The sequence below is a fragment of the Neopelma chrysocephalum genome, unplaced genomic scaffold (genome assembly GCF_003984885.1).
Source record: "Neopelma chrysocephalum unplaced genomic scaffold, ASM398488v2 Primary Assembly neopelma1_24, whole genome shotgun sequence".
Taxonomy (NCBI): Eukaryota; Metazoa; Chordata; class Aves; order Passeriformes; family Pipridae; genus Neopelma; species Neopelma chrysocephalum.
Window position 1 is genome coordinate 6227341 of NW_020897693.1, and position 144179 is coordinate 6371519.

The window sequence follows — 144179 nt, forward strand, 5'->3', positions numbered from 1 at the left end:
TGCCGGGAAGCAGCTCTGAGCGATTCCCAGTGCAACCCTGCAGCCAGCTGCACTGGCAGAACCCGGGTGACAGCACTGTAGCATCAGCACAGATGGCATTAGCTCAGCGTTGTTGCTGGCCCTGCCATCAAACACAAAAACAAACCTTATGCAATCCCTGTCGCTTTTGGGGCAGAGATCTGCTTCTGCCTTTGCTCCACTTCTTTCAGAGCTGTTTGTGCAGTGACATAGGAAAACAGATCCGAGAAAAGACTTAAATTATTTTTTTAAAATCAACCAAATAAAGCCCCTACTTGTTTTATGATTTTTGTTTTCTTCACAAACTCTATTGTCTCACTCCAGCTCAACATACTGCCACAGCAACACCCTTGCCAATACCCAGGGAGGGGCAGAGGGGTAGGAAGCGGGACCTGAGAAGACTGCTAAATCCAGCTTAAGCAGGGCTGGTATCACATGAGAAATCCACAGCCTGTGTTATCCCCAGTGTAGCACTAAGCAAGCCTCAATGCACATTTCCTTACAAAGAGTTAACACTTAATCAGGCTAAAGACTTCTGCATGTGAGTGCAGGCTAAGTCAGTAGCCTGGCTTTGAGCTGGACTTCACAGTGGTGAAAACAGGCCCACAGTGATCATGAGTGGAGCAGATGGAGTTTTCCCCCACTGTGAAGAACAGCTTCCCTGGGCACCAAGAATTCATCAGCTGTTCAGTGCGGCATCCTTTAGCTCTTGCCTTTACAGCAAGTTCAAGATTTAAAAGACCCACAGGCTGTAGTCTGGGTACCACACGCGGTTTGGGCCTCCAGCCCACAGCCCTTTCCAGCAGCTCTCCCTCCATTTCTATCACAGACACACGTGGGTGACACAGCAGGGAGAAGAGTCTCACAGAATAGATGGAACCTCAGATGCCCAGGCGGCCTGTGCCAGCTTGTCCAATGATGAAACAGGGTTGATTTTTCTAACCCTTTTCCTTTTGTCATTTCACTGTTGGATCACTGTTCCGAGTCAGCAATGTGTGCCTGGCTTCAAACCCCAGTGATTAAGAGCAACAGTGCCAGGGCTGTCACCCTGAGCAGCCCACTGACATGACCAGGAGAGCACATGTCCTCCAGAGTCAGAGATTTGCTTTATCAAAAGCAGTGAAGCATGTATTACCCTTTGCATTTAATTTTCTGTGTGTCTGTGTGTAAAATGGATTTTTTTCATTATTGGCACAAAAGCACTGACACACACACCTGTTTATTCCAATTCTTTGGAGAATTTTCATTGTTTTAAATAACACAGTCCCAGCAAACAAAGAGATATCCAAATGCCTCTCAGCAAAAGCTGAATCCAAGCGTCAGTGTTCAGGGCACACTGATATAGGTATCAGTGGGAGATGTGCAGGGTAAAAGGACACTGCAAATACTTCAACCAAGGGCGCACCTAAACTCCCTGCCATCCCACCAGATGTTCCTGATCCATACATCCTGCTTCAGAGGCCCATCTCTCCAGCAAGGAACCTACAAGCAGCCAATAAGGCATGGGGCACACGTCCGTGACTGACACGTTCTGCCCTGGGGAGACCTGTGGAGAACAGGTAATTGGCTGCATGGGTGAATGTGCTGCTAAAAAGATCAGGAAGCAATGAACTGGATGGTCCCACTAGTGCTTCCTTGCCTTTGGTTGTCACTGGGAACTTGGCATAAGAGTGTCCCTGCTCGCTCTCATCCTACTGCCAGTGGAGCGGAGTAGCCCCACACCTGCTGTGCATTACTGCCTGCCTGGGAAAGGTGACCCTTTTTGGCAGGAGACAGGCTGCCGCAGTTCCCTCTTTGCAAGAGCCACCCTTCACTAGCACAATCAACACCTCTGTCCAAGATGTACAACATTTTTATTACTGCAGTTAACAAAAAGAAGCAGCTGTTCAAACAATACGTAGTGGCAAGTGCTAATACTTTAAGGAAACATAAACTACAAAATGTTCAGCATCTCTCTTCCTTCCATTGTAGAGGATAAGAGAAGGACTGAAAACAGCTGAGTGGACATAAAGAGCTCACAAATGCCTTATTAATAAGTGTGTTGGATCTAATGATCTGTGAAACTGAAATGAGATTATTTGGATTATCTCATTAAACAAGAATAATAGCAATAGTAACCGGGTAGTAATTAGGAGTGGGCCAATCCAAGGACAAACTAAATAATAAGGCCAAAAGACTCTTAATTAACACTCTGCATGTTTATGTCCGTACTTCTACACCCAGAACTTATGAAGAAATGAAAATTAGTGGCTATCCAAACAGCCTGATTTTACCAACCAGAAAGGAAGCCACTGTCTACCCACACCTGTATGAAGCATTCAGTCTGAAATCTAAACAATGATTAAATGGGGCTATTTAGGCAGAGCCAGCCCTGAGGAAACAAAAACATGTAGCCAAAATGGTAAACTGTTTTCAAAAGCACAGCAATTAACAACCAGCTCCAGGCAAACCTGCAAGGGACAGAACAGAAACAATCCATAATCTCATCCTTTCACTTTAACCACCAGCCAATCTCAACCTCCCAACAAAAGCATGGCTTCTGCTCAAAGCTTGAGAGCAATTCCTGAATGGGTTCAGCACGTAATTCAAAGTGAAACACCACATGAATTTTACCTTTTAGACCATGTTTATATGTAAGTATCCAGAAGCTGTTTGGCTCAGGTCAAAGAACAGGACGCGTCTGCAGACTGACGGGGCGGATGGGGCATGAGGGATTGAACATGACAGAATCAGCCTGAGTGGCATTAGGTCAAAAGGTCTCTGGTGTTGAAGCCCGAAGTAATTACTGTTGTGCAAAACCTACTGCTTCCCTTGCCTTCCCTAAGTACTCCTTACTTAACAGGAAAAGCAGGCAACATAATATACAGTGCAGTACTAAAAGGCTTTCCTAGGGGATTGGATAAATGAATCTAAAAAGTGGAGACAAACTGCTCCAAGGCCTTGACACACAGCACTGTCTTCTCGTGGGTTTCCTAAGGCAGCATGATCCGGCTGCATTTAATGCTCCAGAGTTATTGAGGCCACACCACAGCCCAACCACACACCATGGACTGCATTTACCAAAGGAATTTTAGCTCAAAGACAACAGGATGCAAAGCATTTATTTCCCTTTTAAGACTTCGCCTCCACATACTGAATTATTAAGATCAGCAAAGAAAGAAAAATAAAAGGGTAATTGAAAGAAGGTACTCTGAAGAAAGATGTCTTTGCTACTGGAGTTATTGTATTGAGAACAGAAACTGCAGCCCTACCTGACACACTCATAATTCTCCATAGATAAAGGCGCAATTTCAATCTTGCTTTTGTAGCAGGCTTGAATTATAAAAGAATTATGTTTTCAAAAAAATTAATTTAAAAAGTGACAATGGCTTAGTAGTTATTTGAAAGATCAAGAGAAAAAAAAAAACAAGCCCAATGACTGTTCAATTACCCTGAAGGGTAAAGAGGCAGAGCTACCTCTAACACAAGGAAAGCACTCAGAGTAATTCAAGACTGAGGGAGGAAATATTTGAACAATCATAGAAAGGGAAAAAAACTATACTAAGAAGCTTGGGGCCCCTCTGAGAGGAACTATGACACTGCTACACATAAAACTAACTATCCTAATTTTCTGAGGTTTGACTTGCCCCTAATGGGGTTGCTTGGACTGTGGCCTGCATCCACACAGGGCCACATCTCCGTGCTACAGCTCCTTTCTTTTGGCTTTTCCCCTTTTTATCATGGACCTCTGTGGGTCACATAGCAGGGAGGGGAAGAGAGTCTCCCAGAAAAGGCATTGGTGGCAGCAGCCTCCTGCTACCAGGACCACAAAAACTCATCTCACATGCAGTTTCACAGATTTGTTGGGTTGGTGACACCATTCAAGCATGGAGGGAAAGCTGCTGATGTGCCAAGGCCTCCTCCAGCACAGAACGAGCTGCATGACCTGCACACCCACTCACTTCTGTTTTGCCTTGAGCCAGCTCTCAGGCAAAGCTGAACCTGTAGTCGGCATGACAGCAAAGAGCATTTAACAGAAAGCCACACACTGAGAGGGATCCTCTTCTGACTCCCACTCCTGCGCTGCCTCTATCCTTATGTCCAATCTAGTGTCTGCAGGCTGAGCTGCAATAGTAGCTCTAGACTGGGCTGCGCTTTCAGCAGCAGCAGGCTGCTACACCAACATTGCTCAAGGAGTAAACTGCTTCCTGCACAGCTACTGAGAGAGCTTTATCATCCTACTCTCTTAACAGGGGTACCAAAGGTGTCATTGGCAGGAGCGGGGGGGGAAAAGGATCAGATGACAGAAAACAGCCACGCCCCTGTGAACAGGGAATATATCCCAAGTGTACAGACATGGACACATTGTTCTTCATGAGATCTTCACCCCTAGAGCAAGTTGAAGCCTAAATCAACGGACATGAGGCTTGGCTCTTCTCAAGCCATGGAACTGGAGAAGGTTTCCAGCACCAGGAGCTCTCCTGGAAGCAGATAGCTGGAAGACAACCCATTCCCCTGCTTGGGAAACAGAGGCAAAAAAAATATGTGGCAAATCAGTTTCCCCTTCCTCCTTCAGCGAGAGAGGTGCCTGCAATTCGTTGTGTCCTGCATCAAAATGTATAGCAGCATCCTGGAAATGAGGAGTAAATGCCTGCAACTTGACTGGGCAGCAGGTTTCTGTTTAATCCAGCTCTTAACTTGTGTCTTAAATGGACTCCAGCAAGTGAAACTGCACCTGAACAGGCCACTGTGTGTGTAGATGATGCAGGGGTCAGTGTGTGCCCATGGAAAGTGCAGCAATCAGATGGGTCCCCTTTTGTGCCCTCTGAGAAGAGGTAACATGGAACCAGCACCACTACTTCTGGCAAAGGCTTTTAGCCTGGAAAGGAGGTGTCTTCATCACATCACCAGAATACATTGGCTTGGAGGGGAAGTGATGGGAGAGACAGCACTCAGACTATCCCAGCTATATCTACATGGCACAGATCAGAGAAAGTTACAAATAACACACATCAGGACTCCAGGCACTTGAACTTAGTCCTGGATGAGTTTCCGTGCTTTAAAAAGTGCAGGAGTAGTGGAGAGTAAGGAGCAGAAAAAAATAAACACTGCTTGAAATACCTAGCACAGTCTAACCCACAGTCTGTAACTGGTTTTGTGGACATAAAAACGTGGAGTTATGCTACTGCTGCAGACCTCCAAGGCAACTACACCTTAACACTTCTTCACAGCATTCATATCTTCCCATGAAAAATACACAGCAAGAGGGAATTTCTTACTGTCTCCCTGCTCACAGGAGAGGAAATATTAAGACTAAAAATACACCAATGATCAGCTCTTTTACACATTTAGTGGGCTTGTACCTACTCTGATGCTAATATGGCTTTCTTTCATTTCTAATATTTTTTTAACACAGATGTTTAAGGATTACAAGTCAGGATGGTTGGAGGGAGGCTTATTACTCAGGGTATTGTGCCAAATAAAAGTTTTGCTTTTTAAGACTGGCTGACAGTTGCATTAAGACACATGCAACATGTTCTAGCCTTTTTTTGAAGCAAAAACTTCCTGTAAATTTGTATGAATCTGGGAGATGGAACTTCGTGCAATCCACAAAGTATCCCTTGTCGAGCTTCCCATGCAGGCCGCTGAACCATATCCAGTCATATACCTCTAAAATCTGTGTAAACACCCCTCTAAATCAGCACTTCAGCACATCTGCTTCACTGTCTGTGTTGACTTTTGCATGACCCACCTCTGCAGCTTTCCAAAACTGCTGCTTAGTTTCTTTTGCTTCCAGAGTGAGCCACTGCAAAAAGATCAGGCTGGAGTTCAATACGTGTGCTTTTATAGCAAGTACCACTCAGTAAACCTCAGGTTCATCATCCCAAATGCTGTTTCACTTGACCTTCACTACAAAGTAAGTGACAGGGCAAAACACTCCACTTTAACCTGGTTGTTGGTCACATGGCCTGCTAGAGTGGAAAAGAAAAACACGAGTGTGTACGCAGCAGTGAAAGGAACAATCTCAGCCTAAACTGCAAGCTACAAAAACAGTACTAAACTGCTGTGTGCCGTGGGATTATCCATCATTGTGATGAACTGCAGCCAAAGCCTGTGTTTTGTTAGACCATATCTATCATTGGTATCTGCAGTATGACATTTCCGATTACAGCTGCTTTCAGAGCAGCTTTTCAATTTTGTTGGGGAGACAAATCTAACTGCTGTTTAATATCAAACAATACTGCAGCAGGACATGATTGCTTTGCCTAAATAACCTTTTTTCATTAAACCACTCAGATTTGACCCCATTAGTTGGATCTTTGGATCAGACTAGAAGCAAGGCTCAGGAATCTCTCTATGAAATAGAGTTTCTTACTCAATTAATTTGTGACCCTCAGAGTTTTATTACACAGCTGCAGAAGGTACTGATGTTCATTAAGAAGGAGATACACTATTTTCAGAGATCACTGAAACATAGGCTTTTCCTACGTTTTAAGGAAAATCCTGTATGTTTGGCAGCTTAATCAAGGGGATTATTGTGCAGGATTGTACAACAGAACTTGTAAGTGAAGAAGTTTCAAAACTGAGAAGTGACAGTGTCCCAACTGTCCCAATATCCTCCTTTTCTATATCCAAAGTTGCCATACACAGAAAGACAAGCTAACAGCAGCAGACCACACCACGAACTGCTCTGAGCTGGTGGGAGTATAGAGTTATCTGCCCCACAAGAGCACAGTCAGGTGGACAAACCTCTGAGACAAACCTGGCTCTGTTTCCCTGGTGCTCTACTGGGGAAGGAAGAAAGGTCCAGTCCACACCCCTCTCCGGTCAGGAAGAGGTTGGGAAATTGTTCTCTTCGCTCTCAACCTTGCACATACATCAGTGAAAAAAGGGGTTATTGTAACTGCCAGCTGTTGTCCACCAAGGGTCACACTATGGGATCCTGTGCCAGGAGTCAGTGCCACAGTCTGTGTCCCCAGAAGCCTCTGCGAACTGCCTCCATGCTCGGCTCTACACACAAGCCATTTACACACAAATGTCCATCCCTGTTTAAAGTGCAACTATCACAGGCTCACAGGTCGGACACCAGACTGGGACATCAGAGCTGAATGCTGAGCTCTCCTACAGCCCCAGGCAAATTATTTCACTGCTTTATGCCTCTGTCTCCCTGCAAAGCTGGGGGATAGTCTACTCTATTCTCCCACAAACCACAGAGATTTATGGGTCAAAAGTACCACATAAGAGCTGGACATCAGTGAAATGGTGTTCCTGCAGCATCAAATTTGCAACACTCTCACTTGATGAATTCCAGGAAACTAAACATTTTCTCCAGCAACTAACCATTCCTAGGTTTTTACATAACCTCACAAGTGTAACACTACTTGGAATTCGGGACTACTGAAACAGTCACCTCCTTGAATGTTACAGGAATGTTTTTTGTAGTAAGGGCTTTATTTGTTAATCTTATAAGTCTTTTAGATCTTATCTTGATTGAGAGTAGTTAAATACTGTTTTAAAATATTATTTTTGTATTGCTTTTCAGATACAATGCTGGAAATAACAGAATACTAAACCAAAAGAGAATCCAGACCTAATTCTACTGCTGAAGAACATTAGCAGGAATAATTACTGAAGTGATGTCCAAGGAGGTATCTGTAGCATGAGTCTGAGCTAAAAATGGAACACCCAATACAAAAGATAGGTATTGCTTCATCAGCAGTTTCTGAAAATTTATCAATTTGTAGTCCTAGTTTTGCCAAGACTGGCAGAGCTGAGCAAGATGGGATGGACTTTACTTTAAAGAAAAAGATGTATGGTGTTTTTCTGGGACAACAAAACAACAGGAAAAAACCCCCAAACTCACGAGGAAGCAGCATCTTTTATAGCCTGTATTTCACAACAGCTTTCAGTGTGCCCCTGTGTCCACTAAAGTATATTATATTGAGAGATGTTTCCATCCCCTTTCTTGCAAATCTCAAATGCCTTCACCATCAGAACAGGTCCTCTGAGATTTGGATCCTTCCCAAGTTCATTTAACCTGATTAATTTTTAATGGGTGTCACTTGTTTTTTCACCCAGTCAGTCAACAGCTTCTACAGTTCAAAACACCAGCCACCCTCTTCCCATCCTGGCACAACACAGGAGTCAGGATCTACTGAAATTATTCATCTGCATCATAAAGAACTTGAAGGAGCTGTAAAAGAGATTGATCCCTGACAGGTGCACTAAACTTGAAAGCCCCTTCCTGGCTCTGAAGAAGGAGAATTCTGACCTGAAAAGGGGTCTTGAGTGAGCGGCCTCAAAGGGAATAAAATATCAGCCTGTAAAACCAGCACTCACTAGAAAACTCAGGTGATCTTTTAATGTAGGTACACTTCTTGCCTCAGGCACAGCCAACATAATTACTTGCCACCCAGTATCTCAGCTCAGGGGCTGATGTAACAGGCTGTGCTTCACTTCCTTTTGCCCTAAGCACTGAGCAAACCTCCAGAAAGCGACTGCCAGTGCTTCTTCTCTAGTCATCAGGCCCTGTAGCACAATGCTACCGTTTATCCTTACATCCAATACATATTGCCACACCATTAACATTGTCCTTTTATATTGATTCAGCTCCAGTTACAGTTCCATCTGTGATGGTTAACATCTTCAATAAATCCTGTGGTGACGGGAAAGCACTCACACCAGTCAGCAACACCGTTCATTACAAAGGTTATGGATTTCTAACCAGAGGTAAAATTTATCCTAAAAGCAGGAGAGGGGGAAGAGGAAAGAGGGAAGCCTTCATTTATCCAACTGCAACTATGTCCAGAAATCCTTGGAAGCAAGAAAAGGACATTCACGGACATCCCATTAGTGCAGCAAACACTGTGGAACCATTTCCTGCTGCCAAGATATGTGCTGGCGAGGGAGGGAGGTTACCAGGGCACAGCGACATATTGTCATGCAAATGTGCTGAGTTATTGAAGGGACTTCCCAGCAACAGCCGCATTTTTTCACTAGTTTGATCCCAGCATTGAAAAGGAAACAAAACAACTGCATGAACGTGAAGCAGCATTAGCCTAAGCCAGAATCACCAGCTATCCCAGAGCTCGGGGAGCACCAAACCTGCCTTTGGAGAATTCCATAGGCCCTACTGCTCTTTATTTAAATGGGAATGGGTAAAGAAACTGGTCCTTGAGTCTGGAGAAACACGTGAGGTGCTTTTTAACTACATTGTTTTTCATGATCTGTAAGTGACACTGAAAACAGTGGAAGAAAGTGACACACAAACCGTCACTCAGAAAAAAATCAGGGTGCACGTTTCATTCACATTTTGCTATTTGGTATTAACTTGCAAGCAGCGATTTTGAGCTGAAAACTAAAAAGCTCACTGCTCACTGGCAGAAAATGCAACTGAAAACACACTTTAGAAGCTGTTTTCCAGAAAAACCAAGGCAGTCTACACTTACCGCTTTACCTTTATAAATCCAAATAATTTCTTGCCTTTTCTGATTGTTATTACCATAGCTTGGTTTACTTTTTTTGCCCCTTTTCAGCTAAAGAAATTCATGGTTTCCAGCAATAGTAATGACGTGGCAGCAGAATAACTGTTGTTTAAGTTTCCATACTTGAAATAAATTACTAAGGATTTTTTATTTTTCAGAGAGGTAGAGGTAAAAAATGGGTTATTTGCCTCCACAAGGGAACCAGTTCCACATCACCAAATCCTTCAGAATGAACAGATACCTAGCACTCAGAGAGTCCTCTGGCCATGACTGAATCAAAGCTTTCCCTTACATCCCTGTAAAGGTTAATCCTTTTCATACTTAATGGTCACCTTTCAAATGCTTTCCTAGAAACAAAGGTAGAAACTGCACATGGCATTTACTGATTTAACCAAAGACTTAACCTTTCTGGACTTACCATTCCAGGTTGAACTGCACAAATGAAGAAAACATTAAGTTGTGTTCATATATTTAAATGCTGCCTTAGCTGACCCAAATCAGGGTGGGCTAAACTCATGTTACCTAAAGGAATGGAAGAAAATTGGCTTGACTGATTTGCAAAAAAGGGGGTAAATTCCTTAACAAGAGCTTGGACACACATCCAGAAGTGTCAGGGCAAGCAGTACACAGAAATCTGGGGGAAAGAAGGGAGAAGGCCCAAGAAAGGCAAGAGAGGGAGGATCTTCATACTCCCAAGAAAAAGCATGGATTAGAAAGGACTGCCTGGAATTGGAAAAACTGATTATTAAAAAATCAATTTTTCTAATCCATGAAAAAATGGGTTAGAAAAATCTATGTGGAAAAAACAACCTAGAGCCTGAAGAATGCCCACGTTCCATCTCCCTGTTCGATATCCATCAGAGAACTCAATTCTTCAGACCTAAGGAGACCACTTCTTACTACTCTCAGCAATCCAGAAGTGACTGCAAGAATCATCGCTGTTCTTCCTAAAACCATAGGACAAACCTTCCTGGGAAACTGCAGGCAACCATGGAGGGCTCCACCAGAGGAAAGGGTGGCACTGCAGCCAGCCTTCAAACCCAGCTCTTGATGAGCCAAAGGGAAGCAGCCTCTGCCATACACCCTGGAAGAGCTGCAGAGCTGGCAAGGACTGAAGTCTAGTGGAAGGCTTTTGTGAACCAAACCTGCAGAGCACAGCATGGACACGTGGCTGCTGAGGGGCCCCATTTACCACACCTTGCTGGCAAAGCACAGCCCTGTGGCTGCATCTCTCTGGAGAAGGAAAAGCAGGCTTCACTGTGCCAGAGGGACCAAGAGAGCTGGAAATGGCAAAGGCTGGGAGCTCCTTTCTGAGGTGTGCCTTGGCACAACACAGGAAAAAGCTCACACTGGAATAGGGAAAAAAAAATCACTGTTCAGATTTGTACCTGCTGGGAGAGCAAAAAGTGCTGCAGGAGGAAAAAGCAACACTGGAAATTCAGAAAAGGCTGCTGGGAATGAAGCAGAAACAGCAACACACCTTCTGGACGTTAAATCAAGGCAAAAGAAGGCATAAAGATATGTGACATTGTGACAATAGAAAGCAAGAGGGCAGTGGGGCCCAAAGCCTGAGAACAACCCAGGCTGCTGGGGAAAGGGAAGCCAGTGTGGTGCCTGGACATAACCATGGGGCAGGGACAGTTTTGTGCTGGTCTTAAAAAAGAATTAATTTTGGGCAACTATTTGCAGATTTGGATTTATTCCCATCATCATATCTCTCCAGACAAGGGAAATTACAGTACTTTTGTGCAGAGCAGCAGGACAGACTCTCCTGGGCAGCTGGACCACAAGTCCCAAGCTGTTGGGGCAATCCTGGAGCTCCGCTAACATTGCCTTAAGAAACCTTAAGAGACTACCTGAAAGTTTCACCCTCACCCAGGCACAGCCCAGTACCACATCCCCAAATGCTGATGCTTCCATGTGACCACTTTCCTCCTGGTCCCACCCTCCTCTCCAGACGAGCTGTAGGACCACATCCCCCTGATGCGTTGTTCAGTATCATGTGTTCTGATATCAGGGTTCTGCTCCCCAGGATCAGTGCTTGGCTCCACTGTTCCTACTGCCCCAGGGCACAGCAGCTGCTGAACAGATAACCTGCGTGCCCTGGGGCAAGTGGGCTCGACTCCCAGTGTTCCTGTTCTGGCAACCCAAGGGGTCAAGGACAGACAATCACTGGGCTGCATCCAGAGCAGCATGGCCAGCAGGGCGAGGGAGGGGATTCTGCTCCTCTGCTCTGGTGAGACCCCACCTGGACTGCTGCATTCAGCTCGGGAGTCCCCAGCACAGGAAGGACACTGACCTTTTGGAGCAGGTCCAGAGGAGGCCACCAAGTTCATTAGAGGAATGGAACACATCTCCTGTGAGGGAGGCTGAGAGAATTGGGATTGTTCAGCTGTGAAAAGAGAAGGCTTCAGGGTGACCTCATTGCATCCTTCCAGTACCTTAAGGGAGCCTGAAAGAAAGCTGGAGAGGGACTTTCTACAAGGGCGTTTAGTGACAGGAGAAATGGCTTCAAACTGAAAGAGGAGATTCTTTACTGTAAGCATGGTGAGGCACTGGCAGGTTACCCAGAGAAGTTGTGGATGCCCCATCCCTGGAAGTGTTCAAGGCCAGGTTGGAGGGAGCAGGGGAATTGGAACTAGATGATCTTAAAGGTCCCTTCCAACCCAGGCCATTCTATGATTTTGTGATTAATCCTACTGAGGACAACGTATCTAAGCCAGCCTGTATGTTTACAGGAAATACAGAATCTTTAGCAAGACAAGCAGCAGGACTCCATGTGTGTAACAGTACAATCACAATACCATTACCATTCCTCAATAAGAGATAAGGGGTACCTCTCCTCCATCCTCAAGAGTACCTTCAACATCTGGATCTGATCTTACTGCAAGCCCAGGATGTGTTTTCATTCCTGACAGTACAGCACAAGACAATTATTGACATGGTGGTACTCCTCTCCTGCACCCCTGGGAGGCAGATCCCATCACTGTAACAACCCCTGCCCTTCCCTCGTCTCCTACCAAGTCAGCAGCTTTCAGCACCACTGGACGGGTGAAATGCCACGTGAGCACAGCCTGCCTGCAGCCCCTCCAGCAAACCAGTGCCAGGAAAAGACAGTACAGAATGCGTTCAGACCGAGACACCCCAGTGGCACGAAATACAAGAACTGTGTGAGCTCCAACATTCCCAAGGCCACTGGATCAGCCGGCACATTTTAAATCCTTCACCTGTTCCCGGGCTCGGGCCGGAGGCCTCAAAATGTGACCGCCGGGTGGTGCTGTTTGCAATAGGAAACTCCTGTTTCCAAGCGCCACCTCCTGGTGCTTTCCCTACTTACATACAGGCATTTGGGAACGAGGAGCAGAGAAAGCGTCCCTGTGCTTTTCTGATGGAGGATGGTAATTTAAGATGGACCAGACTAGCATTTTTAGTTAAACTGGAATTAAGTACTTCCCTTTTAAAATTCTTCTTTAAAAAAATCACATGTCTATATTTAGCTTTGTAATTTGGCAGAGGATTCCTGTCTTTCTGCAAAATTAAATTCACAACTTACCAGGTCCCACTGCTTATGATCTAGAAATTAGCTACGACGCTCCACAAAAATGACAGGGCTTATTTGAACTCACTTAAGTTTGCAATATGGCAAAAGTAACGCACTAAGACTCAGAATCCAAGTCACAACTACCCAGAGTAACTCCATTTATAATTTTCTCCTAGAAAAGGAAAAAGCTGTCAGTCTGTTCTCCATGGTTCTCCAGCAGAAAGGTGACTGTTCAGGTAAAGGCAATCAGAACCTGGAGGCACAACCTTGGCAACAGTTACAGCAGGTCCTGCCCTTTGGGTTTAGGGAAAACTACCTCAGTAAGGACACACTGGGGAGAGCTAAACCGTTGTCTGTACCTATCCAAATTTCTAAGATTATTCTTAAAATTACTCACAAACAGCAACAGTTACTATCAGGAACTGGCTGAGGTCTGCTTAAGCTTTCTGCACAAGCAACAGCTCTACATGACCTGCAATTAACGAATGAATCTCTCCAACTTTGTTTCCCTAACCCCTCATCTCCTGCATAATCTCTTCTTCAATTTCTAAATTTGCTTTCTTCCCCAGTTCCTCCTGCAGGACACAGAGGCAGAGCCTGATATGAATAAAATGCATTAGCAGTGAATGACTCGGTACCATGGCTGCACGCCTGCTCCACCTGGAAAACTTCCCACTTACAAGCAGCTTCCTGAAACAAGCAGAAGCTTCTAAGACACCAATCATTTAGAAACAACACAAATTCAGATAGAGAAAATTTATTCTTTCATAAGTCACAGCCAGCTCTTATGCGACCAGGGCAGAAGCTGTCGATGATTCACTAAATAGAGAGAAGAGAGAAAAGAGAGAAATATTAATTGCAGAGGCAGGTTTTCAAACTAGTTGTTACACAGTTCAAAGCTTTAACTACCAGTCTTGAGCTAAATCACTACCTGTTTAAAATTTTTTATGGCATAAGATTTCACTCTTCCTTTTAAAATATAGATACTAGGAACACAGCACAAAACCATATATTCAAGAACCTGGATAGCTGCACTTGAGTCTTCTTAGAAAAAGCAAGGCTAATCCTGTCGTGGCTGCCTTTCAAGAGAAAAATTATAAATGACTTTCATTTTCGCCATACCTACTAAGCCATTTCTCAAAAATTTTTGAACTATAAAAGTATCCCAAGCGAGAACAAAGACTGCAGTTTGTATTCTTATAAAAATTATCTAGTTGATAGAAAAAAAATCATTGTCTCAACATACGAGGTCACTAAGTGTTTCTAAATGTTGCAATGGTCATTTTACCCAGCAGTTAATATTTATAAAAATACCGGTTCTTTGCTGCCTGGGTTATCTACACACCTGATCATAAAACTTTTCACTCTTTGAGTAATAGCCCCAGCAGTTTACAAAACCTTTTGAGTCTTCAGTGACAATAGGAATGCAAAAGACTTACTACTTCCAGTTGGGTGGCAGCACTCTCTTAGTTTTGTAGTAGCGAGCCAACCTATGGATCCTGCTCTCAATCAGAATCAGGCGGAACTTGGCATCTTTATCCTTGAAAAGAAAGTTATAATGTAACAAAGCACTACTTTAATTTCTCAATGTACAATTCAGATGTGCTTCAATAAAATAAAAAAATCCACAGCTACTGCTACAAACTCCACATTGCCATTACCTAAGCCTGATGAATCCCATAAAGTCAGAACAGGACCAGAAATATGTGGTTTAAACGCTGCTTTTAAAATCCTTTTCACAGACAAAGACCATCCTCCTTCATCAAAATGCCTCCCCAATCCCTTAAGTTTACTCAAAGCGGGGCTAACTGGAAGTACACAAAGCTTCTTTGCTTTGTCAAGCTGTACATAAACTACTGTATAATTTAAAAACACAAACACCGAGTTATCAAATGAGCACACACCTTTCTATTTCTCTCAAGATGTTTGCGAACAGCAACAGCTTTCTTGATCAAGTGATAAAGATCCTCTGGAAGGTCTGGGGCCAGTCCCTTTGATTTAAGGATTCTCAGAATCTTGTTGCCAGTAACAAAGCGAACCTGGGCAACACCATGGGAATCCCTCAGGATCACACCTGGAAAAAATATTCACATCTTACACTGGAAAGAAAAACCACACACCAAGAAATTTTGTGAAACCAACCTTACAGTTACAAGCTATCCAAAAAAAGGTCTTCTGCAAGTTAAAAACCTTTCTGGTGGACACTGAAGAAACGGTAGAGAATGAGTGAGCAAAATACAACTTATAAATGCTGAAACACTTTATGATAAACCTTAAAAGACAACTAACACACCCAACACTCTTACACAGGTAGTACATGAAGTGCTACAGTATTATTGGAAAATTTTTAACAAGGCTCATTAAAGGAATGTATTCACTCTATGAACCCCTCTAAGAGGGATTATTATCACTTTCAGGATTACAGTAATAAAAGAATTCATTTACACAGCACCCAATTACACATACACTGCATACACAGCCCATGACCACATAAAGCTGCCATACAAACACTTCAGCTCTAGAAGGGTCCAAACCACTGAGAATTGGTCTATGATGCAGCTACAGTGCCTGTCTCAGTAAACCCTAAGCACAGGGGCTGCCAATATTTGAAAACTTCCTCCAGGAACCTGGGCAGACTAGACTTCCCTATAACACACAACATTACATCAAGATCCTCATCGGTCCCTTCCAACTCAGGATATTACTTTATGGCTCTTAGTGGTATCCACAGTGAACACACACAGATACACCAGATATGCAGTGTTTTCTTAGCATGTTATTTAACATAAGTTGAAGGAACAATTATATTATTACAGTCAGAAAAACGTGGTTTTGTCCCCATTCAGGAGTGGTTTATAATCCTTACCGATCTGGGACGGAGTCAGGCCCTTTTTAGCCAGCTTGTAGATCTGTTCCTTTACATCATCAGAAGTGAGTTTCAGCCACTAAAGAAAATCAGAAAAAAACAGCCCAAACTGATTAACACTGCTTAATACAGAGGGCACAGGCTAGCTACATGAAAGCTTTTTATAAATGGTAGAAATAGATGCTTTGTAGTGCTTGAAAAACAATCAAGAACTGAAACTGTACTTTTAACAATACAGAATTTTTTTGACACATAATAAACCTATAGTGCTGGTGAAATGTGTGTGGAAAGGCAGAGGTAAAACATGAGTCTCCACTGTAAAAACTCCATAAAGCCTCCAACCAATTGCTTTACCATCAGTTCACTTCAATTGCCACACCAGAAGCAGAAATAAAAAGTTACAGACAAAAAAACCCAAACACTGCCATTGGGAAGGAATTCTTAAACTAGGCCTTTTGACAGAAATACGAAATTGAGACCCATTTAGCCACCTTTACTTGAAAAATCAGACTTTAAGTACACTAATTAATGAAAAAAGATACAAATGGATTTACTGAGAATTAATAGAAAAGGCACAGTCCTATGTTAAACTGTGCTGATAAAGTCACTGCTTCTATGATTATTAAGGGGAAGACAACACCAACAAGCTAGGTAATCCTCACTTTCAATGAGCTACAGAAGCTCTTGATTTTTTTCCTTTTTATACTGTCACAGTACAAAACTGAAAAGCATGGCAAAAATAAATTTAGAAGTGCTCCGAAGATTACAATTTAAAACAGAGTATAAATAAAACTGAGCAAAAAAAACCACACAATTTTTTAAAGCAAATATAACACTTGATTATCCTGTTATCAAAACATTTAACTGTCAGCAGTAGTTCAAGTAGTTTCATATTATTTTACTTCAAATTGTATCTACTTAAATTTCATATTTGTGCTTTGATTTATGTTCTCATTTCACTGTTTTTCAGTCCATGCTTTTCCACATGCACCACAAATTGTTCTTTCTGTCAACAAAACAGATCCTCCAAGAAATGGTCTTGCAACCAAAGGACAGAGAAAGCCCTTTTTTAAGTACAGGTAACCTGAAAGACCTAAGGGCGCACCAAAATTATTTACTTTACTCCCCTGACCAACAAATTAGCTGTAAATATTTTTGAAAGTAAGTGGTTTATTCCACAACAGAGAAGGCCAAACTCGAGCGTGAAGAGTAATTTAATCTCAAGGAATTATCTCAAGGAAGTATATAGACCCTTAGAAGTAACTGAAGCAGCACTTAAGTAAAAGGACACATAAAGAGGAAAAGAAACTTTTTTTGCCTAATTAATCGTCTGGCCAGGAAAGGACACTTCTTCTCCAGCACCGTAAGGATCATCACAGAACCATAGTATTATTAGGGACGGACGAGACTTTTAGACATCATCTAGTCCAGCACATGCCAATGCAGGATCACAGGAACGCGTCCAGGTGGTTGAGTGTCTCCAGGGAGCCTCCACAACCTCCCTGGGCAACCTGATTCATCATAGGCGAAGGCAGCCTTTTACCAGGCCATAATTTAAAAGCGATGGCACAAATTACAGCTCTCTCGTTTCGTTTCCCTCCGTGGGCACTCCTGAGCTGCGCTGAGAGGCCCGGAAAAGATGCTGGGGAAGGAACTCACCGTAGGCACGCTGCGTCTGTAGGGCAAGGCCGACTGGGACAGGCCCTTTCTGTGGGAAGAAGCAGACGAGATGCTCAGCGGAGCGGGCCGCGCTGGAGCTCTGGGACCCCGCGCCGCGGCCCGAGCCTTCCACACCCCGCCGCCATCTCCCGCGGCCGCGCGCCTCCCCCGCCAGCCCCACACGCGCCGCGCCGCTCCCGCAGCAGCCTTCCCGCTCCCGCCGCGGTCCGCAGCCCCCGCCGATCCCCCTGAGGAGCCCCGATCCGCCCCTATCCCGCGGCTCCAGCCCGGCCCCGGCGCTCACCCCGGAGCGTGCATGCGACCCATGATGGCGGCGGAGGGAGAGAAGGAGCGGCCTCCGCGCGCGCTTCCGCAGGAAACGTCGGGCCCGCGCCTGGCCCCGCCCCCCCACGCGGCAGCCAATCAGAGGGGCCCGCCCCGCCCCTTCCTCCCCCTCTCCCCCCTCCAGCCCCGCCCTCACAGAGCAGGACACGCGTTGGGTTTTATTCCAGAATAGTGTTTAATGTACTTACAGGAGAGTTACGGAGTCACATTGAACCCGCCGCACGGCGCGGGGGCGACATTGTACATCTTTATCACCGTTTAGTTAAAAGTATTTGGTTCTTAGAGATACACAGACAGAGGGCGGCGCCCCGCCCGCTCTCGCTGCCCTCCCTCACCCCCAGCACCGCCTCAGGGACGGGCTCCCGGCGAGCAGCACTCGGGAAGGGGGGACACGGGGCGCCCCGGGGGAGCCCCGGCGTTAAGGCAGGTGACGGGGGTTTCTACACAACCCTAAAACTTGTAAAAATAGAGAAAAGAGCTTTTACCAGAGATCGCACATGCGTCCGGAGACAGGCAGCTGTAAGGTCGTACAAAGGCAGTAATAAAAAGTTCAGTGCAAAGTTGTAGGTTAGTAAAGGAAGGAGGTCCTAGCGCAAGCTGCTGCTCTCGGATACCAACACAAGGTCTGTATGGACAATTACACTTCTGGCTGCAGGTCAAACGGTGCATAAAAGATTTTTTTTTTTCTTTTCATGTAACAAGATACAAAAAGCTGTTAAAACTACATTTCTCAAGCTACTTAGTATACTGGTAAATTCCATCCCAATCAAATATTTCCCTCTTTCACATCCATCTTGGGTTTTGTATGTAGCATGGTAAATTCTTATTGCAACAATTTTTTTTCTTAATTGAGAATAGTGCAAAGAGGTGCAAGCTTGGTGCTGGTCCTCTACACATGAGGAGAGGCCAAGGCTAGATCCCACAGACAACATAAAATCCATGACCATAGAAAGCTCCAGCCAGTGACTATTTTGAAAAGGAAGGGAAAGGCACAAAATGAGTTAAGCTATGAAGAAGATTAAATCAGAAGTCAGGACATGTGCTAACAATAATACAGTACTACACTTTTTTTTCAGTCCAGACAACTGTTAAAACTGCAAATCATTTTATAAATGATTTTAGTTTAATTGTATTTTGTGCTGTAAGACACTGTGCTTTAATAGCAAACTGCAAAAAAGGCAGTCCATATTGCTTTCATTTTATTTCACAATGGAACGTTTCACAAAAACAGTAGTCTACTTTCCTGTGTTTTAAGTGACTTGTGATTCTAATGATGGAATGGACTAAGTCTCAAAAGCATCAAGTGAGCAGGAAATATATCTAGTTAGTTATATAGTTTATTATTTACAGGCTAAGTACTAAATGAAAAATATGCAGAAGATGCCTACTACAACTGGGATTTGTAAGCGCCCATTAGTATTGGCCCAGTTTCTAACATTCAAGATAGCATTAGCTTTTTAATTGTAATAATTACTACGAAATTGGACCGTGAATAGTTTAGGCACCAGGAGATTCAAGTTTACTTCTCTCTTCTGTATTGAAGGGAGATTGGTCAGTAGCAGGGGAAGGAAATTCGGATTATAAAAGAGGTTTTTAGTGTTGGGTAGATAGAAGGCTTTCCCCATATTGTGTCTTTGTTCATAGTTGCATATTTCACTTTCAAAGTTCGCTTCAAGATTTTGTACTAAAGAAGAGTGTGCAACTTTATAGCTTTGTTTAGACAGAACATGAACAACCTAAACCCCGAATAAGGTGAACAAAAAGGCGACACCTGTAGTGCAGAAACACCTATTAAGTAACCAGTGGTATTAATAGGAGATAGTGACATTTGCACTCCACTGTCACAACATAGTTCAAATCTAATGCTCCTTGGAATGAAGTATTTTACTGGAAGTAGTTCTTACTGGGAGTGAGAAACAGTATTGCTGACAACTGTTAAAGAAAAAAAAGCAGCCAAGTTCCTCTCTCAAAGCTCACTTAACACAACTCATTTCTGGCCTGCAATTCATCCAGCAGCGGTGCTTTTCAACTGGAGGCCATCCTTTACCAGGAGGTAAAGGTGCAAATGCCACTTTGGGTTAGTGTTTAAATGTGTTTCACACTTAATCACTGCAGTATTTAAAAGTTCTGGGAATTACAACAAAAAACCCACTGAGAAGCTGGGTGCATTTCCTACGGTACCACATTCAGCCAGTCTTCATTCAATTTTTGGAGATCATGGGCAGAAAAAATGTATCTAAGTTGAACTATTTATGAAGATCAGTGTAAGTGATGTTACCTGTAAATAACACATTTTAGGAAAAGACTTCCAGTAGGACCTGCAAGGTATCAAATATGAGAATGTCACCCCTTTATAAGGAGCTGAAAGTTAATATGTATACATATTTAAATACCAGAAATGAGGTAAAAGAGAAGCATTTGAATTATAAGGCACCATTATTTACAACTTCCATTATTGGCACTCACTCCAATAAATCTTAGAGAAGCATGAATCTGGGATTAAATGCAATGCTAAGGAATTTTTCCAGCCCTTCAACCTTCATTTCTACAGGTGCGTGTGAAGCCACCAAGATTTTTACCTGTCGCTGCTTCTGTGATACCTAGTTAGTAGTGGGGATGTAATCCTAAAATATGCAATTTCTTTGATGTTCTCCAGCATCATGCCATGGATGACACAACAGCGGTAACAAATTAAAAGCAAAAATGCACTATATCCACAGGCCTAATGATTAAGTTACGGTTCAACCAACCAGCATGGTCAAACTGTTCATCTCGCTTTCATGGATGGTTTAAAAACCCCTTCCTTTACCCACAGCTCTTAAACATTTAAAATGATGCCTTGGTAACATCACATGAGCATAAACCAGGTTTTCTAGAAGTCCTCCAGATTAGGCTACATGAACATTGGTCCAACGTATCTGTTGAAATGGAGAGTCTTGTAATTTAAGATGTACAAGTTATCTTCAAGTAGGAAGATGCGCAAAGCACAAGTGAATACAGTTGTTCTGGTCTTACTCAGGTGTAGAAATGAGTTCACAGATAGGGTACAGCAGTTAGTCGATACCAGTTAACAGTCTCCTTGCTCAAGTTGAAGTCCTTTAGTGGGAGTGTAATTCCACCCAAGAAAAAGTTCTCACGTAACGATTCTGCACTGAGCACGCTTAACTGAAGTTCTCTCTGTTTCAGAGTCTCCATGCTATATCCACTGTACACGAGCTAGAAGGTAACAAGTTAAGAATTTTTTGGTTATATGTTACACAGATTGCCCTTTTTTCTGACTGCCAGCCACTGACAGGTGTCTTAACTGCACATTATGACCATTCAGTACATCTGTTTCTCAGAGAATGGGCTGAAATACATCCCTATTTTATTTTGTGCTCCCAGTGTTAAGTGTTTAGAAGGACTAGTGTTTTTTGACTGAAGTACAGTTTACATGCCAAGACTTCTGAATTCATTTTTCTCCACGTCACGAGTCAGTGAATCCAGGGCGGGGGGGGTCTTAATTTTAAGATTCCTTTCCTTCTCCCCATCTCTCCTCAGAGTCAGTCTGAGAAATTTCTGCCTACTTGTCATAGCACACTGACCTACTCAGTTGCTTTATTTTTAAACAGGGCACAAAGTTTTTCAAAACAGTTCGTTTTTCTTTTCCATTTCTATATCTTCACAGATTTTTTTTTTTAGACAATATTTTAATTACTGCTTAGAATAAGAGATAATAGCAAACCATAGGGAGTTACTACATACATTTTAACTTACCATTTCATTGAAAGTTGGGTTTCTTGTCTTCCGGGAGATTTTGGTTTTGCGTTTGGATGTTTTGTGCGTGTCTGGAAGTAAATATGTTTTTACATAGGGATTTGGATCTGCACCATCTTCTGTAACCTACAGTCAAATAAACCAGACAAGTTAGAAAACTAATTAGTGCATAACTATTTGCATATTTATTTTCAAGTATCTAGACTTTGCAATCAAACTAATCAAAAGCAGCAATTAATCAAGCTGGCACTTGGAAAATTTGGAGGGAGAGAGAAAGGCTGATGCAGGAATGGTGGAACTAAGTCAAGACGGTAATTGAAAAATGGAACCAGATTTTGGCAGAGAGCACAGCATCTGTACTTACCAGGTCTTTGATGTGCATCACCATGATAAATAGAGTGCTATTTCTGTAGGATATGGACAGCTTCACTTCTCCTCCTACTTTGCCTGAGGTAGGACTGGATGGACTTGTATCTGAAAAAATAAGACAATTATTTCTTCTGTAATATTTGTACATTTTTCATCAGTGCTACACTCAATTATTACATATGGGAAAAAATATCAGCCTTACACCAAGCTCTGTTTCTGATTTTATTTCTTGTTCCCTAATACGGGCAAGGCTTTAAAGATTTTTTGCATTCTCTTGCAAGAACCAGCTTCAAGGTTCGGAATGAAAACCTGAATAATTTAGTCAAGCCATAAACAACTTCAAGTGATCACATATATTGTTGCAATTTTTGGTATGTATTTCCTTGAAACTGTAGGCAAGCACAGTTGGAAAGACAGTGATGCATTTTCTAATGAGGGAAAACTACAGTTAACTAAACAAGATTTAAAAAAATTCACATTGTGAAGGTGTCATACAATTTATAAACCAGCCCCCACCCAAACATTACCTACCTGTAGGTCTGGCTATTCCATCTATTCCTTCCACTTTGTCATCACGAAGTAATGGATGGAAAAAAGTATAAACAAGATCACACTAAATTTGGAAGAAATGTTACATATTAGTTTAAGTGTTAAAAAGCATCAAAACCTGAAAATTTGCATTTCATTTAAATTATTTCTACTCACTTCTGCCACCTCTGAAGAGCTGTTCATCAGGCTCTGTATGTAGCTGTTGAGCTCCACTTTTCTTTTAGCTGCTACATCTTTTATATGTGTTCTTCCCAGAACCATCTTATTAGGAAAGCTACAAGAGAAGAGCATAATTGGGTTTTCAGTTAATTTATCAGAAGCAAGTACAGTTAGATTTCATTGTTGTTTCCATCCTGAAATGCTGACATCCATTTTATTTTCTGCAAATCAGGAGTGGGAACACAGCATTCCAACAGGTTATGACACTACAGAAAGGCAAAGAAATATTTATAGGCAATTGTTATACGTGATATGACACACAGACCCAAAACACTGAGATGTTTCTCTGGCTCTTCTCCTTAAAACTTGGAGACAACTGTTTTCTCCCTTAATTGCCAACTCTGAGGTTTTAATTTGCCCCTCAGCAGTTTTGTCTCCATTTCAAGCAATTTCTTCCTCCACCCAGCTGGGAGCAGTTTTGTTGCTTTTATAATAGTGATGAGCGAGTTAGGAACATACCCTGGTAATTTCCAAAGAGGAAAGAGAATGCCAAGTTTGTTGTGGAGCTCCTGGAACTCATCAAACGTTCGGAAGACAAATGTTGGCTCAACTTGCCCTTCTCTCAAAACTCTCACTACATAGATCTGCCCAAAACACAAAACCCACAAAGATAAAAGTAGTTTATATAACAATATTATAGAACTGACTTAACAATATAATTTTCTTAACAATCAACTCTTTCTCCTGTGGTAATCCTTCTCCTGAATACATATCCTGTTATTATATCCCACATCCCAGCATTTGCATTTTATAGCAGAGTTAGAATTATAAATAGCCCTTAATGCAAAGTAACATCCCATGATCTTCCTATAATGTAGATCCACAGCTGACAAGGGGATGAAGGTAGTTAAGGCTAAGCTGTCTGCACTCTCCCTTTTAAGCCTTATTCTAAGTTCATACCATACACCTATGGTATAGGTATACAAAATGTTTAATCGGTGCAGGATTACATGGAAACATGTATCTGTGGGACCAGGAATACCACAGAACCCTTCAACTGTAATTTTTTTCAATTTAATTCCCTCAAGATTCCAAAAGATTCCACTTTTAAAGTGATAATCTTGTGGGCAGATGCAAGTGTACTGCATTATACAAAAAGAATTTTTAAAAATACTGGGGGTGCAGTCCCAGGACACAGTTATTTGCTTTCTTAGAAGGAAATGAAGGTTGAGAAGCTGTACAGTGGACTCATTTTATGGGCAGATGAGTCGAATGTACAATGTATAATTTAACTTTAAAAATCTAGACAGAATCTAGACCTCCTTAACAGCTTCCTGGAAGGTAAGAGGCTGTTTTGGCTTAGACCAGAAGTACTCAAATACATTTATTATATAGTGATTCAGCACAAAGCTCTTCTTCACTTCCAGCATTATTCAGATTTGCTCTACCTTCCCTAGATGGTGTCTTACCAGATTAAGACATTTACAGCAAATAGAACTTGGAAAGAGATGTACATTTGCATCTACCACTAGAGCTCACTTTTTAAAAAACTTCAGGAAAATATAACTTGAGCTGATTATTCCAGCCCAGCAAATAGCAGCAGATAAATAAAACAGTAAAAAAAATAATTGAAGAGAGTTGCACATCTGCATAGGAATACAAATATTACATCTTAAAGTGCAACCCAGGGCTATAAAAACCCTGAGGGCAAATTGCAATGTTTTCTGCCCCCTGTAAGACTGGTAGGAATGTAGGTGCATTAGTACAGGAAATGATGCTTTTACTTAGGAGGAACAAATACAGCTTTAATGGAAGGTCAGACCAAAAATAGAGTGCTTGACTTAAAGACTCCTACTCAGGAAGGAGCCATTTTACACAAGGTGGCTACATGAGCCCATAAACATGACTCGAATTCCCATATTTTAAAATAATCTCCACCAACACTACTTCTGCCCTTTCTACTTTCTTCTAGATCCTTTTCAAGAGGTGTTTTCATTTTGAAGAATATTATGAGATGCTAAAAAACCCACTCTGTACTCTAGCACTCCCATTGCTGGTTTACCCTAGCCAGCAGCTGAGCACCCACACAGCTGCTTGTTCAGTCTCACTCCCTCACCAGTGGGACAGAAGGGAGAAGAAGAGCAAAAGCAAGAAGACCCGTGGGCTGAGATAAAGACAGTCCTTGGGAGGGAAGGTGATGCAAAGAAAACGTCTCACCACCTCCCACAAGCAGACCCATGCTTAGCCAGTTCCCAAACAGCCACCTTGGATGACAACACCCTCCTGTCCCCTGCTTTCTTGCTCTACCCCCAGTTTTTAATTGCTGAGTGTGACAATATACGCTCTGGAATATCTCTTGGATGGTTTTGGTCATCTGCCTCTGCTGTGTTTTGGAAGAAAATACAACAGTATCCTCACTGAGTGGAAACAGACTCCGCATACTTACATAATGTTTATCTGGGTTGTATCTCTTCTGATATGTAAACACAGACACTTGTTTGATTCTGCCATCTTGTTTAAGAGAATAGGTTTTAGCAGTAAATGAGAGGATGGGTTCATCATTAGAAGGTAAACCTGAGAAACGCAGCTGAGCCAGATTGTGAATGAAGAAATTAAACTTTGTGGCAACACTTCCCAGACTGGATTCAATCAGCCTAGAAAAAAAAAAAAACAAACACCAACATCAAAACACACAAAAGGGGTTCTGTCAATAAACCAGACTGAAGTCTAAGAACAACACCCTCCAATTTCTTACTGACAAAGAAAATGTTTTTAAACTATGTGTGATCAATGTACTATATAAATAGCATCATATCAACATTTGATAGAAGATTCAGTATCCAAACTTTGGAATACGTTTTATTCAAGAAGTGAAGGCTTTCCAGACTTCCTAAAAAGCCTAGAGTATTGCATCCAGCTCTGGAGCCCTGAAGACAGGAAAGACATGGACCTGTTGGATCATGTCCAGGGGACAGCTGCAAAAATTATCAGAGGGATAAAACACTTCTCCCATAAGAACAGTCAGAGAGTGGGAGTTGTTTAAACTGCAGAAGAGAAGGCTCCAGGGAGACCTTATTGTGCCTCTGCAGTACTTAAAGGGAGTTTATACAAAAGATGGGGACAAACTTGTTAGCAGGAGCTGTTGCAAGAGGACAAGGGGTAAACTATGTGAGGGTAGATTTAGATTCTACATAAGGAAGAAATGTTTTTACAGCAAGTGGGGTGAAACACCAGAACAGGTTGCCCAGAGAGGTGGTAGATGTCCCACATCTGGAAACATTCAAGCCCAGGTTGGACAGGGCTCTGAGGAACCTGATGTAGTTGAGGATGCCCCTGCTCATTGCAGGGGAATTAGTGTGGATGGCCTTTAATGGTCCCTTCCAACCCAAACTGTTCTGCAATTTTAAGTTGCACGCATACTACTGCAGCTTCCCCTGTACATTTAAAGTGAAGTACAGTTACACATTTTCTAACACACAGCAACTACTCAGTTACACTATATACACACCCCCATTCATGACATTGGAGCATCATCCCTCTCTCCCCAGTGTGCAAAAGCACTTCTCCAAGAGAGAACTTCTTTACAATACGTCACATCATATACACTGGTATTAAAGAAATTAGGATGTTTTCAAAATGCAAGTCTCAAACAGTCAGGTTTTAGGTTACTCCTAAAGACAGCAAAGTCTTTTACCACAAGCATTAGTCTTATATGAAAGTGATCTTACATAGTTAACTGATATTTTATGATTGCACAGTGTAACTATTGGACTTCTACAGACGTTTGTAAACATCCTTCATATGTGTTTTTCATAGCAGAAACCTCCCATTAAGAGAATCATGCTGGGAGATATTTTAGTTTTCACTTTATCCAGTACCTCGTAAAGAAAATGGTGGCTTCTGCATCTGTTGTTTGGGGCTGGAGAGCATCCTGGACATACTTCAAGTCCTGAACCCCACTTAGTTCTGGTAACCCAGAAGAAAGCATCTGCAGGAAATCAAAATTTACAGTTTTAATGAAATGAAACAACATGATTTTATAGTGAAAAGATTAAAACTTAGACTCTCAAATTCATTTGCAGATGCACTGAATTGCCAAATGCAAAGAGTGATAGCAAACAGTTACTTTTATAACAGCAGTTATTCACCACTTTTGCTGAATTAAAAGCAGTTAAAAACACTATGCAGTGTCATTCATGGTATCATCTTGGTTTTAAATCTTCAGGAAAGAGGTAGGCAGTAAAAAAGCATAAAAATTTGCAAATAAACCTTCCCAAAAAGTAGATTGAATGTTTCTGGCTTTTAAAAGCATACATTAAGAGTTTCTGCAGCATAAATAGCATTTAATACAACCCAGCATGACAGATCTATCAAGTTTCAATTGAATTTGAAAAATGATTACCAATGAAAGTAGGTTAAGGAAGAGGCTTGCGTGCTTTCTTATCAAGTTGTAAGCTTGGCAGCAGAGATCCACAAACAACTGAAAGCGAATGGTGGGTTTTTCCCCCCCATTGATGACATAAGCCATATCCGACGTGAGCACAAACGGAGCTCGATCCCTGTTCAAAAAGCACAGAGAATTCATAAATTAATTATAAGGGCTATTCCTTGTCATGTGCTTACTCCCCCTCCTCCACCTCCACCCTGGGGTAATGATATTAAATAATCCATTAATGCCATTTCACATTTTTTAATGGGGTTCAGCTCCCTCGTGCTACCTCAGGTTACCCGGCACATTCACACGGTACTGGACCCACAGTAGATCTGGATCAACACTTGGAGGCCAGGTTACCTTACAATGCCTTCCCCCCCTCATTTCTGGAAGCCATAACATATTTAAACAAATGTAATGACTATATTATCACCAGACTAAAACATAACTCCTTTATCCTGGATATAGATTATCTTCCCCTACACAGAGGATTAGTCAATACAGATTTGCTGTTCACTCTTTTCCACAATCTTGACATTCACTACTGTTCTTATGATCCAGAGTCTATTCTCAATTGTTTCACACTTATATTCAGATGATGTAAAGGTTCTGACACTCAATTTCTCAGCCATTGGTAAAGTTCACCTCATAGGCATCCAATACATACATGGCATGACAATAGCTATCAAGGTCAAACTACACTACAGCTTTATCCAATATTCCTGGAAAAGTATAAGATCTGTGTTAGAAGTAAGACTCCAAAATATCAATAAAAAGTTATAATAATCTTTTTCTGTAACAAAATACTTGGCTTCCATGACTTGGAAAGAAATTGCCACTGAAATCTATCAGTTGTGTATAACATAAGGTTCTTAAGAAGTGAGTGCAGTTTGGAAGCACCGAAGTTAAATGATGTTTAGGAGACCAAATCCCTTATGTTGATTTACCAGTAGCTAGAACAGTAATTTTATTTGAACATTATGCCTATGTGCTTTGCCTTAAAGCAGTTCCAGAGATCAGAATATGGAAATAGGAAACTGGGGCCTTTTCCAAATTAATTTTGTATGTTTAAGTTCAAATGAGTTTTGGAAACTCCCTGGTTAAACTGGAAGATATTGGCTTCATAATGAGTACAGCAAATAACAGGAATTTAAAAGAGAATGCTTAGAATTATAACATTTATAAAAGGAAACTAAAAACATCATTCTCTAGATTGCTTAAAACCAGAAAATACCTTTTAAAGCTACCAAACATTTGTGCATGTCCCAAAAATTTTCCGAAGTCAATGTGAAACATGTGCCCAGTGTTTCGGAGCATTATGTTGTCATTGTGGCGGTCACAAATTCCCAGTACATAAGTAGCTACACAGCATCCTGCACAAGAGTAAATGAAGTTTTCTGAAGCCTGGGAGGGAGAAGAAAAAAGTGAATTGAGATAAAATATCGGTGGGAAAACATAATTCATGCACTAAACTGTCAATCTTGATGAGTGCAAAATCCAAGCCAGGCAAGACATTTTTCCCCAAATACTGTTCTTTAAACAGATAGGTTTGCAAAAATCTCCAGAAATCACACTTTTCAGCAAAAATGGTCCTTTTGCTTTTTATATAAATGAAAGAGAAAAGAGTTGAAGTCAAATCACAAAACTATGTTGGCAAAGAAAAGGATACAAGACTTGTATTTCCAATGTGTTTCTTAAATATACAAAACAAATTTCAGGGGAAGACCTGAAATATGAACTTCATTCTTTCATAAGTTGGTATTTATTCCTTTTAAAAGATCTTCAAATAAGAACAACGCTGAGATAAGTTACCTTTTCATATTCCTCCTCTGTAGGGTTATACTTTCGCAACCATTCTGCCAGGGGTTTGTCTTTAAAAGAACCTGTCACTCCATATTCCACTTGAATTTTCCTAAGTGTATCTGAAGCAGGAACAAGCTCTACCATGCCTTTATATAAAACACAACAAAGTGTATTTAACCATCTCCTTATGTTATACTTGCATTTCCATTATTCAGTAGAAACTTTTCTTGATAAGGATGAATTTTATAATCTTAGACTAACCTCTTCCAAAACCCAGTTAGATGTACAAATAATTCTATTAGTCTACTAAGCAATTTCACAGACTATGTTACAAAGCAAACCATGAAACACATGTAGCAATCCAACTTAGCTTACTTTACTACAATTAGTTACAGTCGCTAGAATGAACATATAAATTATACTCTGAATAACTGCTTTCTACCACATAAACTATTATTGGTCTATAAGCAGTAACTGCAAAATATTTTGATGCTGACATTTCTGCTGACACCGAGGTAATCTAGTAACTTAAACTGCTGTCAAATGTTGAAACAGACCAGACAGTGAGCTTTACGTGTGGTCTTATTTTGGAAATACAATTTACTAAAAATATTTGTATAGCTAAATCATAAAAGGAAAACATTCAGTTGATTAACAGAATTTTAATTCCACCTTGGCAAGAGCTACTAGAGGTAAATCTAATTTACATCCATTTTACTTTCCCACTTTAATCCTTCCGAGTACTTTAGGGACACACTAATATTAGCAGCAAGAAAAAATATGCTATGCAGATCGATTCATCATTCAGAGTAGGAGGAAAAGCCATCTGTTTCTCTAAAAAGCAAGTCTTGCATAAATAGAAGCTTTTTGCTTAGTTTTGCCAACCTAAATTTCCAACTTTTCCATGTATTCAAGAGTTTTTGTCATGCTGTTTTAGCATCTGACCAAAGAAATATTTAAATTATTGTTTATCCTCTTAAATATCTTTGGTTTCTATTGGCTAACTCTAGAGAATTAGCTAAAACTAGCAAAAAGCATGTTCAAGGTGCAGGCCAGTATTTACACTCAAGAGTTCTGTGACCTACTTTCAAACCCAAGAGACAGCCTCATATTGCCAAGGAACTTTCACCAGCATACGACACTAACTCTGGGGGATAGTGTGTGTGCATGGCAGGGAGTGTTTTAAATTTTTCTTCTTTTTGCACATTTCAGTACATGAATGATACTCCCTGACTCCACTGCAGCAGATTCCAGATAATTTAGAATTTTGGTTTTGATTGGAATATTTCTTTCACCATAATTAAACTTTCAAAATAAGGATTGCTATAGCCCCATTATTTTCTTGTGTTGCAATAAGAGCATCAAGAGAAACCTTAGCTTTTATCACTGTATTTATGTGTTTGCACCACTGTTCACTGACAACAGAATGCTCAAGAGACACATTGAAGTGCCACTCAGTCATCAGGAAATTCAGAACAATCTAACATTGTACTCTCCAGTACTGAAGTTCCTTGTAGTGGAACTGTTCTTTGGTCCCTGTCCCCCCTGCACTGAAGTTTTTCACTATGAGCATGACAGGAAATTGAAGTGGGGGAGCAAAGATTAAAAGCAGCATCTGGTTTTGCACCTCGGTCTTTTCCAGTTGAGAGACACTTGAAGATAACCATCCGTAGATCCAGTCCCTCTTGCAGCCAGATCTTATCCATGATCTTAATCATTTGCAAGGCCAACATATCTTGTCTCAGATCTTCTCCAACCTTAAATGAAAAAATAAAAGTTAACTAGAGGCATAATATGCTTTCAGCAAAACTAAACATCAGATTTTAATTGGTTTATATTTCTAGGAAGTGCTACTTCCTCATAGTTACACAGCTAAAAAGAGAGGCTACAATTAAACTTTCACATGTGATAGACTTACGTTTTACAATCTGCTCAGATGTTGGTTTCTACACAGGAGCAAACTCCCAAAAACTAAGCTTATTGGTCTATGCCAAAGTTAATTGATACCAATGAAATAGTGATTATCATTCAACTTCTTTTCTCCAATACACACGTAAGGCCTACCTTAAACATCACATTAATTTCTTCTCCCAGAGGGTCTGCATTTATCAGTGCAACTTTCAGCGGTACTGCATTGGAGCTGAAGAAAGAACATGCCTGCAAGTAGATTTAGTGTTAATAGTCAAAAAGGCTATTCCTGCTAGCCCAGAAAACAAGACATTCTGACAACAAGCAGGATTGACACACAATGTATCTATTCAGACTTTTAATACTGCAATTGTGGTGAATACGTGCTTCCTTTGAATAACGAGTCCTTTGGCTGTTATTTGTTGCATTCTTGTACAAAAGCCAATAGTTCTGCACAGTCATGTTTTATACATTTTGAAGGGAAGAATGAATAAAACATGAAAAAATATTTTATTAGTAGCTTTTTTTGAAACCTAGAAGATACAAACACATTAAAAAGTGTGTGTTTCACAGTATTTTTCCTCATTTATCTGCTTTCAAGTACATACTCATAATTTAATAGTTACAGCAGAGAAGGAAAGCAAGATGAACTGTCTCTCCAACACAGGATTAGTTCAAGCGTTAACAGACCTTTAGGTTTTCAGTCATGCATGATGATATAATCAAGACTGCGGTTGAGCAGATACTGTCAAACCTTGCAGAGTTCTGGAAACATCATTTACCTGCTTCTCCTACATTCTAGCTTTGCCTAGATTTAATTTCTACAAAAAGGTTTTGGAATTCTGAATGTGCAGTACCTTAATATTTAACTCTTTTGCCACAAGACTGGGATTGAGAGGCAAACGGCATTTGTTCTTCAAGAAAAATAACTGCACACGTTCCATACCATTTTGCAAGGCAACCTACAGGAAAAAAAAGAAAATTCAGCTGATATTTTCCTAACTGGAGCATCTACAGAAAACTTCTGGACAAAGTTATCCTAAAACAAATGTTTTAACTCCAGAGTCAAAGGAATGCTAGGAACTATAACTGCTGGTTTAGCTATTAAAAATACGTAAGGCTGGCAGTATAACGCTAATCACAAAATGTCGTGGCATTTTGTGTTTTTTTTTTTTACTGAACCAGATGATAGCATCCCACTCTATCAAACTAAGTTGTATTATAAGCACATAAGCAGATACCCCATTCTTTTGTATAATGGGATCACTCTTCAGCAGTAATAGGTTTAAATTAATTTCCAGTTTATTGTATATACAAACCGTCCTATTGTATCACAATCTTATGTTTCTGATGACAACAAACTTGACAAAAAGCATCAACTTCATTACGCTTTTAATTTGTTAAAATGCATAGCAATAGATTCACAGATCTTCCTATGAATTATACATAACATTTTGAACTTAGACTAAAAAGACAATTGAATGGATTAGTTTTGAGGGTATACTCAGTCTAATCTTCCTAAAGAATATTAAAAATATATACACACCTGCCGAGCAGATCCACTTGTTTGCTTTACTTTTTCTGCTACCATTCCAAAGAGCTGCACTAGTCTGGTCTGCTTCTCCAACTCTTCCCTCAGCCTTTTTCCACAGACCGAAAGAAAAGCTCCAAGAATTTGCTCATACCTTACACCGAACTTCATATCATACAGCGTATCCTTAAGAAGCCTGAAATAAAGCATATAAGTTAAGTTTTCCTAAGGAAAACACTGCAAACGATGCAATGTTAAGACATTAAAATATTTTAATGAAACAGTTCTACATATGCCTGAAGTTACTGATATATATATATATATACATAGAATGGAAAAGGTAAGAAGTTTGTGCTTTGTAGAGGCACTATCTTTTCTTTCATTAAAAAACTCCCAAAAATATGTCCAGTTTGTATTATCACCATTGATAACAGTCATTGTTATATTAGTATTAAGAAGGGTTTTTTTTCAGAAATATTAATCTTGTGGTCCATGAAAAACAGGACAGAGAACTTCTTACCAGTACAGGTAGTGTGCTATTCGAATGCTTCCCAGTGCCCGAGCCAAAAGAAATTTCACAAGAGCACTGTCAAGATAGGTTTCATACTTCAATGCCTAAATACAAAGAAAATGAAATAAATCAGGTATGGATTTAATTCTAGATGAAGACTGAGGTTTTATGACTAATGCACAGGCAGAATCACCACAAATCTTTAAGACAGTCGCAAAGTGATTTTTTTACTCAAATTGTGTTCCCTACTATGCATTAAAGTTATTAGAGGCATGCAATTGCATTTCTGCTATTAGTCATCAGCAATTCCTTTGGGTTTTCAAGAGCATTAAAAATTCAAACTTCTGTGTAGGCAGAAATTCTTACCTGTACAAATTGAGGGAGGAAATCTGTTAACTCATCATCACTTAATGACTCCATCCAGTTCACAGCTGTATTTCGTACTTCCTGATCAGCAAACCTAGAAAGTCACAACAAATCCACATTTAATTATCTCTGTTCATATAGGATTTTTTTTTTGAGATCAGCTAGAGAGAAAAGAATCAATATAAAGGCTTTAACAGCTTAAAAAACCCTACAAGTGTGAGGCCCTTCACCACATAAGATGCAACCACATGTGCATGTTTAGGACACAGTAACCTCTCAAAACTTAGTGTTGACAGCGTGGCTCTATAGTTCCTGTCCTGTCACACAGTAGATATTAGAATCCTAACCACTCTTACTGTGCTTTCACTACATGACTTGGTCAAGCCTACATCATTAAAGTAAGCACATGTTCTTTAAGATTTTAAGAACACTTAGCTTTTGCTACAAGATATTCAGCAATATTTTTCCACAGAACACCATTCAGGATCTGCTACCAAAGAAAAGTCATTTGATGCTCAACAACACACACAGAATTTATTTAAACACTGTTTTCCTTACTTTGAATCAAGTAGTTCCAGTGCAGCTAAGGGTGATAAAGGAGGCCACCTCTGAAGTAACGAATATATTTCTGGAAGACTTGCCCAGTCCCAGTGAGGGGCACTAACCAGTATTTTTGGTAGGCTACTAGTATGGCTATGACAGTAATGTCTTTTCTCCCACAAAAATTCTTTATCTTCTTTCGACAGCCTGCAGACAAAAGCACAAAATGGAATGACATTGAAATAGCTATTTCCTCTGCAAAACTCAAAATGAGAAGCCAAATAAAGCCTCAAACAATTAAGGAAACAGTTGTTAAGAGTTATAATTTGGGCAGGACAAGATTAAGTTTTAGTATAATCTAAAATAAACCAAAATGTTAATATCAGTTTGGTGCAGATGAGTGGGAAAGCCTGCCAGAAAAACTTCCATGGCACATGAACAGCCACTGCTCCTGTAACAGAAACTGCCAAGCAGGAATAGACAACTGTAACAGGCAGCAAAGGGGCAGCAATCTTGTAACAAGAGGCTACTATAACATCAGTCATGAAAAAAAAAAGGAAATTCTTCAAGTCAGTACCATTATTTCAGACGTTTAATTCAATCTCTTGTTTAAGTCTCTATAGGTCTTCACAATATGTATAAAAAAAAGAGTATTAAAGAAACTTCAGAATATATAAGCATTCCATACACTACCCACAAATTGTCATGCGCAAAGAGACCACAGCTAGAAGGGATGAACATACCCAATAGTGTTATCCTTGGACAGAATGGCAAGGAGACGTTCTCGCAATGGTTTTTCTAATGATTCTATGGAATGATGCACAGTAGTCTTTGCAGGTTCAGGAATTTTATATTCAATATCAAATGCATGGGATGGGAAGTCAATCTGAAAAAAGAAAAAAAAAAAAAGATGATGCAAGTCCTTAAGCACAGTAGAGAAAGCTCACTCTTCCAGCAACCTCAGATATTTAGGCATCTGAACTCTTTAGTTCTACATGTCTAAGTCTTCAGATACTGTTTCCTGAAGGTTTTTTTCCATCTCAATTCTTTTACATGGTCCTTAAATGTACAACTGTTGTTGCACAATGCAGCGGCTGGAGCACTCCTTAGTAGAGAAGTGAGAGTGCTTAGAGTGGAGACTAATCACAGAACTATTCAAATTCACACCAGTGGTTTCAACCCAACCAGCAACTCAGACCATGTTTTGGGACTGCTAAGCCATGCCTAGTAAGGCACCTTCTCTTTGGAGAGAAATTCATACTCTGAGTTTAGAAAGAGAGGTGCTTATATTCTGTAAAGAAACTGGAATTGCTAGTGCTTAGGTCTAGGCAACTCTCAGCACACATTTCTATGGATTTCTGTCACAAATGTTCTCTCCCAGCACTGATAGGATGTACTGCCAAGGTTCCTCCAATTTCTCTTACTTCAAAACAGTTATTCAGTTACTGATTTGTATGGACTTCCAGGAGCTTTCTATTCTTTCCCCTTACAGTTTAGTAATCACTATTCTATACTGGCTTTGAAATATGACTTAGCAGTATTTACCCTCTCTCCAAAACATTCATCTATTAAGACTATTGTAAGACTTACAAGTCACAGTATTCAAACAACACACAGTCAGAGCAAGTCAAATTTATGTATAACCTGCAATACTATTCTTTCCATATTTCCTTTCTTAGTGGCCATCCCTGACACATGATGCGGATGTGACGAGGTCCACATTTGCAAGAGCTTTGTCCCAGAAGTTAACAATCTGAGAAAAAAACATGTACAGGTATTAGTATCACAATCTGTTTACTTCACCAAGATATTAGTTGTCAAATGATTTTAATTTTCACTGGATGTCTTCTTTAAGTGCTGCACACAACCATTAGGCAGAAAAGGCAATGGAAAATGTTCAGTGTTGACACAGCTGACACAGATAAGGAACAGGGAGCACTTAAATTAAGTGAGAAAAGGAATACTTTTGCCTCTGACAAATAAACTGAACACACACACACACACACACACACACACACACACTTCTTACCTTCTCCGAGAGAAGGTCCAGGCATATGAATATTACAGACACCACCATCTGCCTGGACTTCCCACATTACCAGATTTTGCAAGTGCATATCAAATGACATTTGCATTTGCCAGTGTATTCCCAATATTAATACCATTTCCAATTGCAGTAGGGAATAACTGAGGACACCTCATAAATCAGTGAGGTGGTGAATGTTAGGTACAGAAAAGTTCTATCAGTCTTTAAAAATCAAAATGCTGTCTCAAAAGACTGCTTGAAGACCAAACCTTAAGTATATTTTGAAAGATGTTTTAGGGTTTATATGTATTTCAAATAAAGAACAGCTTGTTATATGTAAATATTGATTAACTGGGAGCTTATTATGCCAATAAAAGCTACTAAATCATGCCACTAAAGCACAACTGAACAGCTTGGTCTTTTTATTAATTCTCCAGTTTAATATACTTGCCATACCCTTCTGTCTCAAGTAATGACATTTTAAGTCACTCTTAAGACACACTTCAGCTGAAAGGATTTTTACTTGGCTATGAATTCTTCCAAAGCACATACATGACCATTTTTATTCTTCCTACATTTTAGTTAGCTACAAGTTTTAGCTCCTGCTTGCTGTTGCTGCTATTCTCAACTGTAACTGAAATATTTGGGTAGTATCTTTACCTAGGTCTGAATTTAATTTACGTGGACTGCAAGTGGATTAGACCACTAAGTATCTCTGCAGCTGCTACATACAGGCCACTGAGCGAACTCTGGCACAACACATTCTATTGTAGTGCTCTGCATAAACAGAAAATCCAGTTTTCTCCCAAAACTAACTACTATGACAACACCATGAAGCAGAAAGACAAGCTAAATCTGCAATTCAAATCAAAAGCTATGTTTTCAAATACTGTGTGATGTAGTATTTAGACAGGAGACTGAAATGCAACATTTAAACAGAAGTTTGAAATATGCATCATTTATGAAATGAAATCCAAGTTTCAAGAGGAGACTGAAAGCAGCTGCAGGTCATCTTTGCAATGAAGGAAATCCTAAAATCTTAAACACCCTCAAGCTGTTGGAATCATCACTAGACAAAAAAGGAAGCAGGACAAGTAAAGTCAAACCTAGAACCAGAGGACATAAAGCACATGAAACAGATACAAGCAATACACAGCAGTAACTTTCCAGGAAAGACTTGGCTGTCTTTCTGCAGCCATGGTGGACAATTTAAGCTTCCAATAAGACCCACAAGTCAGAGCACAGATAAATGGGAAATTGTAAGCATAAATGCTGGAGCTATTTTGAAATGGTGTGATCGCTCCTGCAACATCAAGCCTAATTCTGGCATCTGCGGTTCAAGTCTATTGGTTGATGTCCCACTGAGCAGCTACCAAAGTGATAAGCATTTTGGAATGCACTCTGGAATGAAAGTTTGAAGGACAAGGAAACTTGAACCAGGCAGAAACACTTAGCCTGGGAAAGTTACAGTAGGCTTTTCATTCTTAGTGAAAAAAGTATAATAGGATCCAGCAGCTGTGCTTGATGGAAAGCCAATTCAAACTAGAACTATGTAATAAGTCTAACACAGTTGTTCATTATCCCATTATTTTAAGTTTTTAAAATAAATTCAGCTCTGAATCAAAAGGAATAATTTCAGAATATTCTGGGACATAATAATCCAACAATATTCAACTTCCTTTAGCAGGTAACTTTTTTCAGTCAGTTAGATGGAAATCCTGTAACACAGGACTGTATTTTATTCCCTATTTAATGGAAGGTTTTATTTCTGTAAAAATATAGTTTACAATTCTTACCTTTACCATGGCCTACTATATTCAGTGCCAGAGAGGCAGTTTCTATAGTTATGGGAGTGGAGTAAGCTTTATACAGAGCAAATAATAATCTTACCCATGTTTTGGATACTTACCGCCTAAAATCAAAGAGAGGTAGAGAAACCTGACCCAAAATTTCTGGGCCCTTTCTCTGCTTATTTGAGTCAGGGGAACTCCCACTACTTTGATTTAGGATTCCAAACAAAGTCACACATAAGACTGATTCCAGAGGCAACTGTGAAATCTGGATGGGGAAAATTATTCTACAAAATAAAAGTATTAAAAATAAGTCAGTTAGAAGAAAGGCAGTTGTTAGTAAGTTACAGGCTTATCCATATAATCCATTTATGCCTCTTACTTTCAAAAAGTTAATTAACATTGAAGAACAAGTGGTAAATTTCCATGCAATCATATTTTACTCCATCTCCCACACCAATAGCTTGTAAAACCTGTTAAATTGTACTTCTGCACTGTAGTCAGACTTGGAACAACCCTTTTTAATCTTTGTCTATTAAGTCCCATTCCTTACACAGAACTGACCTGCCCAGCACAACCAGCGTTCCTGCTCTACTCACTAGGAGGACACACACAATTCCATGTTAGCCACCTCCTAATCTCTCAGATTTAAAGGGTCAGCTGACAATGAAAGAACCTATTAAGAAGTGTTGAAAGTTAAACTCAAGTGGTACAAAACCTGTAAAGAAAGCAGCTCAGGAATATACACCTCACTGAGCCATCAAACTCCCATTTTTGTTTACACTGTTTTTACTGCGTAAAATGTTCTCTGATTTCTCTGTAGCATATCACAGTTGCACTATAGTAAGCAGCTTTTAAGTAAACTAACAGATCTTTCACTGTAATACACTGGCACTTACAAGCAAAAGATCTGACAATTAATCCCTTGCATCACCGGAAAAAAAATGTAGTTGGAGTATTCTCTGAAGGCAGGTGTTCTAGAAACTCTCATTCCCGGACTGAAATAATTTGTTCATTGTAAACTTTCAGGGTATTCCTCAGAGTCTATCTCTGACCTTTAAAAGCAATCAGGAGAGTAGATATAGGGCACAGTGGAGCTCCCATGATGCTTCAGCTGTGACAGACTGCCTGATAACTCAAGTAGGAGGGAGTAAGCTGACACCAGCTGCTATTATCTCCTTATTTTTTCTCTGCATGCCCTTCCTTCCTCCTTTCTACCCTCTTCCCCTGCCCCATAAAAAGAAACTGGAGTTCAGTAGTTCAAACTGGACATTCCCTTATGTTACAGACTGATACTCTAAAGCACTTCTGGATCGGCCCTCTTTATAGCAATAGTACTAAATCAGGTTTTTAAATTCAGATATAAAGTTGTTACAATGTATTTGGAACAGAAACCAACTGAATATTAATGTTAGTAAAAGTAAGTTTTTCCTCTCCATTTACATAAATTAAGCAGGACTTATATGATCCCTCTTTAAGCAGTACAAGCTTTTCCTATTACAAAGAGTGTTACAACCTCCCCAACTCCCTATAATTGTGTACTACAAACACGTTAGCACAGGGCACTTGTCCAGCATTTCCATTCCCACTTTCAAAATGAGTAGCAAAATACCATTTGGAAAAATATTTGATTTTGGTCAGTAAGTCTCGCACATTGTTCTTTGGACACTTCAAATGGAATCAGAAGCAAGATTTGCTTGAATGACTGTATTCAGTAGCTAGCTGGGTAGGTATTAGCTAAACCAAAATATTTTACTGAATTTTTACATGCTAAAGTCACTTACAGTTCATCCCATTTAATCAAGTAGAAGAAGTTCTTGTATGTGCCAACCTTCTTGGACTGCACAGGTTTGAACAGATCTTTTCCATTATGGGTCAGAGAACAAATCAAGTAGTATTTTTCATAACTGGACAAGGAAAAAAAGTAAGTTAAGCAAGAAAAAAAAAAAAATCTATAAAAGGAGGAATTTTACAATTAATTAATTACTTACTTTGACACCCAACCAGAAGAAATTCCATGAGCAGCAAATACTGTGAACTGGAGATGTTCTGTGGCAGTACAAGCTTCCTTGGTACTCTTACCATCTTCTGGAGAAATTGCTGCACAACTGCTACAGGAATTCACGTGGAGTCGCACAAGAGCTTCGACTGCTCTTGTTAACTGGTCTATACTCACTTTCAGAGGGTTTTCAGGCTGCAGTGAACCTAAATTATAATTTATTTTTAATGCATTTTTCCTAAATCAACCACCTGAGAGCAGTTTTTAAATAAAAATTGAAGAACTTTACTCACCAGGTGAGCTCTTGCTAGTGTCATCACCACATTTTAAGGACGCCTAGACAGTAAAGTTAGAGTAAATTTCAATACTGAGAAATCCATACTAATTTGCCATTGCTCTTAAGCATCTTGTACAGAAATTATTAAATATCTGACTTAGGCCCATATTTATGTAACACATCTTTTCACTCAAATCTCCTCAAGAGTTACCTGACAGCACCACAATTTTCACATTGTGCAGCAACTATTCATCAAGTTCAAAAGTTCATGTTTTGTCAAGTCAACTGTTTTGACACTCCTTATGAACTCCTAAAAGCCATAGTACATTGGAATATTGGTCAGGATACCCTAACTTCTCTGGGTAGAAATAAAACTTGCTCAGGGCTGTTACGGATGAAAGCAGAGGCTGTTAGCTCTATTACCGAGTAATTGAAGTCTGAACAGCTGTTCTGCTTGTGGCATTTGTTAAGGTATCTTTTGCTGGCAGAGTTACTGCAAATTTACTCAATTAAAAAAATGTTAAACAACTAAGAAAACTGAACAGTAAGTACTGTTACTTTGGACTATATTTGTTTGCTTCTTGGTCTGCTAAAATGGAAGTCTAAACATGATACGACACCACAGCAATGTCTGGTCTCAACTCCCTTCTAATCAGGAAGGGTTTCATGCCAAATTGAACTCCTGATAAAACTAAAGCTTTTAATGAAAACTGAGTCTGTGATTTAAAATCAAAACCCACTGAACTCCTAAGGCCTCAGAGAAAGTCCAAGAAGTTTGCGACAACTGCTGCTGAAGAATGAAAGCTCTCCTTACACTTTTAGTGTACTAAATGAGCATCTTGTCAACAGTTAGTTTGAACTACAAAAAAACTTCCCATTCTTATAAGAAATGTGGTCACTTCTTCCCACCACAAGGAATTACTTAAAAAACAAACAAACAAAAAAAAAACCAAAACCCAATATCTTTCAAAATGTTTGGATGCACCTGTCTCCAGTCTTTAAAGCAATTTTGTTTCTGAAAGGAATCCTATAAGCCTTCATACACATTACTGTGTAAGCGAATATGCATCATAAAAAAAAAGAAAAGGCACGGTTTTACTGATAAAATCCCACCTATTTCAAACCCTAGTGTTATTTTTGGGAGTTATTTTTACACTGTAATCTAATTATTTCTACAGCTTTCTCCTATCAAAAAGCAAATGTTGAAAAAATATTTTACATGCTGTATTTCAATGTTTTCTAAATATCTTCTGCACTTCCCTGCAACAATTTTAGTTCTTGGGACAACTATATTTATTTATCTGTGCACTTTGCAAGACTTCTGCTCAGTATTAGAAACACATCACTGAACCAATGAAGCCAGAAGTGAATAGAGCATCATGTGAATTGCCATTCTAATAAGCAGGACAACAGAAACAGCATTACAATATTATTTAGCTTTTTTTATTTGCACACTTCTCCATTTGTTGACTTGAGACCAATTCTGCTCAAGTGAATCATTCATTATAAGGTAGTTGCATCATCAAATTCTGTGCTGTTTGAGAGATTTTGGGTTTGTCCATATGCTCAGGAATGCAGGAGCATGAACAGTTAGTTTCAAGATGCTATTGCTAGTCATATAAACACTACTGGGAAAACGAACAATGTGAAGTGCTCCTTTAAGCATAACTGCACTGATTTTAAAGAGCATGAGTTAGCTGTCAGTTCCCCTCAGTCAGATTTAGTGGCATCTGCTGTGACACAAGTTTCTAGTTACAGAACCAGAAAACAGTACTTTAAAACTAGTTTTTAAAAAGTCACTATTTAGAAAAGGAAAGTATTCAACAAACAAGTGATTAATGCATTAACAGCAGAGAGACATCAACATAAATAGAAAATATTAGGTAAAATAAATAAAACCCAGCAAAAAAAGCCCAACACAATCCTGACAGAACTGTTGCTGGTATTTCCAACCACCAAAGATCGTGAAATACTATTTATCAGTGTTAAAAAGAGTACCTCAAAATGCAGTTTGTAGTGTGAAAGTTTACCTCAGCATTTTTAGTCCTTGGAAGATTAACAGCCCTCCTTAGCTTCTTCACTGATTCCGTTATTGCAGGAGTCTCTACACAATCCAATGTAGAACAGATTTTTCTGACAGTCTTAATTACATGATCTACTGCTTTATGCTGGTTCTAATAAGGAATGTATGAGAGAACAGATTGATCTGATCACAATTGTGTAACCCAGTATTGCTTTGATTTTTTTTTTAATGAATTGCCACAAAAACGTCACTAGGAGATGCGTATCTCAATTACATTAAACTGTGGTGTAACAATTTGATTAAAGAAAAACCTCAGTATCAAGAACTTCCTTATGAATGCCAAAAACACAGTAGTATGGATTTTAGAATGAAATTCCAGGAAGCACTAGGAGGTTCCCAACCATTTTTCTATTAAGCTGCTGGCAAACAAGTATTTTCTATTGAAACACTAAGTTCAAATTCCCTCATGGCATAAAAGGAAAGTGTAGTTTAAAAAAAGGCTATTCAATTAGTGTGAGGAAGCAATTCTAAAGAAACAGTGTTTCAACTTGAGTCCTCTCAACCTTATAGGTTCAAATTACATTTACACTACTACTGTTTACATTACATTATTGCTTCCATAATGGAACTTTATCTCTTTTACTTCAGTTTAACATACTTTTGAAAAAAGTTTGTTGCAACTTTTGCTTTAAATGCTATTTAATTTAAATGGTTCTTCCAGATGAAGCAATTGCAAACTGTTATCTAGGAGTAGGTAGGAAAGGAAGGGGTGTTGCACACTTAACAGGAATCATTCTTGAAAGGAATAGATAAGCTTCTAATCAGAGAATGAATATGCTGGTAGGCTACTTAAGACAAAGTTGAGATGCTCCTAACATTCTCTTCCTTCTACTCTTCCAACAGAAGAAAATCCACTTGAGTTAAATCTAAATTATCCTAGGTTTCTTGGGTTTTGTTTTTTAATGTAAGGAAAGTCTTCACCCAATTTTAAAGAACCCATGTAGAAAATGAAAATATTTACTAAAAAATAACATTTCACTTTTTAAAAGGCATAATGTATATATGCCTCTTTCACAAGTACTTATGAGCACTTAAAACTAAATAAGAAGGATTATTAGTGCAATATCCTCTCAGTAAGATGTAAATTGATTCCAAACCCCTACCCTCCCACACATATTGTCATGGCTCTCCTACAAGTGGATAGCAAAGAAGCCATTTGAATCAGAAAGTTTTTGAATTGAGAGTTTCCTGGCAACAATTAACTGTCCTGGTAAGAAAACAACCACAGAAGTCAGAAGACACTGTAAATATTTAAGCCATACTTTCAAAGCTAACACTTTGAAGTTAACAGCTGCTTTGAGTCATGAAGAACAAAATGTCCATTGCTGTTTTCCTCACAGGCTTTCAATCTCAATAAGAAGACAATTGATAACTTTTAAAGTGCTCAATGATGTGAAATCAAAGCCTACGTACGAATTATTTATGGATTACTTTACGCTTTTTCACTTGGATTAGGAAGCTTCGGCTACTGAACATGTACAGGAATTCACTAAGTAAATTTCAAATACAGCAACCGCTGATATTTGGACCTAATCATCACCATCTACAAACTAGATCTCCTATCCTAAGACTGTAGAAAGAGCAGAACAAAAGTCTGAATTGAGATGTTTTGCATTCCTCATCTTAGCCTGTGAAATCACAGTTAAACAAACAAGCTGAAGCAGCTGCGAGAGCAAAGCAACAAAACCACCACCATATCAAGCAGCAGCAACAGCTCCCTCTTCTACAAAATGATTGCATTCAAAACTACCCTTGAGAACATGGTGAATCACCATCAAAGGAATTAAATAAATTAAGAGTGTATGTGAATACTGGACATCAGCTTGTTCAGACCTGTATTCCTGGAGAGGCAAACAAACATAGTGGAAATGAAAAGTATTGCAATTAAGTAATTAGTTTCAAGACTGCTCTTACAAAAACTGGTTAAGAAACACAGTTAATGTTTAAGCATTTAAGTCTCCAAGTTACACTGTTATCAGGAGTTAAATGCAGCTTCTCCTTCGGGAAATGAGCAAAGCAGGTTACTTCCATAAGCTTGTGCATATGGGAAATCACTCCAAACTACTTGACATGCAAGCTTCATTAAGCTACCTATCATACACCAAAATAGACAATGTTTTTGACAGGGTATTTCAACTTAATCAAACAATGCAGAATAATAGTGGTACGTTTCAAACATGCGTCAGTTATAACTCCCATTGTACACAGCTATTACCGCTCATTATTGTGTAGATTTTTATCTGTTACCAAATATATCTATCATGGCTGTCAACAATGGATGTAGTCAGAATTCAGACCTTTTCCCCTGAATTTATCTCTTCGAGCATTTTTGAGGAAAAGGCTGTTTTTCACCCCAGGACTTGGAAGATACATTTCTAATTTTGATGATTAGGTAACAGTTAGTTTGCAAGAAAAGAAGAGAAATCTAAAAATCCATTATTCCAAATTCACATTTGACAGTTTGTTCAGATCTCATTTTCCCCAAGAATATCTGCACGTCTTTTTCCCAGCTACCCTACTAGTGAACTTTCTCATGCTACTTTTGGTTCAGCGATAATTTACAATGACCTTACCTCATTCTTAAGAGCTATGTTAACTTGCTTATGATACACATCAAGAAGCTCTTCAATAGAAGGCCTGCAAGAAATAATAGTTATTGAACACAAGAGCAAGAAGAGAACATAGGTCAGGAGTTCAGCAGTGATCTGCTGAATACTAAATAACCACAAAACATTACCTTATAATAGGTTCCCTGAAAGGCTTTTCTACTTTGTAGAGGTGTTTGGTTAGATGAATGGGTGTTCTGTCATCATCTTCCTGCAATAAAATATTAGATCTTGAGTCCAGTTCTTGCCTTTCTATAATTTGTAATACTGTGTTAGAAGTTTAATTACTAATACCTGCGGAGTTGCAGGGGAAAGATATAAGGTGATTTCTTCAAAGGGGAAAAGAAATAACTAATTAATAGCTTATGCAATGTGTACATACGTGGACAGAGGGAAGAAACAGCCATCAAGTGCATAACTGCACAGATACCAAATATTCCCCCTTCCTCTTTGATGGTCTGATACAGATTTAATTAAACTCAAAAACTGTTCTCAACTTTTAGTTAACTCTGAAATTCGTTGCTTCCCTTTCAGGCCTCAAGTTTAGTCCAAATGCTTACATACTTTTCCCAGGTACAACATAAGAGACATTACCCATATTTGTATTACCTGCCTTGTGAAAATTCAGTTATGTATTTCACTTCCTCTTAGTACAAGAGGACACAAATTCCAACACCAAGCAGACCTACTAAATTGTTAGTAACACTAGAAGGTTACACTTCAGATCCACCAACTCTGACGCGAACTCCCAACCTCTTGAAGACTAGGAAGTACTTACTGTTCGTGCCAGATCGCTGCAGATCACACTGTGGGTCAGGAGCTGCAGTTTGATTTCTGTGTCCCACTTCCGGCAGTTCTGGATATATTCATGACTTCCTATGCAGTGCTTACTGTTAAACAAAAGCAAGCTGTAGTCACAACAGAAATATGCAGTGCTTTTTAAAAATCTCACATGAAATATTTAAGGCAACCTGTTGCCTCAAAGTAAGGAAGTGGTCAATCAACTTCCACACCACACTTGATCTGATTTTTACTTCTGCAGAAGTTTTGATACACTATTACAGACACCTGTATTTTTGCTAAGGCTCTTACCTACATTGAGTAATACACAAACCAAATATTCTAACCCAAAACTAATGGGGTTTTGTAAACCATCAGTTGTTTGGGTTTTTTTTTTGAAAAAGAACCAAAACCTAAAATCAAACCAAACCAACCAACAACCAAAAACCACAAACCACAAACCCCCCAGATTATCAGAAAACAGTAGATTTTTTTCCTGGTTTGCTGGCATTTGAAGAGCAGCTGAAAACTACAACATCCATCTACAGAAATGCTCTCAAAATCTGCATCTGAAATATGCTCTGTTTGTGTTCAACACAACAGATGGCAGATTAGAACATATTTTTAGGAAAGTGTTGAGAAACTACTTTGCTGTATCCCAGAGCAACTCGAAAGACTTCTGATCTTTGTGCAAAGAGCGACTCTTCTACATTTTTAAGATTTCTGCCTTCATACATACAATCACTAGAGATATACTTTCCAGTAACTGTGTCATGAAAAAGTATGAAATTAAATATTAATGAAAAGGAGTTTGCTTACTTCTGTAAAACTTCTTCTTGGCCACAGACTTTCAGGATATAGCTGCCAATGTCCACTTCATTCAAGTCATCATGCACCCAGCAAAGTGCCTGCATTATTATAAGCTCAACAGGGGAACTCACTGTTTAAAGAAATTACATCTAAAAGTTAAATATAAATCTATAGCGAGTGATATTAACTATTATTCACTCACAAATTGTAATTATTTAATGAAATTGGGTTTTATATTTGTTGGAAAGACTCTTATGCTTCCATTGTCTCCTAAATGTCATGGTTTGAGATGTTCACTTTTTTCTCACAAAGAAAGGTATCCCATAAAACTAGCCTGTCATTATAAAAAGCCCATAAATTCTTTTAAAATTAGGATACAGTGCAGTCACTTGACCAGAAGTACAAACACAGTCTGCAGGACTGAAAATAGCCTTTTTTAAATTTTATTATAAATTTGCCATATTTAGCAAGGACTTCAAATAGGTAAGTGATCCCAGAGGCACTTAAAGTTTAAAAATCATTATCTGAAGAGCTGGAGGTGGAACTCCTCTATTTGTTCTGCTTTGGAAGAACTGAATATCAGCTGCAGCTGAGGCAAATCCTACTGAAAGTGGTTTTTACTTTTTCCTTTCTGTTTGTCTAGGGCAGTTTCCACTTTGGACAGAGCAGATCTCAGCATCAGCAAGCCTTTGCAAAAAGCAACTCTTAGCTAACAGTACTTTCACATCACGTTCCAAATGCTTTTTTTGAAAATAATTTCTCTTCTATCCAGCAACTAGAGAGCAAAAGAAATAATCCCAGTCAAACCGCAAATCCATTCCTCCACACCCACCAGCTGTCACTGATGAAAAATACAGATATGTTTTAATAACACAAATGATTAAATACAAAATGCTGTCTAGCCCTCCCTCCCTAGTTTCCAGCAATCTCCTGTAAATCGTTTACAAACAATATCACTAAGTGCCTCAAAATTCTCTAAAATACACTGTATAAAAGCAACTTAATTCAGACTGGTTTCTTCCCCTCCAGGGACTTTCCTAATTTTTTCAATTTTTTCTTTTTATTAGAAAGAAATATTACTGCTATGGTGGACATAGAGTGGTAATGTCACAGTATTTTCCACAAGATAACACATGTGCTTCATGCAATTAACAAATGATTCAGTATTACAAGCACAGAGGTATCTGATAGCGTATGAAAAATGACTGTGAAATTCAAGAGCAAGGAAGTATGAATTCAGAAACATGATTTAACTCATTAAGACTGTTTAACCTATTACTAATCTAGAGTGAACCTGCTGTAATACCTTCAGCAGAGAACATGGTAGTTGAAGAGAAGAAAGATGCAACGATAGTTTATGGGCTGTAGTCACAGGAAGCATTGGCAAAGGTCTGCCAGCCCCAGAAAGCCCAGGGAAGTAAGGTAAAGATAATGGTACCACCTTTTCCCCGCCCTACTTCAAAGACATTCATTTCTTGCTGACACACAATGATTGCTCAGATAGACTTGTACTTCTATGTAAAGTCTAATAAATGAATACAAAATGAATCCAAATAAGCTCTAAAGTTCATCTGTTTCCCTCCTGGGTCCTCTCTACACACTGAGTTGTCAAGAGCACTTAAAGGCTGCAGCTCCTTCTGAGCAAGACTGAAAGGCATACTAAAGCAAAGCAGTAGGATGCTAAAGTATGCAATAATTTGATCAAGAACAGAAAGAATTAAAGGTAGAGAATAACTTTAAATATGCCTATTACTAGTCACATACCCATCTTTCACCAGCTATGGAAGACAAGTAGATCAACTGTGATAAGTTTCAGCATCAGAAAAAAAGGAAGAGAGCAGAGAGCGCAAAGAATAAGATATGTGGGGTTAGAATTCAAAACACATTCCAAGCTAGTCAAAAAAATAATAGAAATAAAGGGCTGAAGCCTTAACATTTTAGTTACTCTAACAAAGCCTTTTGTAGGAAGGGATTAAGCATGTTATATTAGAAAAGTATAATCTTAAGGATTAAGAGCAGAAACCCTTCCTAGGCTATACTGACAATCCCCCTCATTTCTTAACAAAAGATTATTACATCATAGCAGAATAAATAAAAGGTCCAGCAAATCAATACAGGATGAAAGCATTGAGAGCTCCTTTCCCAAGAGAGCAGTTAGTTTACATGAGTAATACAGCAACCCCATATCTTTTGGGAACAACCAGCTCTAAAGCATCTACACTGTTACAGGTCGAGAACCAAAGGACAAGCAAACATCACAGCACAGATCCACTACCAGGAGGTTGCTCCTGAGGTAATTTATTATCAGATATTTTATCACCAAAAACTGCCAGAAGCTGACAGCATGCAGAGTTATAGTCTTGAATACAAATGCCATGAAGTCAAGACTGCACAGAAAATATGAATGTATGTACAAGGGAAATCTAAAAGGTCCACCCCAAACCAATATTCCTGGTTACCCACAAAACCAGGACAGCAGGTTGCGGCACATCACAACAGTATTATTGTAGTGTTTGTGTTCATAAGTATATATTGGAGTCAAATAACAGATAGTTTTAGTGTGCTTATTCTTATTTTCCAGCAGCAATTTGTCTGAATTTTTAGATGGGCTACAGAAGTTTATTTAAAAATAAGTTAAGAGTATTGAAATAAAAAATTCAACATTAGGAATCCCAGTCCTGGTGTTGTCGTCCCCTCAATTACTATAAAGTAGGTGAAAGTTTTGAAAAACTGTTTTATTCTATCCAGCTGTGGATAGAATAGTGCTTCTGGTTGCTTGACTTTCCTTTTTTAAAGTAAATGTTTCATTTTGTCAACTTCTAAATATTTTCTAATGGAGGCACTGACCCAGAATTAGGTCTTTCCTCAGTTACCTTATCCACATTTCCCACAAACAATCCATGCATCTGAGACACAGGGATTAGAAAAAGTGAAAGCCATTGGCCTAGGCTCAGTGTACAGTCTTAACCCACCACTGTAAGTCTTAACAAGCAAACTCCGATTCAAAAAGCAGAAACATACCATCACATGTAAAAGTTACTGGTTGCTGGAATTCTTCAATTTCTATGGAAACCTTGATACTGGCACTCTCCCCACTTATATTTCTTTGCAGCATGATTGGACTCAGCACAAAGCCTGGGTTTGTTTGCTGATTAGAGTAAGGAAACTTGGTCCTCAATCTGAAAGTAAAAAAGGTATATGAAACATTGCAATGGAGAAGTCTAAGACTAAAGCAAAAAACATGGTAATAACCACAAGCCAGGTAAAGACTACCTTTGGCTCTCCACTTAAATTGTATGTACAAAACACCATTTAATTTTTCTGCTCTCCACAGAACACTGCCCACAATAATTATACAAGTAGTAGTTAGACAGGAAAAAATTCTAGCTTATAATTAGGCAGGTTTTCCACATAGCTTCAAATATTTAACAGGTCAATGCTTACAGGACATATCCATCTTCTGCAGAAGCTAAGCTCTAAAATAGTTTTTAAAAATGTAATCCACAGCATTTACCAAAACAAAATTTAAAAAAATAATAATTTCTTTTATGTAGAAAAGACAATAAAACTCTTCACATCTTTCAGTTTTTAGAAGTCTAATCTGAATTTAGATGCTATGCAGAAGGTAATTATTCCAAGTTGTGGAAGCTGACAAAGAGGCCCTAGTTAAGGGAATGGCTTTTATTTAGGACACAAACAGTATAACACATTCACCCATTAGTGAATAGACAGTACTTTGATAGCTGCTTTTTATTTTCTGCTATTTAACATGGATAAAATAATTTAACTCAAAACTTTTATCAACATTAAAGTGGTATTATGGGAGATTAGGAACAGAACTCCTCTATAAGGGTCATTTATTTCATCATCTTGATTCCTAACAAAAGCAAGAATGGGAAAAATACCCAAAACCCTCTAGCAAGAATTGTCCAGTCAAAAAGCCATCAGTATTTTAAGCACTGGGTCTTGAAAAAAAAAGGCAACAATTAGATTTAACTAGAAACTGTTGCAACAAGCCTATTTTACATGAGGTTTTTCTTAATGTTGTTAATCAGTAAGTTTCACGAGTCTATGAATTCTCATTGGTTTTATGGAGTTTGCTTTTGATTTTATAAACATTCCCGTTTTAATAAATAGCTGCTGTCCTTCAGATTTAAAGATCTCTATTTCCTCCATTATTTCTTGGATTTTGATCTTGAAAGTTAGAAAGGCAAGACTCCTAGTTTGTCTTCTCTAGGAAGAAAGCAAAAAAAATAATCTCTCATTAAACTGTGGCAGTAAGAAAAAAAACCACAGAAGGAGCATTCTGTCATCTTCTTTGGTGTGGCCTTTAAGGAACTTCACCACCTGATCAAAGCAGCAACAAGTTTGAAGGTTTTATTTGTTAAAGTATTCCAGTTGTGGAAGTAATAAAAATGAAATCATTTAAGGGTTAGAAAGCCAGGATTTAGTGAGGTGCATCAGCTAAGAAGGAAAAAAAATACTTTAAATTCATGCAAAAAAAAATTTATATTAAAAATAGACAGAAGGAAATACAGAAAAATAGTTTGAGGATAAAGAAGTATTATAAAAACAAGGGAAAAAGTGAAAGTCATGAGACCAAAATAATAAAGAGGCCATGCGATAATCCAAAAACCTTAGTACTCAATATCTTAGCAATTTTGTTGCATTCTTAAACAAAACAGGACAAAACCAGGAAAAACTGGGATAAGAAAAGGAAAAAGGGCACATACTGAAATCTGCCTCATCAAGCAAAAAGAAATGTAGGACTATCCCTGTCAAGCTAAGTGAAAATGAGTCATTCAGCTTTTTTTCTTCGTTTTGAAAGCTTATTTGTATTCAGTAATTTCTTACTTCATAACTGCTTGAGAAAAAGCTGACAGCTCTTGATTCTGCCCTTCAATTGCTTGGAGAAGCACATTTTCTGTCAGCATGCCAGTGGTCCCATTGTCTTTCTGCAACTCAAAGATAATACAGTATTTAAATAGCTGCAAACATATTCCTATAGCCAGCAAAGCCCATGCAGATAATAAATTTTCATAAATCTAAGGTTACTTTTATGTCTACTGCTATATAGAGAAAAATGCATATAATCACTAAGTTGAAAAGTAAAGATTCACTGGACCTTGACAGAAGGTAATTTATTTACAGCATCACTATCAGTTAAGATTAAGTTGCAAGCATAACAGTTCCTGTTGCATTAGAATTTGGCTAGATTTGGCTGAACCAGAGGAGGAAGACAGACAAATGTTTTTTCCTCCACTTCTCCAATTCAGCCTTCAGTATAGTTCCAGAAAGAGCCATTACAAATCACTTGTTCCCACGATTACCCTTTCCTACAAAGCAGGAAAATACAAGTTGTACACTGGAAGGAAGTTACACACTCCTAGGAAGTAGTACTCACAACATGAAATTCAGGACTAATCTCATGGTATCAATTTACTGCTGTTTTTATCCTTTATGCCATAGGCACCCACCATCTCCCAAAGCTGCAAACCACAATCTTTAAATTATCCAATCTAAAAAACAACTGCTAAAAGAGAGCTGAAGTTGCAAATGACAAAATCTAATAAACTTTAAAAATCCAACAAAACCACAAATACAGATCTGCAGCAGTTTTTAAACCTGTATCTTTTTCAGGTCCAATTCACAATACAGCCATAGAACTGCTGGAGTGAACAAAAAGCAGAGAGAAGCTGGAATAACCAGTGGGATTGAGGTGGAACTCAGTTGTCCATAGTCTAACAGCCACCACTGGCCTGAAGGATTCATGTAGCTCCAGCCAGATACTTCCTGGAAGAAGTTGAAGAGGTTGCTCATGTCCAACCCAGAGTCATTGCACACAGAGGATAAAGGCTTCTGATCAGTTACCTTTATCACCCAAAGCTTCTACAATGCTTATAGAAACCTTTAATTCAACTACAACTCCAAAAACAAAGCAGACTGCACAGTAATTTTTCTAAAAATCATCACAACTTATTTATATTTGAAGTAGTGATTAATTACTTAACTAGTAAGTGGGTTATTTATTATTAGCCAAAGTAGTCAGCTAGGCAACTAATTTCATTAGAGCATATCAGATATTATAGTTGAATTAGACAGTCTCAGAAAAGGGGTCAAATCATGCAGAGCTAGGGAGTGTCAGGTCTTTTCCTTTTAGCACTTTTTTCCCCTCCAAATTAACTTGTTACCACAAACTTGGAAGAGATACAACCTATAATTGCCTCTTGAATTGCATTTAAACCTAGTTATTTCAGCTAAAATATTGGTTGCATGCACAGTGATCAGTCAAAAGGATAAATTCTGTATAATTGGGGATTAGCAATACCATAGGGGGCAATTAGAGCAGGAAGCTGTAAAGCCACAAAACCTGGAATGAGCTTCATGAGCATGTATAATACCTTAAATTTAAAAGGGTTCTTCTATTCTAACATCTCAGACAAGTTCTGTCACATCAAAATACTTCAGGGCAACTGCACAACACTTGTTGACTAACCCATGCAACTCTATCTAGTACAGGTACTCTCTAAGCAATTACACAATAACAATACAAAAAAAAAATCACACAAGGAAACAGGAAGGTGACCAAGGTAATAGTAAACACTTGGAATAAAAGTTCAACTAACTGTTGGTCGGCACTCAAGACAAAACTCAGTCATTTCAAACCAAGTAGTTGCCTATACAAATGTTAAATTCTACTGAGGAACTCTTTTTAAAGAATACTGCAAACAAATACACAAAGCACTATGCAACCATAGTATAAAAGCACTATAGAAGAGGATTATTTAAAATCACACCAGTGATGCAACATCTCCACTTTATGCCACTATATGACACTTCTGAACACTTAGAGCAAAATCTGCAGGCTATTCTGCTGTTAAATTCAATGAAGTCTAGAGAACTGCAAGGCATGTGAACACATGCAAGTTTAGCCAGGGTAAACAATAAATTCTAATCTAATGAGCAAAGAAAAAAAAGACTTGGTTCCCCATGGGTGACCTTAGGGGCACATTTGGCTAAGGAGAGACCTAATGTTACTACAAATATGCAATGATGGAAAATAACTCCTGGTGGAAAAATAAGAACATTAAATACCTCCTTGCTTTTTAGTTGAATTCCAATACTAAGTTTTGATCATTTTTGGGAAAATAATTTCAGGATGACAAGTTCTGAAAAACCAAAAATTCTATTTCAAATCCACTAGACTCAGATGGGTTTTGAGCAACAAGAAGGAGTTTAATTTCTTTAACTTCCAGAAGAGCCAGTCTAAGAGGTGCAAAAGCTATCAGTCAAACAGGAAATAACTTGTAAGAAAGGACTTCAGGCCAAGTAAGATAAATAGTTCATATCAGCATAGGCTGCAAAAATAGAACAGGTCTGTAAATACAATTACTCTAAACAATGACAAGCAAACCCAAAATCCAGTAATTTACCAAAATCATGTTAAATAAAATCCCACAAGTACATAAATTCACAAGACTCTTCAGCTCTGTGGAAAGGAAAGGAAGAGAATACAGCACATAAAATACAACAAAATTATGACTTTTGCCTCTGCTTTCAGAAAGAGTGACAAACATTGAAGTATTTAAAGGGGAATACTTCAAATACAAATAGATACATCAAATAGGTACAAATATGATTCTAAATACAAATAGATTCTTCTATTTGATCAAAGCAATCTCTTGATTCAAGGACTAAGCAGTCATCAAAATATATTACTAGAATCTTTTACTAATAGTTTTGTTTAAAGGGACAGTGAGACCAAGTTATTCAAAATGGGTGGTGGAGGAGAATGATCCAGACCAGTTAAGATGCAAGACTTCAGAATATACTCTGAAGAACATAGATATCTGGGGTACATTGGATAAAATACAAGAGAACTGCCAAGAATAGGGGCTACATAACTCAGCTTTCTACTACAGTAGGTGGAAAAATATTTAAACTTGAAAAGCAAGTAGAAGCATGGGATAGGCAAAAGATACAAGAGCCAGGTTATGTGCAAAGATATCTACTTGAGAGACTCATCTTTAAATCTATTAATTATTTTCTTTAATAACTTAGCAGAAATGACTATGCTAATTTACAGTCCTGCGTCATCAGCTACTCTCATAATACAGACTAGAACTGGAGTCTGGTGCCAAAACTAGTCAATCAGAGACTGGAGGAGAAAAAGTGGAAAGTAAATCTCAAACCTTCAATTGGGCATTCACTTCAGAAATCTGCTATAACCTAAGAACTTGTTTGAAAAAGATGGTGGCTTAAGAAAATCAGATTAATTGACAACAAGATTGATATGTGCTGTTGTGATGCCATAGTGAATAAAGCAAATGCAATAGAAGTGTATCAAGAAGGATGTCCCTACCTGTAATGAGTGTTTATTCATACTGCTGTACAAGGCACATGGCACACTATGCTCTCACATAGAGAACTAAAATTCTCATAAGCCATCTTCAAAAAAACATGACATAAAAGGGAAGCTCTCACACAGAGTTTGCAGTGAAAGCTGACAAAGTCGCTGTCTTTTATAGCACATTGAGGTAAATATCAAAATGATTCTTTTATCTTAAATACCTGCTGATCCACCCTGAAAGAAGAACATTTGCTAAGAGCTAGTTACAAATGCACTCTGCTGAAAATAAGATGACTGATTAGGACAGTAAGGGTCCGGAACAGCCTTTAAATCAAACGTGGCAGGAGGAAAAAGACCACATGTGAAGGCAGAGCTTGAGCTTTATTTATGAACCAATTCCTATGTGACATGCAAATAGCAGGAGACTGGACCTTATGAACAGGAGAGCCCCTTTTAAAACCTGCATTCTTGAAAAAAACCTGGAATTTATAAAACCAGATTTCATTCAGCAACAGTCAAATACTTCTTCCTACAGACAACACCTCAGAAACACTGATCCAATACAGTCCAGCTATTACCATCAGCAGTTACATTACAACCAACCAAACACCACTGGAAAACTGACAAACATAACACCAGATGACATAGCAAACCGAGAAGCAAACTGCTATAGAGCCCAAATTTACATGCCTTTCCAAATACTAGGAAATAACTGAGTTAATATATCACAGTTCAACTGTGAGTGAGGGGGAAAAAGCAAAATTAAGTCAGACCCAAGATCTACACACATGCAATGCTAAAAATGTGATCCCATAAAAACAGAGGTAAAGGGGTTTTTTGGGTTTAGGGGGTTTTTTTGGTCCTTTTCTATGAGCCTTCTATTAAACTTTTGCCAGAATAGTGACAACTAACCCAGAAAAAACAGGAAATCCTTCAAACAAGGGGCCAAAAATTTCACTCCAGTGGAAACTCAGACAGCCCTTTAGGCCAAAGTCTAGTAAATATTCGTATTTCTGAGAAAAACCTCCTCCACTTTGGAGGTGGGGAGGGAAGAATTAAGGAGTAATTTGGAAAATATCCTTGACTGATAACAGTTGGGTTTTTTACGGCATGTCCCTAGCCTATTAAAAACACCTAGAAAGACAATACCTAAGATTCAAAACAGCTGCAATCCAAAGTCTCCAAGGCAAACAAATAGTTTATTCCCCCCTCTCTAATCAGCTTCTACAATTTTTTTCTGCCATTACCACCCTTGCCAGGGTGCTGGCTCTTCCACTGAAGAGCCTTTCTACTCTCTCTACCAAAAAAAACACCCAAACAAATAAAACCCCAGAAGTATTCTCTAATGAGCTGACTAATGTCTTGTTTTATGATGGAATTATCACAGAAAGAATTTAAAAATATAGGAAATCTACAGTCATTTACTGGACTTGGAAAACAATAGGATGCACTCGTGGGGGCATAATTACCCAGATGAAATTGGGACAGTATTGATCACCTGCTGCACACTTTAGTTTTGACACAAACTGCATGTGCTCAATGTCCAAAGATATGAGTGTCATAACTAAAGCCCCTGTTGACAGTTTTGTCTTGAACATTTCATTGAAGTGATCCTGATCCTAGGGCAGAAGTCACTTTTATCAGGCAGGGCAAAAAGGTAACATCACACAAAGATGGTTTCCCTTCTTCCAGAACAGAAGTAGAGTGTTTCTAACCCAACAGGCATCCCACCATCCAAGAGAGTATAATCAAAAGGTTCTCTAGCATTCTTGCACAGAAGGAAAGCTTTCTACCTACCAAAGTGGTCCTGTAAAAGGCTGCAAGTGACACTAGGAAAGCAGAAAAGATCTTTGACTATGCCACCTATCCATGCTACCTTTTCTAAAATAAAATAAAAACAAAAAAAATGCTGAAAGGTTCAAATATAAGGAAAAAAAATTTTGTTTTTTTTCCAAATCAAAATAAAGGCTGCTGAAGATAAAATTTTCAGTGCTTAACTCACCATCTTTTTAGTTTGCAGTATCAGGTGAACTACTCATAAAATTTAAATATTTATCAATAGGATTTAAATACTTAATTGTTCTAAACATTATTTCCACTTCTTATAGGAGTGTGTTGAAAAACAGCAATTTCCTCAGTAAACGTGGAAACGTTACACAAGGGCAGAGTTATTTTAGAGATAATTCAGTAGTAACGTTCAATTTTCTGAATAGCACTAACACATATGCCATAAGATCACAGTATTTGGACACTGCTCAAGCCAAGTAACAAAATAAATCCAGACCTTAAAGTGTCTTTAAATATTATGATTAGACTTGACTACTGTACTGCAATTTAAAGATACCGATTTACGTACCTGTGATGTTTGGCCCTGTGACTTTGCAAGTTGAGTTGTTCGCATGTTTAACGACTGGCTCCTTGTGACTGTTGCTCCAGAAGATTTCCCATTAACTTTTCTTTCCAGATGACAATTTACTAACAGCTTTTCTTCTAGCAGCACAGCCTCCCATGGATCTTCAGCAGTCATAGTTGAAGCCCTCCCTCCATCATTCTCTGCTTTATTTAAAGTCTCCACACTATCCACTTTCGGTTTACTTAGGGGATCCAAATCTAACCAGTCAAATTTACTAACATCCCCGCAGCTTTCCGAGGCTGGCAGGTTAGAAACTGCAGACTTTATAGCAGTCATTTCCAGGTCTGTGCTCGACTTCCCATTTTTCAGAAATTCTGAAGTGCTTGCAATTTTGTCAAATACTTTTGCCATTTCTGGTGTGAGTACTGGAGGATATATAGGTAGGTTTCTTTGTGGATGGAAAGGTGTGGTAGCTGCCAATGGGTATGAAATGTATTGTGACTGTCTTGGAAGACCAAGATAAATAGGTTCTCTGGAGGGATAGGATGACATACTTGGATGGAATCCGTTGTGAAATACACCAGTCTGTTTTGTGTAAGAAGCTGAGGTGTAAATAGGAGGTAAAGTGCATGTCACAGGTGCTGGTATCCCAGGTGTCCACTGTCTCCTCTGACCCGCAGGCCCAAGATAAAATTGCGAAGACAAAGATGGGCTCAAAATAGGACTTGCTGGTAATGTAGGTACTTTACTAGATTCAAAATTTTCATCCAGCAGCAGTTTCTCTAGTTCAGCATGTGTAAGCTTCTCTATGTCAATGGTACTTAGTTTATCTTCCATGCTCTTGGCATCAGACTCTGGAAACACCATGAGATCATGGTCCTGTTTGTTATGAGGCTGTGCTTTTTGTCTGGGGCTGCTTAAAGAATGAAAGGTTTGTTTATTACCAGCTACACCTCTTTCCTTCTGCATCTTGGCTAACGCCTCAGCTTCCATCTGCAATGCCTCCTCTTTGTCCACGTCTTTTGACCTTGCGGCCGACAGAGAAGGTGACGAGCGCTGTTTGAACCCATTGCTGCTGGATATCTGGGCCATGCCGCAAGAGCAGATGTCCAATTAAGGCAGCAACACTCCCCTTGTACTGGTTGTCTACCCTTGGCTTCAGAATAGATTTAGCAGACCTAAAAGGAAATGAAACGTTAGAAACACAGAGAAGAAATCATGCCATACATCACCAACTGACAAGGCCGCATATGCCCTTCAGAAACCCAGGACATAAAATTTTCAAGAGACCAATTTTTATTTGTCTGGGGGTGTCAAACTTAAAAGGAAGCCACACAAATCAATCCACAGTTATGCAAGACCCATTTATTTTTCTTACTCTACCCACTGGTAAATACTAGCAATTACTTGGTTTCTTTTTGCACCACTAAACCCAAGACACAGAGAAGCTCCCCTTCAGGTACCTAGTGGTTTCCAGATTTGAGCAATTACACAGGTGCAATCTTGGAAGTAGAAATCATTCTAAAGACTATACAAATATCTAGCATTGATAAAGCACATTATCAAGAGGACTTCCAGCTTACTTCAACAGATTACAAAAACAACAGACCTTTCAAACTGCTGTACCATGATTATAATGGTCATAATGACACTGAAGAACCTCTCTTCTCTTGGAAAATATTGTACTTTACCCTCTTAACAAGAAAAATAATGCTTATGAAATGCTATTTCTTGGACAAGCAAAATGAGCTATTTAAGTACAACTGCTCATTGAGTAATCTCTTTAACAGCCCCTTAAAGGAAGTGTCATTCACTACTAGGTAAAGGAAGAAACTCTGAAAGGTCACTTGCGCTTAGGGCCACCACCAAGAAAATGATATCTTACATTTCTACAATTCCAGTCTTGTGCTTAGGACTATGATAAAAGTTCCCATATTCACCACAGTATCTATGCCTCTTTATTAAAATAATCTTGTAAGAGATAACCACAAGAACTGTGTTATTTTTCAGTGTTACTTCTACTTTATTCTACAGCTTTTGCACACAGTCGGGTCAGAGCTGAGTCCAGGAGATAAGATGTCTTCCAGAAACAGTTAGTGTGCATATCAAGTAGCAAGATGAGTTTCTGCTAGGAGGCTTACATAATCAGCAATCCTCATTAAAACACAGTTTCACTGAATTGGATGAGCCCTACAGATGCAAATCATCCTGAGTTTAAATCATGCAATGATCTACAAATTAGGAGTTCTCTGCAGCAAATAATGTAGATAACTCTAAACTCTTTATGTTCCCTTGTATTCACACCCATTAGAAGGGTTTGGATTTTGGGCTGGTTTTTTTTTTCCCTCCCTGAATCAAACCAGAGATATGTGCTTCAAACAAAGTGATGGTATTTCTCTGTATTCCCCACATGGATAGCAAGATTCTCAACAAATTCTCTAAATTCTTTAAGACTGGCCAAGTTTTTGTTTTATCTGCTTCATTTCAATGGCTTATAGTGTGAAGGACAGACATGTTGATAAGAGGTTCTATACATTTCAGCTAAGTCTGAAGACATAGTCAAGTGAAATCCTTCACAAAGCAAGATTAAACAAGAAATGATGTTACAAATGCCAAGATAAGATTCAAACCAAAGAGGGTGTCTCCAGAAAGACTGAAACAATGACAGACTAACAAAGTTATAAAACCCTGAAAACCACACAGCTGAAATCTTGGGGCATAAAGTCTTAATGAGAAGCTTGGGAGGTCACAGGTATGTATCCATGCCACAGGATAATTATATAAATGTTCAACACAGACTAAGTCTACAGAAAAAAGCAGACACCAGATTCTTTCCGAACAATATACTAAGCTCCAGTTTGACAAACATTAAGCCATAAATATTGCCATTAGGATGAAGTCCTCTCTATTGGCTATCTGCAGAGCTGAGTGTTCAACCCAATCAGGGAATCAATTAAAAAAAACAAACAACAAAACCAAAAAAAACCCAAACCATTTTGCCGAGTTCCTTTATAGATAGTGCAGGTCTCTGGTCCCATTAATAGCACAGTTGTGGCCTTCAATTATTTACTATGCTCCTGTTAGCACAGCAGTCATACTAAACCTTCTCCTAAAGATATACGGAACATTTTGTAGATGCTCTAAGCCTACTGGCCACAGATAATATCCTAACAAGAAGTCCAATATACTTGACACCACCTTCTCAGACTGCCTAGAAAGCCAAGCAGGCTTTAATCTCTTTATTAACTTACAGATGGTTAAAATTGCTATGTCAAATTTTCAGATGCAAGGACACCCTGACTTGTGAAGTCCTTTCAATAATTCCTACTTGGCTTTTCCAAGAAGCAGCAGCATGAGGTAAGTGCAGTTTTCATAGCCTTGCTGTTGCCTAAGGATTCTAAATAGCAGTGGGACTTTTTTCTGAATTTTATTTAAAAAACTAAACTAGGACCATACTATCTGAGACTATTCAGAACTGTTTGGGCCACAACTTTGAAGATTATCAACGCATTATGGTGCTGCTTGATAATTACAACAACAACAACCACCAGCTCTTTAAAAAAATAGGAAGCCTTATTTTTGTGCTGAAATCAACAGCTTTGATCTCCATATTGCCAAGCAGTCTCCTACTCACAAGGAGTCACTGTTCCACAAAGTCACAACTGCAGATAAACATACATTCCTTAGCACTCAGAAACATGGTGCACAGCTACCACAGCACATTCATTCATAACATCCAGAGAATCCCAATCACTCAATAACTGCTTGTTTATTTTACAATTTTACATTAACAGTGCTGTGTTTCTGTCAGTGGCTTCCAGCATTCAAGATAGAAGATTATTATTAGTGGTTATCTGAAAAATTGAATTTTAGTTTTTATTTTTGCAAGACAGCCTCATCAGCATACATATACTTAACTTGATTGCTGTATTTAAGTCCTGTCCTTGGGAAATTTCTAGAATCAAATCAGTGTATAAATTTCTGTCAAATTTTATAAGTATTTGCATGCCAGTTCTAAGCAGTAAATGCACACAACACATCAGAAGAAGAAAAGCTCCCTCCCTAGGCATAAGCATGATTAAAATACAATAGACCTTCTTTTAAATGCTAACTACACCTCACCAGCTAACATTTTCATGTAAGTTCAGCTTCCCTTTGAACCTCTCACTTTGTAGCCATCCAAGTTCAAAGCAGAGAGTGAGCAGAATTTCAACTTCTCCAACATTTGCAAACAGAAGGGCAAATTCCATTAAGACCATCTATCAGCAGGGAACTCCTCTCAAACACTCAGAAGACTATGTTTCAGTTCAAATTCCAGAAGCCCAAACCATTACTGACTGTGCCACAGGAACTCACCAGAAGTTTGCAACAAGTGGAGGTCATCAGAAGACCTAGCAGTAATCCTTACAGAGTCAGGATTGTTCTCATCTCAACTGCTGCACACTATTTTAAGTAACAGTAATAATCAGTTTTCAGCTGTCAATCTATTCACCTTCAAGAGCACTACTCTTGCCAAGCACTCAAAGAATGTGAGAAACATTTCATTTTTTCTAAATGAAAGCTAGAAGCAATTGATGAGATTGTTTTATCACTTATGAATTTCTGTTATAATCCGCTACACCACTTATTTCTCTCCTAAATTTGAAATTAAACAGACACATTCATACTTTGTGTGAAGTCATCACATTTACGCTGCCCTAGCCGTACCTCACCAATACTGCCTGCTTTGTTTAAAAGCAGGTCTAAAATCTCAACCACCCAATTTATCCGCAGCCTAGATGAAGGATTATCTGTCTATTGCAGTGAGACTTCATTAACTTCAAGCAAATTCTCCTTTAACCATTTGACCAGTTGTGATCAGACATGAGTTTGCAGACCCCTTTGGCTCCAGTCTAGCAGAGTTTCCATAAAAGCAACACTTCCTTGTTGACAATTTTAAATAAATGTGTTTAGAGTCTAAAGTTAATTTTATATCACTCAAGTACCTGTGTATTGTTATGTAATTTTGAGTATTGCACATCGTTCGTTATTTCAAAGGAGTAAAATACTCTTAAAAAAAAAGGCAGCAAGAAAACTTTATTAATATCAAGAACCAAGAAACTACAAGATGTTCAACCACCTCCTTCAGATCAAAACCTCAGCACGGAATGGTAATTAATTTCAAACCAGATTTTCACTTACAGTGGCTTACATTAAAAAAAAATTACAAATACACTAACTTAGCAAATACATAAAATAGAACCAGGAAGAACTTTTTCCCCAATAAGGAATTTATAGGTTTGTGGTAAGAAACTTCAGAGGAACTAATACAGGACATTCCACCTCTACCAGGACAAAGATTCCCAAAATGTAAATTACCTTCCTATCTTAGTGAGCCAGGGATGACTTTGTTAAACATAAATCCTGTTACCTTAAGCAGAGGTAATCTCACCATATGCTCATGTACATGTTAACATTCTTCTCTACTTAAGATGAGTTGCACAATTTTCTTCAGAAAAAACGCCATGGCTTGTAATATTCTATTTATAATTTGTTCTAGTGCTACACAAGAACAGAACATATTATTTGGTAATTTATTCACAAGAAGTACTTTATAGTTATCACAAATCAGTGCACATGAATTCCCTGGAGTCCAAGCACTAAATACAGAAGCAACGATAACAAGTCAGGCCATTTCCTGCATTCCTTATAAAGTAATACCCTGGCATACAGTAGACAGAGCTTCCTCAAAACAAGTGCAATTTTCACAGTAACTTTGAAGTTATTTTGCCATTACTTACAAAAAAAATAAAAATATTTGAGGCATTTGCCTAACATGGAATGATAGCTAACTTGAGAATTAACAAATCTTCCCTGCATACCAGAGACAGCAGCAGTTTTATGGGATACCAGGGAAAACTTAGCAAACTACGACAGCAGTAATATACTGTGGAAAGTACTAACCATCTGCAAAGGAATTCATAGCGAGACATTTGCCACAGCAGGAAAACTCCTTAGCAAGAAAAAAAAATAAAAATCAGAAGCACTTTGATGTTCAAAAGTCCTCTCTGCCAGATGCACTCAAATTGCTACAAACAGAGAAAAAATTGAACAGATATTCATGACATGACTTCTTGAAGTAAGACTGTTATTCTTTTAAAATACTCTTAAGTTTAAAGTAGTAGCTTCTTTAATCCAATCATTTAGAAAAATTAGAAAGTGCCCCCTTACACGAGATTAAGATAGTTAACCAGTAGATTTTGTTTCATGTCACATCTACAGAATCTTCAAATTACATTTCACTAGCTTAAATACAGGTGCAATTTTTAACCGGGCACAAACTCTGAACCAACACTCAATTCATTTGTTTTACTCAAATCATTCAGCTCATAAATACCAAAGCAGGAACTGCTTCTCAACTTTGATTTTGAAATTTCATCACAAAATCTTAGATCTTGAGGGCTGGGCAAGAATGGGATGTTTCTAGTACTAGAACAGGAAGCCTCAAACTTCAAGATCTTTCAACATCAGCAGCAAATCCCTTGAAAAATACACTCTTTCAGTGCTTATAAAAGCTTATGAAGTGTTCTACTGAAATCAATTTTCATGCAGGACACTGTGCAGAGGACCATTATTATATATGGCATCCTTTTTAACTGTAGAATCTGGAGCTTTTGATCAATGTTCCAACAAGCATCTGTCATGATGCTCCAGCCAAACCTCAGTGTAGGCAGCCACAGCTACCTACAGATCATGTGTTTTCCATTGCCACAAAGTACTCTTCCCCTTCTGGAACCAGGCATTTGCATCATTAGCCCCTGCAAGGCATTCCATCAGTAGATGTGGATATATGCAGATTTGCCACCACAGGTTTGCAAGCTTATCCAGCATATTTGTGCTGCTATACTCCTCCCCTCAAATTTTGAATCTAATCACCATTTCATTTAAGTCTGTTAAAGAGATGGGGGTCTTAAAGATAATTAAATTCCATGTAAGTTTTATAAAAGCAAGCAGCCAGACCCTGCCAAAAACACTGGGTGTCACAGCTAGAAGAAAACTGTAGCATGAGCTCATATTACTGGACAGATTTATTACCAGGATAATCTTTATAAATACTTGAACTGTGGTAAGAAGTCCTTAAAGCCAATCAGCTGAAGACACAAATCAACAGGAAACTTGGCATCAGTTCCATCAGCTGCAGAGCTACTCATCAACCTTTGCATCCCTGTATTTCTCCCTATTCTGTTCTTAGCTCTCTAGCAGCACACCTGCTATTCTGTTCTTGACCAGTATTGTCTTGATGCAGGTACCAGAAAAAAGCAATAATCAAACTGATGGCATCTCAGGCTGTTTCATTCTGATGTACTGGGCCAAGATTTTTTTTTTTCCATGCCTTACAGCCAAGCTTATTACCAGCATTGTTTGACAAAGGCTAAGAATTCTAGTTCTGTTGCAATGTTTCTCCTTTCAGAATAATACTTTCAACTGCACTCCCCATGTTTCAGAAGTTGGCTTTACAAACTTCTTACTGGTTCTCTTGCTTTACAGACACCTCTGAAGTTGTGCTTTTCTCCACGTCACCCTGACTATTTTTCCCACCAATCCCTCTTTGCAAAGGGTTCTTGAAAACACTCATGCAACATAAAATATTTCATACAGAATCAACGTTAGCTACTGGCTTAGGTGTTTTGTTTTTTTCTATTCTTCCACTTCTATTCAAATATTTTGATTCCCCAGCTAAATAATCGGTGCAGTAATCCCTGATTTGCAAAGTAACTTTATTCTGGAATATCACTTTGATGGAACAATTAAGACTGGGAGGGGCCTTGGTGGGGGTCTCTAGTTTCATTACCTGCTCAAACCAGGGTCAGCTATGAGAAGGTAACAAGGGTGCTCAGGGCTTTATCCAGGCAGCAATGCCCAAACACCTTTCATATAGGTTTATAACATTCTACAGCATAGACAGAAGACCACGTTAAAATACATTTTTTCTTAAGTTACACGTCTGAAGTAAGCCCTGCAGATATCCTCCTGATGTCACAAAACATTCAAAATGCAGCCATCTGCAGGAAGTTCATGATGCAAGGTACAGTGGCTGTTAACATCGGGAGATGAAAACAACCCTCCATCACAAAGATCTTATTTTTACTCCCTGTGCAGCAGGGCATAGTACACGCCTTCAATCAAACATAATCAAAAACACGCACTGAGACGAAACATTGACACCACAGCTCTGGCCCAGGTTTAAGTCTGTATCACTGTATTAGTATCACCCTACCAGTCTAACCAAATGCGATTCTGCTGCAGTAGCCAAATTATTTCCACCACTTGCTTCAGCAGATGAGTTTCCCCTCAGGCAGGAAACTTGCAAAGTTTCAGTTATAACCAGCAGATGCTTCTTAGTCAACAAACCTTGCATTCATAGAAGTATGAAGCAGAATTGCTGATTATTAATTGACAGAACAAACACACAATTCACATGTACCTTTTTGCTTTATCTGTTAGAAAATACTAAATGCTTATTACATGTATTGATTCAATGATCACAGGGTTTTGTTTGCATTTTGTTTCTGTTTGTTTTTTTTTAAACAATACACAGGTAGAAAACTGAATAGGGTGGCTACACCCTGTCAGACCAAAGGTTCATCTCATCCTTATCTGGTCTCTAAGGGTGGCTTCAGAAATGCAAATGGGAAAAACCTAAACCAAGACAAGCATATAATGACACTTCCTCAAAATACCCTTCTAGTCCCCACTAATTTGCCACTCAAGTACTTCCTGAATCCTGAGGTAACTTCTCTAAGATTAAGTCTCCTGATGAACTTTTTCATCCACAAATTTGTCCAGCTGTATGCTGAACTCATCTAAACTTTCAGCACTCGCCTCATAACTCAGCACTGTCACCACGCTCTGCTCTTCACTGTGACTACAATCTAAGCAGAAGATCACATCAGTTATTGATGACCTGTTCTAAATGCACCTCCTAAAAACATCAACTACAATATCGAAATCTACAAGCTAAATTATTTACTCTAGCTCATCATGCACTGACCAATTTCCAGATGGGAACCAACGACATCCTCTCAGCACAAATACCATGAGGCCCTCATACACTACGTACTGCAAGTTTCCAATTGTGGCTGGGTTTTTGTAAGTGATGGTTTGTTTGTAAACTTCAAATTACAAGTTACACGAAACATGTAGACATACCTTTGCCCTCGATTTCAATCTCTTCTATGAAAGCACTCAGAAGTGACCATCGCTTGGAAAAAACTAAACTTAATCTAAGGAAATAATTTCAGGTTGCATTTCTAAGGTACAGACTAAGGTACAGATTAAAGTAATATTTCTCATAGCTTTCTGAATGTGAGCTTTGAGGAAAGCATTTTATTCTGAAACTTCTATAGCTTGAGTGAGATTTATCATTACTGGAACGCTTTGAAACACCTCCTCCTTCCCTTCCATGTCTGGAAACAACTTCATCATTCTTCTGCAGAAACTGACTTCATCGTGACCTCCTCGCCTACAAAGGGGCTGGATGATGCTCTTTAGATGACTGATTTTATTGACCACTGTTGATAAAAACTGAACTCTGGTTCTGGTAATTAGTCACACATCCACATCTTCTGCTTAAAATGGAGCAACATGTTTACAATTACACTTCCATGAAGCAAACAATTTGCATTTGTGCTGTACTGTCTCATTTTTAAGTTTGTTGTACTATTCTAAAAATAAATAAATACCAAATAATTCCAACACTGACTGTAAACACTAAAAGACAATACTTCTAAAATAAAAAAATGGAACATCATCATCTGAATGTCATTAAGGCTGACCTTAAAACATGTACTATATTTTATGAATTCTAGTCATGTTAGCATTATACTTACACTGGCCTACCTACCAGTACTAATTTACTGCAATTTTTAAAGCTCCCATAAGTCAGACGTAAGATTCTTTAAGAGTTTAAAGGCAAACAATATACAATCCTGCTCGAATAAAATTCAAATCTAGCATTCGTTTTTCTAAATAATCCCATACTGGTCTGGTTTTCGTCCCACATAAAAGTCTAACACGACAAAAAAAAAAAAAGCTCTAAAACATCATCTCAGCATTTTTATTTCTAAAACAACAATTTCTCCAGCTAGATGGCAGATATAATAGCAGCACTGGATAAGAAATATCATCAGTTTCAACTTAGTTTGGAAGTAAGAAACTAAGGAACGCAAATTCAGAAAATATTTTTTTACTTGACATTTTGAAACGCATAATTTTCTATTTAAGGCATTCAATTATCTTTGTTATGACACAGAGTGCTACTCAAATCAGATAAAAATAACTAAATAATCAATTTAAATACACTGATTACCTGTACTGATGAACATTTATGTTTGAGTTCTTCACAATGACAATAATAACCCAAAGGAGAGAGGAACCTCAAGTATCTAAATCAGGATTATTATTGCATTGTAATTAAGAAGGGCAAATCTATTTTATTAAATCAGTCAAAATTTTAAATCTTTTTTGATATCTCCTATGTATTTTTTAAAAACAATCATCTTTAAGAGATGTAAAAGAATGTAAAAGAAATTTGAACATAAAAGAAAATTCAAATACAGTACACCATTTAAGAAGATGGGACTCTAAATAACCTATTAGTTGCCTAGTTTGTGGTCCTGTCCTCAAAAGGGCACTTAACTTCAAGTATTTGTCAGTCTCTCTGTGTTTTCTCTCAGTGCCTTTATCTTCTATGCAACTTTCTTTCACTGTGCACTTTCTCTTACTAGCTTTGATTCAACTTGCTTTTAGAACAAAAAACACAACCCCAAAACAAAAACAACAGAACTTGGTGGCAATTACAGTCCCTTTCCCCCCCTCCCACAAATGTGCTAAGTGATCTCCAACTTAAGTGATCTCAATTTAAGCAACTTCTCTTTCTCCCAGACACATAATAAAGTTTTTTCCAGGCCCACTCTCAGTGTCAGGGGAATGAAGGACATAATTGCCTTCAAAGACGACAAAACCAACTAACAAAATACTTTTGTGTGTCTGATTTCATTTCCCCTGCCCCATTTCTGCTTCCCCTTTGGATTCTTCATAAATCATCCACCACTACCACTCCTGAACACAGATTATATTCTAAACGAATATTGCACAATATCTTGTACAAACATCACACGTTTTTTCTTGAATTTTCAGTTCCGTTTGGAAAGAGATCTGCATTAAACACGCAAGGTTTTTATTTAAAACCTCTGCAACTCTCCTCTACCCCAAATCAGTTTGTGCTATGCTCTAGCATCACACTTGTAATAAGTAATACAATTACTAGGAAAACCATCTTTTTTTTCTTCCAAACTCTTTTCTTTTGAGTGCATCTTACATCACATCCTTTTCCCAACAACAGCATAGCTAGACTGGGAGGTTACTTGTGCTAACAAAGGTGCAGGTATACCGTTTTTATTGTGCTGATGCAGAATAATAAACTCGATCAAGTCAAGAACAGTAAGCCAGTCACACACTTCCATCCACCACTAGTAATTCGGAAAAGCTCCCGGAGGAAACAGCAGAGCTGTTTAAGGATCAGCTTTGTAAACATCCAACTTCTCTGAAACCACAGTAACGCACCAACCCGGGGCAAGCGAACCCCCTCAAAAGCCAACAAGGAGATGAAGAAAAGGAAATGTAAACCTGGTGCGTTCCTGCAGCGACCGCCAAGGTGCCCCCTACGCAGGGCGAACCTCCCCAGGCTCCCTACCCCGTGCCGGTGACAGCTCCCCGCACCCCGGCGACTTCACCCCCGGGTCCAAAAACCACCTCCGGCACCTGCGGGGCGCGGGCAGCTCCCCCGGACGGCTCCGCGCCCGGAACGGCGCCTCTCCAGACGCGCAGTTCCCCGCTGGAAGCACGTCCCGCAGGCAGAGCCCGCACAGACCCCGAGCGGCGGGGACGGGACGGGCCGTGCGGGCACCGCAACCCCCGGGCCCCGCCGCCCGCAGGTGCCGCCCGGCAGCGCGGGCAGCTCCGGCCGCCGCGGGGGCCGAGCCCAGGCCGGCAGCGGGAGCGCCCCGAGGCCGAAGGGTCCCGGCGGGGCGACCCCCGGGGGGAGCGGGCGGCGCGGGGCACGGGGAGCAAAGCGGAGCGCGGCGGGGCAGGACAGGGACAGCGGGGAGCCCCCGGCTCGGCTCGGCCCGACCCGCGGCAGCGGGGGCTGCCCGCGCCTACCTCGGCCATTCCCCCGGTCCCGCCGCTCCCGCCGGGAGCGCTCCAGGCTGCGGGCGGCTCCCCCCGCCCCGCCGCCGTGCGCTCACTTCCGCCGGGCCGTGCGGGGGGGCGGGCGCTGCGCTCGGACCGGCCCCGGGCCCGGCCCCGCCTCACCTGGGCCCGCCCCGCCCCCGGCCCGCCCGGCCCCGCCCGGGGGTCCTGCCCCAACGCGGGGGTGGCCGAGCCCCTGGGCCGCGGGGGCCGGGTGGTGGCGCTGGGGTGACTTTCCGTCATTTCCTCCCCTTATCGCCCGATCTTCCCAGGAATGCGCGGCATGGCTGGGAACTTGCTCAACGCACCAGAAATGTCCGTCGGGGGCGGGGGGGGCCGCGGACACAATGGACTTCCTCAGCCGCCGGGAGCGGGGAAAGGGCCGGGACGCGGCGGGGCCGGGGCCGGGGAGTGACGCTGGAGGAGCCCCCGGCACACGGGGCTTAGCTGGAGGGATAAATGCTTTCACCACTCTCCAGTTGCAGACCCCGGTGGTTTGTTCCACTGCATTCTGTTCTGTTCCACTACACGGAATTTTGCTTGGTTTAACTTAATGAAACTTCTTATCCGGCACGGGCAGATCCCGGTTGTCAACTCCAACCTTCTTGACATACCAAGGCTTTTCAAAAAAAGACCAAATATTTTGGTTTGACCTTCACAATAGCTTCAAAAGAACATAATGCTTTGGGTATGCCCAAAAGTATTGCATGTGGGATTTTATACAAAGTTTAGACAATGGGCCTTTCATAAAATCAAATTAAAAGTTGTCATGGGCATTTAAAAGTAACAATATGATTTGTAATGTAGATGTAAAAGAGTTCCAGAGGGAATAACTTTGTATTCCATCCACTCGGGATACTACTTAAAATAAGCAAAGACCTCAGTATTTTATTCAGCACTTTGAGCACACCGAAATTCTGAAAAATACAAAACATTTAATGAAGCATAGGAGACACATGAAAAAATGTCAGTTTAGAAGATACTATATAAATGAATTAACAAAAATTAGTCAGAAATACATTGCTGACTGTGATTCTGTGTGATTGTATATAAGCCCCACCATTATAGCATCTAAGCATTCTCTGTTGAATAAATCTTGACCTGGCACCAATAAGGTCAATGAAAGCCCTTGCAGGTGATTTCAACAAGAGCAAAATGTAAACCTGGAAGGCTGACACAAAATGTGTTCCTGGAGAAGCATCATAGGCATGACTCTTTAATTACACAGATTAAAAAAATTACCAGATTTCTTACTACCCTTGTGATCAGAGGTTTTTCAAGCTGTCAGTTATTAAGAAAAGATATCAATCCTTTCTAGTGCCATTCCAGTATTGACAATCAATAAGTCAATTCTGCTCAAATTTTGAATACATTAGAAGAAAACTACTTTTCTCTCAAGCTCCAGGTTTCTTTCCAGACTGTCTGTCCAAATATACCTTCTTTTCAGATTGCATTTTAGAGTCTTTCTCCTGGCAGTCTTATTTCCTGGCCACCTCCTCTGCTGGGCTCCTATGGTGATCCTGGCCCCAAGAGCACTGCGTTTGGAGGAGTTAGTGACCCACATAACAATCATACTGTGCTATGCTGCCTGGCCTTCAGACCTGTTTTGTCTCCCTTGGCCACAGGATAAACTTTGTAGCCCATTATACGGAGAGTTTATAGGCAGCTCCCACTTGGTACCAGTGATTGCACCATCTGCGGGTCCTTGGCTTTATCCAAAAGTGCAGCAAGATGTTCCCATGTCAACACCCTTTCCGTTTGTCAATAGAAATAATGGACAGAATTACTGTCTTGTAAGAGAATCCTGTAACAGCTGACATGGGAAACCCTTTTCTAGGGATGGGTTCTGTGGAGCATGCTGTGCCCACTTGATGCTGCACAGCTGAGGGTTCCCAGCATGTATAGAGTTGTAGGATTATCCGTGCTATCCTCTCTTTCCTCATAGTGCTGGTTGTAATAAATAGCAGTTCAAATGATACTTCACAGAGGCACAGCACCTTTCTTACTGGGATTGTCAAAGACCAGCAGCTCCTGGTGCAAACCAGTACCATGGTGCTTATGCTGCTTTCCCCTTCACATGCAGGTCACATTAATTGCTCCCAATTACACCTCCAACTCACTGGCCACATGGTTTAGCCCTGGGACAACCATTTGTCTATGTTTCATCCATCTCTAACCAAAGGAGCATTAATCTGCTTAGACTGAACAAAAGGCAGCTGCTACATCCAACAATTTCAACAAGATCATATTGGAACTAACATGATCTTTAAGTCCCTTCCAACCCAAGCCATTCTATAATTCTATGATTCTACGATCATGACTCTTTGACTGATCAATCTCCATCAGGTTACCTAATATGTGACAGTACAAGCAGGTCAAATATGAATTGTACTACTTGAGATAGGAAAGATGATTTGGTTCATTCTGTGGATTAGTGCAGAATTTTAGACTGTTATCAAGCCTGCCTCCCAGTGCCATGATAACTGTAAGAACCTTCCATGTCTTTCCTTAGAAATTATTTCATTCTTGTCAGAAATTTTTCCTCTACTCTGGATTTATTTTAATAATTTAAACCCATGCTTTTTAGCGTTATCCCTTTTTTTTCTTTCAAAATGTTCTAAAGATACTTTATGTTAAATAGGTATTGATTTCCTTTTATCATTCTGAACACAAACTGAATGTGCTATTCCTTCATTTGCTTTCACAGAACCACTAAGGTTGGAAAAGACCTCCAAGATCACCAAGTCCAGTCTTTGACCAATCGCTATCTTGTCAACTAGACCATGGCACTAAATGCCACGTCCAGTCATTTCTTGAACATCTTCAGGGATGGTGACTCCACCACTCCAATGCCTGACCACCATTCCACTGAAGAAATTCTTTCTGATGTCCAACCTGAACCTCCCCTGGCACAGCCTGAGGCCATTTCCTCTTGTCCTGTTGCTGGTTGCCTGGGAGAAGAGGCCGACCCCCACCTGGCTACAACCTCCTTTCAGGTAGTTGTAGAGAACAATAAGGTCACACCTGAGCCTCCTTTTCTCCAGGCTAAACACCCCCAGCTCCCTCAGCTGCTCCTCATAGGACTTGTGCTCCAGATCCTTCTGCAACTCTGTTGCCCTTCTCTGGAGATGCTCCAGAACCTCCATGTCTTTCCTGAATTGAGGGGCCCAGAACTGGACACAGTATTTGAGGTGTGGCCTCATCAGTGCTGAGTACAGCAGACAATCACTTCCCTAGTGCTGATACAGGCCAGCACCTTACACTGAAGAGCAACCCCAACATCAGGACTTTTGCCTCTGCTTTCATTGTTTCTCAGTTAAATTCACATTACATAGGTACTGATTACTGGGTGCACTCTAAAGCCAGTACCAGCCAGTTTTAGAAACAGCATTTGTATGTCAGATGCCATGTAGTGTTCTCCATAGCTGGGCAGCCAAAATAACTCTGCCAAAATAACTCTCGAGAGAGAATTGATTGGCATTGGAAGCTCAGGTTCCAGGTGGAGTGACTCTATACCCTAGAGAGTTGAGTCAAGGAAGGGAACAATGGCATAGCCTGCAGACTTGCTTAGGAATGGATGATTACAAGTTACACATTCCCGCATGCAAACATGACATCAGTTTTAAAGTATTTCTCATACAGGAAGTTATTAATACACCCGTGTAAAAGCAATGTACAATATGTGTATCTTAGCAGGCTCACTGCCTTGCTACTGTGTGCCTTGTCTGTGATACACTGACCAAATGCCACAGTAGCTCTCAGGAGACAGTGGGTAAAGCTATGTCTTGCAAAAAAACCACAAGTTACTAAGTACCATTCTTATGAAAATTTAAATTGCATAATGCAGGCAGAATAAATGAGAGGTTTTGGTCAAATATTTGGAGAAAGTAAGTGCTGTGCTCACTATGTTGATACTCAAACATCCCAAAAACATTCCCACACAACATATGCAAATATCAAATCAACTTGTGTAACTAACAACACTGACACTGGCATTAACTGGAAATGCAACAAACTGCAGCTAGCAGATGCCTTTTAAAACAATACTTGGGATGCAAGGAAGCTTGATGTATACCTAGACCAAAAGGATGGCTAAGTATAACAAAGTTTACCAAATGTGTTTTGGTGACAATAACAATATAAAACAAAATCAAACAAAACAAAACAAGAAACAAACCAAGCCCCCCCCAAACAAAACACCTCCCATCAAAACAAAAAGGAACAACACATAAAACCTCCAAAACAACCCACTTTAAACCCAAAATTTCCTTAATTTTCTTCTCAGCCTAAAATGCTTTCAAGTAAGCTCTTCAGATTTAACAGATGAATGCCTCAATTGAACTACTGGAATTGCTACTTGCCTTTAACTGGAAGGAATAAACTTGATGTCTATTGTTAGTATCCTTTTTCTGAATGAGAAATTGTTAGTAGGAGCACAGGGATTATTAAAGGACAAACACATTTCCTCTGACAGTAGGAAGACGGAGTGTATCGTACCAAGGACAAAAACATTTTCGCAGAATCCATGACGTGTTCCAGAACGTGGTGCTCACTTCGTGCCGCGTGGAAATTCCCAAGCATTCGTTCATCGGGATGCAGATTGCAACACAAAGTTCACATGCTGATACGCTCTCCGTGGCACACACTACGTGTGGGTGTCTCACTGCCTCGTGGAGCAGTCTGGGAGAATGGCACCGCGAGGTGACAGGTCGGCAGGGGTGGGGAGCGCATCGCTGCGTTGCAGCCAGGTGTGAGCACCCCCTGGAGCAGGGAGCAGCCAACCTCAGCACTGCAATCCCAAAGAACCCTCCTGCACTTGTCACAGCCAGTGAGCTGTGCTCAATGCTGTAGCCATTCTTGTGTGTGGGAGTCTTCAAAAGCCTTATGACCTGTGACTTACAGCTATGGAGCAGTTTAGAAACTCATTTGTGAAAGGGAAAGGCTTTACTTGAATTGTAAAGTGCACAAACTCAGACTATGCAGGAAAGGATAATTATGCGTCTACATCTACGACTCCAGTGTTAGGCTGCTCTTCTGGATGTTTGAATTAAAGGCAAAACAGCTTAAATTTATCTTATTATATTTTCTTAAAGATGTACATATAAAGAAATTGTTAAATATACTGAGAAACTAAGGTTAACCAGAATAAATACTACAAAAGTCTACCAAAGTTCAGCTAATCGATACACTGATGTCCTCAAGGTGACCCCTATGTATTTGAAGGCAACAAGTTTTAAGATCTAATTCTGGGACAACTGATGATTTGTATCAAAAGTTCAGCTAGGATTTTTTTTAGTATCTATAAACTTTTTTTTCTCTAAAAACCAGCAGAGGGAGACAGTTTCTTTTTTACTCCTAAAGAAAGCAAAAGACTATTACTTCCTCAAAAACGACAACTTTAGAAAATTCAGTATAATTTCCTAGATTACTCTTTCAATGCCTTTTTTTTTGATAATTTTGAACTCTAATACTCACTTTTCTTTTTTTAAGTCTTAGTGTTTATCCAAGCTTAGATGGCTCTTACTTAGGTCTGCAGATGTTTAGTCAACAGTATGTTCCTATTAATATTTCGCTGTGAATTTCTTTCAGGGAGAAAGGGGATATCAGTGTTAGTAATGAATGAAAGAAAAATTAGGCTGTGGTTATGTTTTTATTGTTTCACTGTTATGCAACAGTTTGCATATGTTTTCAGCATGTCTAAGGTCTGCATATGGCTCTCAAAATCTATACAATATCAGCTGGCTATATATATGTTACATATTTAAGGATTAAATATAACAAGAAAATTCTGTTCTACAATAAAAACCACAAAACCAGCTGGTGATAGTTTCAAGTGCAAGTAAAATATTGTCTTGGGTTTATTTCTTAGGACCCAGGTCCTGCTTCAGTAAATGGGAATTTAGGCATTAGAAGCCAAAATATTACTACGGATCTTGGCACTGAAACTGTATGTCCCACACAGTTTAGGCAACATTCTGTGCAAAATGGCATGACGGCATACATTTGAAATTCATGAAGTATTTTTCATATTCACCCATATTTTATCAAATAAGTTATATCCAGATGAGCTACTGAACAGAAACAATTTGACACATTTCACTCCTTGTTTTTCTGTAAATACTTTGTGATAACTTTTTAATCTACTTTTTTTCCCCCATATAACTCCCTTTTACAGATGGTCTATTTAATCAGAGAAGAAATTTCAATAAGTGTTTTTCGGATAGAATGTGTTCTATGTGATATACACGATTTCTATAATTTGAGGGGTTTAAATAAAAGGAAGCTTCTGAAAGTTCCTAGAATAGAGTGGAAGCAGGAGAGTTTGAGAACATATGCAGGAACTGTGTCAATGCTGCAATGTGCTCAGGAGGTACCGTGGGATAGTTGTTAGTCTGTAGTATGCTGTGGTAAGGACTATTAATGTAAGAATGATGCCAGAAAAACCTGAGTGAGAAACTGCGGGCAACAGGATGCGTGCCTGGAAATAGCAATCATTCCTTGGGCAAATTCCTTGAGGTAATTGAGAAGCCTTCTGGCATTTAAAATCCCAATGACAGCAAGTCATGCTTAATGAGACATCCAAGGACAGAGGATGATAAAACTTCATATTGACTACCCACTTGAATTATCCTGTATCAAAGAGTTTAAAACAAACAGACCAGCACTACCTGCAGGAGTCTTGCACAAGAGACTTCCACGGTGATCTCCTTGGAAGGCTGCTAAGAAAGAGGCTACAGGGTCTTCTCCCAGCTGCCCAAATTCCTGCAGCTCCATGGAAGATCCATGCCCTCCCTGACAAAATCTGGTGTTTCCTTTGTTGTATAAGTTAATTGCATGAAGCTTCTTGTAGTAACCCTATGTTCATCAGTAACACAACTTCACAGTTCTTTAAGCATTTCAAGACAATGGAAATATTCTATTATAAAAATATTGAACAATTCCTTATGTCCTGTATTTATTTGTAGTCAAACAGTGTATATTGGGGAAAAAAATTATCCTATCAAGTACATTCAATGAAGTGTTTTCATATCCCTGTCCAAGTCTGAATCTGTCATGGCTCTGGCCCTTAATCCTTGTATTTTGGTATACAGTTTTTTGTGGTTTTCATAGGGGAAGTACTCAACGTGTTTCCTGGAGAACATTTGTAAAACCAGTTTTCAAGTTAAGGGTCAATGATCCAAATTCAACAAATTTTATCTAATAGATATTCTGGAAGCAGCAGAATTAATTTAAAAATCCCTTAAATCCTTGCCATTATTTTTTAATTGGTAAATAGGCATCTTTTACTTAGGAATGACAGTTACATAACAGTAGAGCACTGGCACATTATTCAAAGGGATTTATTGCTTTTCTTTGCTGCTTACATTCATGAGTAGAAAGACACCCATGCTTGAGGGTGTCTGGATAGAGTTTTAATGGAAGTTATTTCTGAGTTTGTTGGAAAACTTTTCCAATGGGATTGCAGTAGTCAGCCCCCAGCGGAAAGAACCCAACAACATTAGAAGCCAACAACATTAATATGTGGCACAACTCACTCAAACAACTTGACACAGAGCTTTTGTGTGTGGGAGGAAAAAAAGTAATGTGTGTTCATGCATGCACAGCTCACTGAGAAACTTCCAGGAGGAGGACAGCTGATTGTCACACCACACATTTCTGGCCTCGTTACAAACCCAGTCTTTGTGGATACTCCATCCATCAGAATAATTGTAGCGAATGTATCATGAACTTTGTCTGGATTGAGCTTGTGCACCCAGGTGTGGGTGTGCAGAACATGTTGGGAATGTCCTTTCTTGTCTTCCAAGGTGTCAGAGAAATCACCTGTCAGCAAACCTTCTTGGGATCCACAGTCATCCTTCTGCAATGAAACAGTGACACATCAGGCTACAGAGAAATACAGCACTTGTCCTAAGTAAGCAGAGCACAGGCAGTATTGAAGCAATTGGAAGTATTAATGTTAAGAAAACTCCTTATTTTCCAAATATAATCGTAATATGAATTTTGAATAGTAATTAGCCTTTGCTTGAGAAATATACTGAAGAGTAGCTGAAGGATATAGATAAAGGAATGACACTTCAGAAGTGCCATTGGGTAATTCTGCCTATGATACCAATCTAACGGTGCAGCAAGTATTTAAGTTAATATGCATGTGTGGTGAAAGTATAGAATGGTTTAATGACTATTAGAAATTACTAAATGGAAACATTTTTAGCTACCTCATTTTAACTAAATCTCAAACCTTTCAGAAAAAAATGATTTAATTGTGTATATGTCACTTGCAAATATTACTTCTAATAGAAGTGAATATTTAACTAAATCCCAAGCCTTTCAGAAAAAAAAATATTAAACTGTGTATATGGCACCTGCAAATACTACTTTTCTTAAAATACTGTATAGTGTTTTGGGAGAGCAGAAATTAATCATCCAAGTCAGGAATCCATCATTAAGCATGGCATTAAGCATGATCTTGGTTTTGCATTTAAATCAATGGAAATTCTGCTGTAGTTTCACTGAAAGCATAGCCTTAAACTCCCAAAATTATCTTTGCTTCCTCCCACTAAAACCAATGGAGGAATCCACCTGCAGTGTTTTGGCATCTCCCAAAGGTTCCTGGCTGAATCCCTAACTTGTGAAAGCTTTGTGTTAAAATACCACACTAATGAAAAGTTGAATCCTACAGCTATTTGTGCATTCTCTGTTAGCAGGGGCATCCTGTCCTCCTTAATCTCACATTATTAAAAACAAGTCCAACTCTCAGTCGTGAGACTGTGAAGTAAAGTGCCCTCCTCCTATCTAATATTAAAAACCTTTGAAAATCCACAAGGTTTAAGTGAGAAAAGCCAGTATTTTTCTAAAACCAGGTGACATTTAAAACCTGAATAATGATTAAATGCTAGTCTTATAAAATGGCCCAACCATGCTGTGGTTCTGGAACATCTTTCTAGAGCAGCAGAGAATACTCAGTACTGATCATCCCTGACCTCTCTCTTTGGTTGAGAGAGACTTTAATAGCTTGTTCTGAAGACAGACAAGAAGTCGACTTTTTTCAACCCCAAAAATATATGAAACATACCCAGCCTTTTAGAGGATTCCCTGGGTATTTTTAAGTATGCATACAGCTTTCACTAAAGGGAGAAGGTACAGATGTGAAACAGATGGGGTTCTTTTTTTCCCTAAATTTATTGCAATCACAAATGCAATGCAATTGGCTAAAATAGTCTAAAAATCCTATTCTCAATTATACCACTCCTACATCCTTATTTTTTCTCACATCACAGTTTCATGAGCTCTGGAGTCAATGCACTGTTTTCTAAGGAAAAGGACAGATAGCCTGACAGCTGTAGAGTGCTTACACTGAAGGCATTTAAAGAATCCTTCTTTAATCTGATTTTAGTAGAAATCAAGCTTTACTCATTTACTAGTTGCACCAAAATTGACAGGGTTGATCCCATGGATAATTAAAACATCCCTGGTTTGGAATCTGTTATGGCCAGTCTTAAAAGGTATTATGTTGCATTCAGAAGAAGGAAGGAAGCAAGGCAGGAAGGAAGGAAGATTGAACAGTAAGAAGCAGAGCAAAAAGCTTAAACTATCTGTTTCTGTGACAGTGGGTATCATAATGTAATTTGTTAAGATTCCATCTGACCACTCAATAAAGGGGATTTGCAGCAAACCCTGGAGTATATTCAGCCCCTAAAAATCAGGCCACACGGCGGGATGTGGTTAAGACCAGAGCTCAGATATTCAGCTTCCCACAGGCTCTTCCGTAAGTATTAGATTGTTTCTAGAAAGTCCCTTTTAACCCTAAATTACTTCAGAAATACTTTAATCTCCTTTCAGATATCACAAGTTCAGAGAATTCACTGTTTGGAGTTAGTGAATTACATTTTTCCACATTTTTAATTTTTTCCCTCTCTTAATTAATTATATAGGTTAGAGAAACTGAAATAAGCTTGCTAGGTTATTTCACCATCTACCATTTTAGTGACCCAGTCCCAGTCATTTAAGATGAAAGCAGGCTTTTACAACATTGAAGACCCTGCCACTCATTAGAAACCATTAGTTTAAAATTAAAGAACAAATATTGCATTATGCTCTCAACTAAGTGCATGCATGGAGATTGGAGAGGACTAATAGAGCATGACTGGCACCTTTGCAAACTTAGGACTTCAAAGGTAAATATACTGCCTACCTAATGGCAAAAGGCAGACAGATGTGATGACAGAAGTAAAGCTTGTATTGAAAGCTTTTTTTTTTTTTTTAAAAGCCATGTTTAAACCATATGTCCCTTTGTGATCATTAAGCACTGAAAATTAATGTTTTGGACTGTTGTAGTAAAGGAGGATTTAAAAGAATCTGATGCTGATATCTTCACTGGCTTTGAAAACCTTGAAATTAATAAATAACCTGACCGCAGTCTATGAGTCACACTTAGTGGTATGCAAGTCAGAATATTTTGATGCAAGACATCAATTGTTGCCCAAAATTTGAGCCCTATGAGGGACCCTATATCTTCAGTCATTAATATGAAGGAAGTTTCACCTTTACCAGATGATAAAGCCTTAAGACTGTGAGTATCTAGGACAAATTTGTGCAGTCTCTTCAGCTGGTAAAGTTCCTTAAAACATCATAAAATAGCATTAATTTAAAAATAACATAGGAAATAATATTTGTTTCCATCTCTGCAAGTAGAGTCAGTCATTCCATTCAGCATGGAGACTGCATGATTTTTTGGGTAGATTGGGGAAGGATGACCCTTCAGAAGGGTTTGAAGGGTCTCCCTGTGTTCCTTTGAACAAGAAGTTTTGGTGAGAGGCTCAGACAGACCAGAGGAGAGATGAAAAGGGACTGTTGTGAGACATGCCTTCCAGTCCCCTGATAATGGCCATTTCTTAAGTGAAACTATACACTTGCATCTTGAGGCTCACAGAAGGAGTTTGATAACACTTTTACAACAAGGAACAATTGCAGAGCACTTTCAGATTGATGAAAACTTTTACCTTCTATGTTACATTTTTATTGGGGGAGAGTATAAAATATGGTAGGATGAGGGAGCGAGGCCAGATGATGTGACAACATAAGCAAAGAAAATAAGGTTAAGAAGAATTGTTGTTGTCCTCCTCTATTTACAGCTCAGTCTGACTCTCAGATGTTTCCATCTCCACTCCCTTTCACAACTGTAAACACTGCAGCAACCACAGCAAATGCCATAAAGAAAGGCTGTATTAGCTGCCTTTAATCCAGTGTCAACACCAGAAAACTAGGCAGCATGTAGCTAACCAATGCTAGGAAGATCTTAGATGTTGGTTCCCAGGGCAGTTTTTCCACTTCTAAGTTGTATCAACAGGTTTTGAATTTTATTGGCTTTTTATATCCAGTGTGGCTGTTGCTCCACAACCTGTAATAACTTCTTTGCTTCAAAATCTATGGAACTCTTGGCTTAATATTTCCCTATTTCACAAACTAAGTATGAACACTAACCACCACTAAATATTTAATATTGAAACTGCCTGTAAGAAGAAATTATAATGTGATGGTCATTTAGCTGCACAGTTAATTCATGTTGGGTTTCCAAAATTATTTTAAAGTCACGACTATTCTTTTTCCATCCTTATTTAATTTCTGGTTCTGCAAAAACATATTCTTGAGGCTGTTAGTTAGAGGAGTATGTGGCAATCTTGGTTTTCTTTCTCCACAAGGTTTTCTGTTCCCTTTGCTTCAAACTGTCCTTTGCCTGCTTTCCCCCCCTCCTCCCCATGCCATGAATGGATCAGGCCAACAACGTAACTTTTCATACAAATTAGATACATTGGGTAAAATTACTAGTTCAGATACAAAAGCAAATGTCTACATAGAATCAATCTTTTGAAATAAACCTCAAGCTATGCAACAAAATGTTATACTGATCTGTTAGTTTTCCTACTCCAGGATACGTAATTGCTTTTGAAAGCACTTGCATTATGATTTATTTCCATTCCTCTGTGGTAGGTAGGAGACTGTATTTCCATTTTCTAGATACAAGCTCGGCAGAGGCAAGACAATTACAAACAATGCTCTTTCAAATATTCTCACCCAATCTTATTTTTATGAATAGTTTTGGAAGTGAGGAAAAATATTTGCAATGCTGCATTAAACATGTATGAATTAACAAAGAATAAAGATCAGTGGTTGATAAAGTACAAAGGGAGACAGAAACAGAGTGAAACAACTTTTAAGCTACTTTTATGTTCAGCTAGGGTTTATGTAGGTCAATGCAAACCTTGCAAATTCCCCTCCGGCACATCTTTTGTAGAAATCTCTCTTTAAAATTTCATCAAAGAAAGGAAAAGTTGGGATGATGTCCCTTTCTGTAACAAAGTAGCTCCTTGCCACAGATTATTTACACATCTTGCTCATAATAATACTTCTGAAGAGAAAGTGTTTCATCTCTGAGATAGACAAAATATTTCCTGATGGCCAAGGTCCAAAACAACACAGGATGGAGCAGAACTTGCAACCATATCCTCCCATTCCTGTAGCATTCAAATTTCCTCAGCAAGTTTTTCAGGAGCAAGATAACGTTAGGGCCCAACGAGGACATCAACAATACTTTTTAATAAATACTTTTTTTCTTTTTTCAGTGTGAGAAACAAATACACATGCAGTCTATACCTCATTGTTCCACTGAGCACATAGATACACTTGGCTGTTTTGTTTTCAATTTCCAAAGCTGTCAGCACCATTCTACAGACGTCCACAAACATGTACGTGTCATTTCATATGTAATCAGATGTAACAGAGGATAAAAGGGTGCTTCACACTGGGCAGGGTCTAGAAAGACTGGGGAAATGGCTTCCAGATCAAAATGCTCTTGCTACCCTTTAACTCAAAGATTCAGTCTTCAGCACATTCCTCATGGAAGAGTAGCAGGGGAAAACATATAGACTCAGTCTTGCAATTAAAGATAAACTCTCATCAGGAACAGCAGGCAGAGCCTTCCTACCCTCCAGCAGATCAACACTCCCACCGAACTTAGTGTCATCTGTGAACTTATGGAGGGTGCACATTTGAAAACCTAAAGGAAAAGGCAGACCTTTGGCTTGTACAATTCATGGCATCACAAGGTAATAGCACTTTTCATCCCCAGTGCCTAAAGAGCAAAACTGCACTTTTCACAATATGCATAGGAAAGGGAAAAGTGTGCCCTGGACTTTAATCTCTTAAGGATAAATCAGATCCTACCTCATCTTTCTCCACAAAGCAGTTAGAAAGCTTATACTTTAACTCTGATTTGCAATCCAGCCTGAAGGGTGGGATAAATTCAAAGAGCAGATGATGGTTGAGAAATTGTAGCATGCAATACAAAGGGAAGACAGGCAGCAATGTTCAGCATGTACCTCTGAATCTGCCACATGATTGCATTGCTTTTTTCCTGTGTTATGAAAAATAGTGACCATTTCTATTTACCTTCATCATGCCACTCTTTACTTTACAAGAGTAGACCTTTATGTCATACTTGCCATAGAGATGTACGATGGATTTATGCCACAATATAACAATTCTTTTCCTTCCATACTATTATTTTCCTAGCAATTCCATTCCTCCTAATACTTCCTATTTTGACCTCCACTAAGCACTGCACTAAAGTTTTACAATCTGAGCAGTAAGAGAGCTAGTCCAAAGCTTGCCATTTTGGATTAAAAAAGCCAAGACTGCCATTTCTTCAAGGCAAATCAGTTTACATTACTAACATATAATTTATTGCTTCATCACCCAGCTACTGAATATCATCAGATATTCTGCAGATCTGAAGTAAAAGCTTTACTTGCAATGTTATTGCTCTAAGTAATTCCCTGTCATCAGCAAACTTTCTCACATCATTTTGTACCCCCCTTTGGGAACATCTATGATAACACTGAAGCACAGAGACCTGGTATAAATTCCTGGGAAACATCACTGCTGACTTCTCTCCACCCCACGTTAGTCCAAGGTTTATAAAAAATAACAGTAAATAAAGTCCCCAAACCCCTAAACACCACAAGAATAAAGCCCACATGTTGACTGCTCCTTTTCGCCCTGCAATAACTGAGTGATAATCACATGCATATAATTACGACAAGACAGAAGCAGATATAATTTTAAAAGACAGGCATTTCTTAAAATTACTACCACAATCTTGTAAATATCTGGTTGATACTTAGCCTTTGCCAAAAATTCAGATGCTACTTATCTGCTTTGTGGAGAGAATGTCGTTATAGAAACTGCAGATAAGTTAAAAAAAAATACAATAAAATGTAAAGAAATATTGATTTGCATGAGAAATCAAATAAAAACTGCATCAGAAATCAAGTGCTACCTTTTCCTTTAATGAGACATTGTATTATTTCTTGCTGCATGTGAAATTTGTGTCATACATATGCCCTATATGTCCATTACAACAAGACTTTCTGTTTGACTTCTAAAGAATATTTCCATTAGTGGAAATGAGAAGCCAAAAAAGTGCTGTAAGTGATACACTTCCTGCTGCAACCACATTACCCTACTTTTTACTTCCTGTTTTTCTTGGTGTTCGTTATTATCATCTCATTTTCAAGGCACCCTCTCTTCAGTTAAGAGTATCAAAATTGCTTGTACCAACTTACAAGTCTTACCTCCTTCTTACAGAAGATATCATTCCTCTTCTGTCTTCTCTTTGTGACTTCTCCATGTTGCTTCAAGTCTAAAATTATCCTCGTGTCCTGCACCAGTATTAATACTTTTCTACGCCTTTAGAACAGCTCTCCCTCAACTTACTCTATACTTGCCTTCTGAATATATTATGGGTCTTGCCCAGTTCTAACTCAAAGTATTTTAGAGGGAAGATTGTGCCTGTTTCTCTGAACACACCTCCTTCTGTGTTACTAAAGTAAATTTGTCAGACATGATTTGCCCCAGTGAAGCCATGTTGGCTGTTACCAATCACCTCATTTTCCATCTGCCTTAGCACAGTTTAATAGTTACCATCATTGGAGGGGTTGTTGACATAGCCCCAGAAAGCTGGGGATCCACCCTACCCAGAGGTTCTCCACCCTTCAGTCAAAGGAGTTAAAGGAGCCTGACATGAAATAGCCATACAGTTTTTGGAAAGAGAAAAATAAGTAGCACAACTAACTAGGCTACAGTACTTATCAGCTTGTGATTGGGAGAGGGTGAAAACCTTAAAACACTCAAAGCTACGATTGAAATCTTCTTCACTCAAGCCGCAGCAGACAACAGCATGGGGCCCGTGAGAAGAAAAAAGAAATTATCTTTCAGCAGTTGGTTATTTGTTTCTAAAACTACAAAATCACAGAATCATAGAAGGAGTTGGATTGGAAGGAACCTTAAAGAGTATCTAGTCCAACCCCTCTGCAGTGAGCAGGGACATCTTCAACTAGATGAGGTTGCTCAGAGCCCATCCAACCTGACCTCTACATCTACAACTTCTCTGGGCAATCTGTTTCACCAGTGTTTCACCACCCTCATTGTAAAAAACTTCCTCCTTCTTTCAAATCTAAATCAACCCTTCTTCAGTTTAAAGCCATTTCTCCTTGTCCTATCACTGTTACCCTACTACCTGCCCTTGCAAAAAAGTCTCTCTCCAGCTTTCCTGTAGGCCCCCTTTAGGTATCAGAAGGTGCTGTAAGATCTCTGTGGAGCCTTCTCTTCTCCAGGCTGAATAACCCCAACCATTTTAGAGGAGACAGCTAGCTGGAGAACAGTTGTATCTCCAGGAAAACCAACTAACAGCCACCCTGGTCCTCACTGCACACAGACATGCTGCACTGGCCACGCACACACGTGCGCTACACCAGCCTCAAAACCTCCGGCACCACCAGCAGAAGGGCTTTGCTCCAGCCCCCTGGCACCACCCACCTGCCTGAACCACATGCCTCATCTGTATTAAGTATCTCCCAGCTCTTCTGCAAAGGCAGCATCCAAGGAAAACTCTGCTGAGCTGCAGGCATAGAGGTGAGCAGTTCCAACAGGTCACCTCCAGGGTCCCAAGCGTGATCCTCCCCGTGTCAGTGCCCTGCTGCTCCAGGTCCTGGGAAGCACATCCCACCCTACCATAAACCAGGTGGGATGGTTGGGAGGGTCAAGTTTGCCAAGGAACAGTGGGAAGAGGAAGCAGAGGCAGTGGAGGAGGAAAAAAATCGTCCCTCCTGCTGTGGGCACCATTGCCCTTACTTCCCACAGTTTGTTCTGCTGAGCACCAGGCACACTGCACAGGAGTCCCCTTCTCCTGTCCATGCCTTACCCACCTGGACACTGTGGGAGACTGTGTCACAACCTTGCTAAAGTCACAGTACACGGCTGTCACTGCTCTCCCCTTGTCCAATGAGGACACTCCTCCAAGCAACATGAGCTGTGGCTCAGGTTGGTCCTACCACAGCTTGTCCTTGGGGAAGCTGTGCTGTGCTGGGTGTTCAGTGATGTCACCTTGTCCTGCAATGTGCCTCCAAGCCACCTTCTGGTGCCCATCTGAGAAGGGCAAGTTCTTCCTGAAAACCTGCTGGAAGGTTTCCACAAAGGACCTGCCTCCAATTCTTCCAACAAGGCAGAGAGAGCTCCTTCTTGTAATGGGCAAACAAGAGGCCACAAAAGCTTTGTCCTTCATACAGGCAAAGAGTAAGGGTGCACCTCAGACTGAACCCATCCCCACCTCCAGGTGCCCCCCTCTCCCTCGGGCTTTGTGTTCTCCACACTCCAAGGGCAGAGCCGAGGCACAGGGAAGAAGAGTCCATGCAATGCTTGGCAATTGGCAGTTCTAGTGCTCACCTCTCTTTCCTTCTTTCCCTTTGCCAGTGGCATGTCCAGATGCTTCACCCCCTCTCATCCACTGTCCAGCACGGGACGCTGTGTCGAGGGGGTGTCGCTGAGGACCCCTGACCCTCTCAGAATGTTGTTGCCACGGTGTCGCTGAGGGGACCCCAGGCATGGGATGAGGAGGGCGCTGGAGCCAATGGCTCCTGAGGGGAGATAGCAGGTGGTCCCTGTGCCCAAGGGACAGCCAGTCTTACACAGGCAGCACGCCAGGTGGGAGCGAAACCCAGGAGAGGGGACCTCAGCCCCCACAATCCTCCTCCTTCTCCCACATCTGGGCATCTTTCAGGCCACAAACTGCCTACATCTTACTAAATTCCAGTGCTTCCAGATCCCCAAAATGACAGTCAAGAAACTGCTAAAGAATGCTAACTGACCGCAAAACTCTGTTTCTAAAGTGAACTGTAGCGTAGGAAAATGATTTTCTAGTCTGTAACAGTATCTTCTTGAGAGAGAGGGAAACTTCCAAGTAGTGTCAGCCCTATTACTTTAACAGCTTTGTTACCACAGATGTCATTATAGACAGTTTACAGGCCCATTTTATTTTACCTGTATAACCCAGAAGCTACAATTTCAACCACCACTTTGGACTCATTATAATTAAGTCTCAACCCTGTGGCAGTTTTGCGTTTCTTCCCTAGGCTGAGCAAATCCCACAATAATTTATTTTTTCCTCTGATTTGTATAAACTATTGCAACAGTTTCTTAAAAAAAAATTAACTTGTGGATGCTTATCTTGTAAATTAGAGTAACAGAAATACAATGCACAGTGATAAAAGTTCTTCAATAATTTGTACATATTAATACACCTCTTTAAATGGGAGTACAGGCTCACAGCATTTAGACACCATCACTGCTTATTCCAGAAATTGGTATTTCATAGGAAGTGCAGTGCATTTGCTATCACAGCTATTTACCTACCCACTAAAAACAACTTTTCTGAATATTTTCTGAACACTTCTAGTGCAGAACAAACGCCTAGAACATACAGAAAATAATTGCCAAAAACCCCCACCCAGATACCACCCTCTGAAGCCAGGTAGGAATGGAAATGCGCACATGAAGCTTACACAAATGCGCAAGCTGAAAATAGTTTCCTACACTGTTTGATCTGCATGGATGTTAAGACTTTTTTCCCCTAAGAGGAAGGGAAAACCAGGTCTGAAGGCTCAAATGAGCGAAAAGAAACAGGAAAAACAAGAAGCTTGCCCGAAAATACATTTTCGAATTTCTGCATCCCAGTTCACGCCTGGACAGGGAACAGCAGCGATTTACTACGACGGAGAGCTTCGCACAGGGTGCCACGGGGTGTAAGGCACAAGTTGTCACCCGAGGTGCAAGGACAGTGCCAGCATCAACTCGGAGGATACAGGGGACGCGCCGGACACCTATATCCCGCCCTCGTCCCTCATCCCTCATATCCCTCATCCCGGATCCCGCCCCCGGTGACGTCAGCGGCGCGCGGCCCCGCCCGGCCCCACCCCCGCGGCCCCGCCACGTCCCTGCTCGGCGGCGCGCGCGCGTCACGACGCGCCGGCGGGGCCGGCCGGGCCAATCGGAGCGCTCCGCGACGCTCGCGAGGGGTCAGCGCCGGCCAATGGTGGCCCTCCGGGGGGCGGGCGCTGTGCCCATGGCAACGGGCGCGGGGCCACCGCGGGGCTGTCGCACCGCTCCGCCCGCGCCGCGCACCGAGCGCCGCACCGAGCACGGCACCGGCAGCCGCGGCCGCTCGGGGGACACCCGGGCACGCTTCGCCCCTCGGCCCCCGCGCTCAGGAGGCACCTCAGCGTTGAGAAGCAGCGGCTCCTCTCCCGCCGCAGCGGGACCCAAAGGTAGCGCCGCCCGTCCCAGTGCCCCCGCCGGTGGCGGAGGCCCTGGCGGCGGGGCGGCTGCTGTCGGAGGTGGGGTGGGGTGTGTGTCGCGGGGGTCTCACCGCCGTCTCGCCTGCCGGGTTCGAACCCAAGGGGGTCACGGTGAAATCGCGGGGCTGCCTCCCGTGCGGGGCAGCGCAGCTGAAGTTTTCCCGGGCGGCTCCAGGTGTGTGTGTGTCCCCTCCATCCCTCGCTCCATCCCTACGGCCGCAGGTACCCGCGGATCCGGGCGGTGGGTGAGCTGCAGAGCGATGTAGAGCGTCAGGGGAAAGGAAGGCAGAGCTGGCAGCGGCAGCGGCTGCAGCGGGAAAATGTTGGATGGCTGGGAATTGCACAACCGCAGGGGAAACTTGGGCAGGAGACTCGACTGATTTCATTAGAAAGGGCAGAGCTTTTCAGCGTTACTGTCATAGAATCACACAATGGTTTGGGTTAGAAGGGACTTTAAAGATCATCCCTTTCCAAACCCCTTGCCTTGGTCAGGGACACCTTCAGTTAGACCAGGTTTTTTAGAGCTTCGTCCAACCTGGCCTTGAACACTTCCAGGGATGGGCATCCACAGCTTCTCTGGGCAACCTGTTCCAGTGATTCATCAACCTCACAGTAAAGAATTTCTTCCTCATATGTAATCTAAACCTCTTCTCTTTCAGTTTGAAGCCATTCCCCCTCGTACTATCACTACATGCCCTTGTAAATACATCTTCCTTGTCTCTTTCCATCTTTCCTGTAGGTTCTCTTCAGGTAGTGAAAGGTTGCAATTAGGTCACCCCAAAGCTTTCTCTTGTCCAAGCTGAACAGTCCCAATTCTCTCAGCCTTTCCTCGTAGGAGAGGTGCTCCATCCCTTTAATCGTTGTGGTTGCCTCCTCTGGACTTGCTGCAACAGATTGATGACCTTGTTGTGCTGGGGACTCCAGAGCTGAATGTCTTACTGTACTATTACTCTAATATCACCGGAGGAGCTCCATAAAATACCCCAATGCTAGGCTGGCCACTGCACTCAGAAAATATTCCAAAAGAGGAAAAAAATTGAGATATGGCTGTAGAGAGGTAACATTTTTTGGATGAAATGAACATGGCTAAGGTTTTCAAAAGAGTTTGTGTTTGGCAACACTTTTTAGGAAGCCCGTAGGAGAAAAAAGCCTCTGTTGTTTGAGTTGCAAGTATTTGCTGTGGACAGATAACATCCAGTAGTTTCAACACGAGGCCATCACAGTATGAACAGTGAAGCACCTGTGCACCCATGGGATCAACTTCAGTGTGGAGGTTTGCTTTAGTGGGGTTTTCTTTGGTAATTTTGTTTTCTCCCACTCTCAAGAAAAGTCCTGTGATTGACTCACTGTTGGTGCAGCTCTACTCTGAATTCTGAAGTGACCGTCCCTCTCAACCAAACAGAGGAGCGCAGGGAATATTCCTATTGTGAACACTGGGTAGGAAGGGAAGAGCCACTCAAAAACTTTGAACCCAGGTTTTATTGTAACCTTTATGGACCTCTGCTTAAAACTCACAGAAAGTTTATGGGAGAAGCCTACATTTCTGTGAGCACTTAGGATTCAGTTGTATCTCTAATTGTCATTTGCTACACAATGATCTTGTGCAGTCACAGTGCCACATCCACCATGACTGCAGATTACTAACCTGATTACATACCCTACCTCCTACCCATGGTTACCTATTTTCCCTTTTATTCACCGCTGTAATCTCTTGGATGGTAGCAGTATTTTATTTCAGGATAAGAAAGATAATTATGTAAAAAAGAGTAGCATAAGTCTATCCGCAAACAAATTGTGTTGGTATAGAACAATGTGAATCTCATTCACTTCCAGCCAAGAAAGTTAACACAAATAAAAAAAACCAGGGAAACCAAATTATAAATTAATATTGCCCATTGGATCTGCTTAAAACTTACATTAGTAGTTGGATAAAAAGGCATGTGGTGTAAAATTGTTTGATGCTGTAATACTGCTTGAGCTACATTTATTTGGAATCTGAAGTTGTATTCAGAAAACCCCATCAGGCAAATAAAACCAAGCAACAAGAACAAAAAGAATTATTTTTTTAATAAGACTAAGGCCAAGTTTTCATACCTTGGCACCTGGCAGTGCTGCTGACGTAAACTTTCTGTTCATATAAGCCAAGTTAAAGGCTTTCTGTCAAAAGCTGCACCCCCATAATGACACATATATAAATGAAATGCTAGCCATGAAAGGGGAGAGCAGTAGTTCTCTGAGAAAATAAAAAATGTAAAATACATTGACTCAAATGTTAGAGATGTGGAAATATTGATGCACAGTTCTAGTGCTGTGCTGACTAAACAAATGCACTTTACATAAGAAAGATAAAATTGTTTACTGTTAAGTTAAAAGCCTCTATCAGAGCTGCCATGATTTGAACTCTTGTGCACAGAGGTGTTTTATGTAGTGAGGTATTGTGCTCTTGGCTGTTTGATTGCTCGGTAAGCAGAAGAGATTTCTCTGAAGTTCCTGTTAAATACGTAGTACACACAAGCCTTTTGCATAGGGATGTACTTTTATGTAGCTAAAATCATGACCAGCTGCTAATGCCAAACTGAATGAAATCAGAGGCAAAATTCATGTTCATTTCAACAGTTTTTGCTCTTACGTACTATACATGATTTGACAGTTGGAAGAATGAAAGAAACTGCATTTCATTAGAACATTTCATTTTAATCATATTAAGTTGTAAATATTATTCTTCACCATAGGTAATGCATAAAATATATACACCCTTTTCATGATTGCATTTCTCCTGCTTTATATTCTCTATAAAAAAAGAGTGGGACATTTATACGCATTTGGGTTCCTAAGCAAGTAAAAATCAATGGGAATTAGCAAATTGCAGACATAAATCTCATTAGGCAGCTATCATTAAGTGCCTAAATATTTTTTAAATCTGGCTCCATATCATTAGATCTAGATTTATTCTGGATAGTTATTCTGTATTTTTTTTTTTGAAAGGGGAAAAAAGTACCTTGAACTCCTGGGGCATTCAAGGTTTACTTTAGCATCATCATTTGTTGTTGACTAGAGCAAAATGCATATTGTTAGAATAATTGAAATACTTTTTGATTTGAGATAAAGTTTGAGCCAATACACTGGTTGCACGTAGTAGCATATTTGAGGTTGCTTTTACGTCAGCACTGACAAAATTGCCGTTCACATTTATGAAAAATGAATTTGTGAGATTCCAGGTGTGCCGTTGTATTATGTTCTGTGTGGGAACTGAAACTATAGTGCAGGAAGCTGTATTTCTACCAGTAATTTATATTTTTTTTATTTGCTTTTGAAGTTGATAAGATTTTTATCAAGTATGTATTGAATTCAGTACAAGTTTTTGCTTGACTAATGGCTTCATAAATCTTTTTCTGAGCCAACTTTATTGGAAAGAATTGATAAAATCAAGCAAGTTGCTTTGAGAAACAAGAACTAATATTTCATCATTCTTCAGTTAGTAAGGCAGCTTTGTAGACACTGAGGTTTTGTTTTTTTTGAAGCAAGGATAGAGAAGTTCCTTGGAGGCACGTGCTATTATAAATATGTATGTGTATCTGTGTGTGTGCACACAGGTTTTTAAATAATGAACAGTTAACACTGCAACAAGAAGAAAAATAGTTTTCAGACTTTACTTATGACAGAGCTAAGCATGTGTAGCAGCAGATGTACATTTTGCTTCTATGCCACTTTGGTTTTGAACATACAGTTGTATTGTTTCATGATATTATCTTACATTGTTATGTTGTTTCAACATAAAATTGCTTCTTTCCCACTCCAGCAGTCTTAGTTTGTGTTACTATATAGTATCCCCCAGCATTTGGGTGACTCATTTAATAAAACAGCTGAAGTGCATTTTTTAAAGGGAGGTTCTGTCAGCAAACGTTGTACTGGGCATGGTCAAGGCATGCTCTCTTTTCTGGTAAGCTGAAAAAAGAAGCTGTATCATCAGCCAGCTTTTAGCTATAAAGAGAATGAAGCAACTGGAAGTGCAGTGAAAAAATACAACAAATTCAACTCAAAAGAAAAGAATTTAAGCAAAGTAAACAGGATGAGAAAAAAGGATTTTGCTGCCTTTATGTACTTAAGTAGTACTGTTTTATATAAAACTATTTACATGCAAGATCAAAATGCTTCTTTGAAAAAGTAAGGTACGTCTCCTTGTGCAGAGAACTGAGTGGGATGTGCTCAAACAAAAGATTAGGACAGCATGTCCAGTGTAAAACCTGTTGGATATTAGCTAGAAAAAAAAAGCAACATCTGATTCATGGTGTTAGTAGACAACTTTGACAGAAGAGAAAATACTACTTGAAGGATAATGAAATACTATATATAATTATATAGCAATAATAGCTAGCTTGTAATAGTTAATAGCTTGCATATTAACTTATTAAAGGATGAGTTTTCATTTGGGAAGGGAAGTATGCAGGTGTTTCTGTATTTTGAGTGTTAACTTGTAAAGGGAAAACTACTGCAGCTTGTAGCCATTTCCCTTTTCATGTCATTTGGTGCTCACGTCTTTAGTGAGCAACCTGGATCTACAGACTGATGACCCAGTGAAGAGACACCTTCACCACAGCCAGAGGTTTAGCTTAACATTGTGAGCAGAAACAGGTTTTTCCACTTGCTTCTCAAAATTGTTGCCACATTTCATCTGTGCTAATGCCAGATTAACTCATTAGACAAACAGTGTGAAGAAAATGCATTAAGTATTGATTCATTGACTTTGTCCTTTCTTAAGGTATGATAGCTTACAGTGTCTGTGTGGCAACTCCTCCTCCTGGAAAAACTGGGAGGATCTAACACTGGTGTTTCCAAACAGAAAATACGGCAGGGGAATAATCTGTTTCTGCCTAATTTCAAACATTTAATGTAATTTTTTTTAAGATTCTGTGCGTAAAATCAGTTTATATATTTGCAAATAATTTTTAAAGAAAAGGAAAAGCCCACGTATCTATAAACATTCCCTGTTTAAACTGTGATATATGGGCAGGTATATCACTGTTTCAGAGAAGTGAAAACAGATTCAAGGTGCTACATTGCTGGCTCAGCCTGCTGAAGGAGTACTTTACATAGCTCAGATCTTATTCTAGTACTGAGGTTAGAATATTCTTAGAAAGATGAAAATCACTAGATCTATTTTATCTATTTCCTGTTTGTTTTTTTTTTATTCAGCACTGCCTATGAAGATTGTTCATTTCTCTGAATTACGGCATAAAAATAGGAAGTCACAGTACATGACCATAGAGAACATTGCTGTCATCCTGCACGTCTGCACTGTGTCTCACACAGGTTTGATTACTTCCATATCAGATATAGCAGGCATATGTAATATTTTTTTAATAGGTAGGCTTATTTGTGCATTATGTCAGTATGGATTTATGTTTTCATTGCCCACCATAGTACACATGGCTTTGACAAGTGCAAATGTGCGATATGACATTTACAATGTTGCCCTATTCTTGCTTCATAATCACTCACTGAGCTTCTACATATGCACTCTGGTATCACTATATGGTTTTGCATATCTCAATTTTAGAAAATTTGGCATAGGGTGTTACTTCTTTGCAAAGCACAAATATCTTTTAGGAAGGTGATGGAGATGTCAGTACCAAAATTATGTTATTTTCTGGGCAATAGGTGTTAATGAAAAGTAAATTTTTGGGTTTGTACTAGTAACACCTGGCAGCCATATAAAACAGGTGTGCTAATGCTATGTTTAGCAGCTTGTGTTAATGTTGCTAGAATAAACTTTAGGAGCAGCATTTTATAGTTACCTTTCAAAGCGTATAGCTCTTTATAATTCAAATGTTCGATCTTATTCCACTGAAGTTGATAGGAATTTGTGATTAACTTTAGTAGGATCAAGATCAAGATTGCTGGCAGACAGCCTGCTGCTTTCCTTTTTCAATTGTATTTTTCTGTTCATGCAAATACATTGGTGTCTCTGTTTTCTGCTGACTGTCTCATTCTTTTGGCTCTTGGTTTGTTTTTTAAAATACTTCATAGTCGGAGAAGTTTTTATTTTTCCTTTTCCCTGAAAGCTTACGATATTGCCCTTGTTTATAAACTACAGTATTTGTCAGTTCTAGAGCACTACTTTTATGATTAGTTCTCTTTATGTATTATAAGTAGAAATGTTGGTTTGTCCCTATTAGAAAGATGAGATTGATTTCTGATACCAGCAGATTACAGTTGTGCTACCTTTTCATCTAGGTGGGCTACCTGTCTTTGACTAAAATCACTTACTTTCCAGATGACAGTTAGCTCTATAACATTAGCTCTCTCCATCCGTCTTTAAGAAAGTAACTATTTAGCTGGGCAGATCCATAACTGCTTGTATTTCTATTAAACTGTATAGAAGTAGGAAGAATAGTAATAATAACATTCCCCATGGCAGGGCAGGAACATGTCTGCTGTGCTTTGTGTACCACTTATGGCAATAAGCAAATTGACACTGCTTCTCTTCTGCAGCACCAGGATTGACTGTTGCCTTGGTGGCTCTAGTACAGAGGAAACCACATTCCTGGGTCAGACACATGGATGCACTCAAAATACTTGGGAAGGGATGGGCATCCCGGAATGGGTTTCTCAGAAGTCCAGAACTCTTGAAGGTAGCTGGTAGCAGGCTGAGAGTGGAATGAACTCTTAATAGTAAAGTGCTTAGTGGAACAAAAACTGGAATCTCAATTTTCCTCTCATCCTGCCTTTTCTCACTCTTCTCTCTAGCTGCTGAATTTGATTATCATGCTGGGGTTTTTTTCTGGCAGCTGATTAATGTTAGAATTTGCAATGGGCCTGGTTTCTGTCTTCTAATACAGGTCAGAGTAGAATGTGCTCAGTGACTCAGTTGTGACTGTCACACTCTAAAAGTTGATGCAAATCTTAGTCACCTGCTTTTCTTAAGGCAATTTTGATGACTATAGTCTTGGACTAATAGATACCTAAATACAATAACTCTGTATTCACTAGATAATTATTTTTTATTCTAGTAAATGTATTTCCAATTTACTTGTTACATGACAGTTGGGTTCCTCAAAATACTGTGGGAAATCCTGTGTTAGGCATAGTAGTTTGCAAAGTCAGCTGCAATGATAGAGATATTTTTTACTTATCCATTTTGGACTCCTCTACTTTTAATTCTTCCTGGTATGTGTGAAATTTTTAGCCCGTTTTATGAAAAAAGTTACAGTAAAAACACCCTATGCAAAACCTGAGATGAAACTGCCTGATGTAATCTTTCCCGAGCAGCCTATTACATCAAATAGATATGAAGAACATATTGTGATATCATCCAGTATTTCCCATTATATATGACAGCATGTAATTACAAAGGTTGGTATTTGCAAGGAAACCCAAATTGCCCATGAGCATATATTTCACAGAGTCAGCAGACCCAATGGCACTTTGATTAGGGCTTTTGATAGATAAGTTCTGTTGATTCTACTGCAGAGGTAGTTAAGGATGATATATAGCTCCAGTTGCCCATCCTAAATTTGGTGGTGATCAGTGCTCCCTCACATGAGGTTTGGCAGACCAACACAGTTACTTTTATCTCAGTTGTTTCATTGAGCGCGGGCATTTTAAATATCAGGTTTCCTGAGTTGTAAGGGAAAGAGTCTTAAAAATTTAAGTGTGTCCCCTTCAGCCTAAACCAGGAGTCTGTGTCTCCACAACTGTTCATGTTACTAGAAATTGTGGGTCAGGAGCTTTAAAGAGATTAGTTATGTCTTTAAAATGGATCAAAGGCTGGGTGTCATTGTTGAGAGTGTTGGCTTTAGTACTTGCCTTAGGCAAAGAATGAGTCAACACCAGAACAATGGTGAGCACCTGAGTTTCTGGCTTCTCTTCATCTCATTACATCTCACCTGTTGGTCTTACCTGAAATGAGCATGCTCATTTTATAGCCACATAATGATTTTCTAAAACACTGTTTACATACTTTACCTAACTAGAGTGGTCTATAATAATAATAATAAATTACTTTTATTACTATAATTTTGTATATATGAAAATAGTTTGGTTGGAAAAATATCCATCTATTGGGGTCCAAATTTTTAGCATTATCAGAAGGCTATTATTTTTAAAAAGGAATACTTCAAATATACATAACCTTTTAAAAATGGTTCTAAAAATGCTGAGTATATATATTTCTTATACTCAAATACTTTATAAATATTTTGAATTTTATTAGTTTTGTTTCATATGCATTGCCTATACTTCATACATGCTTATGGCCTTTAACTTACAATTTACTAGACTGTCCCATTCATACTCTTCAAGAATTTCAGCAAGGTGGATTTTTGTTTTTCCTGCACCTCTTTTTGGCTGTGGTGCTCTCTGTCTACTGAATTTATTACCCAGGCTGCTCATCCAGAATCTTTCGAAGTGGATTTTGAGGTTCAGTTATCTCCTATTGATTTTCTAAATACACATAGCTGACAGATACTGAATTGTTTGCCTCACTTTTACTTTTTTTCCTGTTTTCTTTCATCTGAAAAGTACAATGGCTTCCTCACAACTGTGTCTCAGTCTGCTTTGAAAGGGAACCATCACCTTGCAAATATTCTGAGTCCTACCTACAGAGTTTATAAACTATTTTGTTAAGAAACAGTGCTCCAATAAAATCTGTAGCATAGCCTAGGCCACCCAAGGTTCTATTTCAAATCAGGTATTAAAGGACCAGCAAAGATTCAGGGAAGAGTAACAAGCATGATCAAAGGTATGGAAAAGCTTTCATAAAAGGAATCAATAGGTAAGCTGGCACTCTTTAGGCTGATGTCTGATTGCTCTTGGAGAGCTATTATATGGAAATGGTAATTAGGAATAAATTGTTTACATCTTTTCCAATACAAAAACTAAGGGGGTAATTGAATGAGATAAATGGATGACAGGTTCAGAGAGGAGATGGTTTACACAACATGTGTTATCTGTGCAACTACATGCCATACTTATCATGTTATAGGTAGTCTGTTACAGAAACACTGTTATCTATTTCTATCCAACCTGCTGCTCAAGTTAAGCCATTTCCACTTCCCATTCATTGTATTAAAGCCCATGTGGTGATCTAGCTGTGTTTGTATGTTGACAGATACTTCAACATGCCTTGGTAAGGATAAAATAACAAGCATCAGTGTTCAGAGAATGGCATGTCTGCATGCCAACCTACTTTTGGTAAAAAGAGGTCAAAATCAGTTGATCTTGTCCATGCAAGACAGAAGAAATTAAGTGACAGTAGGGTGATGGTTGTCTGCCAGATGAAAGAACTGAGGGCCTGCATAAGATATATTACCTTACTATTGTTATCCATACATAAAATGAGCTGTGCTACTAATGGATACAGACTCAACTGATGGCTCTAGTTTGGGACTTTCCAACAGCATTATTGATCTGCCCTTGTGGCCTGGCCTGGCCTTAGACTTCTGGGCAAGTCTATTAACTTGGCAATTTGATTTACAGAAGTTATTCAGTTGGTACTCAGAAATACTCAGTCTTGGCATCTACATCAAGAGTAGGAAACTTGAAAACCTAGTATTTGTTAGTTATTATCATTTCCTAGGAATAAATCCTGTTGAAATTAACAAACCTAGGCCCAGCATTTACACGATACTCTGTAATTAAAACCATCCAAAGTACTGGAACTTTGGCATCTTTAAAAGCAATAGTGAATATATAACTCCTTCACTCATCAGCTCTGTAAGTCCCTGCAAGCCAACAGCTTGTGTAGAAGTATAGAAATTACCTTACCAGTTCCAGCAAATCAGTCTGTGTCTGGATTTTTTTGTGTTTGTGTGCTTGTTGTAAAGTCATAACCTAGGCAAAGCTAATCAGACTTGTGGATCTGACAGTAGTGCTGATGCTGAATCTCATGCACTCAGTATGGCAGCAACAATAGCTCCTGCTGTCCCATCTGGGAATGATCAGATGTTAGTAATTTTTTAAATGAAAGTAACAGGTATTTGCGGAGCATAATCCATTTAGGCTCCTTCTGCTGAAGATGTGATTAAGAAAAAACAGTTTCAGGGAATTGTAATTCTTGAACCTTTGACATATAAAACAATAGATGGATAAGTGAATATGTTTTTATCTCCAGCTATTTCCTCATCCCTAACAAAAGAAAGAGTATCTTTGCACATCTTGTATGCCTCTTCTATTTTTTTTTTGTTATAAGAATGCTTTCATTTTCCTAGCAGTTGCATAAGGGTGAATAAAGGGTGTCAGCAATGCTTGATATCGAATACGTAACATTATGTGTATTTATTGCTGTAGTAAATCCAAGCAAAAGCAATGTTTCACTGTCAAGTACCAGATCATGTAGTCAGGGAAACTGGCACTGACACTGTAATTACAGTTTGTCCCTCTCCCCCCTCCCCTGAAAAAGAGGTTTGTTGCTGGTGGACATAAGTACTTTTGACAGAATTACTTGCATGACCAGCTAAAGCCCTTGTACAGAAATTCGCCTTGTAGCAGGTATACTTTTGATTTGACTGCACATTTCTTGAATGTTATGTCCTTTTCTTTGGCATACCTAAGCTAATTTTAGACAGTCTTTGACCGGCAAAGACTTTCATGTTCCAGAAGGTGAATTATGTTACTAATGTAGTGCTGGAGTTCGCTCAAACTTTTTATATATTATCCAGAGACTGTGGAGTGTCACAGGCTGAACTGGCCAGATTGTCTCAAGAGCCTGACTTTGCTGTCAGATGCTGTATCACCATCATTACTTCTTTTAGCTGGATTTTTATATTCACACCATTTAAGTATTCCATCTTATCAGTTTCTGGCTGAATTGAGCTATTTTCAACCAGATTTGATGGAGGGAAAGAAGACAGAGGTCAAGAACTCAGAGTGCTCAATGTTCATCAAATTATGTGTGAATTAGATCCATATTAGACAACAAAGTCTAGAAGAGACTGTCTGAATAAAGCCCCAGCCTCAGCAATACTTTTTTCACTGATGTCTGTCAACCTGAAATACGAATATAACATGGATTCTAAAATACTATTCCTGCAAATAAATTTTGGAGGGAATCGACTCAAAATTAGGCAAAGTACTCCATTACTGAAACATAAAAACCACTGGCATTACTACACTAAGATCTGATTCAGTGTTGATGATTGTCTTTAGGAGTTTGTCAATAAATTCAGCAAAGACATGATCAGAGTAGGAACGTCAATATTAGTTATGTGAGACTTGGACATCCTAAACAGGTGTTCCCACACCTGTTATTGGTAATACATCCACATGCTACAAATCTCTTAGCATTTACAGTACAACTTAGGTTTGGCACACAACTGTAATCTGACGAAGTACGTTTGCATAAAAATTAAAAATGAAAGCTGTATTTAATCCTTTGAGTTTTACTGTTCCTTGAGAGCAGAACATCATGTGGAAAGGGGGCTATTACAGGTATCTGTGTAGGAATGTCAACAAATTCTAATCAGTACAGTATGATAACATCATTTATTTTAATTTTTGTGACTTGGTCTCATTTCAGATGAAGTGGCAATCTGTCCTGCCCCAGCAGTGTCTTTTGCTGATGACATGTCTCGTAATGGCCTTGGAAGCTGTACCTATAGACATAGATAAGACAAAAGTCAAAGGAGAAGGCCACGTAGAAGGAGAGAAGGTAGAAAATCCAGTAAGTGTAAAGAAATTAATCTCCCAAGTGTTTTTCCTAATTGTCAGTAATCTGGGGGTAGGAAACTCCCTTTCTGAGATTTACATGTTCTTTACTGGAATCACTTGCAGGAAGGCAACTAATGTTAGCCAGGACTGTCACAGGGTCTGCCATCTACAACGGGGAGGTTCTGCTTAAATTTGTTCTCCCATTTTTTTTCAGTGAGCTGCTAAAGGTGAGGTGGCGAGTGGAAGGGATTCCCCAGCTTACACTAGGAAGAACTTACTGTTCCACAGAGACTTGTTTCAAAGGACTGGGTGGTGGCCTAGGAAATTCTGCTTGCTGATTCCAATTCCGTGTTTCAAATAGAACAGTAATGAATGAATTGCGCTGATTTAAAAAAGCGACACTATATTAACAGGACAGATGCTTGTGTATTACATGGGTTCCTAAACAATTTTCTCCTCTTGTTAGTTGCTGAAACGAATGATAAGTTGCTATAGGGCAGTGATGCAAATAGGAAAAAACAAAGATATGTAAGACAGCATAATGCCTGTGTTGCTGAGATTAGAGTGTCAGTTCAATAATTGTATTAAAACAGAGCTAAATGTTTGGCAGTATATTCTTTTTTCAATTTCACTTTTTGGGTTTTTTTGAAGGATACAGGACTTTATTATGATGAATATCTCAGGCAAGTGATAGATGTCTTGGAAACTGATAAACATTTCAGGGAGAAACTCCAGACTGCTGACATAGAGGAAATAAAGGTAGGTTCAAAAAAAGAGTTAAATCAAGGTTAATTAAATGCATCATCTTGAGCCACGTATGTTGTATTCTTTCTTCCTTTTTTTTCCATACTCCTCTCAATTTTTGTGAGCTTAAATGTAATTTTTATTTAATTAAGTATTATACTAGATCTTTGTCTGTAGTCAAGGGACAGCAGAACTTCTGTTCATTAAAGAATATTCCATAGCATAAGAAACCCCAGCAACAACATACACTGGAATGCATAGTTTCTGCCTGCTGCCTATCTCCTGAAAAGCTAGTTTCAGACTTTATGCAAATAGGTGAACCTTCATGTGCATCAAAACAGCTGCAGTTGTAGCTTTCATGTGTAGTTGCCTGCTGAATAATTTGGAACACTGTTGTGAACACAGAGGTATATTTGCTTTCTGAGACTAAGATAGTAATTCACAAATGTATATGATGACATGGAAAAGAATTACAAGACAGATTTTAATATCTGGGTATATTGAGGAGTTGTGCTAGAAGTAAAGTCAGTTTATATAGGAATAAACCAGACCTCTGGATTTCTCTGCTGCTGTCCTGTCTTTTGTGCCAATTCACATAGCACTCTGTCCAAAACCTCCCCACATTGTTGTCTTTTACTCTTTGGTTCCTGGCTGTAGGTGATGGCTCTCCTGCATTCCCTCTTTACAAGCTAGAAATTCAGCAAGGGATGGGTAGGAAACTGTCTAAAGTGACAGACTTAAAGAGAAGATCCTGCCTTTTGTGTTTCCTTTAATCCCTCGTGTTGGCATTGGCAGCTTTTAGCTTCTTCTGTGCTCCATCTAGTGTAACCCTTGAATATTGCTGTTCATATCAAGGTTCTTGAATACACATTGGTGGCTGTTGCCGTGCTTGTACTTTCCCTGACGTCTTACAGCCCTCATCGAGGGGATGAAGGACACAGCACTTTGTGTGTTTCTCACAGTTCTTGTGAACTAAGTTGAGAACATATGATCAAGAAACTTGTCACAAACATTATTAGGCATTGCTCCTTCAAGGTTATGGTTTTGCTCTTTGGAGGAGCAAGATAGAAATTCTCTTTTCAGAAAGCTTATAGGATTCCTTTCTGTTTGTATAACCATAGGCATAAAAATTTTGAATCTGCTCTTTGGAAAAATACTGAGATTCTTACAGTGAGTGCTACAGTATTACCAAAGACTGCCACTAGTCTGCTGTCTTGCAGCTCATGTCTAATCCTAAAAACGACTTTCTTCTACTTTTTATACATAACTTTTGTTTTTCAACAGAGCGGAAAGCTAAGCAGAGAGCTTGATTTAGTAAGCCACCATGTGAGAACACGACTGGATGAACTAAAAAGACAAGAGGTGGCAAGATTAAGAATGTTAATTAAAGCTAAAATGGATTCTGTTCAAGGTAAGAATACAAAATTTACTGAAGTGAGTTGTGGGACAATTGTGTTGGAGAAATGCCAAAGTCCATTAGTTGTGCTTTGTTTGTTGTCAACAATAATAACTAAGCTGAAAGTGAGTGTCCTTTCTGAGCTGGCCTAGGGCCAGTAAAGACCTGTCTTTATAGGAAACTGGGGATAAGAGAAGAGCCATCTGTGTTTTATAAATACCTAAACTTCTTTCTGTCAGTGGATTTTTCACTGACAGAAACAAGTTCAGTTATTTATAAATAAATACATTAGATACTTGTAAATAAATGTGTTAGATGCTTCTAATTGTTTTTCAACTTCTATTTTGTAATGCATCAATTCACGATTACTCACTGAGAGCAGTAACATAGTAGGACTGTGTTTAAGAACACGACACAGTGTTTCATGACTTTGCAGGGTAGAAAATTTATTGTTGGACAGTCAGTTAACATGAAAGTTTTCCTCTTTGTCGTCTTTTAGCCCCCTTTCCACTGGTTAGAGTTATTGTACAGATTTAAAGCAAACATTAAACATTTATATTTAGAGGATTGTTTTTCTTATTTTGGAGTCAGTTTTAAGCTCCTGAATAAGGAAAAATGTTTGGAGTGAAAAAATTCTCCATAGCATTTGCTCATTTGCTTAATTTCTAGTGAAATTTTACAAACTCAGGCAGTTTCTTTTAGTGAATAAAATATACAAGTTTCTAATTACTCTAGTTGCTGCATGTTTGTGTGGGAAAAGGTGCTATCCCTTTTTATTTCTTATTACTGAAGAACTTTTAAAGTATTCATTTAGAACTAATTCTGTAAATTTCTTATTAGTGGTTTCTTTTTAAAGAGATTTAGTTGCTCATAAACGAAGATCCTAATGATGGACTCCATGATCTTGTTTCTGAAATGGTGTTTTCACAAAGAAACTCTTATAAAAAAGTCTCAATTTGCCTATGCAGATTATTTTATTATTAAAAATCTTTGCAAGTCATGGGGAAGGATCCCATGGAATTGAATACATAATGTATCAAATTAAAATACTCCAAGAATGAAGATCTGTCTTGCAGGCTAAGCCAAATTTAGAGGTGGCAAATAGACTGAAGAAGTGTGCAAGTGCAAATAAGTGTTTATGAGGATGTTGCTCCTGTTGCAGACAAGCAGTCCAGTGACGTCCTGGTGACATTCACAGTGAGCCAGCTGACAGCACTTAATGGTTGTGTACATAGTAATTTTGTGTATTTTGAAGTTTGATGGACTGATTACTTCTAGCCCTCTCTACTGTCATAAATCAATAGTAACTAACAGAATGTGCTTTAGAAATTAATTCCCCCCAGCAGCTCAGATCTGTTACCAAATAAGTGTGAGATCTTAAATTTGGGAACAGATTATTACAGTTCATAATATTCAGGTGACTACTAAGATGTGAAAACATTTTGTAAAGTTTATAGTCAGCTTTGCCCATGAGTACTTCACATCATACACAACAAGTATGGCCAGATTACCTACAAAGTACAGCTGCATCCACATACCTAGACAACATCTTAGAATATGTACAAAAAGCATTCTGTAATAACAGCAGGCAGAACAGTTTGAGTTCCTTTTATTTGTTCTGGTAATCTTTGCCCTAGAATACCACTTAATAGCTTAGTCTTCTATCTGATCTAAAAAAAGAAAAAACAAGCATACAAATTCCCATGTTTTCTTCCCTCTCAGATGGATCAGGTTTATAAAAAGAAATCCCAAACAAATCTGAGATTATATTCTGCATATACTCAGTTCTTCATCCAGATGTGTTTTTAAATATTTTCACCAAGATCCTATTAGACTGATCAGTACAGGACAGAAGAATGCTAGGGGTTGGATCTCAGATAATACAATAATGTGTCAAGTAAATATTGTCAAATCAAATGAACCTTTCCCCTAAGTATAAGAAATGGAGGGAAATCGGTTTGGGGGCTGGGTTTTTTGTTGTTTATTTGTTTTTCTTCAGTCTATTATTACACTTTTAAAAATGTTTCAAAACCAGGCAAAGGCACATATATTTTAACAGAAATCATGATCTCACCAAGGAGGAATGATGGCTGAAATCTGCCCTGGCCAGTGTTTGCTGTTTTGTGATAATACAAACACAGCATTCCATGTAAAACAGACAGTTTTGAAATTGTGTTTTTTTTCAATTTTTTTTTTTTAACAAATAAAATATTCTTTGCGAAGCCATCTACTAAAAGCTTGTCACAATTGTTGTACTTAACATATCAAAGTGTGTGCTTCTTAAGAGAGCATTACTATCTAGCATTAGCATTCAGAAGCCATGGTAACAGGTAGAAAAGCCTGTGGTAGAAATGCGTTCAGTTGTTGGTGCTTTGTGCATTGATGCTGTTGGGTATCGCCCCTGTTACAAGGAAGAGAAAACTGCTTTCAGCTTTTAGACAGAAGACCCAGCTTTCCACTGTCTTGCACTTCTCTTTTTCCACAGATGAAATCTGAATATCTGCTTCTCTGATTTGTTATACTTTTATACCATATTGTACATAAAACTTTGGCCAGATCTAAGTCATTTGTAAAATGTACAGGGCAGTAGAAGAGTTGGATTTTTCCCATTTCAGGAAATGGGATACATTTGATACATCAGCTTTGATACATCACAACTTCAACTATCTCATTTATATAAAAGAGAATAAAATATTTTTCCTAATTTATGTAGCTCAAATTGATTGTACTTTTCCTTGCTGAACCACAAGCCTTAATTTGTGCATGTGAAATTACTGTGCACAATACAACACTGACACATTAGAGGGACTGCAGTGCAAATTGCCATTAAGTTTGCCAACCTCCTTCAGGAAAAACAACTTTAGAAATTTTGTTGTAGTTTCCTCCAACAGTGAAAAAATTATCCAGGCCTCAGGGAGCCTCAGGTACTTACAAGGCACAAGCTCCCATATGAAAGACTTTAACTTCTTGATCTTGCTGGATTTCAAACTTATTTTCATGTTTTGCATGTGTACCTTATTCTTTCAGACACTGGCATAGACCATCAGGCTCTCCTTAAGCAGTTTGAGCACCTGAACCATCAGAATCCTGACACCTTCGAACCTAAAGACTTAGATATGCTGATCAAAGCAGTGAGTGCCAGATATGAACTACTGTGGGGGATTTGGGGTATTATTTATTATGCTTTTTTCCTCTGGTAAAGGCAAGTCCTTTCCTATATACCACTTTTTATAAATGACATGCCGTTTTCATTTTCAGAGAAAAGTCAGCTGTCTCCATCTGGAAAACTGTTGTCAGTGTGCATTATGCTGAAGAGCCCATAAATGCTGGGATGTCATCTTATCAGGACTTGCATTCATATGCCAGTACAAGCAACTTTGGGAATATTATACACCTTTCTGGAAGTCTTTAAATTAAATATGGTTTAGATAGGGGTATATTTTTTCCAAGTGTATTTTCTGATTTCTATTTCTAGATGATACAGGAGTCTCACAGAATTACATAAGTAATCAACCCTAACCTAGCCATATGAATTTTGGGTTCTATTATATATATGTCAAGCTGCAAAATCACAGCAGAGTAGAATTTAAGATACCAGTATTGGAAATTGCTTACACTGGGCATGGCATTCAGTGTCTGTTTAGCAGATTCAGTATCAGACACAGGTGTGGGGTTTTTTTCAGTGCCTGTTTTTTTAAGGGATGTAGTTAAGTACTGCATGGCTTTTTTTCAACTGCTAGAGAAAAATACACTTCCCAAAGGGAAAAATTACTTTCATCTCAGCTATGCTCTAGAGAACACTGCATGCCCACCATTAGAATTTGACAGATTTTATATTTTCAAAATAAATTGAAAGGTGATCTATATTTCTAGCTTCCTGTAATTTTTGTGTAATTTTTTTACTCTTGGAAAATTTTATCTCCATTTTCTGTAAAATTATTTTTTATAGAGAAATATTTTTTCTTGCCATTTCTGAGCACCACTTCTGGGAAAATTCTGGTTGGCTAGGAGATGCATATCCTCAACAGGGCAGTTCTTTCTTTTATTATAAATGTTATTGTTTTGTCTCTTCATTTCTCAGTCAAGAGAGAATGTACAGAGTGTAATGGGCATTTTAAGGGGTCTTTGGTTTGGAATTGTTTTTTTAAAAGGTACAGGGAATCTGAAAACTAAGATGTAAATCATGGAGAGAAAATATGAGGTGTAAACGTATATTTTGAAAAGCACTACCAAAAGATCATTTGGCCTGTGTGAAAATGACATATGTTTATACAATATTTGTTAGAAATTCTCCCCTCACTCTCACCCTTTCTCTCTATATAATTGTTTTATTTTTTATTTAATCCTCATTAAGGTACTGCAAACTAACCCCCACTATTAATGAATGCACTTTTTTCATTAAACTGTGGGATAAACTACAAATGTTCTCATTCTGAAGTAATCAAGGAGTTAATGGTACTATTAGTGTAGGACTTATTTAACTTAATTTATTACTAACTGATGAGAAAGGACACCTTGCTGCCTTTGTACAATACTGTGCAATTGCAAGAATTGTCTAGCAGTTGAACCCTTGCAAATCAATTTCTGTGAAAATAACAGAGCAGGGATGTTTCTGCATCACTGTCATGTGAAAGCACCCCTCCCAGCTAGACTACCCTATATTTAAAAGGAGAATGGCAGAATGGCCAGCCTTGCCCATGGAGCTGAACAATATAGTGTTTAATGTCAGAGGTGTTACATAATCATGTGGCATAATCATATGTCTGCATATATCTGTATTTTTAGGCTACAAGTGACCTGGAAAACTATGATAAGACCCGCCATGAGGAGTTTAAGAAATATGAGATGATGAAAGAACACGAGAGGAGAGAGTATTTAAAAACATTGGATGAAGAAAAGAGGAAGCGAGAAGAATCCAAATTTGAGGAGATGAAGAAAAAACACGGAGATCACCCTAAAGTTCACCATCCTGTAAGGCCATAGCCTGTTTTTATGTGACTGAGTGGAAGCCTTCCTTTCCAGAGAGAAAAAGCTAACACAGAGAAGGGTGTATCTTGTTTGTTTTCAGCATCTGCCTCTTCTCACTGACTTGGGAGCAGAGCATGGGCACAGTGCTGAGAGCATTACAAACCCCACTATACAAACCCCCATTTTTTCTCTACAGGTGTGCTATTTTCTGGCAGAATTCTTATTTACAAAGATGCTGAAACTCATGAGGAATAAGCCAGAACAGTATTAAAAACTGTAGGGATGCCTTCATGGTGTGCCTGGCCTGCAAGGAGCTGCATCACAGGACAGTTTGCTCTATAAAAGGCAAATTAATATAACTTCCTTCAGCTGTTATTTTTAGATGAGTCTGTGTAGCCATGACTGATTATTACAGGTGCTCCTTTCCACAGAATATGCATTTCTTTGACACTCTCTCTTTCCCTGGGCCTTTTTGTCTAATGAATATGTTAGACCTGACCAAAAGGGAATTAAAGAAAATTCCATTGATTCCATTTGCCATGTGACTAATCAGCAAACAAAGCCTTTCAGAGAAACTGTAATGCAAAGGTAATGCAGAAAAATTACACTAAATTGTCTTTTGAATAGTTTTTCTTTAACCAATCTATAGGGAAGCAAAGATCAACTGAAAGAGGTGTGGGAAGAAGCAGATGGACTAGATCCTAATGAATTTGACCCCAAAACATTTTTCAAATTGCACGGTAAGAGGTTTAGTTTTAATTTAATGAACAAGTGAAGTTACTTTCTTTTACATTCTGCTGAGGACAAGTTTGTCATATGCTAGGATGAAGTCTTATACCTCAAGTAATTTGGATGAGTCTGAATAGTATAGAGGAGAAAATATTTGTTCTGTTCTTGTTTGTAAGTTTCCTGTAAAGTTTTAAATGGAGCTTAAAATTTGAAAACAGAGTTTTGTTTAACTACTCCTAAAATCCTACAGCCAAATACCAGGAGTGATTACTCAGGGAAGTACGGGTACTTGGAGGGCTGTCCCTATCTATAACTTTGCTTGCACACTACATACTAGGAATAAATCCTCAGAGGTGTGTCTGTGGTGGGGGAAAACCTGCTTTCTCATCATCTCTGCAGATAAATACCAGACACTTCTAATCTTTGGAATGGCCATAGACGTGCCAAGCCTCATCAGAAGAGGTTTATCAAGATTCCCTTGATACAACAAAAACCAAAATGCCCCCTAATCCTGCTGCTATGTTTCTGAGCAATGCGCAGCTAGAAACAATAAGTAGTAGCCTTAGCAAGACATGAGGATGCATCTCAGTGGATATTTTCCTTTAAATGTGATTATATCATCCTGTAACCTTAAATTCTGATATTGTTAAATGCTTCATCATAAAGTACCCCTAAGTAGATCCTGCCTGGCACTAGGTTGCAAAGGGTTGAACAATACATTTGGACTAATCCCAAAGATGATGATTTAGAGGAAGAAAAGTGTTGTAGCTTGAGTCTGAACTTTTATCTTGGTTTATAAAATTTATAAATATGTATTATAGTTATTAAATCTTATTTCTTCTTTCTAGAAAGAGATTTTGAAAGAATTTTCTGAAAATTTTTGTTAGCTTGTTTCTGCAAATCCTACCAAAACACAAGTAGCTGAAACAACCTTTTGCCTTAGAGCTTGATATTTAAAAAAACTTAGAAGCAGTTAAACAAATATATTGCATAATACCATCCATTTGAAATAGGCATTCTCTTTCAATTTCCGAGGTAGTATAACAATATTCAGAGTACAATGTAGAATAAGAGATGGATCGTTAGTTATCAAGTATTCTCCTCTCAGCATTTGCTGTCATGAAAAGTCATTTTACAGTTATCTCAAGTGTTGCATATTTATATAGATTTTCACATAATTCTTTAGTTTTTTTGGAGAGTCATACTGCCAATTAACAAAGTTTTTCTGCAAAATGTTGTTGCTCCTGAGTCTAATTACAAATTTAGTTGTTAAATTGCAACAACTTGTTCTCAGTAATATTTTTTGGCAGTTGCACTTTGCACAATCCTGTGGTGACCTATTTCACTTTGCTAATCTAAGAAGTAGGGATATTGCTCCAGACTTGTCCAACCAACCAAAAATGGCAGTACACTTCAGCCAGTACCTGATAAAAATTTAAAGAGAAAATCAACCTATGTAACCAGTTGCTTGTTGAATGAAGTTTTTAATCCACATGGGATGTGTGTGCTGATCCTTATTTAACTCAGGAAGGTCTACTACATGTATGACTTTCTGCACCTACTCAACTTGCACTTTTAACACTTCTTTTTGTAGATGTCAATAATGATGGTTTCCTGGATGAGCAAGAATTAGAAGCCCTATTTACTAAAGAGGTAAAAAAAACATTCAGAAGCTTAACTTCTTTCAGAAAATGATTACAGGGATGTCTGTATTTTTTCCAAGTATAATTGGTGACTTTGGACTACAAAATAGTGTATTTATGCTGAGTTTTGTGCATCCTTAATAGTTCTACAAAAATGCAAAACCTATCAGCAGGCAAAATGAAGTCGTTGAAGAATAGGAGTCAGACATCAGAGATCTAGTGCCCATGCATTTCTCTGTTACAGGCTTGTTTGAGATTATATAACTAGTCTGCAGGATAGGTGTTACCTGTATAGATTGCAGTGCAGAGAGCTGCATTTCTGCTCTGCCTAGATGCAGCCTGGTAGAGGTTTTGAGGTTCTGAAGATGTGTAGCTGTGCTTGTTCAGTGTTTATGAACAAGTCTTATGGGAAAAAGGGTCACACTTGTGTGACTTGGCTCAGGGACAGCACACTACAGAAATTTCATGTTTTGTGTCTGGCTACTTTGCAGCACATGTACATCTGGTACAGTAGACAGGCTCTTAGTTTCTTTAAGCCTTGGTTTGTTGTTGTGAAAAGCAAATATTAGCATGTCTTTGCCACCCAGAGGGGTAGTGCTAGCAATTCCAAAGATAGGAATTGCAGAATCAATAAGTAAATGAAGGGCATTTGTCTTAATTTTTTAAGTAGGTTATATTTAGGTATTGCGGAAAAAAAAGAAAAATTTCCCATTCAGAGGTCCCAGTACTATGGCTGTCAACATCTTATCTAATGTTTTTTTCTGATTTAATGAGTCAGAGAGGAAATGTGCTATACAGTATATATAGAAGCTTATAAATTCAAACTAGTGTAATTTTTTTAAGAAACATGATTTGCAAATAGAGATTTCTAACAATACTTTGCCATAATCCCCCTCAATACAGGGCAGTCTTTTTTGACAGATGTCTCACTGTTGTGTAGTTTTTTTAGTTTAAAAACAAATAATCTGGGGCCTTAAAATTACCTACGGCTAAGCAAGAGAAGGTCAATGCCTGAGAAAGCCAAGTAGAAACAACTAAGCATGAACTCTCCAGAAAGGCATTGTGCAAGAGGAGAAGTGGACCATTAAATTTAGCACTCAATTTGTCTTGTGATATCCTAAATGCTCACAGGGTCAACTGCATGCTCTGGTAAAAAAGCTACTCGCTCCCATTCCAGAAACCACATGAAACCTCTGCCTGCTTTGAATCAAATGTAGGATCAGACTGTGCACACTGAGGTCAACTTTACTGTAACATCCACAGCACGGAATTGCAACAGACCACATGAATTAACTGAAAACTTCATTCTTAGGAAAGAAAGGCTCACTTGTTGCTTAAATACTGTTCTGAAAGAGGAAAGTTGCACACACACACACACACACACACGGACTCTCTCTATTGCAACAGTGGCGAACTTGGGTTTTTAGCAGTCTCACGCTATTTTTCCACATATTCTCTGTCATTGGAATGAGCAGCCCTTTCTTCAAACTAACATTTACTAATTCTGAATTTTAGCTAGAAAAAGTTTATGATCCCAAGAATGAAGAGGATGACATGGTTGAAATGGAAGAAGAAAGGCTGAGAATGAGAGAACATGTGATGAATGAGGTGGGGACTGATATTCATCAGAGCTTATTTCCTTCTGTGTTCAAGAAATACAGTTCTGCCATGAAGTGTTGTCCAAGTGCAGCAGAAAGGGATGACCTGTCACACTGCATGCTGTTTGTGCTGGGATTCACATAAAGTAACAATTCTCAGGCCATGTCCCTGTATTCTGATGTAAATGCCTGCTGACTAGGTCTTGTTTAAGTTCCAGGAAAGGAATTGTGCAGCAGCCTCTGTCTGTTGCAGATACTGAGATTCAATAGAAATTCCCTGTGAATTGTGTCAAACAGGGAAGAACTCTAAATGTTCTTTGGTACTTGGCAAATGGTTAAGATTCTGGTGTGCAGAGCAAGGCTTGTTTCATATAGCTCACCTTTGTCCCTTCAGGAGAGAGCTCAGAGCTCAAGGTATCACCTATGACAGTGAACACCTTTACCAGGTCTGATGGGTTTTCAGCTCAGAAGACAGAAGAAAGGGAAGGGGATATTTTGAACGACCGTGTTCAAATTATGATAATTTTTATCTTTTATAATTTTATAATAATAATAAAAAATAACTTTTCTGTATTCAACTATATTCCTTAAGCTTGAGGAACAGAGCAAGCCTGGTCTTCTATTAGTCATAAAGGGAAGCATTTCCTCCCTTCCCCTTAAAGGATTCTGACACAATTCAGCACCTCCCTATCCGACAGTGGATATAATTTTGTGAGTCAGAGTAGTTACCAGAAAGCTACAAAACATTTTTCTCAAAAAAGTCATACCTTCCACTGTTAGTGTTGGGGCTGTGAACACAAATGTTTCCAATAAAGCCAATGATTTTTGAAGTAAAATGTGAATATTAACTTTTAAATTCTACTTTTGTTAAGCTATATAAGCTTGTGAGAAGTTTTCAGAAGACGTTGCAGGCGATCCCTTGAAAATGGGACAGTTTAACAATTAAAATGGTTATATTTGAGGATATTTGTTTGATGAAATTAAACATTAGCTCCATCAAAACCCGCCCATTAGTTTAAGTTTAATTTTTTCCTTCAAATAGGTTGACATCAACAAGGACCGACTAGTGACTTTGGAAGAGTTCCTCAGAGCTACAGAGAAAAAAGAATTTTTGGAGCCAGACAGCTGGGAGGTAATGAGAATGTGTTCCAAGTACAACACAGAGTAGCATTACCAGCACTCCACCAGGAAACCAAATGGCATGTCTGTGACCTTTGCTTTTTTCAGTTCTGTGTTGGTATGTGTGTCGTTAAGCGCCTTAGCTAAATGTAACCTACAAATGTAGCAGCCTAATGTAATGCAGATGTGAGCTTTATGGGCCTCTCACACACGGAAAAGGTCTGGCGCCACCCTGGGGATTCTAGAAGAGCTTTTCACACATGCTTTTCAAATGGAAAATGGACATTTTGTTTATGAATCACTTTAAAGGGAAGATAAGAACTCAGCTGGAAGCAGGAGGATAGTTTTCTACTACCTCTAAGTCTATAGTAAAATTTTGCTGACAAAATAGCTGAGAAATGACTGTTTTGCTGTTTGCCGAGAGCGTACTAACCCTTTACAGTGTCATGTCTGGGTATCTTGTTCTGGGGTTTTTTTATTGAACTGTACAATTCAGATAAGAATTTCGGTGGGGAGATAATAAAAAATGTACTTCTGTTCCTGGCTAAGTATTCACATTTGTATGTATTTTCTTGTAGACACTAGATCAACAGCAGCTCTTTACTGAGGATGAGCTGAAGGAATTTGAAAATCATATTTCCCAGCAGGAAGATGAACTTAGAAAGAAGGCAGAAGAACTTCAGAAACAGAAGGAAGAACTACAGAGGCAGCATGACCAGCTTCAGGCTCAGAAACAAGAGCTTCAGCAGGTACATGTATGAGAACAGAATATTTTTTTTCCTTTTCTGTATCCTTATATGTGTAACAGCTCATGACAGTTCCCAGCTCTGGAGCATTCTTTACCTTGATTTCTTGTATGAGTCCCAGCTGAAATCTAAACTAATGGTACCACAGCAAAACATAGTCTAGTATTCAGAATTACAGCAAACAACACAAGCATCTCAACTCAGCCATATACTCATTAACCAAGACTTTACATAATGACTGCAAAATTTGTTATAAGTGTATTCATTTGTCACATCAGAGAAAGCTGACAAATTTAAGTTTTTCAACTGTTGTATTTTATTTTTCACCAGGTCGTAAAACAGATGGAACAGAAGAAACTACAGCAAGGAAATCCTCCTGCAGGACCAGCTGGAGAACTGAAATTCCAACCCCGTATGTGTCTTTCTGATAGATGCACAAGCTTTAAAATAATATTTGCAATGTAAAAGTCATTACAACTATATTTTCTGTTGGAACTATTAATCTAAAGCAATTTTAATGACCTCTGTAGAGAGGTTCACTAAACAGTCTTTAAGAGGGAAGTACATAACTCTTCTAAAGTATTTCTGAAATCTCAGTACTTTTAAATCCATAGTAAAGAAACAGCATTCTAACACAAGGCGTCAAATGGGCAGAGAAGGAGGACTGTGTTGTACCTGTCTGTCTAAAAATATTGAGCTCTAGGGTATCTAGGGTTTCTGAGCATCCAGAGAAGAACAGGGACATACAAATGACGGGGTCTGTCTTATATTCTATGGCTGCATCGCAGTCTCAGACTGCAGAACAAATCAAAGCATTTAAATATTCTCAGTGGTCAATTTACCAGCAACTGGATGCAACATGACATGACAACTTAGCCTTAGACAGTATGAAAGACCAATTGCTTCAACACCCTCAGAAGAAGGTAGTGGCATAATAAATCATTGCATTTGCTCATTGGTGGCAACAAAACAGCCAGATATATATTAGCCCTTCTTATCTGTAACAGCTTGCCCGAGTTACCTTTGTGCTTTAAAGGAGTTCTCTTGACATTCATCTCAAACACAGGCTTCAGATCTATCCAGGCAGCCTTTTGAATACTAGAAGCTCTTAACTGCCCCTGCAGGGCCACCAGTGGGATTTCAAACCTCAAGTGCTGTATTCAGTGATTACAGCTTTGTTGGTACCCTGAAATTCTACCCATTCTGTTCCATGAAGGGAAATGATGAAATTTCAGAACCACTTTAATTTTGTCTTTCATTTGCTTTGAATCAGCCTGTGGGTAATTTCATTTTACGATCCTTAGTTCTGAGACCCTAAATTCCCTTCACCAGATGATACATTCTTTTGACACTGGCAGTATTGTAGCAGATACTGTTCTTAACACATGTATTATTTTATGTAAAATCTTTCTGCAAAGTCATTTAATCAGGTGGATTATATTAGCCGGAAGTGGTCTCTACTCATTCACTGAGTTAAGGAGATCCAAGTAGACAATATTTTAAATCCATAGGCCACTGAAGTTACTAGGGATACTTTAAGGAAAAAAGAATCCCAAAAATGCAGCTGCAAGTTCATCAGACTATGAAAATTAGTATTATTCAAGCATAGGTAAAGGCAGAACATTGTAAGTATTGATACAGCGAGGAGCAACATATAGGGAGCAAGTTGTTAAGTATGTCTTTTTCAGGCTTCCCATGTTGGGATTAAAGGTCCCATAAAACCATGGTATATTTCAGAAAAAAACAATGTTGAAAGAATCAACGTTGAAAGAATTGTTTTAAAAATATTTCACAGAAAGCAGAAACAACTAGTAATCTAAGAGGAAACACTGAATAATAATGCAGTCTATTGGGTAATCTTAATCTGATTTAATTGTTATTCACATAGAAAATTCTTGATTCCATTTATAAACCAAAAAATAGAAGGTTTTTTTGATAGGAACCTTCCTTCAGAGACTTTTCACATCTGGGGCCAATTTAATTGAGAAGTTACAAATGGTTCTATTCTTGTTTTACAGCTGGGGAACACAAAGTTGGAGATGCAGCAAAACATCCGGCAGGAGGTGATCAGCCTTTACCACCAGGACATGTCCAAGAACCAGCTGTTAGAACTGATCAAGTTCACCCTTAACCACTTGTGCCTCAACTTTATAGCATCTTTATTATTTGGGGTGGGAAAAGGGTGGGAGGGGCTTGGGGTGGGGTGGGCAGGAAATCAGAATGAAACAAGAACTCTCCGCTCTCTTCCTCAGACTGTAAAATCATGGGAATGTTAAAGTATCAGTCAGGTTTGATTTATAAATTAAACTAATTTTCTCTCCAATGCATCAGTGAGAAACACAAGCGGATCATCTAGAGGCTATAATAGAGGAAGAAATTAGGGAAACCATTAATATTAAAGATTTTTATGGCCAGGGGACTGAGCTGTTGAACTCTGCTCTTACAAAGAGGGAAGAGATGTCTGCCATTCTATGTTTAGGCATGAATCAGAATCTTCTCAGAGAGGAAACAGGGAACAGGCCTGAATGTCTAGTTTTATGTAGAAACTTTCCAGAATGCTGAAAAGCAAGAGATAGGGAAACAAAGACCATATATAAAAGGCCTGCTTTTTCCAGCACTACCAAACCCTTTCTTCTTTGAGACCAAATAAAAATAAAACCTCTTAATCACAGAAAATTTGCACTTTCTAAAATTTAAACACGGCAAAGAATTATGTGGAACAGTGAATATTTTTCATGTTTACAGAAGCCTAAGAATTTCACTGTAAGCCTTCAAAAGGAATACTGTACTTGTAGTGCATTGATCTGAACCGTCCTCCTTGTTGAGACTAATTGTGTGTAGCAGTTGAAAGCTCAACTGGCTCTTGGGACAATACTTTTGTCCCCATTTCTTTCATCAGATGCCAGCTGATCTCAAAATTTTGCATGTTATTAAATAAGCTTTTTATGTTGATGGAAATATTGTGCAAAACAGAACAAGACTCATTGTCTTTTTCTGTACAGATTATCCTACCTCCTACAATAAAACCAGATTTTTCAAAGTGCACCATGTGCTTCAGAAAGCCCTTCTCAGACATGAATCTGGGACTCGTTAAGGGTCTCACTGTTAACTCTTGTGAGTTTTTCAGCAGTTGGTCTAAGTTTATGAAGTGTCCTAAACCAGGGGTGCTACTTGATTGTATTATTTTGATATTGAACCAGGACAGGTCCCTAGTATTGCAAGCCAGGATTTTACAAGGCTAAGTTTTCCTGTCAGTTTTACTATAATGCTGAAAAGTTGTGTGTCTGTCCTTGCTTTTCATTCGTTTCAAACTGAAAGTATCCTAAAGTGTAAACCCTGTTTGGATTTCTTTGCTTGGGTTTTTGTGTGTGGTTTTCTTTTTTTTTTCTGAACATGGATTGTTCTGATTGTATAATGCTGGCTTTGAATGGATACACACACACCTCAGCTAGCATCCTTTACATTTCCTTCTTGTTCTGTGGCTAACTGCTGACAGTGGCATTAAAAGAGGTATTTTGGGTTTTGAGCAAAGAAACAGAAGCACGCCTCTGTTATAGAAAGATGTTCTTTTCAGAATAAGACTTGAATATTTTAGGCAAACTCAAAAAAGACAGAAGGCAATTGCTAACATTTTGTGTTGACATTTGGGAAGTTTCTCACTCTGAAGAACTGTGATTGATGGAAGCTAGGCACATTCCTTCCATGTTCAAGGCTTCTTTCATCAGACCTGGGTATATTCTTGTGCTCCACACGATATAACAGAACTCAGTGCAGGAACAGATTAGGGTTCCTTATCTGTTCCATCTTGTTAGTTGTCAGGTCACATTTCCTTCGTTTATACCACTCAAACAGTTGGACTTCTTTTACCATTTTTTCATTCTTTATGCAAGTAGTTGACATTTTTAGTTTCCAAAACCACTGTCTCCTCTGTTTGTCACTTCCATGCAATTCTAACAACAGTTTGATTTTGTCTTTGTCAGGAGACTAAAATACCTTTCAACAGCCTCATCTGTTTGCAAAGAGGCCCAGACATAGTTATGGCTACATAAAGTTTCTCCATGCACAGCCCTGGCTTTGAGGTTGTAGCCTGATAATGAGTAACAGGGTGAGGAGGAAAACAAAGAGAGAATTATTCAAATGTCATGGAAAAGGTGAGGGGAAATTTTTATTGTGTTCTCCCTATCCCACATGAAAGTTTGCAGAGGACAAGTGATACAGACACAGATGTTTGTAGAGAATCAAGGACTGAAACCTTTGGTGTGAAGACTTTTTTACCATACAAATCATTCCTTCAGGCTGGATCTGCCTCCTAACAAATGCCATTATATGATCATGATATGCTTTGTAATGTAATGCTCAAGCTTCAGTTTCGGTGCAACCTCTTATATTTTGATTTTAAGATCCTCAGTCTGCAGTTGGAGATTGGCCCCCTTATCCCATATACTTTAAAACAGCCAGAGTTTTGTAAAGAGTTGTTGTAACTTGGGTGCTGAACTTGCGAAGTAGAAAGCTATAATCGCAGATAAATAAGGGACTGGAATATCACTGGCACAAGTGCTTTCACCTGTATTCTGCTTTTCATTTAGGAGGTGATTACAAGAACACTGTATCTAACTTTGTTATGCAGACGCCAGTATCACCACAAAGATGCAGAGATTTGGTTTTGTACTTGGCTGGGATTTCAGTAGGAGGATGAAGGGGTAAAATTTCATCAAATGTTGTACAAATTCATATCTCCAGTGCAATATATGTATTAAAAAAAAAAGCCCCACTCTGTACTTTGTATAGATTAGTTTTTAACTGGATTAAACTGAAACTCAGCACATTGACAGATGTTTAGTGTTTTATTTTTAGCGGGTGGGCAAGAGGCGGATTTACATCTATACAGCTTTGTATTCACAGAAGCATAGAATGGCCTGGGATAGAAGAGACCCTAAAGATCATCTAGTTCCAATGCCACTGCCATGGACAGGGACACCATTCACTAGACCAGGTTTCTCAGAGCTTCATCCAACCTGGCCTTGAACACTTCCAGGGATGGGGCATCCGCAGCTTCTCTGGACAACCTGTTCCAATGCCTCACCACCCTCATAGTAAAGAATTTCTTCTTAATATGTGATCTAAACCTGCCCTTTTTCAGTTTGAAGCCATTCCCCTTTGTCCTGTCACTACCTGCCCCTATAAAAAGTCTCTCTCCATCCTTTTCATAGGCTCCCTTTAGGTATGGGAAGACCACAATGAGGTCACCCCGAAGCCTTCTCTGCTGCTTAGAGGTCCTTCCTCTTTGCTCTCCACTTCCTGCTTTCTGGAAAGATGTGAATTTATAAAGATGTAAGGGATCTTGTGTCTTCCCTGGCACCACCTGCCTTACTGCAATAGCTATTCACTATTCACCACCTGCCTCACTGCAATAGCTATTCACTTGAATGCTCAATTTTCTATAGTCATAAATATATAAACCCAGCTAATTAAAATGCTACTGCAACAGCATTACAAACTCTTAACACCACACGCTTCTTTGACTTGTTCAGATCCAAAACAGAAATCCTAGAGAAGGTGAAGCACTACTTGTGCTTAGTAACACATTTTTCTAGAGGTTGCATTCTTTGCTTAGAGATTTTGCATTCATAGCCAGGTGTTGGCCACTTCAGGATGTCAGAATGGCTGGGGCAAGGTGTCTGGTGAGATCCACAGGACATGATGCCATACCCAGCTATGTTAGACTTTTCCATCTTAAGTGTATCTTGATTAGGAAAAATATGTAGAGGGGCATTTTGCAAACACGCAAAGCTCTTAACTATGGCTTGTCCCTTGATAATTTATGCAAAAGTAGGTAGCAGATGCCAAGAGCTGTCCCTGAGGTTGGCCCCAGCAGTACTTTCTTGTTTACATCCTGAAATATCTGTTACTGAAATCAAGAGATAGTTGCACCAAGGTTGTGAAATTAGAGTCCCATCTAAAAAAAAGCACTACTGACTATAGTTTAGTTACATTTCTAAAAATGAGGGTTTTTTTATTTTTCCATGATGAGAAATAGGAAACTAGCTTGAGTCCTATTATTTATGCATCCACAGACAGCAAATATTAAAACCATGTACAGTGACTCTAATGTTACCTAATACCATAAAAGCTACACTTGCCAGATACACTTTGTATCCAATAGTAACAGTTTTTATAATTATACTATCAAATACTATGCTAAATGACAGCCCATATACTTGCTTGTGTGGTGAAGTACAATATCAGCGAGGGAAAGTAATTTTTTCAGATACCCAAGTTTCTAGACCTCGTATGTCTTTCAGTGACAAAGGCAGGGATAGAGCAGCACTACAAAACTGACCTCTCCCTTCTTTGCCCCTTTTCTATGAATTCAAGCATCTGTTGGTCTGAATGACTGTACAGTGACTGCTGCTCAATCTCTGTGCAAGCAATTTGTATCTACTCAAACGTGTATTTGCTTTGACATGCAATAGCTCACAGCTGGTTCCTCCTCAGAAACTGTCCACAGAGCCATTTCTGTGTTAAAGAAGGTGATGGTACACATAGTGTACAGAGTTTCCCCTCCAATATCTCATTTCACACCCTCTCATTATCTTATCATTGCTGTTAATAATACATTGAAGACTTCCATTTTTGTGCTTCCTATCACCAGGGACAGTGGAGAAAGTGGGACGAAGTGCAGGCAGCCCTCTAACTCCACTCTGTTCATACCAAAGCTACCCCAGTTCACAAGTCCAGGGCCCACCTAGGAGGAGTTGGATGAGTTATTCAGCCAGGGAGTAGAGTTCTCTGCAAACTTGTATGTATGGAAATTTCCAGTCACAGAAAGACACTACATACTTCAGCAGCCATGAGTGAAGTTCCTGAGCCCATGTCAATTCTACAGGCTGTGCAGACCTCGCCAGTGCATTTAATACCAGGGAGAAGTGATACAACATCTGTTAAAACACACAAGGATTTCTCAGCTAACAAGCACATACAGTTGCATACCATTTCTTCACTAGAGGGAGTCTAAGACAAGGATTACTGAGCACTTCCAAACTTAATAAAAGGAGCAGAGAGTTGCCACAATACAACAGGGCGTTGAAAACTGAATGATCCCTTAAAAGCTAAACAATATCTGCTATGTTTCAAAAGGGCTTTTATTTTTCTTTTACAAAAATGAATTTCTTACATTATAAGCTGTTTCCTTTTGAAAGAGACCCTGAAAGTGCAAATAGGCACTAAGCTAAGGATGCTCTTCCTGAACACAGACACCTCTGTACCATCCAAGGACTGTGCACCACTACTGGATAACAACAACATGAGAACATACTTGGTATTTAAAAACCCAAGGTACTGACCAGGAAAAGCTACTGTTTACATTTGTAGCTGGAAACCATAGTCCTTGAGTAGGATCCTATGTGATAGTGAAATAAAAAAGGCAATGCTGTACCATTCCTGCCAAAAAAGTACAGCTGGAGGAAACAGGATTAAACAGGTGCCAGCTCATTGTCACTCCTGATGCTCCTCAAGGAACAGCTTCTTTGGAGGCAGATGACAAGTTGGTTCATATTAGCTTCCCCCCTCCCTCATGGGAATTCTAAAGCTGAAAGTTGCATGTATTACAGCCAGCTTAGGGAAGCTGGTTCGCTCAGTCTCAAGCTCCGAGGGAAGCACGATCACCAATGAATAGCCAAGCAAAGTGATAAAGATAATTCTGTTAAATGCTGAACTGAGAAAAAGGAATAGGGAGTTGTCATCCAGGCATGCCTTACATTTTTGTGCAGAGTTTCCATACATCTCTAGTTTAATTGTGTTCAACATCATGTTGCTTACTACATGTAAAGCCACAGCTCAATTTCAACCACAAAAGTTATACTTCTTAGTCTAAATAACCTCTTTCTATGCATTTTATTTTTAACAAGGAAAGAGGAAAATTATATGCTGTAAACGTTCATAGATTTCTGTTCACTGAGGATTATAAAACTTAATAAATCAGAGACACTATTAATAGTTTAAATAACTATCTGTATTTTAAATTTCTACAGCATTTTCAGAAAGAAAAAAGCCAGTCATCTGTCCTGATGAGTAGATTTAGTTCAATCTACAGGCAATGACAGTATCACCATAATAGTCTTTATTAATTTATCTATTAATTATTTACAGGTCCCCAGTTGCATTTCAGTTGGCTCAGTCTTTGTATTAACAGCTGCTTGTCTTTCGGTTGGGCTGATTGCTTTCCTGTACATTAAGCACTATCAACCACATCAGTGGTTTCCAGTGTCTAAATTTCAATTCTGATTGTATTACAGTTTTGACATTGAAAACTGTTCTCGCAAATGATTTTATTCTAAGGCTAATAGGAGGGATCAGCGACTACAGCCAGCACTGGAATACTCCTTTTGGCGCTACTGTGATCTTTAGCCCCAGCTCCCAAAAGCAACCCTCACATGCTTTTGCTCCCATTTGCTTAAAAGCAAAGTTTTCCTTTGGTCCTTTGGCAGCTGCAGGCAGGCTGGAGATTGCTAAGCCATCTGTGCATTTACGTGGCACTGCAGACCTGGGCCCTGCCGGCTTATGCATGTTTCATCACAGCTCATCTGTCAGTCTAGACATGTCCTCAGTGTTTCAGATGTCCCTTGGGCTCCTCAGGACAAAGCCAGGGTGGCATTGAGTATGCACAGAGCATTTTTTTAAGTATAAAAAAACCCCAACCCAAACAAATGAAAAACCCTCAGAACCAAATTGCAACATAGTAGTTATGAAACAGGGGAAAAACAGGGCTGGGACTAGATGCAATGTATTCACATACTGCCACAAAGGACTGACTGAAAAGATGCAGTTTGACCCAGAAAGTGCCTAATACACATCATTCTGCTCATGCCTGATGCACATGTGTCATCAGTAAATCTTCAAAGTGGTAACTCTCAAGTGTTTGATGAGGTACTGTCTTCATTATTAAACACTAACAAACTTATGCATCTAAATAACCCATTTACAAACACATCCACACAGAAGAAACTTTGGAGGCTGTCTGGTTGTGCTGACTGTACAGTCACATGTCTGCCGTCAGTGGTGGACTAAACACTGTTTAAATAATTGCAGCTCTTCAATCCAGAGAATGTAATTGCATGTTTTAAGTAATAAGGCAATAAAATACTTTTATGCACTATCACGGTCTAGTATCTAAACCTTTGTAAAGTGAAGAATCAATTTGTGTTTATGAGCTGAAAAAGAAAAAAAGCTAACTCAAGCTTATTTCAGGCAGTCATTAGCACTGTGTAAATGCAGCTCATAGCTGTTCTCCTTGGTGCACAGCTCCTTAACGCTGCCCCAAAACTGGCTGCAGTCTGTCCAGCACGTGGGGGTAAGTGTGCATCTAGAAACAAGTGAGTCCTTTTTTCCTTACAGTTCCTCAAAAAATAGTAGTGTTCAAATGAAGCATAGAAAAGAAGCATTGGGAAGAAGCAGTTTTGAATCACCAGCTTGTGGGCTTTCATCCCAACTATTAGTACTAAAGTTTTTATCCAAAGTATCCATACGAGAAGAATGTACAAATTTTCCTCTGTACCACACAAAGCAGTGCTGCAAGGGAAGATAAAGCAGTTCTGCTAAAGGACCAGGACGATCTAAAACCTTTTCAGTTTCGGGCGCACATAGAGGAGAATGGGACTTTCATGGCTTCACACACCATTCATGTTTTTCCAAATGTATGTGAGCAGCACAGGGCAGAGCCTTCCACTGAAATCATTTATGACACTCTTGTATCATAGATTTTTTTAATGACATTTTTTATAAACAAAGACAGAAGTAACATTCTCTTGAGTGGACAACACCACTGACTGTCACAATGCTTTGCCATGAAGTAACAATATAGTTTAGTTTCTGGAAGATAAGGAGGTGTGGGATTTACAGCTGGTAGAGCTACAGTCGGTGTTAAAAAAGAAAATCTTTTTAAAGCAAGTGTCCACTTTAAAACTCCCAAATTTTCATCTCACTGCTGTAAGGATGGGCATTCTTTGTCTCCAGAGCTGTGATCTTCTACTCCAGACACTCTCACATGAATACACAGTGATTCTTACGTGTTCACATGGAATTGCTCTTAGTAATACTACGTATTTTCTCCAAATAGCTGCCTTAGCTGCCACAGTCAGCTGTCCAACAGCTGGTCATTTCCCTCACAGGCCTGCAGGAACTAGGAGGATGGAAAGCATTTCCCGAGATCTTAAATAAGATGTCTGGAAGCCATTTCCCCACAGAAGTCAGATTCCCTTCAGAGAAGGCAGCTTAATCTCTCAAATACTGTTGGTCACAGCCACTGGATCTCTCTAACCAGGGAAAGCAAACACCCTTCAAACACATCGTCGGCTTTTCTTCAGAGGAATTTAACAGCTGTGTAGGGTGCAACCATGAAACCTCTCCTTCCCCAATCCTTTTCTCTTTGCCTATGTTATGAGTTTCAAGCAGGGATTCCTCTCAGGGATGAAGAACCCCCCCAGTCAGCACCTTGCAGTGTCTTGATAACATTTAAAGGAATCTGGTGATTTGCTTTTTAGCCCTGCCAGTGCTGGATGCAGTGCAATGTTTAATGGGCACGCCAACTGCTGGTGCAGGCATTTTACTTCAAGAGCCCATTCCTTCTGTCCTGAAGGAATTAAACTCTTCAGGTATAGAGGTGATGAGTAGCTCTCAGAAGGATCCTCCACAGATACTGAAGTTAAAAACAAAAGGGTCTCTTCCTGCCGGAGACAAAACTGTATTGCAAGGAAAACCAAATTTCATTTACAAGACCCTGCAGTGCAGTTCATTGCTGATCCTGCACATTTAAAGAATACTACAAGGAAATCCTGTTCCCTCAGTTTACAAGGTGACTCTCTTATCCTGTGTTCTTTGGGCAGTGTGTTTATGCTTTCCTCTTTGATCCACTTGAAAACATCTGGAGAGGACACACTGTCTTTAAACCTGCATTGGCTCTGTCGTGAGTCAGATTTGGTCAGTCTGCCCTGGAGTCAGGTCAGTGCAGCTGTGTCCTGGATGTCCAGCTTTATAAGCACTGACATGCCAAAAATAGAGAGTTTTAAGAGGGCCAAACCTAAGGAGCAACAAAGATACTGCTCCTGATCAGATTTCACAGGATTTGTCATGATTTTAATAAAGTGCTAAAAAAAAAATAAATCCTACACAAACCTGAGTGTTCCACTATGACACACCTACAGAGCACTGCACTTGCAAACTAAAGCACACAAAAGAAAGAAAAATGTAGATGTAGATCTAAATCTAGCCCAAGGACTAGATTAATCTTGAGAAACAGAGCTAGCCTGAGAATTTCAGTGTCCACAGCACCTGTATTCCTGTCTCCTCTGCTGCAAATCAGGGAGCCTAAACCATTGAGCAGACACAATGGTCGGTGTCTTTTGGAAGCTTTCAAGAAACTATTACAGAAAAAAAAACAAACTCCAAGAGCTATTCTTTCCTTTAAGTATTTTCCTGAGGCAGCATATTTTAATAAGATGACATTGACCCTTTAAGAGAAAATAAATAGATTATTCCGCAGCAGTGAAACTGCTCCAATTCATAACCTTTTAAATTGCGCTGGCATTGCTATTTTTAGGGGACCACAAGAAGGACTAGCAAGGAGAAGCTGGGAACTTCATAAACCAGGGAAAATAAAATATGTAATTACATGTTACATTTATTACAGAAGCCCTGTAGGTGGATGAGTACTAAATTAGTATAAATAAATACATTTTCATATCCAGAGGACTAGAGGTTTGTTATGTTTAAGCTGTCAAACGAACATTATTTCTCATATTCCTTACTAAGACAGGATTCCTCTTGCTTCCTGTATAATTAACCAGCTATATAAATACCAAGGCTATAAAGAGATGAATAATTAAATTTCTTTGACCTCCTTTTAACATCTTATCTAGCAGTAAGAAATATTATATACTGTATGCACACAGACACAGAGACTAAGTGGTTTCTGACCTGAAGAGATTTAAACTTAGTGGTTAATGGAGGAGATATAATCAAGACAAGAGTTACTGGCAACTGTTTCTACCTCAATTCTGTGCTTCAGATAACACTACAGCTTTCATATTTGTGGGGAAAAAAATGCTTTCAAAATAATGTACTTTGTAGCTTGAGAAAACTAAAAAAAAAAAAAAAAAAAAAGAGAGATTTCTAAGGTTCCCAGGTATGTATACTACATCTATGGGTCCTTTCACTGTGAGGGCAGTACAAAGCACTATTTGATGTAATTTGTAGAGGAAAATAATTTTATTTCAGTTGTACAGAGTCATTTGGAACAGGAAGGTGTAACTCACGAGTCACTGTGCAAGCTTGGTTCAGGCCCAGGAGACGCCAGCTAAAGCTTCTATAGAATTAGTCCACACAGCTATATTCATTTGGCATGTTATTTTTGCTACTGAGAGTCTTTACAAAAGCTCCAACAAACTGGTGTAAAGAAAGGTTGAATTTAACTTGGATATTTGCTTTCCTTGAACTGTTTTATTTCAAATGAGTTAAGAATGTTATACTCCCTGCTATGAAATGCTGAAAGTAAAGTGGTTGGGAAAAAAATAAAAGCCAAAAATTGAGGTTCTGTTACCTTTAATCCAGCTATTCCACCACCAATTTGCTTTCCATGAGATATCATATCTGACAGGATCTATTTCACTTACCTTCTACCCTCTCAACCACAATATGTAATTTCATATTTACCCTGCTGTAAAATTCTAGTGGCAAGAAAGCAGTATAGATTTTACATTTCATATTTGAGGACTGTTACCATGAAACCCTTGCCTGGGGTTTATTTCTTAACAAGTTTGTCCTCAGACTATAAATCTTCTTTTTTGTAGCAAAGTAACAGAATGTTTTAATTGGTGGATGATGGTGAATGGGCTCAAAAGAGCCTGCTCAAGTCAAGTGCTTCATTGCTATAGTGTTGATAGGAGTCATACTTTGGTCATATTCCTGCTGCAAGAAAAAAAGCCACCCCCTTCAACAAAGAGTAAAATTTCTCTCTTCTAATATATGCAGTATGACTATTGGTATGTATGTACTCAGTGTCTTACTGAGTCCAGGTATAGGGCACCCAAAAACCAGCACACATACACTTATTTTTCTGTTGCAGTTCTTTCCTCTGTAATAAATCACTCTTGGCTTAGTGTCCCAGGAGTATTTTACTGCAGCAGCTTTTTAATGGAAGACTTTCTCTCTTAGTTTAGTAAAGCCTCCTCCTTTCTCCATGATAAGAGATATTCCTACACAAACCACAGCCAGTAAGACTGTGTGTCTTGAACTTTCCATATCAAATTTTTTGCCTGACAACATCAAACACGTATGTAGAGCAAGCCTTTCAACTTAAGTTTGCAGGCAAAGTGTATTGTTTTATTATAGTTTTTTATCTCTTAGAAGTTAGTTTAAATTTCGATACTAGTTTGCAAATACTCAAGCTTCTTTTAGACTGGCTGGATAAAGGAATAAGACATCCCACAAAGTTATTAGAGGTATTGGAGTCTTACCTAAAGGAGATCATATCTTTAAGGGAGTATTTCAGCATGTCAGAATTACGAGGAAATTTTCAATTTTCCATCCCAGTTTTGCAGCTGAATGAACTAAAGCAATACCATAAACTTTAAAAGCAAACTAAAAGAACTTTCCACCTATAACTCACTAAGGACCAAGTCAAACTTCTGAATTAATGCTGATCAGTATTTTTTTCATTTATAACAAACTGTTTCAGGAAAATGAATGAAATGTGAGTGCCAGTACACTATTTTACCAAGGCTTTCTCTGAACTGCATCCAGACTTCTTTAAGTCAGTAAGACAACATCTGTTGAATTTAGCACACTTTGGAGTAGTTTCTCTGAGAGTCAGTGTGGAAACCAGTGATGACTGGATATTGAGTAATACCTACTACTAAAAACTTTGTTGAGTGGTATAAATTGGGCAATACTTTTTAATACAAGATTGTATATTTTTCTACAGATACATTAACTCTCCTTATGATAGTACAGGATAGGAATGTTACTATTGTAATTAATTTAATTTCTTCCTACTTTGTAGAAGAACCTAACAGGGCTGCTAACAAACTGTCTCTGACACCAAATCAAATGCACACAAAACCATGAACAACAAAACTCCTTTTCAGTTTTAAAACAGAGCTATAAAGGCCATTCTGACAATATCACACCTGAGCATGACCCTCACCTCACCAGGCAAACATTACTGGAAGATGTGATAAGTGACAGGGTGTTTATTTAGCAGCTGTTTGGCCCTCTATAACCTACAGAACTCCAGGCTTGGGATCAGCAAAATTTATATTGTCCATCAGCAGCAAATAAGTTGTCTCCAGGTTAATTTTGGTAGTTTTTAAACGAAGCCACTTTTTGATATGAAAGTCACCTGAAGGAGGCAGTAAGGGACCTCTGGAAGTCCAGACAGAGGTTCAGGGGTAAAAGAGAAGGTTTTTGAACATGCAAGTTTCACACTGAGCCTACTCAAGGCCAAGTCCAAACAAGAGGAACAACCTGGCAGGGAGTCTTATATTTGTAGTTGTCTCTTCAGGTAGTTATTTAATGTTACAGTGAAATGTGAAAATTACAGTTTTAACAGTAAAAGACAAACCATTCATCCAATATGACACATTTATGGAATAGCTTTGCTGCTAAAACACTTATTCTCTTCCCTCTGGAAAAGTAAAATAAACTATTCTGATTCATCCAGCCAAGAAGCAGTTCCCACATTGAAGATGAAGTGCATTACTACACATCCAAAGACTACTGTGGATGTGATACCTCAGTGCCAGGTAGATGGAAGTAATAAAAATCAACTGAGTTTAGTTACCTGGTTTAAGGGACTATTCCCAGTGGAGAAAGAAGTCAAAAATAAGGACTGGATGAGGAGGGATTTGGTCTCATCTCCTATGTAACTTGCAAAACAGAAAACAGAGTGAAGAATGTAGGTCCAAACGTGAGGTTTCTACTGAAGATGAGACTTTTGAGGAAACATAAATTTTAAAATTTGATTTAACTCCACTTAAAAAGAAAATGGATTCTCTTCAGTGAGGACAGATCTGGACAAAAGAGTAGAAACGCTTGTGATACCATGGAAATATTTTGAATGGTAGTACTGTAATTCAAGAGTTCTGACCACATGTCACAGGGTTATGACACACTGTGGAACTTTTTATTTTATTTTTCTCCTTAAATAGATGATGTTCAAGAGCACAACAGAAGTGACGTGCTTTTCAGGTTATGTATAGTAATGAACAAAGTAAGTAGGAAAAAAATTCAAATAAAAATTACAAAAAGGAAACATGAAAGAACAAACTTCCAAACCAAATGAATCCAATTAGTAAAGCAGGTGGATTCTAAATGTAAAGATTTCAGTTATGAATATCCAGACAACCCTTGATAGAAGAAAATCTGTGAGAAAATAACAGCTACTTCCTGCAAAGTAATTTTTAAAGGTAGATATTGACTTTCAAAAAAATATCTGTTTATTGCCTATGATTCTAGATAAATTCTCAGCAAGCATGAGCTTTCTCCATGGTTGATGTAGCCAGCCATTAGTTCTTTGAAATCAAGCCATTCTGGTATACTCAGTGATTAGCATACATACAGAGTGATAGATATCCTGTAAAACATCACTGGGTAAGGTTGCTTCTTTACCCTCAGGTTCAAAATTTACCATCATTTTACACAAGGAAGGTGCTCTCTGGGCACTCTGCTACACCAAAATCCATACATTTTGCAAGAACATCACTCTAATCTTCCTGCTTATCTCACTGCTTCTCTTCTCCACCCATCCCATGAAAGAAGCATTATCTAATTTTTATTCCTCAAGTTTTAAAACTAAAGTAGAACTAACATCTCCAATACTTGTATGCACTCATCAGGAGACAGCGAGAACTTAGGATAAAAGAATTGTTTAGGTTGGAAAAGACCCTCCAGATCAGCAAGTCCAACCACTAGCCCAGCTCTGCCAAGTCAACCACCAAACCATGTCCCTCAGCACCACGGCTTTTAAATACCCCCAGAGGTTGTGACTCAACCACTTCCTTGGGCAGCCTGTTCCAACGCCTGACCATGCTTTCAGTGATGAAAATTTTCCTAATACCCAGTCTAAACCTCCCCTGGCATATCTTGAGGTCATTTGCTCTTGTCCTGTCCCTTGTTACTCAGCAAAAAGAGACCAAAACCCACCTCATTACAACCTCCTTTCAGGTACATGACAAACAGGACAAGCTGATCTAAGACAACGACATAAACATTCAAGTCATTCAAGTGCCTTAGCATAGAGGATTATACAATAGACACAAGGGCTTTATTCTCTCATGCTAGAGAAAAGGAAACGAAACAGGATTTTTACTCACAAGGCACAGGAAGAAGTTCCCAGGAGATGCTGAAGTCGAGGAACAGCATCACTATTGCAGCAAAGGCACCATCAGAGACTATTTGAGTCAGCTGCCCACCCCATTAACCTAACAATTCCCAACCCTAAGAGGGAAATCCTGGTGCTAATGAACTCCTTGGCAAGCTCTCTTGGATTTAAAGGCCCAGGATTTAAAATGAGGGCTGGATAGACTGGGCGCTCATTGAAGTCAAGGGTCCCTTCTTTCTGGCAGTGATGCTCACTGTTAATTTCTGTGCTTCAACTCCACTCAGGAATAACATTATTGTGATTATAACAACAACAATGCTATTTATATGCTGTGCCTACCCTCTCTTGGGCAGAGAAAACATAAAGGCAAAACCATAAGCAGGTATTGGCCACCTAAAATAGCAAATGGAAAAGGAAAAACTAGAGAAGGAAAAATGTGGTTCCCACCTCCTGCCATAGCACATGGCAGCCCTACTCCTAACTCAGGGCCTCAGCTCCTGCAAGGGAAAGAAAGAGAAGACATGTTTCTCTGTGGGGCCACTGTCACAAGGCCTCTAAGCCCTCTCCAGTTCAGATGGGATTGCTTATTTAATGCTGCTGAGCTTTGCAGTAAGGGAGCTGGTTAGGAAACCTCTCATTGGGTGTTGCCATTGGCATTTAAACTCCTAACTAAGGCACAAAGGTTGACAGAGGCAAGTGGTGAAGAGGAGCTGCAGGTGGTGATTTTTGAAAATTCTCTTTAAACTGAGTCATTCCCCTGTGATAACTCCTTAAAGTCACACTATATATTAAAACAGGGGCGTAAGCCAGAAAAACATGCAGCATACCATCCTCTGCAGGCACCCAGCAGTGCTTAGAGCAGGATGGAGGCAGCGGTATCTGCAGCCTCTTAAGAATGTCTTCTGCTCTTTTAATAGTTCTCCTTGGGGGTATGGAGGTTTGTATCACGTATCTTTCTCCCGTTGCTGGATCAAAAATAGTGCACTGAGTCACTTGTCACAGACAGTTTGACAGTCCCCAGCCACGCTGAACACACGTCCCACCGCCTGCTCTGGTCCAGCTCACCCAAGGCCTTCTTCACCCAAGGGTCCTCTCACCTCAAACAACATCTTTGCTTCAGTAAGGTCTGCAGTGATGGTTAGATCTCCCTTTCTGCTGCAGCACATGCTTTCAGCAGGTTGGCAGATTATGCCATTTGATCCAAAACCATGCTGAAATAGGTGGAAATTTTTCTACTGCCTTCCAGGAAGCTTGGATCAGGGCTGATGGGTTTGAGATGTCCATCTTGGAATGGGGCAGCTGGGCCTGGATAAAGGAAGTTCCACACAGGAACATGCACTGCGAGGAGCACTGACCCTGCCCATTTTTAGTGGACACACAAGTATGACTTTGAGCATGAGGAGAGGGAAAGGTGTAACCAGGGAGCCTAAAATGCAGTGATTTTTGAACCTTCTTCTTTTCTCCTCAACCTTAATCTGAAGAGCTAAAGCACTTCCCCTTCCACACAAACCTGCAAAACGAACAAGAGGGAATAATTCATGGTGGTTTGTTAATATCCAGTTCCTAGGAATAGGTATTTCCATGCTTTGTACAAATAATCACTATTAAAGTTGCAAGCTTGGCAATTTCACAGAGGTTTTTGGGCTTCTAGTATCTATTTAAATTTTGTATTTTATTTCTCAAAACATTCTTGTGCTTTACCCCGAACAATTGGTGCTAGCACACCTATGATAATTACTTTTAGGGGACACTGATGTACAAAGAAAGAGTGGAAGAGAAAGCAAAACATGAAGAAACAAATTGAGTTTTCAAAGAACTATTAATTACTTGTTAGTTTGATATTATTAACTATTAATAAATAACCACAAGGATCAGATGCCAAAGAGTCCTCCTAACATTGCTTCCAATAGGGCTCTGTTGTGACTCGTACCTTGCTCAACACACAGCAATATTGACCCACTGGATTGAGTAATGCTGATCATGCCCAGCCTGCAGTCTCGCCTTACAGGGGAGCCAGAATTTTGACATTGACCCTGTTGTTACTCTATGCTAGCATGTAAACCATGGCCTTCTTAAAGACTTTTATACCAGTCCCTCATAACTGCTTTTTAGGCCTCTGATCTCACATATCAGCATTGTCACACCTTTGCTGGTCCTTGGAAAGAAAACAGTTCATTACTTCTTGACATTCTTGTCTTCTCACTGTGTAATTTCATGATTTTAAATGTATTTATTTTGTGTTCCTTACTCCCTTTTGCCTTAATATACCACCTCTTCAGTTCACTTCTGGTTTGTATCTATTTTATAGGGACATGTTCTACTGAAGTACTGTACTTATCATGGCTTTGAGGGATAAAGAGACAAAGTGGGACCTTGTTATACTCTAATTTTGCACAAGTATGTCCCTTGATTTCATTAGGAAACACAACACGAAACTGATATGTTCAGTGGCTCACCAGCAGTCACTACAAGTATTTTAAAACTATGGTATAAAACATAAGTGTTCTCCAGTCTCCCTTTCTGATTAACCAGCTCTATGATCCTTCTCTCCATCCAAGGAGCTTCACAAGCTCCAGTTTGAATGCACTAAACAGTTTGAATTTATGAGTACAAACTGATGATGATATCTGGAGTCTGAAGTACATGAAAGGAAATTCCCATGGACTCGGTTCTGCCACATCCAAAACTCATCACTGGGTCACTACAAAACCTGTGCTTCCTACTTCTTGCGTCCATGTCCACACCTCAGACAGGGCAAGCCTCCGGCTTCCCTCATGCTGGTTTCTGTGCAGAGGACATGTGGGAGCCACGGCACACTCTCCCTGGCTGCTGAGCAGGATCCAAACTGTGATACCACCTACCAAAAAGCAGACGTGGGCTGAGAAAGAAAGCTCAAAAGCCCACTCACTTTGGACTTCAACTACAAAAAAAACGCAGCGTTCGCTCATTGCTGAGAAAGAAGACTTTTGTACGTCAAATGATTGCACTGATGCCTTCTTCAGAACCCTCCCACGGAGGATGGGGGCGGTCAGCACAGTGCAACTTTCAGAAAAATTTCAGATACCTGTGCTCCTAAATACTGTGTAAATGACAAAATGAAAGGATCCCCAAAAAGAAGTGACATCACTAGTGCAAAATAAGTACACTTACTCTTCCCTGCTCTGCCCCTGAAATGCTTTTGAGAATTTTCAATGGTGAAAGAACAGAAGGATTTTAGATCAAAACAATCCCAAGATTCAAAATCACCAACACTTTGATTCAAATAATTCACTGTTTTAACAGCACAAATCCTGCCTTCCTCATAATATTTTGATGCCTCTTTATTGCAAGACGTGGAAAATCAGGCCAATTCTTGTAAAAGAAGTGACATAAAAGATGGTCCTGACAGCAGCCCAGTGAAAGCAAACTGTTTCCTCCCATGTTTTCCCTTCATTCATAGTGAACAAAGAGAATTTTCTACCTCTCTCCTTCACAGATCTCCCTGAGGCAAAAAGAAGCTTGCATCAGCTCCTGAAAATAGTTGCATGATATTGCTGCTGAAACTGCTTCACATTTAGGTCAAACCTTGAAAAGAGCTTTAAAATGCAACCAGAGCTGAAAATGTTTTATGAGAGAACCGAAAGGTGTATCTTACACATTGAAATAAGGCACTAAGGAGACTGTGGAGAAGTCAAAGATTTCAAGTCACTGGAAAGCTAACTAATATTTTGTCTATGACTCTTGTAAGAATAGAGCAGTGCTATTGTGACAAGTGATTAAAAAAAATGAACTTTCAAAAGAACGAAGGTGCCTGGGAAATGCAGGTAGCTCTACGGTAAGTGCCCTCCGACAGGCAATGGGAGACAGCACAGTGGCAGTAAAAGGGAAAGCTGGAAAATAATGTGACAGTTCAACTCAGTCTGACAGAAGAAATTTAATCATCAAAGGCATTTAACTGTTCAGTATTTTAAAAAATAAGGGGGGGTATGATTACAAATGTAAAATATGCCTTCCCAAATTTTCTTTGCTGACTATTTGTTAATGCTAGTTTTACTGTCTTTTTGTTGTCAAACTCTTATCACACTTTCAGAGCTGTTCACAGGAGAGTACTGGTGTAGCGGGAATTTGGAAACTGAGCAGGTATTTATTCCTGTAACTGGCAGTCTGATAATGCTGATACAGGACTTCATAAAATTGAAATACACAAACAGCAAAAATATAACTAATATTTTAGCATTTTAAAACAACATTTGATTTCAGCCAGAAATTGTTCTCTTTCATTATAGATGCCTGAAAGCATTCTGCAGTCACTATGGAAGTTTTCTTATACTTTTGAATGAGTTTGTCTTATTGTTACACTGACAAGGCATAAAAAGTTTGCCATAATGTTGCCAAGACAAACCATTTTGGGTGTCTGTTGTGAACTACATAACACACAGGACTTGATACTAGAAGCTCCTTTAAGTTCAAACTAACTTGGTGCCTCTCTGCACAGCTTGTGTAACCAGGCATTGGATCAGTTCTGTAATACTTATTTTTAGGTTGTATTTGAACACTATATTTTTTTCCGGGTGACTGGTTGCACTGTAGTTTATCCTGGAGCTACCTCCTGATAACCCTGCATAGAAATAAAATTGCTGCTGTTACCAGTGTGCCCAGATAGTGGATTTGCAGGAGTGTGCTAAGGGGAATTGCTCCTGTTATCACTGTGGAACCGAGCGGGTGAACATGGCTCCTTCATGTTTGCTGGTAAATGACAGGTCTGGAATTCAGCTAAAAACTAAGGCAGGCGCCGGGTGGGTAGGGAGATCGGGATCAAATTAGAAAGGGAATCGTTTCCTCAGCAGGAGTATATTTTGTGACACAGCATCCCAGAAGTGACCACACTGTTTTACACATCCCTCCCTCCCCTCCCTCCCCTAAGCACAAAAACCTCAGCTTCTTTTATAAAAGGGAAAGGAGTGAAAGGTTTTGCCTACTGTATGCAGATATAATTTCAGCATTCAGCGTTGCCCTTTCATTTAAAATATCAAATTCTATTTTTATTCCCTGATTATCTAGCAGAATTCACCATGACCCAAGAGAGGTTAATTTTTTTACTGAGTATCCTATTGCCATGTGGCTTGGACAGAGGGGAATGTTGCTTCTCTTCATGTAGAAATTGAAATACAGAATTTTTCTGACTTATAATTAATTTCAACTGTATATTATCTGTTACTCTTTTTAAAGGCAAAGTATTGCTTACTATCAGAAATGTACAGTCCAAATAGGTATTCCTGAATGTTTTATTTTGGAAGTGTAAAGGTTTTTAAAATAAACAAAGGTAAATATTCAAATACATTTCATATTGCATCTGGTAGGAGTGGCTCCATACAACACAATATGGATGATGCAAATCCAGCAGTATATTTCTTTGAGACATAGAGTATAATATATAGACACTTCCGGATCTGGTCTTCTGTCATACATAACATTGTCTGACCCTTTTGTTATAATTTAAATCCAGCCTACTTTATTAATTATTAATATTTTATTTTGCTATATTGATTGTTCAAGTAAGAAAAAAAAGCAGTTAAAAACTACTGACTTGCGAACACTGCAAGACCCTAAAAACTGCAATGTCTGAGGATAAATACACATTTATTTTTTGAGAAAATGTGTTATTACCTGCAGTTGAATAAATGCAGAATGATCGTGCAATTAAATAGTCTGACTTGAAATTTAAAGCTGCAGACCATGATTTTCCTACACCCAGTTCTGCTTGAAATCTCTCACATCTTTAAAAAAATATAATTAGCTTTAGATTTCCCCACAATAAATAATACCAGAACATACCTTGTGCTACCAACCTGAATTTAAAAAAAAGTAAGAGGCCACCTCAGTGTTTTGAGTTCATGAGATCATCTTTCAGATACAAAGCCCTAACAGAGTTTTCCAGTCAGAAGGCATCAGGAAGGCTCTTCACTTATGGTAAACTTGGGTTTTAGCTTGACAGACCTCCTCCTCATTGTGCTTTTAGGGGACAATGTCATGGTGTCCATAATGCTCTTGTCCTCCTCCAGCTGCCTCGCAGTGCAAGAAGGGGTGGGCACTTTCACTGTGTTGCCAAATTTAGAGTAATCCACAGAGTATCGCCCATCTTCCTCTGCCACAATGGGCACAAACCTTTGGCCCCAGAGGATTTCGTCTGCCAGGTAGGAGGTTCTGGCTTGAGTGGTGATGCCTGTGGTCTCCACCACCCCTTCCAAGATGACAATGATTTCCAGGTCCTCGTGGTGGTGAAGGTTCATGGGGGAAATGTCATAGAGGGGGCTGTTCTTGTCTATCACGTGGTAGATGATGAGTGGGGAGACGAGGAAGATGCTGTTGCCCCCCACGGGGTTCTCCATCTGGATGTCGATCTGGTTGAGGGGCACCACCTCCCCCTCCAGGCTGGCGGTCTTCTTCACCACCTGCATGCGGATGGTGGCACTGATGATCATGCTCTTCCGGAGGTCGCCCACGCGCAGCATGAAGCAGAGCTTGCCCTCCCGCAGGGCGATGACCGCGTGTTTGCTGAAGATGAGGGTCTCGGCCCGTCGGTGGGCCTGCGAGGTCTTCATGAAGATGCAGCCCAGCATGATGGCGTTGATCACCAGCCCCACGATGTTCTGCACAATCAGCACCAGGATGGCGGCCGGGCACTCCTCCGTCACCATGCGCCCGCCAAAGCCGATCGTCACCTGCACCTCGATGGAGAAAAGGAAGGCGGAGGTGAAGGAGTGGATGCTGGTCACGCAGGGCACAAAGTTGGCTGGGGCACCCACCCCCTCCCCGGGGTCCCGCTGCAGCCGCGTGCTGTGGTCCAGGTCCCCGTGGGCGAAGGCGATGAGCCACCAGACCATGCCGAAGAGCAGCCAGGTGCAGAGGAAGGACATGGTGAAGATGAGCAGCGTGTGTGGCCACTTGAGGTCCACCAGCGTGGTGAAGACATCCTGGAGGAAGCGTCCCTGCTCCCGGATATTTTTGTGGGCCACATTGCAGGCGCCGTTCTTGCCCACGAAACGCGCCCGCCTCTCCCGCGCGCGGTACCGGGCGTGATCCGGCACATCCTCCGCCAGCCGGGTCAGCACGTACTCCTCGGGGATGATCCCCTTCCTCGAGAGCATGGCTCCCCGCCGCCGCTCCGCCGCTCAGCACCGCCCCGAGCACCGGGGGCGGGAGGGACCGTGTGTCTCTGTGTGTGTGTGTGTGTGTGAGTGCGGCGGGGACGGGGGGGCGGCCGCGCCCGGGGGCCGAGCGGGCGAACGGCGCCGCCGCAGCCCCCGCCGGAACCCGTCCTGGACCGTTCCCCGTGCGAGCTGGGGGCGTTCCTTTACCTTTTACCCCTCAGGGTGGTTTTTTTTTTCTTTTTATTTATTTATTTATTTATTTTTTTTCCCTGAGGAAGGGTTTCGTGCCGCGGTTTGTTTGTAAACATTTGATCCAGGATGGATTTACTCCCCCAGCTGCCTTCCATTAACAGGGGGCTGCTTTGTGCGATGCTGTGGCTTCGGGTCAGGTGATTACTCCGTGAAATACAAAAAAGAAAGACAGAAAAGAAAAGGTACTGGGCAGTTTTTTAAAACGAATTTTTAATATTAATAATAATAATAATAATAATAAAAATTCCTGAAATTCACCTGCACGTTTTTCTTTAAAAAGAGGAAAGTGTTCATCTAATAAATCGGGCAGTTGGTGGCAGGAAATTTGCTTCAAGAAGCTAAATCCAAGGATATAATGGTTACACAGAGACCTGGAAATAAAGGGGCTGAATCCCACTTCTAGAATTTGCTTGAAGAAGCTAAATCCAAGGATGTAATGGTTAAACACAGACCTGGAACTAAAGGGGCTCAATCCCACTTATAAAATTTTCTAGAGTTATTTAGACTAAACAAGGATTTTTTTTTTTTTTTTTTTAATAAAGGAGCCCATAAAATTATGTGAGCTATGGCTGCTCAGGAAAATGTCTACAGTCCAAATAGAAGTAAAAATTGCAATAAAAATGATCCAACTGCAAAGGGTTAACCCCCCGTGACATGAACTTCCAGAGGGGTATATCCTCGGAAGAGGCAACAAAAGGAGGCAGGAAGGTAGAACCCATCTATGGCACTATGATGTCTCTGTGGGTGTAAATACAGACATGTGCATGCCTGAAAGGATGTATCTTCCTGACAAGATGCATTATTCAGAAACATTCTGATCTGACTTCTCCGTTGTGTAAACAGCAATATTCTCGTCCATGTGTTTACTTACTCTAATTTCAATATTTTGTTTCTATTTCAGTTTAGACACCAACATTGTAGAATTGCTAAAACATCCCAGGATTTTTTAGCAATTAGCAATCCTGGATAAGGGGTTTTTCTTTAGACCCAGTGGATTTGTGATTATTTTTTTTTCTAATTGCACGTGTCCATGGACTTTCCCTTCAGTTTTGGCTCTGAGTGCTGTGATACACACTGTAAACAGCTATTGGCACTGATTCCCTGGGCAAGGCAATTGTCCAGTTGATATCTGGGAGTCAGGCAGTTGGGGTCGAAATTAACTTTCACCACCTACAGCTACTTAAAGCGGCCCACCTAGGGATTTCAGACTAGTATTTTGAAGTAATCACTGAGCAGTCTGAGCAGTTGTTATCGGTCTTGCAATTAAACGCTTACTTTAGACTATTTCTACTTTTTATACATGAATAGTTGCATGTCCTTGCATACATCCATTCCTTTTAGAGGGTCCAGTTTCCCAATACTGCATGATTTCTCCTATTCTAGTTAATCTTTCTTGCTTCTTTGATAAATAAAACCAGAAAAGCAACATGTGGCTCCCAGGACACTGAGTGTAGCCAAAGGTGTTTCCCCTTTCTCTGTATCACTTTGCTTGGCTCTTTTTGTGTGCTTACTGTGAATATGTCACCTGCACCTACACTTTTAGTTTTATACATAAATCATGCCAAGCACATGATTTATATATACAGTTTAATTTTTTTAAAAGTTTGTTTTTTTTTTAAATACTTTTTTTCCTAAAGATTTAAAAAAACCCCAAAACAACCCAAAAGGATGCAGTAATTTGAAGATTTACTTGTCAAAATGTAGTTCTCTGGCTGATAGCAGCTCATACTTCCAGCATTTTGCGGTGAGCTTGAGGAGGCCGTATAACACCATGCAGTTCGCAGGCAACATTTCACACTCTTTTGCAAAGATGGCCATAGGGATTCAAGAGGTAGTCCTGACTTCTGTGCCGTTTTTCCGTACTCTTTTCTAGCCGTGGGCTTATTCTGTACCTTTTCCTCCAGGGGGCGGTACCTCCATGAATGTAGAATGGATAAAAACTTGTGGGGGGAGTGTTTTAAAGGGAAGAGTAAACCGCTGCACCGCCTGGTGCTAGGAACTACCCACGGAGCCCGCTACAGCCAGGGATATGGCACGAACACATTCACTGTGTTGGTTTTAGGAATCCTGAACTCTATAGAACTAGAATGGTGTTTCCTTGTTCCCACTTCTTTATTGGGACTATCACTGGCTACTTCTTTTTCTCTACTTCAGCACTTAGGGGCTGAGATGGGATAGCAAAGCAAGTGGCTTCTGCTGAGGAATTTCTAGACCAGAATAAAAAGAAGCCCTGTCGTTGGGGATCAAGTGGCAGGTACTTAAAAGAAAAGAGTGACAGATCTTCTGAGTGAGCCAACATAGTTGTGTTAAGAGCTCCTGAACAAATTAGGCTCCCAGGAATGAACAATCCCACTCTGTAATATTGAATCACAGGGGGTAAGTTTTTCAAACCAAAAATAGGTTTTACATTTCAAAACTCCCTCTACCCCAATTTATCCTAATTTTAATGGCTATGAGATCTTAGGATAATTGTTAAATTAAAATCTAGCTGTTGCCATGGTATTACTCTGCCGTTAGAAGCAGAGTAAGGCTACAAAGGCTTCCCTTGGAAATCAGAACATGATGAAATGGCCACATTAAGACAGGGGAATAAATGCTATAAAGGTTTTCATATAATGGAAGCATTTATAGAAAGGAAGCAAAAAAAATCCTGGTTACATCTCCATGGGCAGTTTATCCCACGAATACCTTTGGGACTGAACTGAGTCCCATCCCAGAGGAGAACTGAAAGTCAGGCCATGGCTGCTCCTGTGCTTTCTTGCAGCCATTTCAGTACAGCCCTTTGCTTAGCAATGCTTCATTGCCATGAAAACACATATGAGCCTGATTCAGTAGCAACTTCTGGACTGCCTATCTTGAGGCAACAAGGTTTATTGACTTGGATAAACACAGCGAGCCTCCCACCATAGAAAAGCATTCTTGGGTATTGCTTCAGATCACGGTTGAGACTCTAACCCTTTGGAGTTAGGGGCAGAAAATCCCTGGGACTTGGTCCCATATCAAGAAGACCAGATAAAACATGCTGAGGAAATGTCAAGTGTGTCCTGTTCAAGTGGCAGCTGAGACTCTCCCTGTTCACACGTATTTATTCAATATTGTGGTACCATGAAAAGATATAAAATCGTTGAATATGAACCAACTCACCCTACTCTTCTACAATACTGCTTTTGTGAAATATGTCCCATTTAAAATGGAAACATATGACACTTGTACTGTGAGTTCTAATTTCTTAATACTGCGAGATATAGCACAGTCACATATGCTGTGTCCTTTACTCCCCTGCTTTCCCTTCTGGGTAAGGTTGTCAGAAGCTTGTAGAATAGGAGCTAGTCCAAATTGCAGTGTCAAATCCCAGGCACTTAATTAAAAGCATATGAAGTCTCACTTCTCTGCATCTCTCCTCTTTCCATTAGGATTTGGGATCTTCCACAGATGGCTGCAAAACCTCTGAGGATTTCTCTCTGCAGCATGAGTTTGAGCTGAACTGCAGAGTGGTGTTTTCCTAAGTCTTTACAGGATGACATCCTGCCTTGAACCAGTACTGGGAAATTAGGAGACAGCATACACAGTAGCTGTATTAGAAACCTGCTCTGTGCCCTTAAAAGGATAGTCACCTGTCTCCCATTTGCTCTTACTCTGCCCTAATGGAAGCCTGGTATCCCAGAGTAAAACCACACAAATAGTTCTGCAGCCATTTTTTCTGGGACATTGCCCAGCAAATGATTCCCTGGAGGAGGAGATATCTTCCAGCTGCCCATTTTCTCTCTTTAAGTGTAGTAGGCAATGTCAGAGCTCATGCATTTAATCTGCATAACCATATCCTACACCTCCCTACTTTTAACACTGCTCATACACCAGTGACCTGCCCTTTGTTATTGCCCAAATAACAGCAGGCAAATGCTGCAAATCCTCTGCTGTGGCACTGGTAACACTACTTAAACAGCAACAACAGTTCTTCAGTTTTCCTTGCTCTCTGCGGCAGTGTTAGAAGTAATGCATTAAAATATCATATATCCCATGAGAACATCAAGCTGTCTCTTTGTAGAAAATGAAGCCTTTAAAAACACCTTCCAAATTAATTGAGCAGATTAAAGAGACAAAAAAAGAGTTCTCCAAAGTGTCAGGAATTCTTCAAAAAGGGGAGGATGACAACAAGAAAAAGTATGTAAAGGCAAAGTTGCTGTATAAAGAATAAGAGTGAAAAATGCACTGCAGCCTTCCATTGGGTTATTGACATTTTAACCCCCTAGCAATGAAAAAAACCTGAAATGATTCTCACAGGGCAGAGATGAGTAGCCATCTAGCCATATTAGGATACTTTCAGTGGTTAAAAATTATCCTAATAAGTATATATAATACAATTCTAAGGATCACAGTGAATCCAGAAACAGCATGACAGTGGGTGAAATATGTGAAAAGAGGAGACGATGAGTCAAGTTCTTATGGCTCTGAGCTACAGTGAAAGGTTTAATACTGTTTATTTACCAGACTTGGAGGGATAATTTCCAGATGAATTGGTACGTCTGCACTGGTCTGGAAACAGTGTGCATTAAACACTGATACTTTATCACAGCCTGCCTCCTCTCAGCTTCTTCACAGTTTGGGAAAGAGTCTGCCTCAATCCTGCTTGGAATCAGTATTCTATGGGCATAGAGATGGAATCAGATTGTGACTAATTTCTAGAAGGTATTAGAGAGTCTAAGACAACACAGGCACTATCAATAAACCACAATATAAAAAATGTTTTATAGATTTTATATTTGGATATTAAAGCTTTACAAAGTCGTATGATTGAAAGAGATACAAGCTTTTGAGAAATACCTTTGGTATATAATTTTTCCTTCTGCATTTAGTAAGTCACGAGCGTTATTTACAGTAGGGCTATGACACATTAAAAAAATAACATGTTCATAAATGACAGGAGAGGTTGGAGAGTTACATAAAAACTCCATGCTGGCTATGTTTGTTTGGTGTGTATCCTGTTGCACTTCACCCATGTAGTTTTTCTCAACTATATTTCACGGTTCTTTGGTAGCAAATAAAAAGAAGAGTAGTTGTATACAAAAAAGTAAAGTACACAGATAATTCATTAATGCTTTAGATGGAGAAAAATGGCTCATTTTATTAAAAAAGGAAAAGCTCAATTTATTATGAAATAATATTTATTTACAGGTATTTTACATTTATAGAAAATAATACAATTGTAATCTAAAATTTTTTTTTTTTTTTACTACTTATCTGCTTGTACAAAAGAAGCAAAGACACTGTCTTCTTGTTCTAGCAGAACCTCTGGCTTGTCATATTCCAAAATCACACCTCTCTTCATTACGATAACCAAATCTGCATTGAGAATCGTGTTCACACGGTGCTGAAAAACAAATAAGCAAAATGCCAGGTCAGTGTATCTATCCCAATATATTCCAAGATAAGACAGACTTCCAGAAATTAGTTTTCGTATCAAGTTCAAGTCTTATTCAGGCTACTTATCCTACTTTTCATCCTTATTTACTGTGCAAATACTGCAGATAAGTATACACACCAAGGGCCATGTGGGTATTCAAGTATCTAAACAGCACACAGGTACTTCAGTATGAAGAGTCCTATGAGTCCACACTAGAATGTCCTCAGCCCAGTGTCCTGCCACCAAGTGCTGCCACAGGACAGTGGCCAGGCAGAGTAGAACAGGGCAAGCAAGTGTGGTACTGCATGTGGGAATTCTCCCAGTCCTGGGTTACTTCTAGGTCAGGGAGCGTTCTTGAGCTTGATGTGGTTTGTGCATTTGTAAAACCAAATAGATCATTTTTCTAAGACTTTGCCCATGTCTTCTCTTGAGCTTTCATAAATATTTTGCATCTGTATCCTTTGGAAAAGATTTTTCTACACTTCCACCCCACTGTATGAACAAGTACTCCCTCATTTTGTGTGCTCTGGGCCTTGTTGCTCAGAGCTTCATCTAATGCCCCTTGACTCATGACTTTGCAGACCTCTCTCACATGTCCTTACATTGTCCTTCTTCCAGAAAGAAGAGCCCCAGCCTACTCAGCTGCTCCCCTTTTGGAGCAATTCTAGCACCTCCAATCATACTTGTGTTTCTCAACATTTTTCAGCTGTAATGTGTTGTTCTGGGAACGAGGAGGCTGGAACCACACACAATATTCAAGGTATACGTGAACTATGGACTTATACAGTGGTATTTTGTTTTCTTTTTTTTGTTCCCTCCCCTTTTCCTAGTAAGCCCTAACTTAATTGATTGATTAATTTTATTAGCAAGAAACCTCCCCATTTTTTTCCAGTGAAACCAATTACTTCAACTTTTCTGCAATAACGTTATCTTTCATGAATCGATCATCAAATAGCCCTGTAAACTGACTGACATCTTGCTCTTGGTGTGTTTCATGGATTATTTATTACTTTTTATGGCTCACAGACACTGCTCTCTTTTTGTTTTCTTTTGTCTTCACATGTAACATGCCATTTTGATAATTTCTCTTTTCTTTATTTGGCTATGAGTTCAGCTTTTACAAGAATGCCTTCTTGTTTTTAAGAATCTTTTTTATTTGTTTAACCATACCACTGTCTTTCTATCCTTACTCAAGTATTTCCTTATAAATAGCATGCATTGTTTCTTTTTTCAAAATAAAATCCTTCAGTAATTTCCAAAATGTCTGTCAGACATTCAATTTTCTTTGCTGCTTCCTTTAGCTTTTTTTTCATCATTTTTTTTGGGTTTTGTTTTTTTGCAAGCCTACCCATATTGACAGAATTCCACTTTTTAACATTGAGTGTAACTGCACGGAATTTTTGGGGTCTGCATTACTCCTGCAGGGATATTTAATCTCAGAATACTGTGGTTGCTGTTACACAGTCGCTTTTTACCTATAAGGGTCTTTATCAGGTTTTGGGCACCCTCTGTACAGAAGCAGCTCTTGTATTTCCTTCTGTGGCTGCTTAGCCAGATGTTCCATAAAATAATCACTGATGGCATCTACAAATCTCATTTCTGCTGCAGTTTCTGTGACATTTATCCAGTCCACAGGCAGTGGGAGGGAACTGAAATATCACATTCCCGTTGAACTTGTTGCCCTTGTTGTCTGATCTCTTTCAGTATAACACAGTCAGAGCTGCCGTTGTGGTAACCCAGCAGGTAACACAGAAGATAATACAGGGCCAATACTATAACTCTTCCCATTACTGTTCTTCCTTAACACAATTTAGGAATATATGGTTTTCTCTGGAAAAAGCAAACAAACAAAAACAACCAACCAACCCTCCCAACTCCCAAAAGAACAACCCAAACAAAAAAAGGCCAAAACTACTACCCGATACCCCCTAAAACAATGTCATGATTCTGCTATAGAATGTTTTGTCTACAAACCCACCTGCTGTAAACCACATTTACAATTGGAAGAAAAAACATTAAAAGTGAGTTTATTCCAAGTTGTCATTTGTTTGAACTGTACAGTTTAAAACTCACTAAGAGAGTAAAAAACTAATAAATCTGTCCCCAAACAAACTGAAAAAGATACACAAATGCAGAATGCAGTGCAACTCTGAATTTTCATGCAGAGAAATCAGGAAATTTCGTGCTTATGGTTCCTTTGCTTTTTTATAATGACACACTGAATGGATACCATAAGATAAATCAGGTTTTCTATGATACGTGTGCTAGGTGAGATTAAATGATGCTCAAAGATTCCTGAGCACAGATTTCTTGATTCAATTTTTAAGTGTTAAGAAGCATACTGACTTTATTTTACCTCCCTGAAATATGTGTATTTTTTTACTTGTCCTTAATTAAATAATTATTTTAGCTTGATGAAACTTTTTCTTAGATTTCACAGTAGTCAAAGCATATGGTATTTTAAATTAGCCTAAAATGGGTAACAGAAGACAGACTACATACACAGATTAGGAGCCTTTACAGGCAATCTCACTTAGCATCACACAGCACATTTAGGAAGCTGCTATTATGAATGTAAGTAAGAAAGTAGTTTAAATTGGAAAGGAAAGCTTACATTTAAAAACCAC

At 39.4% G+C, this 144179-nt stretch overlaps 5 protein-coding genes across 7 annotated transcripts in view; 1 reads left to right on the top strand and 4 right to left on the bottom strand.

The window, feature by feature from the left end:
* Positions 1–13764: 13764 nt before the first annotated feature.
* On the bottom strand, positions 13765–17949 carry RPS13 (ribosomal protein S13). The gene is made up of 6 exons (XM_027701190.1): positions 17853–17949; positions 17549–17597; positions 15890–15968; positions 14928–15097; positions 14463–14563; positions 13765–13842 (listed from the first exon to the last, which is right to left on the bottom strand). The coding sequence occupies exons 1-6, from the start codon at positions 17873–17875 to the stop codon at positions 13809–13811; spliced, it is 456 nt and encodes a 151-aa protein (XP_027556991.1). The 5' UTR covers positions 17876–17949; the 3' UTR covers positions 13765–13808.
* A 100-nt stretch (positions 17950–18049) lies between these two features.
* On the bottom strand, positions 18050–69185 carry PIK3C2A (phosphatidylinositol-4-phosphate 3-kinase catalytic subunit type 2 alpha). 2 transcript variants are annotated; one of them, XM_027701216.1, is made up of 33 exons: positions 69093–69185; positions 56895–58069; positions 51043–51143; positions 49210–49367; positions 46198–46318; positions 45377–45488; positions 44730–44809; positions 44566–44629; positions 41940–42083; positions 39926–39968; positions 39625–39838; positions 39418–39540; positions 37753–37920; positions 35462–35570; positions 34561–34703; positions 33836–34024; positions 33278–33371; positions 32921–33015; positions 32416–32596; positions 31727–31831; positions 31026–31118; positions 30589–30718; positions 28971–29107; positions 28393–28562; positions 27129–27285; positions 26605–26714; positions 25173–25380; positions 23246–23370; positions 22724–22841; positions 22550–22631; positions 22014–22123; positions 21650–21775; positions 18050–21109 (listed from the first exon to the last, which is right to left on the bottom strand). In XM_027701216.1, exons 2-33 carry the CDS (start codon positions 57981–57983, stop codon positions 20927–20929), a joined length of 5082 nt encoding a protein of 1693 aa, XP_027557017.1. In that variant the 5' UTR covers positions 57984–58069; positions 69093–69185; the 3' UTR covers positions 18050–20926. The 2 variants fall into 2 exon arrangements, with proteins under 2 accessions (XP_027557017.1, XP_027557028.1); XM_027701227.1 differs by lacking the exon at positions 41940–42083.
* Positions 69186–87645: 18460 nt separating this feature from the next.
* On the top strand, positions 87646–117226 carry NUCB2 (nucleobindin 2). 2 transcript variants are annotated; one of them, XM_027701250.1, is made up of 13 exons: positions 87646–87778; positions 99324–99467; positions 100094–100213; positions 101483–101609; positions 104622–104725; positions 106380–106565; positions 107212–107302; positions 108886–108944; positions 110450–110542; positions 111575–111664; positions 112230–112400; positions 112728–112809; positions 114416–117226. In XM_027701250.1, the coding sequence occupies exons 2-13, from the start codon at positions 99324–99326 to the stop codon at positions 114526–114528; spliced, it is 1380 nt and encodes a 459-aa protein (XP_027557051.1). In that variant the 5' UTR covers positions 87646–87778; the 3' UTR covers positions 114529–117226. The 2 variants fall into 2 exon arrangements, with proteins under 2 accessions (XP_027557051.1, XP_027557043.1); XM_027701242.1 differs by lacking the exon at positions 87646–87778 and having other exon boundaries at positions 100106–100213; positions 114416–114528.
* Positions 117227–133580: 16354 nt separating this feature from the next.
* Positions 133581–135990, bottom strand: KCNJ11 (potassium voltage-gated channel subfamily J member 11). Its single transcript, XM_027701263.1, has one exon. The coding sequence runs from the start codon at positions 135894–135896 to the stop codon at positions 134697–134699; it is 1200 nt and encodes a 399-aa protein (XP_027557064.1). The 5' UTR covers positions 135897–135990; the 3' UTR covers positions 133581–134696.
* Positions 135991–140892: 4902 nt separating this feature from the next.
* Positions 140893–144179, bottom strand: part of ABCC8 (ATP binding cassette subfamily C member 8) — an 81398-nt gene continuing 78111 nt past the window's right edge. The window contains exon 37 of the mRNA XM_027674205.1: positions 140893–141519. Within this exon, the coding sequence (XP_027530006.1) occupies positions 141382–141519 (138 nt within the window). The 3' untranslated portion in view covers positions 140893–141381. The remainder of the gene's footprint in view (positions 141520–144179) is intronic.

Coding starts and splice junctions, on each gene's coding strand:
- PIK3C2A (XM_027701216.1), bottom strand. CDS start 57,983: ATGGCCCAGATATCCAGCAGCAATGGGTTCAAACAGCGCTCGTCACCT. Junction 44,630..44,729: donor TTCAGGGAACCTATTATAAG/GTAATGTTTTGT, acceptor TATTTCTTGCAG/GCCTTCTATTGAAGAGCTTC. Junction 34,704..35,461: donor TGGAAAGAATAGTATTGCAG/GTTATACATAAA, acceptor TTCTTTTTTCAG/ATTGACTTCCCATCCCATGC.
- KCNJ11 (XM_027701263.1), bottom strand. CDS start 135,896: ATGCTCTCGAGGAAGGGGATCATCCCCGAGGAGTACGTGCTGACCCGG.
- RPS13 (XM_027701190.1), bottom strand. CDS start 17,875: ATGGGTCGCATGCACGCTCCGGG. Junction 15,098..15,889: donor CCTGACTCCGTCCCAGATCG/GTAAGGATTATA, acceptor TATTTTTTCCAG/GTGTGATCCTGAGGGATTCC. Junction 14,564..14,927: donor ATCTTGAGAGAAATAGAAAG/GTGTGTGCTCAT, acceptor TTTCTTTTCAAG/GATAAAGATGCCAAGTTCCG.
- NUCB2 (XM_027701250.1), top strand. CDS start 99,324: ATGAAGTGGCAATCTGTCCTGCCCCAGCAGTGTCTTTTGCTGATGACA. Junction 106,566..107,211: donor ACCCTAAAGTTCACCATCCT/GTAAGGCCATAG, acceptor ACCAATCTATAG/GGAAGCAAAGATCAACTGAA. Junction 112,401..112,727: donor AGAAACAAGAGCTTCAGCAG/GTACATGTATGA, acceptor ATTTTTCACCAG/GTCGTAAAACAGATGGAACA.